General features: G+C 37.4%; 1 protein-coding gene across 1 annotated transcript; it reads right to left on the minus strand.

The window, feature by feature from the left end:
- Positions 1-24,739: 24,739 nt before the first annotated feature.
- PLPPR4 (phospholipid phosphatase related 4) lies at positions 24,740-66,757 on the minus strand. Its single transcript, XM_001489451.6, has 7 exons — positions 65,987-66,757; positions 42,805-42,990; positions 36,807-36,936; positions 34,158-34,353; positions 32,521-32,578; positions 31,607-31,780; positions 24,740-28,628 (listed from the first exon to the last, which is right to left on the minus strand). Exons 1-7 carry the CDS (start codon positions 66,206-66,208, stop codon positions 27,303-27,305), a joined length of 2,292 nt encoding a protein of 763 aa, XP_001489501.3. The 5' UTR covers positions 66,209-66,757; the 3' UTR covers positions 24,740-27,302.
- Between the last annotated feature and the right edge of the window lie 77,422 nt (positions 66,758-144,179).

Here is a 144,179-nt window from a genome sequence, read left to right on the forward strand (position 1 = left end):
ATGAATTTATTATATGTATGTGTACTTAAAGAATGTGTACATAAGGTGTAACTTATACTTGAGAAAATTTTATGAAACTTTATAGTTTATAAAATAAATGGTGCCATAATGTGAGTATCGGTCTACAACTTGCATTTCTATCTTATGGTACACCTTGGAGATCTTTCCATGGTGTGTAAATATTGATATATCTTATTATTTTCAAGAGCTAAATTTTATGACCTTATATAACTATCTTTTAGTGGAAGGGGATTTAAGTTGTTTTCAACTTTCAGTGTCACAGACAATGTCACAATGAAGGCCATGGTATATACATTTTTCCATACACATATAGGTATTTCTTTAGGGAAGATATTGAAGAGTACAATTCCTGGGTGATAAGGTAGACATAGTTTAACTTCTAATGATACTGACAAATTTCCCTCGAAGAGGTGTCCCAATTGCCCTCCTACCAGTATTGTATGACAACATCAAATATCCCCCAAACTTACCGACACATAATAGTGTTAAACTTTAAAGAGTTTTATAATATTCTATAATTTTTAAATCGATTTGTATGAGCTCCGTATCTATTTTGGGAAGTGTTTTCCCATTATAAAGATTAAAAATATATTCTCCTCCTCTATAACTATTCTGGATATTAATTCCTTCTCTGTTATATAGGTTGACAATACGTTTTCCCAGTCTGTAGCTTTATTTTCTAATTTTTAAAGTTTTAAATTTTGGTATAGCCAAAGTTATGAATGTTTTTCTTTATAGCTTCTATGTGTAATATACTGTTTTAAAAAACCTTTTCTATTCCAAAGTTATAAACATAGTTTCCTATTTTTCTTAGAGTGTATTTGAGGATTTGACTTTTTTTTGGCAGGGGAAGATTTGCCCTAAGCTAACATCTGTTGCCAGTCTTCTTCCTCCCACCCACCCAAAGCCCCAGTACATAGTTGTGTATAGTTGTAAGTTCTATGTGAGCTGCCACCACAAGGCTACTGACAGACGAGTGGTATGGTTCTGTGCCTAGGAAGCAAGCCCAGGCCGCCTAAGTGGAGTGTGCCAAAATTTAACCACTAGGCCATTAGGGCTGGCTGAAGGTTTGACTTTTACCTTTATATCTTTAATCCATGTGGAATTTATTTTTTGCAAGTGATGTAAAATAGAGATTTAACTTAATTTTTCTTTCAATTTATTGAAAAAAATTCAATACATTTTTATTCCCACCTCACTGTGTTGTTTTACTGCCATTATCAATTATTGCTTATTTATCCATATATTGGCCCACTTCTGTACTGTATTCTGTCAGAATAATCCATTTGTCTCTTCCTGCATCAATATTGTAATTTTTTTTAGAGGAAGATTGGCCCTGAGCTAAGCTAACATCTGTTGCCAATCTTCCTCTTTTTTTTTCCCCCTCAAAGCCCCAGTATATAGTTGTATATCCTAGTTGTAAGTCCTTCTAGTTCTTCTATGTGGGATGCCATGACAGCACAGTTTAATGAGTGACATGTAGGTCTGCGCCCAGGATCCGAAATAGAGAACCCTGGGCTGGCAAAGCGGAGCACACAAACTAGACCACTCAGTTACAGGGCCGGCCCCAATACTGTAATGTTTTAATTCCTACTTCCTTCTGACTTTACAGTGCCTGCCACCTGCATGTTAATATTAGCAAACTGAATATCATGTTTCCCAGAAAGGATGCTGGCATAGAGTAGGAGTTAAATTGACATTTATTGAATTTTTTCTTTAAACTCTGAGTTGCCTTTGGCAGACAAAAAAATGTAACGTGTTTGATAAAATAAATTTGCTTCTCTATTTTTTTTCTCTTTTCCAGCCTCCGATCTTAGAAATTCGGGGATCGAAGTAAACCCATTTTATTAATCCCCTCCTAGGGGAGAAGCATAGACCATCTGACTCCTCCGTTTATAAATAGCTGTGCACACAGGAAGACGTAGCGGGCTGGCACCTCCACTAGCCGTTGCGGTTAAGGGTTTAAAGAAACTGCTGTTCCTCCTTTTGATCATTGCCACCTATCTTTAAAGAAAATGACATTATTTTAACATGTTAACTAATTGAGAAAAATGTGTTCCCCAAGCATTGCTTACAAAATATTTTGATGATTTAAAAATGTAAGTAAATATCAACAAAGCAGCAGAATACACAGCATGAAATAATCAAAATTAAAATACATTAAAACTTCTGCTTTCTGCAACAAGGGCCAGTGATATTAATAACAATGTTGCGAAAAAAAAGTCTGGAATATGGTGGAAAAGAAAATAAACCTAAGGAGGGTAAGACTGAAATAAAATAACCCCAGAGACCATTACATGGTTAGGCAATTAAGTGATTTCTCATTGCTGGGAGATAAGTAATTTTATTTTAATTTTTTATTAACTGTAATCCATTTTCAAAGTGATTTGGATTTAGGTCAACATAAAATACAGTATACTTTTCAGTGTTTCTTAAATGCATGTTAGAATAACTTACTTCTTAAATAAACTAATTAATGCATAATAATATTTCCCCTCTTGCGTTCTTATGAACTTTTCCTCTTATTATTCATCATGGAACTGTTTTGCCTCTATGTCCCATACCCTTTCTGAATGTGCTAAAGGAGTACATTTAATATATTTGATATTGTTACTCTGAGAAATTAGAGTTAAAGTAAACACATCATTGGTCGTTGTAATTCATCGAATGTTACAGACAGCAGGAGTTAGAGTATGAGTAGTCGCCCAAGCGTGGTCTACTAAAGAGCTGAGGGAGCCAGGGCCCCTGTGGGCTGGAGTTTGGGGGAAAGGAAAATTGGATCTTGATCTTTCTGCTTCTAAAGTCTTTCGCCAAAGTCTTTCAGTTATTGATTCTTAGTCATGTGCCAGGCCTAACTAGAATGGAACACTTTGCAGCACTTTAAAATCTAAATGTGATTATATGTAAATTGATGAACCACATTTTCTTTGGTCCTGGTTGGCTTTTACTGTCATATTCTGTAAGATGTCACGTAGCTATTGTCGGATATTTAAAAAGTGGGAAGACTTCTCTTGAAATTCATTTCCTAGTAATAAAAATTACTTCTTGAAAATCAAATTGTTTCAAAATATGTTCACACCTTAAATTGATCCTATTTAATGTTTGGAGGTGAGGTGAAAATCTTATTTTTTATTTGCATATGTTGATGTATGCTACTGCCATTTAAATCATTTTAACCCCCTAGGGTTTAGTATTGCTATTAGATATTAGTGAAACATTTAAAATTCAGAATCAGATTTTATTTCAATTACTGATTAAAGGTAGACTATGAAAAGGATATACCTTCTTAGTCTGAGTTACAAATATTCTTTCTTATCTGAGTTTTTGTGTACATTTGGCAAAATTAATGACAGATCAAAGCCTTTCCAAGGAGTTAGAGCTTAATTACAAGAGGAAAAATATTCTTAGACTTGAAACATTAAGCTTATTAGAAAATCAAGCATATTATCCAATAATTGGACTTAAACAGAGTCCAGTACAGGAGGAAATAGTGGATAAATAATCTCTCTCATCCTCTAAATAATAATTGGTCTGAGAAAGCCCTTGATCTTCCTTATCTGGTACCTCAGATTCATATTAAAACTTCAGCTATCACCTAAGTAACTTCCAAACACGGCTGTAAAGAGAAATGTAAAAGATATGTATAAATATCTTAGATGTCTGTGCATTTATTATTGGAAATTCCTACCCCACTGACCAATGTATTAGAAATATTACCATCTTAGTACTTGATGCATTTAACCGCTTAATAATATAATCGATTAGGAGATAGCTCATATTTGTTGATTGTGCTTAATGTAACCACGTGAACTAATGATTACAAAATGTGGTCGTTTGTAAATTAGCTTAAGTATTTCTAGAAAAAATTTCAAAGTACGATGTAAAGACTTTCCTCCATGAACACATTCACTCAAATGTTTGAGTTCAAGTATTTTCGGTGTTCACATACCCGTTGAAGGAAGCCACATTTTCAAAGGGAAGAAATAGTTCTCTGTCAGCATTTCAGAGTAAGGGATAAAAAGGTTTCCCTTAGGTGACAAGCTTTGGCTGACTGACTATGAACTAACTGGATAACTGAATGACCAGCACTGGAGATGGATTCTTAAATATTGAAGACTGTTTGACTTTGAAAAATACCCCATAAATACCCAGCTCTAGAGTTGCCCTAAGCAGATTGCTTATTGCAATCTTGAGTTGATCTAGACTTATTCCTGGAATCCGTTCGTCAGAAAGAACACAAATCCCCGTGCACCCATAGTGGAAGTTTTCTCTTGTAAATTCTGGATTTATCATTGTAGTTTATCTCATTCACTTGTGAAAAAAATGCTTTGTTCAGTTCCTCTCATCCTGATCACCTTTAAATGAGCTGATTCAGTCAAGTTTCTGAACTTTCAAAGTGGTGGGCCCTTTCCTGGACTTCACTGCCCCTCGAAGAGGACTTCTGGAACAGCAAACCATCTGATTTCTCACGTTAGCTGAATGTGCCTTCTCTAAACTTGAAGTCAGATGCTGTTCATTTGCTGAATATCTTTTAGCAAACGCTGTTTGGATCACTGAAGATATATCAATGAACAAAATCAACAAAGTCTTTGCGTTCATGGAGCTTATGTTCTAGTGTGATAATATGACATAACAGCAGATCTAAAAGAGTCCTTGAAAATCTTTTAGTTCAATTCCTTCAGTTTTATAATCAGAAAATGAACACTTCCGGAAGTAAACTATCTTGTAGGTCAGACAGCGAGTTAATAATACAGCTGGGGCTTAAAGCTCAGGTTTTCTCACTAGCTGTCAAGAAAAGGAGGAAGGTGATGAAAAGAGCCAGATTGGTGTTTCCATTGACTGCTGAGTAGTTCTGGTCAAAAGGAATGAGAGTCACTTAGCTTAGTGAGGGTTTCCGAAAGAGAAGACAGACCAGGATGGAGATTATTTATATAGTTTCCTCATTACTCTATTTTGGAGCAAAAAATTGCTGAAACATCTAAAAGAAAAATCATAAGGCTATTTAAACCACACAGACAATATACAATCAAACAATGAAGAGAAACCAAAGTGAGAGAGAATAATTAGCAAATTAAGTGGACATTTCTAGTCAATTCTAAAGATATTGTTTAGCTTTGCTATTAGCATTTTGCTTAAATAACAAAACAACAATTTAGTCATGAGAAGAGTTCAAAATATAGACTCAACTAATTCCATCGTTGTGTCATCAAGGAAATTAACCTCACGAATATTGGATTTCAGAAACAGTCAATAAATCTTATGTTCCCAGGGCTATAAACCTGACGCATTATCTTCTGTGTTTGCTTACCAATCTTTGGCAAAGGAGCAAAAACCATGCCTTTCAAGTTCGGGGGCCTGGATTTGCCTACTTCTTCTACCTACTGCTCAATACCAGGGCCATTTTGGCCAAGACACCCAGCCTTTCAGAGCCTCTGCTTTCTCTTCCCCAAAAAGTGACAAATATTTCCTTGCTCATAGACCTGTTGTAAGGATCACACAGATCTGTGCATAAAAGCACACTGTTAACTAAGGAAGGGTATTTTAAACTAGTGAAGCAAATATTAGGCATCATTATGCCTAAGTGTCTATAAAGTCCATGCAGAAGTTTGCTTAGCTCCAAGCATCCTCTGATCAATACTAGCATTTTGGCTGTTTCTTCGTGTACTCCTACCAAAGGCCTCCCTGTAATTCCATGACAACTAGACAATCTGTTTTCAATTGTGAGGGCAGAGAAATTTGAATCCATTCTCCCTCAAACCATTTTCCCGTTCATTTTTCCTTTTCAGAGCCTATAAGATGGACATTAGAACATACGATTTCCTGTTTGAGATTCCTGTAAGGATGTCATGAGAAATGTGAAACTCTTTCTAAAAAGTGCTTCAGATATGGAAAGAGATATTATTATTCTTTATTTCAAATTCTCTCGTTTGGGCAGGAGAAAACCTCTTGCCCACCCTCAGTAAGTGCCACACAGTAACTTAAGACTGTCTCCCACCTCCTCCCTGATGAGGCTCGGAAACCGATTTGCCCTATTTTGTTTGGTTGTTTGTGAAACTGTTACCCAATAGACTTTCCATACTTTCTTGGATTGCAGTTTGTACTGTTTTTAGACTCCTGTGGCTTTTACACATTTTTATTATAACTGGAGCTTTTTGATACAGATTTCTGACTTTCCCTTAAATATAATTCATGTCAGTGCTCCCAGAGGCTTACACAATATACAGACTCAGATTAAACAGTAGCTCAAAATTAAGTAAGATACAATTTTAGATTATAAGTTATAGACTAAGTGCATTTAAGTTGTTTCTCTCAAGCAATCTAAAACTAGTCTACCCCAGATCTCTTCTAGGTACATGAATGGTTCACCAATCTCAAATTTCAGTCCTTGAGTACATGATAGTCATGCTTACAAGAAAAATTATTGGTTCACATCTCTCCATTCTCTTCTTTGTTATACTGATCTTCAAACACGCATAAATTGTACTTCAGAATGCTTTGAAGGAAGCACAAGTTTTGAAAAGTCATCTTCTTGGGCCAAGGACCATGTCTTCTTATTAAGCACATTCTGGGGACATAGTTGCTCAGTAAAATCTTGTTGATTTAAAGTGAATAGAAAGAAGGGGAAAATATTTTGGCAGTTGGGGGTGGGAGAGCATACCAGAAATAAAAGTAATGCACAGGTCTGAAAGTAAATCCTAAAAACAGAGATGTATGAACCATGTGAAGAGGTCCAAAATAGAACTTAGGATGAGTCAAAGTTCAGACTATTTCACCACTGCTGCATTCCATGGGGAAACTGAGATCTGAAAGAAGTGCTCAGCAAAGCTAGCTGCGTCCACCATGTTGGCAGAAGCAGAATCCAGGGTTCCCAACCACAGTCAGAAGACCTCTTTTTTAGGGAAGACTGAGAACATCTTAAGAGATGGGAGCAGTCAGAGGGCCCTAACCACAAAGACAGTGAGTGAGTGAGAAGACAGACTGAGTATTGTAATAGGAGTAAAGAATACAGAGCATGGGGAAACACGATGGCATATAGTCCATGTTAGAGTGAAGGGTGGAGACTGACCTTGTAGCCTCTCTTCTGTACTTTCTACTTGAACATCAGAAAAGTCAAAGGCATCTGCATGGTAGCATGGATTCTGATTGTCAAGACAGCGAAGCCGTCTTGTAAGGGAACATGCCTGAATTGGGTTGAGAGAATTGAGGCTAGGACTGGAATACGAATCTTGGAACAAAAGTTTGGCCTTAGGACAGACACAAATAGAATAAGGCATATTAAAGCTATTTAAGAAAGATTCTGTAAGCTTTCGAAGACTTCTAAGTCTTATCAAAGTAAAATACTCTAACATTAGATAAGACCTCACAGGAGAGATATTTTTAAAGAGGGTTCTCATGATAAACAATACACTTTTGTACCAGTGAGAATACTGTTCTTTTCATTGAGAATTTAATATTTCCGTATTCTAAAACCCTCAGAGAGATAAAGGATTGAATCATATACAAAGGAGAGGATTCCCGACTTTGAAAGTACAAGCAATTCACAAAGTTACAGAAAGGCTATTCTTATGGCATATGTGCAGGCCAGGAGCAGGGCACAGCCAATCAGAAGGGGAAATGGAGAGACGGCAAATGGGAGACCTTTGATCTACCTAAACTTGACAACACTGCAAATATGGCATCGGAGATAACATTTACGTAACTAGAACACTAGGAAGAGAATCTAGTTTGCAGTGGTGACATATCTTACGATTTCTAGTTTCTAGAACTAGCCATTTCCTCACAGATATTAAGATCTGTTTTTTAGTATCACATCTCATTCTTTGAAGCATTGTTTTCCTGATAATTTATTCAAATGAAATACCAGTGGCATAGATATAGGCGGAGTAAATTCTGCTCTAGAAGCATACCACTTGTCTGAACAGATCAAGAAATGGAAGGCATTGCTGATATTTGAATTTTGATACGTTTTCCTTCCCATGCTTATAATAATTAAATGTTTTAAAAGCATTGTTTGTTGTAGGTATACCAAATATGACTATTTGAAGAAATGACTGGCTTTCTTTAGTACCAGAAATACATATTTAATCATAAACTACTAAACATTAGAAATAATAGCTACATGATGTAATTGAATCTCATTTTTGTTATAATGGAAGATATTTTGATTAGTACAAGGTGGAATTACTTCACTTATTAGGCATCTGATAAGGTCAACTTATGCTTTTAAATACAAAGCAGCTTAAATGTCTAACAGACGTTAAATGTCTGACATACATTTCATTACACAGTCTCCCCTGAAATGAATGCAAAAATGCATCCATTAATGAAACATTGTACTGAATGCAATAGAATCAAATTACTTTCTTGCAACTTCTTTATGTTATAATAATCATTCTCTGAAGGAACCTCGAAAGGGGTGATTAATGTGAAGCTTAACTGTTAGGAGCCATTTCTGTTTGTCTATGCTAACAGATATTCTCTGTATTAAAAGGGCACAGGCAATACAATTTATTGATTTGTGTCATGAATCTACCCAGAAAGTATAATGCTAATGACAGTTACAATCAAATTCCAGAGGAAAAGGAAAACTTGACCAGTATTCAGATGATATTAATATTTTGTTTCAAATATTTTTTCTAGAAAAATAGACATTTTTGAGTATAGTCATTTTTGATCTTTCTGTTCCTTTATGTATAAGACACCTACAGGTAGGCCTCTGATTCTGATTAAAGTGAAAAAAATCCCTTCTTCAGTTGAATGCTCAGTCATCTGGTATGTAAAAAACGTTTAGGAATAAAACCAATGGGGTATAAAAATACAATTCTCTCAAAGCAGAGTAAAATTTCGTAGGCTTCAATCAAGCTGTGGATTTTCTTTGCTGACTAAATGTAATTAGCGTAGTAAGGATTGATTGACATCCACCAGCACTGGGTGGGCCTGGGGACCCAAAGAGGAATAGGTGGATCCATAGAATTTGAGGGCCTCACAATCCAGTGGTGATTACATTATGTGAAAATTTATAATACATCTTAAATCCAGGAGAAACTTGAAGTTAACAACTTTTATCAAAAGACTGATAATATGTTACTTATTACGTAGAATTACAGTCTGCAGTCTCTAGATATTCACATATTAATTGGGGCAGATACATACAAACTCATATACATTTATGTCTATGTACTCGTGTTTTTCCTTAAGATTTTGGTACTTTTGATTATTCTCAAAAGTATACAAAAAACTTGAGTACTATAAATAAAGGTTTATAAGACATAAGATATATGGGTAGCAAATGAAAGCATATCTTAATATGCTTTTAAAAAACTGAAAAGCCGTCAGAACTAACAAGAGCATAGAGGTGATGAAATGCAAGATAAACATGCTAGCATTAGTAGCATTAGTAGTAATAAGCAAATAAAAAAAGGACTGAAAAAGATATTCCTTGTATAATAGCACAAAAACTACAAAATTCTAGAATTTTTCTAAGCAGGAAATAAAATGCTACTTTATTGTTGAACATATAACTGAGCAGAGTAAATGTAGACACGTCGCACGTTTCTGAAAGGGAAGACTAAAGGTGATATAGATATAAATTGTTTCTGAATTAGATAATAGACAATGCAAAGAGTAGTGGGAATTTAATGGAACTTCAAGCTGATTCTGCAGTTCATATAAAAGTGCAAATAAACAGAATACTAACATGCATTTGAAATACACTACTATATATTAAAACATGCTGGTTAACAGATTATCAGTGTGGGGAAAGAAAAATAAACGAAAGGACCAAAAATAGATCCATGTATATTTGAAATTTAATGTATGATAAATAGGGCACTTAAAATTAGCAGGGAAAGGATAAGTGCTGAAAATCCAATTGACTTTCTATAAAAAATAGATTCTGACCTCACAACAAAGACAAAAATAAATTCCAGATAGATTGAAAACATAATATACTTTAAAGACTATTTAAGAATGAAAAAGAAGTATAGGGGAATGTTTTTATAATCTAGCAGAAGGAAAGGCTTTCCAAGAGAGACACAGACCCAGAAGCTGCAGAAGAAAACTGACATATTGGACTACGTAAATTAAGATACTGTATGGCAAATGAAGCCATAATACAAAGAAAGTTAACTAAATAGATTGGGCGATTATAATACATAACTAAAGGATACTATCCATACATAAGCGTTTCCACGAGATCATGTTGAAGACTCGTGTAAGACACCAATGGAGAGTCTGGAGAGTTTGTATGTGGTCGATAATGTTATTTAAAAAGATATCATGAATTTTTCAATGGGGGCTAAAATTAAAAGTGTATCCCAACTGTACATTTTTCTTTTTAAATACTAGAGAATTCTTTCCTTTACCGTGTACTTGCCAACAAGAATCTACATGAATTTTCAATTTTAGTCTTCTATTTTTACACCCTGACAGGTATAATATATCTATTTCCCTAAACATTGATTCATATGTTATTTTTCTAGCAATTCTTCATACTGCAGAAGGGTGTTCAAAAATTAAACTTTCATAAGCCTGCTATTATAAAATGTCTATTTATAGGTAGGCAACTGGCAGAGTTACCATAGAAACTAAAACAGCAATCAGTTCAGAAACCGTGAATGTGTAAGTAAAGATGTGAGCATTACGAATAGAAAGGAATAAAACACAAAATCTCTCATAATTATTAGAAAAAAATGCAAAATATAATTATTTAAAGGATGACAGAAAAAAAACAGTTGACAATTATGGCTTATCCATTAGTATAAATGTGTGCAACTGTAGTGAAGCTAGGCATGCTCTCATTTTAAGATGCTGTCAAGAAATCAGTTATTTTAAGAAAACTGGATAAATATAAAATTCTAGTGTACTTTGAGAGGTCTGTATCTTAAGGCAAACAACTGTTATTCCTCTCTCTAAATTTCCAGTATTGAACTTAACTTAAGTGTAACATGCAAATCATTTTGATTTGGCAGAGAGATATCTTGACGCAAACGCACACTTACAACTACCATTACACAACTTTGTGTTAAATCCACTGGGTGAAACTGAGGAAGAGGCCAGGAGTCATAATATAAGACCATCAAAGTGATAAAAATCCCTTCACAATTAATCACATAGTTATTTTCAGCTGGCACATTTCGTGCACTAATGCAATCATTCCTGAACTTGTGATTATGACTCACTTGATAAGATTGCAGTAAGAATTGCACAGCTAATTCTGGTGAGAATGGAATTTATTTTCCCTTGTAAAAAATATTCTTTAATTTATAAAAAGTAAAACAAAGGAAAACAAATATTCCATTGACAAATAGTTTAATGAATGGACTTTTCTCACCTGTAGGTATTCAGTGCTTTGAAATGAAGTTGTATGAAAGGAATGTCGGAGAGTCAAGATCTCTTATCTAGTAAATCAATATCGGTTACACTCTAAATTCCAAGGCAACTTGTAATTTAACTTCACATAAACCATTGTGAATAACTGGATTTTTTCCTAAACAACAAAGAAAGTTTACAATTTACTGGGGAGCACAAGATAATCCATATTTCTATGAATGTTCTCTTGTTTAATTAAAGGTTTCTGAAAAGTTGACTTGCAAAAACCATTGACAATATGATTGCTTTCCCATATGTCTACTAAAGGAAAGGAAAACAATTAGAGTGCAAGAAATAGATATTAAATTACACCAGATCTCTCCAGTGGTTGAGAATAGGGGGATTATGACTCAATATAGACTCATTCAGCTGCAGAAAGCAATGCATTCCATTCCCAAAGGGAGAGAGCTCAGGCAGCTACCACCACCCTCAGGGAGCTATAAACCGAACTACCCTGATTCAAAAAAGATTACACAGCAGGACAGGGGGATTATGTAGTCAACTATTAACCTCAAAAATAACTCTCTTAATGAAACATTAAACTTATTCTTTGATTCTGAAAATGTTAAGGTCTCCCATTCATTTGAACATCCAAATAGTACATAGTAAGTACAAGAACTAACAGAAAAGTACAAGCTATTTTAACTAAATGTAATAAGAAAAAGAACACTGGTTGGCAACTCTAGGCATAAGAAGTCCTGATAATGAAGATACTTTGGTAATGACGTTTATGAATCAAATTAAAAACAAAGGAAAATATTTCTTCTGTTTTTATTTGAAATTTTAATTGAAATATAACAGGCAATTTGTGTGAAAAAATTTCTACGTTTACACCCAAGGAATTTTCACCAAGTGAACCCTCAAATGTCAACAGCACATTATTCTGACTTCTACCTCCATGGAATAGCTTTGCCTATTTTTGAAATGTATATGAATAGAATTATTCTGTATATACTTTTTATTGGTGCTGCCTCTTTTCCTCAATATTACCTTCACATTATTTATCCAACTTTTGCATGTATTTGTAGTTTTGTCATATTTATTGTTGTATAGTATCTAATTGTGTGGCTACATCACAATTTTTTAATCTGTTTTACTATTGATGTTTAGGTAGTTTTTATTTTGGCTTTTACAAACAGTGCTGCTCTGAATATGATTGTACCTTGTTTTTGGTCAACATATGTAAGCATTTTTATAGGGTGTATACTAAAGAAATAAATTGCTGAGTCATGGGGTATGCACATATTCAACTTTAGCCATTACTGCAAAACAGTTCTCCAAAGTAGTTATACCAATTGAAATTCCCACCAACAGTATGTGAGAGTTCCAGTTGTCCCACATCTTTGTAACACTTGGCGTTTTCTGTCCTTTTCATTAAGCTGTTGTGGGGGATCAGAATTGGCCACTCCAAAATGTGTCTCTTTGGCTTGATTATTTTTAAGAACGAAAGACTCTGAAAGAATCTTTGACCTCCCCCTGAACTGCCTAAAAGAATTTAAAATAGAAAAGCCTGTTCCAGGAAGGGACTAATACCATAAGATAACTGTAATGTAATGTAAAATGTGTCTCTCAGGTCACATTGTCTATAGTTGGCCCATTTGCATTTCCATCTCCATAAATTGCCTTCCTCCTCCCCCCTTGAAATCCCAGACCACCATCCCCAACACCCTCCTTTGTCTTTAGCTAAAAATAGTATTTAAGGTGGTGACCTTAGCCGTTTTGGCAAGTTGCTCAGTTTTCCTGGGTTTCCCCCATGTATACATGTTATAAAGCTTTGTTTGATTTTCTCCTGTTATTCTATCTCATGTCGATTTAATTCCCAGAGCAGTCAGAAGGACCTGGAATGGGTAGGGGAATCGTTTTCCTCCCCTACACTATTCTGGTGGGTGTGTGGCGAATTCTCACTGTTTCTAATTAGCACTGTGCTAATATATAATGAAATTGAGGGCTTCTATGTTTGTTAGCCACATGGATCTCCTCATTGTGAAGGGCATACCATAACAGTGATTGCTTCATAAGGGAAAACTATAAGTTGGTCTATCTTTTAATGATTCTATATTTAATAAATACCCTTGGTGGTTATCATTTATGCTGATACATGGCAACCATTCCACCAGGCTATATTCATCAACAGGACAAGGACTATAGTTTAGTTACCATTGTATTTCTGGTTTCTAACACAACACTTTGTTTTAGATCACTGGCTTTGCATTTTTCTTCTTCTTTAAATATGAACATTTAAAACTATAAATTTCCTTCTGAGGACTGTATCATCACTGCTTTAGCTGCATCCTGCTAGTTTTGGTATGTTGTGCTTTTATTATCATTTTATAAGAAATATTTTCTAATTTCCCTTGTGATTTCTTCTTTGTTCTGTAAGTTATTTGGAAGTAAGTTGATTAATTTCCAAATATTTGGAGATTTTCTAGATATCTTTCTTTTAATTGGATGCAGCTGTGTTATGAAAACATATGCTTTAAATCCTTTTAAACTTAGTAAGACTTATTTTACGGCCAAGCGTATGATTTGTCCTAGTGAGTATTTCACGGTGCACTTAAAAAAATGCATATTCTGCAGTTGTGTGTAATGTATAAGTAGCAGTTAGGTGAAGATTTGGTAGTGCTTTCAAAACTTCACTGTTCTTACTAATAATTTTTTCTGCCTGCTCTATCAATTACAAAGAAAAAGGATGTTAAAAACATCACCTATGAATATAGATTTGTTAATTTCTCCCTTTAGTCCTGGTGATTTTTGCTTTATATATTTTGAAGTTCCCTTAGTAGTTGCATGCACATTTAGGACTATATATCTTCTTGAGTCATTGATCTCCAGCCTGGTTGATCTGACTGGGCTTATATCAGTACCGTTAGTTCTTTTTTCTTGTGCCAGTCAAATCCCATGAACTGAATTTTTCAGTCTTTGACTTGGAAATTATTCTTCATTCTGAGATCCTATTGAGGAAAGAAGTTGAGTTTTCAAAATTCATTATATGACTGATAAACTTATATTTAACTTTGTATTTTTACTGTGGATTTCTGCTCCCATCTCTGATGTGTGCTTCTAAGGAACAGACTTCTTACCCTCTAAAATAAGCCTATGTCTCACCATCTCAGGGACAAAACTTCAGCCTCCTGCAGAGTTGGGGGGAAGGGACAATGAGGAAGAATATCTGATACTCTTGCTGACTCTTAAACACTCTCTTGTTTTTAACCTCACTTTTACTTCCATTTTGAAGGTACCATGTGCCACAAATTTAGCACTGCGGGAGAGGTGGTGACGAACAAATCGGGTTGCTTCTACATTTCCAAAGTTTTGTTGGTTGTATGTGAAGGAGCTAGTTGCCAAAATTATGCAAATTAAGACCATTAGGGTCTACAGCAGTGTTACTGCTGAAATTCTAACATCATAGATTTATTCTTCCTATGAGTATTCATTTGTTTAGTTATTTGAATAAAAAATTGTTTCTTCCTTTTCCAAAGGATTTAAATCAGCAAATTATTATTTTTTGGATTATAAAACTCCCTTTTAAGCGCAGATCACCTGGGAAGTATAACACACTGACCTCCCCATCAGTCATTTATATTATATTGAGAAATAATTAATCAGACCCTTCTGGCAAACATATAAGAAACCTGCCCATTGAGACTGGGGGTGTGGGCAAGTAAATGCCAAAAGGAAGAGCGGTTCTGCTTTGGAGCTCTGGAAGCTTACAGAGCGGGGACCTAGGGCAAGGGTCGGGGGGAGGTTGGGGTGAGGTCATGGGTAAAGGACTAGAAGCGACAGAACAGAGTTTTATGATGAGTTGGAGATGGAAGGAGAGGAAAGAAGAATTTAAAGATAATTCTGAGGTTTCTAGAACTTATCCATTGTTACCATTTTAATACTTAATCTCCTTTTCAAAAGCTATCAGCAGAAGTTTTAGAGTTTACGTGAGAATTACAGATTTTTCTAAAATGGAATTTTTCCTCTGTACCCTTAAAATATAGTGCAGATTAATTTTCCTTCCTTATATTGATTATGAGAAGTGATTTGTCAGTTACCAATTTTTCTTCTAAATTGAATTATTTCATATCAATTCATGTTGTAGGTTTAGAAAAGTTTTGTAAGTTACTTATTATTTTTTATTATTATTTTTCATTCTTCAGGCTTTCTGTCAAGTAGCTAGTGTGTTTTGCAGTTAGATGTACTACAGAGTTATTATTTTAAAAAATAATTATTTTCTATTGCTGTAATTTTCTCCTAGAATATTTATGCTTTAGCTGGCTTTCACCCACCCTCCCTATATTTAAATAGCACCAATCCAAATAAAAAATATAATTTTATGATTTAAAATACTTTTATTTTCAGAGGCCAGAGAGCCCATGTTTATATATTTTAAAAAATTGTAAATACATATTACCTATGGAAGGTTTGTAGAGATGACTTTTGAAAATGCAATTAAATTAAGTAAATGTGTTGCTCGTGACACACTAGTGGTGTGAGTTCCGTTTACCTGGAGACAATGCTCCAGCTCTAACAGGTTTTTCTGTTGCTATATTTGTTCCTATGGAAACTGACCTCTCTTGCTCTCTTCTCTCTTTTATCACTTTAGAAACAGGTTACAGCAGCAACGGCCAGGAGGAAACATGAAATATTCATACAGCCACTTAGAAGCTGTGACTAACATACTTACAGGTGTATGTTTTCTCTTAGAGGCTATGTACACACATGTGCAAACCCATATGCCACTTATTTATATATGTCTAACAATTTAGGCCTCAAGAACTGAAAGAATTTCTGTGACCTGGTAATGAAGAAACTCAATGTGGAACTAGAGTGGCTCCCTTCCTCCCCTTCCTTCAAAATAATGGGGCTCAGGAATGCAGGGGCCTCAGCACAGCTCCTTTAGGAGGCACTGCAAGTGCCGTTGTTGCTGCTGTTGCTGTTACAAGCTGTGCTCAGTGCAGTGACAGGACAGAAGCTGGATATCAGGCATCCTTTGTGCCTGTTGAGAACTGCCATATCAACACAGAGGTGCCTGCCACCTGCAGTAGCAGCGTGCTTGAGTCCTCAGAATGACCTCCCGTAGTAGACGCTATCATTATCCCCACTCTACACATGAGCAAACTCGTGCACTAAGATTACAAACTTGCCCAACGTCATAAATCAGGACTCAAACCCGGGCTCTTTAGCTGCAGAGCCTGCCCCACATCTGACTGGCTGTACATAATGCATCCCTTAGTAGTTTGATTATTAATTGTTTATTATTAAATTTTAAAATGTACTCTTCCTAAAAATAATAAAACAGATAATGCTATAATGAAAAACTTCAACATCCAGTTCGATCCCTAAAATTAAACTGTACTCAGTTTATTCAAGACTCTGAAAATATTGTGACTTCAGAGTCATTAATAGGCCTTTAACCTTTGTTTCATAAATTTAAAAAAAAGCAATCTAGGGTGTATTCTAAACTAGGCTCTGCAGAAAATATAATAAATGAAATATGAATAAAAGTTGATCATTCCCCTCGAGGAATTTCATGTTTTTCCATCTCTCATGAAAGAATATTATTAAATGGCTTCTTTTGGCTATTTCTAAATCATTAATTTTATGTTTTTGATAAGAAGGAGATAGACTTTGACTTCCTGACTAGGTTTTCAATCTTTGCTTTTCCCTTGATCTTCCAAGAACCTTCCAAATCAAGGGACAAAAATATTGAGGAAAAAGAGTGTTCCCCGTCTCTCTAATGAGATGGCAAAGTGTGTCCTTCCAGCTCACTTTCCAATCCAAATGCAGTTCCTGTAGTAAAATATATTTTTAAAGGGTGCCGCATGTCCACACAAAAAATGGTTCCCCTATATTCATCCCAGTTTTATTAATAATAGCCAAAAACTGGAAACAATCTACATGTCCTTCAATGGGTGCACGGTTAAACAAACCATCATACAACCATACTATGGAATAGTACTTAGCAACAAAAAGAAATGAACTAGTGTACACACCACTTCAATGAGTCTCCAGGGAATTATGCTAATTGAAAAAGCCAGTACCAAAAGGTTGCACACTGTATGATTTCATCTCAAATAACAGTACAGATATGAGCAGGCCATAGTTGGAGAAGTGGCTTTACCATCTTTAACTCATGGCTTCCAAAGTTGATCTAGCTGTCATGATTTCCCAGCAAGAGGCAGGGTGGGAGGGAGAAAGTCAAGGATAAGTGGCTTTGTCTTTAAGAAGATGATATAGGGGCCAGCCCGGTGGCACAGTGGTTGGGTTCACGCATTCTGCTTCAGTGGCCCGTGGTTGGCCAGTTTGGATCCCAGGTACGGACCTATGCACTGCTTGTCAAGCCATGCTGTGGCAGGCGTCCCAAATATAAAGTAGAGGAAGATGGGCATGGCTGTTAGTTCAGGGCCAGTCTTCCTCAGCAAAAAGAGGATCTGCAGCAGATGTTAGCTCATGGCTAATCTTCCTAAAAAAAAAAAAAAAGAAGATGACATAGAAGTTGCATCTGTCATGTATAATCCACGCAGTTGGCACACACTGAAGTGGCAGCAGTGGCTTCAGGGTGCTGATAAAGCAGGTCCTCCCAGGTGCGGAATGGAGTCTGCACTGTGTTCTCCCCTAAGTGTTGATTTATATAGTGTGATTAAAATTAGTTTAAATAAAGCTACATTGTATATTTGTAGGTAGGATGTAAATTTTGACCTTGCTACATGTATGAGGGAGAGTTTGATATTACTGATACTATGACTTGGGCATATCTTGAGAGGTGTTCATTTAATTTTTAATTAAGTAGATGGCAGTTCATAGAATTGTGCTCTGGAATACCGTGGTTTTAAAACACAGACTGTCCTGTTTGTCCTCCAAGGGATCTTTGAAAACCTATTTCTCATTGCTATGATGAAGTATTGAAAGATTTAAACCTAGCAGAGTGTCTGAAACATACACATGCTGAATGTGAATAACAAGTATTTACCAATTGAAAAACTAAAAGAACTATTTCTAGGTATCAATAATACTGGAGATGACTTTCTTTGGATTAATTAAGGTCACTAGACATCCTTAGATCTCACAGGTAATATTACAGTAGAGGTAACAAGTAGAGTCTGTCCTCAGTAGGTCCTCTGCGCACATTGAGTTCAGTGTACATTCTCCATCTCACAGGTGACATCACTGAAGATTGGGCTTCCTTCATCAGAAAACTTCTATTTGCCAATGACAAATGCCCATGTCTGAAGTTTTCGTGCTTTTAGAACCTGAATTTCCATAAGCCATTTGGAGAATTCTAGGAGGAGATCTGATTTGACTTATGTCTTTAAGCAGCTTACTCTGGCTGCCATGTGAAGAATGTACTTAGGGGAGCAAAACAGAAGCCTCAAGCCTAAAGAGGAGTATCAAGAGATCATGGTGGTGTAGCTAAGGTTAAAGGGCAGTGAGGATGGGGAACAGGGTCATAGTTGCGATATATTTCGGAGGAAGACCTGATACGACTTGGTTTAGAAGTGAATGGTAAGGGAAAGAAATGGATGAAGTATATAGTTCAGATTTTCTGCTTTAGCAACTACGGGGGTGGGACGGGCAGTTTGCTATTACCAAGATGGAAGAATAAGTTTGGGAACATAAATCAGGAAATGTATTTTGAAAAATGTTAAACTTGAGATAATTATAGATATTTAAATAAAGGTATAAATCAAGTAGGCAGTTGTATAATTTGGTTCTAAAGTTCTAGGGAGAGATGAAAACTAAAGATAAAGAAGCCACATAACTGCCCAAAATAACAACTAATGCACACTGCCACACAGTATTTTAAATGCTTTGCCTATATTTATTCATTTAATCTTCATAACAACTTGAAATTATTATCCCTATTATTTGGATAAGAAAACTGAGGCACACAGTAGGTACAGCTGGAATTTGAATACTTGTCAGTCTGACCCCAAAGACACTTTCACTACTCCATAATTCTGAAAATAAGTAATTGTGATATCCTGGTGGCAGACTGGGTGGGAATAAGGAACAAGTGGATTTGCCAGATATAAAGAAATCACTATAGTTCCTGGACTCTAATATCTGATTTTGAGTTTGAAAAATAACCTTGAATGCTGACTACAAAGAGGGCTTTCTGTTTTGGTTTTTAATTATAGAATAAGTGGGTACTCTTTCTGGGTAAGGCCTTCACAGAGATTACTGTGGAAGTAGGAACATTTGAACAAACAACTGTTGTGTAATCATATCTATTGTGAGGAGACAGCTTGTTCCAAGAAATTTAGCTTAGACCATGTCAACATTTTTAAAAGATGCTTCACATAAGTCAAAGGAGAATAATATAAATAACACAAATTTGGCTTCAGAGTCTCCAAAGGGATTTCTGAGAACTGTGGAACTTTAGGGTACAATCAAATAGACAGCCAATTCTTTCTCTACTTTCCTCTATGTAAGAAATTCTGTTATTTATTTTAATAATTTTTTTCACTCATAATAGGTAGAACACACTCATTCAATTCTTCTATTTATTGAGCACCTATTGTACTAGGAGCACTTATAAAAGCTTACAATTTAGTGTGTAGTAAATATTCAATGCCTTGTTAATCAAGTTGATTAACAGTACAAATATGATTAAGTGAATACATTGATCAGGCAGAACAAAGATCTATAAATATTCCTAGAAGAAAGAGTTAGGTTAGCCTGTTTGAAAATGTACTGACTCGGATGTCAGAATATTTCTTTCTTCCATTCATTCATTCATTCATTTCAAATGTTTACTGAATGTCCGACCTATGTGATGGGCAATGTGCTAAACATTAGGGATTAAAAAATGAACAGAAGGTACTTGTTCCCCACCCTTAACGCCTCCTGATAGCCTCCAGTTGTGTGACTTTGAGAAATCACTTCTCGAGCATTCTATTTTTCTTGTTTGTGAAACATAGGTAATCATAGTATAGTAATTATATCTAAAAGGCTGAGTGACTTCTTATATCCCTTCCGGCTCTAAAATTGTATAAAGGAAGATTGAGACTTAGCCTTAAAAGACAAATGAGATTTAAAAAGGGAAGCAAAGACTTTCCAGAAAGAGAGTTAAAAATAAATAAATAAATAAGTAAGTAAATACCCACTGGCGTGCAACCAAGTCTGTTGCAGCAGTGTGTTTGTACAGAGAAGTAGTGGAATATAGGGTACTGTAGGTCGTATTGTGAAGCATCTTGAAGCTGTTATGACAAGGACTGATCATTAGCTTCCAGGAGACATTCTCAAAGTTTTCCATCTAGTTAGAGAAGGCACAAAATTTTAGCTGGGCTCAGGAGCTCTCAGCTAGACTACATCCTCCAGACTCTTTTCCATCAAGGTGATCTATTTTGTGCCAACTGAATGGATTATACATGACAGATGCAACTTCTATGTCATCTTCTTTTTTTTTTTTTTTTTAGGAAGATTAGCCATGAGCTAGCATCTGCCCCCAATCCTCCTCATTTTTTTGCTGAGGAAGATTGACCCTGAGCTAACAGCCATGCCCATCTTCCTCTACTTTATATTTGGGACGCCTGCCACAGCATGGCTTGACAAGCAGTGCATAGGTCCGTACCTGGGATCCAAACTGGCCAACCACGGGCCACTGAAGCAGAATGCGTGAACCCAACCACTGTGCCACCGGGCTGGCCCCTATATCATCTTCTTAAAGACAAAGCCGCTTATCCTTGACTTTCTCCCTCCCACCCTGCCTCTTGCTGGGAAATCATGACAGCTAGATCAACTTTGGAAGCCATGAGTTAAAGATGGTAAAGCCACTTCTCCAACTATGGCCTGCTCATATCTGTACTGTTATTTGAGATGAAATCATACAGTGTGCAACCTTTTGGTACTGGCTTTTTCAATTAGCATAATTCCCTGGAGACTCATTGAAGTGGTGTGTACACTAGTTCATTTCTTTTTGTTGCTAAGTACTATTCCATAGTATGGTTGTATGATGGTTTGTTTAACCGTGCACCCATTGAAGGACATGTAGATTGTTTCCAGTTTTTGGCTATTATTAATAAAACTGGGATGAATATAGGGGAACCATTTTTTGTGTGGACATGTTTTCAATTCTGTGGGATAAATGACCAAGAGTGGAATTACTGGTCATAATGACAGTGTACGTTTAGTTTAGTTTTTTTTTTTTTAAAGAAATTGCCAAACTGCTTTCCAGAGTGGTTATAGCAGTTTACATTCCTATCAACAATGTATAAGTGATCTAGTTTCTCCAAATTCTTGCTAGTATTTGGTATTACCATTATTTTTTATTTTAGTTATTCTTATAGGTATGTAGTAATAGCTCATTGTGGTTCTAATTGGTATTTCCCAAATGGCTAATGACATTGAACATCTATTCACATGTTGTTATGTTATAACATCTTTTGTAAAATATCTGTTCATATCTTTGTCCATTTTTTATTTTACTGTTTTAATCTTTAAGTCTTTACTGTTTTCTGTTTTTATTGTTTTTTACTGTTGATTTTTGAGAACTTTTCATATATTTCTAGATTTCATTTTAACAACGTGGTCCAAAAGGGGCCAAAAGGTAAATTAGATCTCATCAAAATTAAAAACATTTGTTCCTTAAAAGAACATGTTAAAAGGATGAAAGGATAAAGTACAGCCTGGGAAAAATCTTTGCAAAGCATATATCCAACCAAAGACTAGTAGACAGTCCTAGTCCTGGGTCCTAAAGATTTTCTTCTGTGTTTTTCTTACCAAAATTTTAACAATTTTACATTTAAGTCTTGAACACATTTTGAGTTAATTTTTGAAAATGCCTCTTCTTTATACCTTCCGAAATGTCTGTGGAGATGCCTGTCATTATTTAATTTCAATGCAATAAGGGAAAGATTGAACTGGGGGTGCAGTGAATTAGATTTTCCTAATACTCAAAGATTACATATCTTTTCTCAGAGGGAGGTCACAGGCGAGAGGGCATAAGTCACAACATAGTGTTGGGGGGAGAGTTCCTAGTATAGAGAATATCTAGGTTTCTTTCCATAAAGTAGCAGCCAAGTACAAAATGTCCTGAGGTGATTAAGAGAAAAAGGAGATTTTACATACCACTTCTTCTTTATCTATGCATCCATCAATTAATACTTACGTTGTTTCCATATATTGGCTATTGTAAATAACACTGCAATGAATATAAGGATGCATTTATCTTTTTGGATTAGTGTTTTTGTATTCTTCGAATAAATACCCAGAAGTGGAATAGCTATGGTATATATATATGCAATGGCATACTACTCTGCAGTCTTGCCATTTGTGACAATATGGATGGACTTTGAGGGTGTTATGCTAAGTGAAATAGGAGACGGAGAAAGACAAATACTGTATGATTTCACTCGTATGTGGAATCTAAAAAAAGCCAAAATAAAGAAACAAAAAACCAAAAATAGAAACAAACTCATAGATACTGAGAACAGATTGGTGGTTACCAAAGGGGAAGGAGGTTGAGGGTGAAGGGGGTCAGTTGCGTGGTGATGGATGGTAGCTGAACTTTCAGTGGTGATCATTTTGTAGTGTATACAGATGTTGAATTATAATGTACACCTGTTGTACACGTTAGAGTTTAGATAGATTTTTCTTGTAGGCAATGACTGAGACTCTTAAGCTGGGAGTGTAAAGGAGATGAAATGGGCACTCGGCAAGTTTGTTAAGTAGAATTGATGTCAGAACTATAATTTTGATCAGTTCTCCCCTCCTTCTCATTGACTATAGTGCACAAACACACATGATTTGGGACTTTCACTGACTAACTAACATTGTATTGTATGGACAGTGAAAGAAAAGTCATTTCTATATCAGAGGACTCATTTAGAGTCCTTGTAACTAGAAAACATGATCACTAAGAACTTCCTATAATTGGATCTCACCTCCGATACCATATACCATTACTGAAATCTATATTTTCTTCAAAGTGGAGCATTTGATCCTAGAAAATTTTAGAAGATTTCAGCAGAATAAAAACAGGAGACACATTTACTAAGTAGAGGAAATGAAATATGTAGTCACAAACAGATCATTATCCATTTTCCAGGCCATATTTTCCTCTTAGATTAAATCATTTCAATTCCTTTTGATTTCCTTCAATTATATTAATGAAATTACTCTCTGAATTATACATAATTTTTCATATTCCCTCTGAACTGTAGGATGAAGTGACCCATAGATAACTAGTAAAGAGTTGACCGGTAAAAGATAGAAATGATATGGCTCCTAATGATAGCTTCTTACGTATATAATCCAGAATCCATCCATCTGATACCTCATGAGAAAGGTACTAGGATCAGGGGTACTCGTATACAAATCACCTAATTTAATCTATTATGTAATAAAATGGTTGATATAGGCTCTTAGCAACCCCATTTGGCTTGCTTATATTAACCTTGTGGTCAAAGATGACAATACTCATTTGTTAGTCATTTTAGATTAGTGAGTTATTTCCTATTTTCTTATAAGTAGTTTTTGCTTTCTGGATAAAATACATGGTGCTAATCCATAGAAATTTAGAAAAGAGTTTAGAATATCTTTTAGAAAGGCTAATATATGAATTTCCCCATTTTAGAGATGAAAAAATGAAGACCCAGAGAGGCTTAATATTGTATTTCAACCATTATAAGATATACATTGTGTGTTCACATTAGCTTCTCTAAAACTACTATTTATCTACAATAAATAGCATCTTACAAGGGTGTTAGCCAGGTGGCAATCAGGATATCACTGCCTGGTATGCATGAACTTGGCCACTGTTGGACAATTGTATGAACTTGGTGGTATTACTGGACAACTACAACTTCATGTTTCAGTCAATGACCCACTTAAGGATCATTTCAGTAAAGTGGAAGTCCTGGGTGTGGTCTAAGAATTGTTTTAGTACCTTCTAGTGAGATGTATAAAGTATCAGCTGTACAACTTGTAGAGTAGGTGTTAATAGCTGTGAAAACAATCCTAGAGTTAATAGTAAAGCATGCTTTTTAAGATAAGTGGGCACAAAGGGCAATAATATTGGGGAAAATATCCACATCAACGACTCTTAGTCAAAAATTGATTCAGAACAATTGACCCTGACTCTTTCATATTTTCTTTTTCTATACTCTATAACATTGATATGTGAAAATCTATGTCTAAATAAATCCAAAAGAGCTCCTTTAATAAACATAAAATAAAAATTCGAAATTGTAAGGAAACATTATGTCACAGCTTGACAAACGTTTCTTAGTGCAACACTCTTTCTTCCAAACAACTATGAATATAATCAGTTTTGATTCATTCTTATATTCCAGCTGTTTTTGTATAAGCCAAGTTATTATCCATTCGTAATCTGAAGTAAAAAAACCAAATGTTCCAATTTTGGTGAAGAAATCTAATCTTTATTTCTATGATGTTAGCACAATATACTCACACAAGAGCTTTGATCTGTACTTAACAAAATACATTATAGCACTTTACAAACTTTATCAGTTTGGAAAACATTGCATAACATTTTATTAAACACAATACTTTATATATATATTATATATATTTTCATAATTTTATATACTTTAAAAAGATAATTAACTCTCTTTATTCAATACTTGGTTTTATCAGTAAAGCACAGCCTAACAAAGGAAGAAGTGCTCTCATTAGCAAATAAGACCAATAGAACACTAAGAAGAGATAACACCTGTTAGTTTCATTTATTTTAAATTAAGGTACCAGTGGAATGTAAACAAATATTTTTTTGTAATTTTTTTTTACAAAAGATGTATTATCAAATATACATGCAGAGGTCTGAGTTCTAGCGACTATCATATGTCCTTAACAATGTGGTACAATTCGTTAAGTCATTAAAAACTGTAGCCTTTGGCACTTTGAGTAGAAAAAGAATATATCAACATTTATGTAAAGAAAAAAAAAACTTCGATGATTAGAGAAGTACTTTAAAATCTTTTCTTAAGAAATAGGAAAGATTAGGAAATATCACACTGCACCTGAAATGCTGCAGCTTTTTTTTCTTCAGAAAACCAGTCCACCTTCCCCTCTATCAACTGGCAAAAGCCAGTAGGAGCGTCATGATGGTGATGGTGGTGGGGTGAGAAGTGGGGAAGGCAACATTTTACTCCCACTCCCCTCTCTGAGAAGGAAATTGCCAGAAGGGATATAGTTGAATCTGTATTTTATTGCCAGAGTTTTCAATTCTGCTGGTTTCAGCTAAATCCCTCAAGCTTTAGGAGGTTGGTGACTCTAGGAAGCTCTGCCCTTATCCCGTAGAAGCTGAGAATGACGTGGTACGATTTGTCTCTAAACAATCCCTCTGTTCTCACTGAAAACTAAACTGAAATCAGATCAACCAGCTTTGTTGTTCCCTTTTATCCCCTTGGCAATCATCCAGTGTATATTAGAATTCTTAAAGAATGGTGTAAAAAAGGTTTAATACTAAATTCCAAGAACCAAATATTTCTTCATACTTAAAAGAAATTTTTAAGTTGAAAAACACTTCAGAATGTTTTGTTTTTATCTTCTTATTGATAATATTGATTTCCTTTGATTTAGGCTGAAGGCTTCATTCGGGATAGGTAGCAAAAACTGTTGTTTGCAAGTTAAGCACTAAAACTGTGCCTATTTAGATATTTGAAGAAATACATTCTTAATTTATATTGTGAGATACTTTCACTTATCAATTTGCATTTTCTTCAGAGTCTTCCTGTTGGTGTCCAATTAACAAAAATATTCTAGGGAAGAAGGTAAAACCTAAGTACTGTGGTTCTAATTTACTGGTTATCAGGAAATTGAAAAAAATTATAATCTGGATCCAAATGGAATTTTTGGACTACTTGTTAAGATGGCAAACTAGGCCAGCTGGTTGGAGACATCTCAGAGTAGATCTGACTAACATTGCTGGCAACATAATCCACAATGTCAAGTTTTGGTTCAGATTTCTTGTTTATAAATTCACAGCAGTGTATTTTGCTCTAGGAATGTCACCCGTTAGTTTTGCTTTCAAAGTAGAAGAACATACGTATAACATCAAAAAATTTTTTAAATCAATAAATAAAGGAGAAGCCGTAAAATGCAAAATAGGATCACAACAATTTCAAAAAACTCTCTAAAACAATATATTTTTTAAATTATGCAAAGGTACTCACTAAAAACCATATTCTTCATTAGCAGGATCTATACTTTAATAAAAAGTAAGCAGCAAAAAAACTTCGGAAAAATACTAGTTGTTTTCTTGCACTGAAAATTCTCCTACACACTTTTTGTTCTTGAAGAAAGCATAATTTTTAAGAAATGCACAAAACCTTTTCATTTTTTGACTGTGACAGAGCCACTACAGAGGAGCTGCGGGATGTCCTACTCTAACACAAAGCAGCCAGCATCTTCTTAATACAGTAGCATTTCTTTGACAAGGAATTGCACACCACTATTTCACAGCTAAATAGAATTTGAGAGTTTACACGGTATATATACTATAATAATCAGCACCACCCGTATTGAGCTTTAGGTGCAGATTCTGCAAAATGAATATATAATACTGCATGGCCTCTGCTGTAGGGAAAACGTGTGTTCTGGATTCCCACAGCTATTATAAAGAAAAATCCCTAAAATTGGCACATTCAGGAAGTAAAATAGTATACATTGAAGGAAACCACTTTCTTTTGATACTGCCCTCTGCAAACCTTTTGAGTTTGAAGATAGGTCTTAAGAGTCTTCACATTATCACATGAGTTAGGTTCTTGCGTTGTGCTTTTCCCTCCCCTTGATGTGAAATCTACAAGCTTGAGTGTAGTAGTTCTCAAGAGTCATTGAGTTCCGGGCTGATGGTGGATAATTTAGTTTGATGAGAAGACTTCCCAATCTGCTGGAACGGAGCACAGGTAGAATCAGCATGTGGTCTTTGGGGGTCACCCAAATGATTGAACCGCCATCACTCAATCCTTGTAAGCCCGTGTCGGGGAGGTTCCTTTGTAGAAGATATTTCTAGTGTTTTCCGGGCTGTTGCTTCTTTCAGGGATTAAGATGATGTTGCCCTTTCTCCTTAGGGTGGAATCGCGAGAAGAAGAAACGGACAGCGTCTCTGAACCAATTTCACTGCCCTCTACTGGGGTGACGCGGATGGTGGTGATTCCGTGGTGGTGATGCTCATTGTTATCGATGTTGCTCCTCTTGCGATCTCCAGAACCAAAACTGTCTTTCAGGGACTCACAGCTTTCTGAGTCCCTGTTGAGATCATTGAGCTCGTAAGTTTGGCGAAGGCTGCCCTTTTCAGGGGCTTTCCATTTCCAGGAGCCACTCCCTTCGCCTTCGGTGGACGGGATCTGTATGATGGGTCTGTTGTTCTCCGGGTGAGCCTCAACCCTCACGATTCCACTGGGTTCGTGGTCTGTCAAGGTTTTGTAGCGGATGGAGCCAGTGCAGGAGACCGTGCTGCCTTCGGTGTTCTTGGGGCTGCTTTGGAGGACGCCCTGCTGCTTGGACATGGCTATTACTTGCATGATTCGGGGCTGGCTGTTGCTTCTATTACAGGCCACGGTCTTCTCCGCAGCTTTCAACCACTTGGCCCGAGCAGAACTGCTTTTGGGGGAGGTGCTCATGTTTTCTTGGGTCTCCTCAGGGATATGCACTAACTGTGAGGACCCAGGGCGGGACTGAATGGACACTCTTGGGCCCCCAGGCATGCTGTTATTACACCCGGGGACAGTGCCAGGCTGGATCTTGAGGTACTGATTGCCAGGACCATGGTGGTCTCCATTCACCCCAACCCTTGACGGCTCTGAGCTTGACCTCATTTCTATGGATCTGGGTGGTGACTGTCCAGGCTCAGTCTCTATAACTTGCAGGGACAACTTCCGACTTTCATTCTTATTCTTCCACTGAGTGAGGAGCTGCTTAGATCTAGCAGAATCCATAGAGGCATGAATGGTGGCGTTTCTTCTGACAGGGTCTTCTACAGAAGGGGTGTTGGCTCTAGGCAGGGTATTACTGAAGGTAACCATGTTCTCCTTCCCCATGGGGCTCCGTGGAGTGATGATTTCTACATCAGCATTTGCCCTTTTGAGGTTTGTCAGTGAGCTAGCATCTCTGTGGTTTCGGTTGAGGATGCCTTCTGTGTGAGCAATTCCATCACTGCTGCTACCATTTTTAGCAGATAAAACTCGGCTGGGGTCTTGATTGAGGTCTGTCAGAGACCTGAGGGCTTCTCTGTGCTGAAACATACTCTCATCACTAGGCAGAAAATTCCCCACAGCATACAACCCCTAGTGTTGAAGAGAAACAATAAATGCCATGCGTTAGAGGACCCACTGAAGCACATCAATAAGCTATTCGCTCTCTATACACCACTGACTAACATAAATAACAAAAACTAAAACGACAATTACTCAGAAAATAGGTTGTAAGTTATATCATAAATCACTAAACTAATTGTTCAGAAATATGGAACCCTTTGTTTTTTTATTAGTTGGATTTTCTCTCCTTTCTCCATCCCACTGGATGTTTTTGTGAATCTTATCCTCTGTGTGTTTTGAGATGAAAAGTCAGACAAGGAGAGAAATAAGGACCTTCTGCTTTTCAAAGCAATTCATTTTTCTGGATTTAGGAGCGTCTTGTTGAGTGACACCTCGAATGGCTTAACTGATTTATTTTACCTTCCATCTTTGATCACACCTCATGATGGAAAGCAGGAGGGGTATGCACACAACAAAGAGTCATTCGAAAAACATGACATCAGGTTTTGCCGTGAGGTCAGAGACCCCTATTGTTACAACTCACATCAAGTACAGCCTTGTGTGTTCAACACTGTACAGAGTGTTCTGTGAAGACAGAAGCTGTCACTAGATTAGGGCACCTACGTTCTTTCCTAATTTAAACTTGGTGTAAGTTAGGAAATAATATTTGATCAATTCAGTGCTAGTACACTAAATTTGAGCCAAATTTTATTTAATCTTGTCTTCATACTCAAGCTATAGATTTTTTGTTTTAGATTTTTGGGGATAAAAATTTGCGAAAGGCTAAAATTCAGATTCAAAATTTTTACCCTTTTTACACATAGAAAGTCTAATTTCTGCTGGATTTTCAGTTTTTGAGATGATTAGTTTAGAGATAAGAGCAAGCAGCAGATACCTATTTGTATGCTAATTTCAATAGCTGGTAGCCACTGTCTACTTTTTCAAATCAAACCAAAGGAATCCTATGGATTTAACATTTATAGAGTGCTTAACAATAAGCGACAGCATTGGCTTAGAAGTGATAAATTTCCAATTTCAGGGCATAGAGTGCAAACAGGAATGGAATAAAGTCAGACTGCTGCCTCTCCAAGTACTTTAATTCCTGGTTCAAATCTTCTTCTGAAAGATTTGCTCTCACTGCCAGAGTTCTCAGGTTGAGTAGTCCCTACCTAATGTTCTATTAATAATTATGTTTAAAGTTGTAAGTTTAGGAAAATCCTCCACTGTAAGTAACCTCTGCCAATACTGTTAACATTCAGTGCCCAGCACTGTGCTTGATAAATATAGTTGTTTAATCTTTGTTATGATAAAGTAGATAGTTATTATCCTTATTTTATAGGTGAAGAAACAGGCTTCTGAGAGGCTATATAACTTGGCCAAGCAGAGAGAGATTTAAAATTCAAGCCCCAATCCTTCAGACTGTGAAGCCCATGCCAATTCCAGGACACCATGAAATCACACACATGCAGAGGCAATGCGTGAACGAGACCACAACGGTTCCCAGTCTTCTTTATTCACCCTCTAGCATACATTGCCAAGCAACACTCCTGTGGGCAACCCAGGCTTATGCGCAATTCCTGGCACACTTACTTTAATTTGATTACTTTCTCTTGCACGGAAGAAAGCATGTGAGTAATAATGAGATTTGAAGTGACAATCCTGACTATTCTAGTTTATAAAAATGAAAAATGAATCTTTCTCACTTCAGTACTTTTGCTATTTTTTGTAATCATTGTCTTATAACACCTTTCACAAGTGCATCAAGATTACACGATTGAGAACTGCTGCTGAAGACCATTTTCACCTCTCTGTCAGCTCCTCTCAGTTTCCTTCTTCCTCTTGTTGCCTCTTCCTCTGTATGCTGCTTGTGTACTGGTGTTCCCTGGCTTCTTTATATTCTTATGATCTGGCAATTTTATATAACCCCATAACTATGTTGATACTTGCACCAGTAATGTCCACGATTTCCAAATGTATTTCTCCATCACTGATTGCTCCTCTGAGGTCCAGACCCAACTATTCAACTGCCTATTGATCCTTTAATTGAGTTCATCAATCCCCTTTCCCTCCATCAACCTGCTTCCTCTATCATTTACCTGGTCTGTAATGATGTCGCCATCTGCCCAATCTTCCAAGCCAGAAACCTGGCCATTATCTCGCATTCCTCCTGTTCCCGCACCCTCCACTTATACTTGCTCTTTCACATGTCCATCTTTTTTCATGTGCAGTTTCTTCTGCTTTAATGCCCTTTCTCCTTTCCTTACCCTAAGAAAGGCTCATTTTTCAAAACCACATCACTTCTATGAAGGCTTCTCTGACTTCCTTAGGCAGTGTGCATTTCGTTCACAGCCTATTGTTTCATTTAACATACTGTAACTGTTTATATTTTTATTTGTAAAATACTGTAACTCCTTGAGGATATATCTTATTTCTCACTTTTCTGATACTTAGTATAGTACCTGGCCAAAATTGGATATTGAATAGATGTAAAATGAATGAATGAATGAATGAAATGGACAATCCCAGTTTCCTTATGCTGAGGATATTTCCCTTGGAGGAAGGTCAGGCTTGAAAATAGAGTACTGCTGAAGAATTCAATATTAGTTGGATCATAGTTATCTCCAGGTGTCACATTTGTGTTATTGGGTAAGTTATATAATCTTCCACTAAATCTTTACTTTCACTAACATTATTTCACTAATACTATTCACTTTCCTTATCTGTAAAGTTATTCTGGTAATAATAGTCCCTGACTCTTTTTCTAGGTGGGTAGTGTAAGGATAAAAATGCAATAATCCTTCTAAAATCACAGTTTCTGGCCCATGATAAGAGTTTAATAAATTATTTTACTGAGAGTGGGATATGTGTTTTGGCTTAGCATGGAGATGCAGCCAGAGATTTTCTCATGAATATAAACTATATTGTTAATAAATTATTACAGTGCAAAATATTCTATGCATGTTTTCCATTTTAAGCTGTGGTTTATTAAATAATAATAAACTATTTACCAAGTACAAAGCAATTCCTCCTCCTATTAAAAAGCCACAATAGACATCAACTGGGTGGTTCTTATACTGAGTTATACGTGTTAGTCCACAGATGATTCCACAGATGATAAATGTGAAGACCAAGAGAGGTTTCAGAAGCTTAGAGGAATCCGTTAATGTGGAATTGAAGTACATCTTAAAAATGAAAGAAACAGGTTAACTATGTTAGAAAGGTCATTTTATCATTAAATCATAACCAAATAAAAAGTTAAACTCAAAAGCCTAACTGATACATTTGACATCAATTTTACTGTTCCATTCCCCCTGCAATGGCTATGTTCTATACCTGCAAAGAAAGGAAATACATGACAAAATTGATCAAATAAGTAACTGATCTCTCATGTAATTGCATGAAAGTTTGAAAAAATAGAAGCAGTAGAATTAGTCAGTTGTTTAGTGTCCATGTTACCTGTCACATAATTTCAGTCCATTTTCCTCACATAAGACCTCATTGGCTATCGTATTAATCAGATACAATGACCATTTGCTGTATAGCGTTTATCAAACTTATATTGACTTAGAACTCACTATTCTTACATAAACACTACAAATAAATTGTGTGTTTACTTAATGTAATTCTTTCAGTTTTATTCGTGTGGTTCACAATATCCTCCCATGGAGTATAATATTACATTAAAGGGATACCAGGCTAAATAAATATTCTTATATGTGTGTAGAAAAGTGATTTTACTATAATATTGTTTATAGTAGCATCAAATTTCTGCTTTGGATGCCACTGTATTCAAGGACTACTGTGCTAAAGTTTACTGTTCTGTGACTACACAACTATATAACGTAATTAGTCACTTGGGGATAACACTCATCTCCTTGATTTTCTGTAGGACACAACTTGATGAAAAGTACCAGTAACTTACCGAAACGTACACAGCTGCAAAGGCGGCGAGGGTCGCATGTTGAGAAGGGAATGACTTTCTGACAAAGGAAGACAGTCAAATTATGCCTTCTAGTTTAGATATACGGCTAACAATCCTCTCAAGAACACTAAGCGGGTAAAATGTTCAACTTAAAAGTCGCAGGGCAATGAGCAATAACTATAGTTTCTGTTTGGTTTTCTGGAGGAAAGTCTGATAAAATAAACGCTGCTGATCATTAGTATTAAAGGGTGGTAGTGATGCACTTTCCAAGATAAAGTGCTAATTTTGTGAGGGATCAGTTCATTACACCATTGGAATTATGGTAATTATGGTTGAAAGTAGAAACAGATTGGAAAGCATTATAGTTATTCTTTGGTATTAGAATTATGTCAGTTTAAAGTGGAAATTCATAAAATCTAAGATTTTAAAGCTTTTAAATTTTTCTATGCTCTAAATACATACGGTTTCATTTATATAAAAATTTAAAAGACAAAATTATTTTCTCACAGCAGTGGGTCTAAATGTGTTTTTCACCCTCTAGAAAGCATAAGAAACTCTGACTTTAACAAAACATTTCTCTGTATATTCCACTTTAAAATAATTATCTCGAGAATCACAGAGCATCTTATTTAATTAAACAATTTAAGGAGAAAAGTGGGAGAGGTGAGACACAAGATAGCAAGAGAGACACTGAAAAGGACAGACAAAAGAAGAATAGAAATTTCTTTTAATGGATAAAAATTTGGAAAAAATAAAATTCAGTTATATTAATGTCCTTCTAATTATTTGATACTCAGTAAAAAGGACTGCCATTCAACACAGGCAAGATAATGTAAAAGGACTGAGAAAGAATAGAGGATATAGATCTTAAATGTAGGTTCAAAATTATTGAATGGACCACGAGCACTTGAATGTGTGTAATTCCATAATATCAGGCTCTGATTCTTCAAGTGTCCCTATTAACTTATTTTTCACTCTTAAGTCAATCTTTGCGAACTTGTTGAATGACAAATACAATTCTTATAATAATTGTTTACTGCCCCTCATCCTTCTGTGACTTATTTCTTTTGAACTTACAAAATATTATCTCTTACCATACAAGCTTATTTTTTACATTATTGATTGAAAAAAAATTTAAAATGTTGATAGTTTCTTGGGTTTTTCTGTCCCTTATTTTCTAAAATCCCAGATGTTATCCTTTTTTAAAGTCTACGAAAAGGAAAATTCACTTGATTTGTTTGATAAAACATATAATAGAGATGTAAATATCTTCCACTTAAGTCAATGCAAGACACATATTGACTGTAAGCCATGACTGACCATAAATATCCTAAAATAAACCCACTGTGGTAACCTAAAACCATAGTGAGTTTAGGGTAGATCACAAAACTTGAATGGGTTTTGGTGATATGAAGACTGGTGACAAGAATGCGAAGGTGAAATTTGGAGATAGAAGGATTTAGAATGAGCCACCAATGGGTTTCTATGGTTTAATCACCAAAGAGATTACCGTATTGAGAAGAAAAAGAAAATGAAAATCATTGTGACTGAAAAATGTATGCCTAAGATGATACCTCAAGCCATTAATGAACAGTGAAAACACTGGCACGGAATGTGTTTAAATGTCAGTTTCTAACCTGCCACTGTTGATAACTGTAAGGTCAGATCCTGAGCAAATATCTTCTACAATGTAGGAATTTTCTTTGCAAGACACATTCAGAGAGGTGTAGTTTGGCTTGCAGACAGTCAGAAAGTATGGTGCCTGATATCCTGTGGACAGCTGTATGATATCTGTGATGAGAGCTGTAGAGCAGAGTCCAAACACATGAACACCTATAAGCAAAAGGAAAGAAACTGTTACCAAGTTAGTGCTTAAAGCTGATGTTGTGTCCTCATCAATCATGTTTATTTCACATTAACATGACAACCTTTAAATCTGCTGTGATCATTTTCTCTGAGTTTATTTTGAGGAGATAGTGTAGAAAATTCCTAAACTTCTAAACAGATTCTTAAGGCAAAAATAAGGTCAATTAGTATCTCCAAAGTAGTAATTTGAGGTATTTTTGTCAGTTTGGTTAAATAGGGCCAATACTTAATATTATTAACTATAGGTCACTTGTCAGATACCTGGAACATGTTAAGGTGACCGACTGTGTGATTTGAGAAGGATTAAATATGGGGAATGAAGCAAAATTCAGGATAATTATAAATTGCTTAGAATGTTTGAGCTGCCAGGGCTCTCTCTTCTTGATGGTCCCTAACTCCAGCCATAGTCGTCAAACCCTACAGAATCAGTTCAAACTCCCAAGAAGCTGTAGTCATATCAGGAATGCTAATGAAAACAGAGAAGAGGGCAAGTGGACCCTGTCATGAAAACAATAATTGTATCATGAGTACAGGGCTGTGGGAGCCTTCCTGCAAGTTTGGAATTCAGAGATGATGTTCTTATATCTCCTCGTCCAAAATCGATCTTTCTTTTGCCTACTGGGGCCAGTCTTAAATCATAAACTCACAAACCCTGATGCATGCTTGTGTACTCCAACTCCGTTCCTGCTTCAAGTCCCTTGCCTGGACCTATCTTTGGGAGTCTAGCTCTCTGCTCTCATACACATAATCTGGAACTCACCTACTCCCTCTATGTTGTTCTGACACCCTGGATTCACTCTGACTTCACAGCCTAAATTCTGATTCATGATTTGCTCATAGAAATCAGTGTGAGACACACTTGGATCATTTTTCAGTGGACTCCTCCAGACCAAGATCACTGGCCTGCATGTTACTGTGTTTTGTCTTTTCCTTCTCTCCTCCTCATTATCTAACCATCACTCTCCCAATTCCTTCTCCACCCACACCTGGGGTTCAAGACACGGGAGGTTTATTTCTACATTCTAATTCCCCAGCAGTACACAAGGTCTTAGAGAGGACTATGGATAAGTGGGGAAACCCACCCATTTATACCTTTGGAGAATGAGAATCTCCAGACGCATGGAGGATGGAGTTGCTGACTCTGGGACACTGTTCTCTAGAGTAGGATGGACTATCCTCACAGAATAAGGCATTTCAGAGAGGAGATCAGCTGCTTGTCCTGACCTTTTACTTCCTTGCCTAAGTTCATGACCCTGCTAAGAAGCTTATTCTTATCTTACCATCTCCATGTGCCTTGCCTGGTAAAGCAGAATCTAGGGCATGATTTAGACCAGATTTTTCCTCTAGTGGGAAGACAGTTGTATTTAATTATCTACTAGGTATTAAATGAAACTACTTATTCCTTTGAGCTGAGAAGTTACAAGGAAAAATAACTTTCTACTGACTTAAATGGAATTAATGTAAAACATCCACATTGGTGTGATGTACTGTGGCTTGACTTCTCAACTCAGTTGAATAAAAAAAAGGTCTGTGACTTGACTAACATTAAGATGGTCCCATGCTGAGCCAGCCCAGAGGCTCTAGTGATTAAAGTTCGGCACTCTCACTGTGTCAGCAGGTAGGTTCACTTCCTAGGTTCACGCTACCTGTCTTTCAGTTCCCATGCTGTGTTGGTGGCTCACATAGAAGACCTAGAAGGACTTACAACTAGGATATACAACCATGCATTGGGGCTTTGGGGAGAAAAGAAAAAAAAGAGAAAGATTGGCAATAGATGTTAGCTCAGGGCAAATCTTTCCCTGCAAAAAAAAAAAAAGGATGGTCTCATGCTAATCAGAGGGGATGAAGGTTTAGATACTGGTTTGATTCAGACGCTGGTTAGCCAGCCCCATGGATTTTCTATAGGTCTCATGAAAAATGGGAGGTAAAGTTGGAGGATATAACAAAGGAAAAATAGCCTTGATGCAGTACTCTATGGTGACATTTCCATGTGCAGTAACTTCTGGATGAAAACGCTCCAGGAGAACTGAAATGGAATCATTGATGTTGCTAAACTAATTTCTGAAGAGTTATCCATTCATACTGGCCTGCTGACATTTATTCTCCACTTTAAAAAATGAACACAGATCCAGAGAAACCATTTTAAAGTAAATTTATGCTTCAACCACAGCTAAGACAAAAATATACTGAAATGCATGGCATGTTAGCTCTGAAAACAAGGACTATAACTGTAAATAACACATTTCAGATACAAAGCCCAAATGTTAGTGTTTTAGCAGTTTTTTAGTATAATGTAAAACTCATCATGTACCTGAAATTATACAACTAAATTATAGCTTTAAAGACTTAATATCTGTAATTAAATATAGCATTCCTATTTGAAAAAAACATTTCCTTTCTTTGTGATTCCCCACACCCACCAACAAATCTGACGGCTCTTCTAAGGAAAGAATTGAAGTTGCAGCCTCCAGCATTAATGTTGGGCTCCAGTCCAACCCCATTTCTTCTTTTGGACAGACAACAGTAGAGAATTCCTTCCCCTACCATAATCTGCAAAGATAAGAGGGTTTTCAGAATGAACTCAATGGGTACAAATGAATTATGTTATCTCTTAATACATCATGAATTCAACAAGGTAAAGTTGTATTGTTCTCAAAAACTTAAAGTGAGCAATTTCTCTTGAGTATTTGAGGGAGCAGTGTAAAGTAAGCAATGAGGGCACTATAAGGAGCATGGTTTGGATCTTCCGTGCTCCTAAATACGGGTTAAGGGTGTGATAGCATCCCGGAGTTTTAATGTGGTTACGTTGGCCCTTTGTCCAACAACACCCAGTGATGTCTAATGATTAATCACATGGTGACTGATTCTGCTCTCACTCTGGGTAGTATTTCCTAGGTGTAGATATTTAGAAAATGTGTTTACACTGGACAGAGAAACTTACTGTAGTATCAGAAGGACTACCTTAAGACAAGGAACAGTGCACTTGCCATAGGATTCTAGGACATAGGACATCAGTGAAGGAACTCAATATATTTAGACATCATTTCCTTCAGGAAGTTTTCTTTGAAACTTGAATTAAGCCCCAGCTTGAATTAAGCCCCCTTTCATGTGGCTTCCTTAGACTTTGTCCTTCCCTCTAGCATAACTTGATTAAAGTGCACTTCAATTATTCATTTAATTCTCTCACTAGACTAGGTCCATCTGAGGAAGACCCGTTTCTTCTTTACCTTTTATCCTCACTGTCTAGCACAGAGCCTGGCACTGTGGAGTTTGCATTTGTTACCTTCGCTGTGGGATTCTCGTTGGCTAATTACCCTGGGCATTTGGGTTGTTAGTTATTCTGTACGAGAGAAGCAAGATTTGAAATTATGAGTTTTACTTATGCAAAAAATTTTAAATATTTTGGATTACTGTATCTAAGAGATTACTGTGAAATTAGAATTGATTTGTATAAACATGTGGAGCTGAGAAAAGTAGACATATGTCCTTTAGATATAAGTGGTCATGTTACTTTGAAGATTATAACCGTGATTAGAGGTTGAAACAGGTTTTCCAGGGGAAACTTCCCAGTTCTCAATACCAGCTTAATGTTTATTTTATGAAGTATTTAATATAGGTTTCTTTTAAACTGATGACAGTAAGCCTACGCTCTTCTGCTTCGAATGCTCAGTCTGCTACATTTAGTTCTGTAGGTAATGTGTGTGTCCAATTATAAAGAATCTTAATTTGCATATAATTTTCTTAGTGAAACTCTCCTAGTAACCATATGTGTGTGAAAATCGTGACATACATGATAAACTCTTTTAAGGTCAATTATATAGAAATAAAAGGAATTTTTTTCAAATCCTTGAACATTTAGTTAACTATTTATGCTTCTTGAAAAATATCCTACGTTATCACTTTAAGTTAGCCATGGAAACAATAGATTCTATATTTCACATAGACAGATATGACACGATACACCATGCACATAGAATAATATAATGGTTATCTCAAAATCATCATTGCAAGAAAATTAACCACTCATTTCTCAAATGCATTGTTGTATGGCTAAAAGACATTGATTTCATCTTCACTTCTTCAATAATAATTCTGTGAACAATTTTGTTTCTTTCTTTTCAATTGTATATGTGATGGTTTGTGTCTTGTCCGTGAATGCGAAATTATATATAAATTTATTTGTACAATGCCATTAGAGAAATGTGTCATCACACAACATAACAGTCATTATCTCAAATGACCTTGAGATTTCAGAGGTTTTATTTTAGTTCTTTAATATGCTCAAAACTCATATGTCAAGAGAGTGCTTTCACACTATTTGGCTTGATTATGTAATATGAATAGAGGTTTCTTGTCAGTATCTTGACATCACCCAATTGTCTCTCTCTTTAAGGAGGACACCAATTTTCTCCTCACACTTCTATTCATTTAACCTTGATCTATATGTCATCGCATGAATTTTCAAAATGATCCAATTTGGGTTAAAGATAGAATTCTCCTCAGGGGAAGGAGAGATGCTTCCTAATGCATTTCCAGATGCTCCTGCTTGTTTCCTTGTTCTCAATGGCATGCTGTTGTGCTGCAATATGGTTTCAGGGATTGGCCCTTGATGATAAAATTATTTGTTGCTGTTGTCATTTGTAAATAGAAAACAGTTTATGACAAGTATCTTTTCACAGTATTCTCTTTGTGATGTACACAGACCTGAAAAGAAGCCATACAATTTTTTGGCATCTCAAATATCATGGACAGGTTTTTGGAAGAGATTCCAAAATGACTGTTTCAGGGGAGTGTAGGGAGGAAATATATTGCTTATTATTGTATGGGCACTGCCCTCAGAACAGGCACCACAGGGAGAACTCACAATCTGAAAGGTCTTTCTTGTGAAAGCAATAAAACACAACAAAAAAATAGTGTAATATTCATCACACGATCTTCAATATTTAAATTTGCAATTTATGTCTTTTGAAACCCTAATACATTTGATATTCTACATTTTGATTGTACAGTAGTCCCTCCTTATCCATGGTTTCACTCTCTGTGGTTTCAGTTACCGAGTCAACCTCAGTTGGAAAATATTAAATGGAAAATTCCAGAAACAAACAATTTATAAGATTTAAATTGCATGCTCTTCTGAGTAGCGTCACGAAATCTCACGCCATCCGCTCTATCCTGCCAGAGATGTGAATCATCCCTTTGTCCAGGGTATCCATACTGAAAAGGCTACCCGCCCATCAGTCACGTCAGAGCTGACTCGTATCAGGTTCGGTGTAGGGTTCGTACTATCATGGTTTCAGGCATCCACCGGGGATCTTGGAAGCTATCCCCGCCACGGATAAGCAGGGACTACTGCATGTATAGTCTCTGAAAGCTAAGGTTACCTCCTAGGAATTCTAATCAAATTCTGATAGGATTCTCCTATAAAATTTGATATACTTATCCTTTAATAATGTGTAATAAAATTTTACTTCCAGAGAAGAGAAAGTGCATGTAGATTTCTTGAAGATTTATGATAAACCCAGGTGTTCTGTGCTGTTTTCCCTGAGAAATAATCTCCAAAGGACTAAACAAAGTGCTTGTTTCATTATCACTCTACAGGAAGTGAAAATTGAATATTAAAGGATGAAATTTTCCAATTTAAGGACAATTTCAGAGAAATGCAAACATGCATTCCACAGACATGAAAGGAATTTTGACAGTTTTTCATGAAATGTCACAAAATCAAGTTATTTTTAAAATATCTCTCAAAGCATAAAAAAAAATCTGAGAAGCAAACACTTGATGATTTTTGTTTAAATGCCTGTATAAAAAGATCAGTTGATCTTTCTTTTGCTCATATAAAGGTCCTTTTAAAGAATATTGCTGACAGGAGGTCTTTCGTTTTGCTCTGTCTTCTCTCCAGGTAAATGGGTGAAGACAGGAAGTGCCTCTCCTCACACAAGCGGGCTTTAAAAGCCATTTCCAAACGAAGGGTTCCCTCTGCCTCCCTCCCTTCCTCTACTACTCCATTTGAACGAGGCTTATGCCACCATAAAGATAAAAAGAAAAAGGCATCCTTGAAAGTCAGAGATTACGGTCTGTTTGTTATTTTCACTTTCAAGAAAGGCAGGTAAGGGGTTAAGTAATGACATACATAGTGAGATCAGAGACAGAATTATGGTTCTGGAACAAGATGGGACCAGACATTGGGACCAGTGTTGAGAAAATGCATGCTTTGGGACAAAGTCTTAAAAATAGAGGGAAAAACAAAATTAGAGAGAAATCTAGAAGAAGTATGATGTATATTTGGAGAAAAAACTGTGAAAAATAGTATTTGATGGCAGCAAAGTCAAGACTTGTTTTACCATTGAGTTGTTTACCTAAAGCCTATGAAACAAGTGTGGAAGAAGAGAATTACTGACATCCTGGAGCTTTAAGTGATATGGGGGAAATTAGGGACACCAGGGTGTAAATATTTCCCTAGTCTGCCTCTCGTTCCATTAGGAGGCATGCAGCCGCTATCGAGGCCCTGTGGAGACCCAGGAGTTCAGTGGGGCCTTTGCCAAAGGAATTGGCACTGGGCTCCCCAGGTCAATGTGGTAGAAGGGAGCCATGGCACATTTGTTCTTTCATTTCTCAGGGCTCGAGAAAGGAAGCTTCGACCCAGAATACCCCAGAAAACATCCTTAAATTGCATATTGAGAATTTATTACGGGAAATGAGGGAGTCAGAGAAGCAGGAACACAGTGATGAGGCCAAGGTCATTGTCCCCAGGACATGTAACAGTGTCAGCAAAGGGATCAATGTGAGATAAATGGTGCTGGCAGGGAGTGCCACAATTAGACTTGCTTTCCTAGCGACTTAATAAAATACCCTAAGGAAGAAAGACTTCTGCATATATAAAAAGCAAATTATTTAAATGAATAAATATCAACACAGTCTTTTCAGCAGAGTCATGAACATTTGTATAGTATTTTATTTATTTTATTTCAAATATATCAATTATAATAAATTGGTGCACTACAACCCCTGTTAAGAGAAACACTTTTTGGTGTAATAGATTTAAAAGCATATATTCTTTCCACTCTTCTCAAATGACTGGAAGACATGAAATTTTTTATGTCTTTAGAGAAATGATAGGAAAATGCTGTTATTCTGAGCAATATTGCACTGTAAATATGTTTTATTAGTCTGAGTGCCAGCTATTTCCAAGTACATTATTAATATTTCCAATCACCCTGGAGTTATTGGAGTTCAAATAACTCATTAATTTACAAAGTATTTTGAGACCTTTTAAGTATGATAAAGTTGTATGGAAAATTAAGTTCCAATTTTATTTTCTGAGAATATTTGACATTATTTATAGTATAAACAGCATGTTATGATTACTTAATATAGGAGAAATTTTTAAAAAGTAAATTCATAGCTATGTAAAAGTATAGAGTTTAGAAGATCTATACAAAGACTTGCCTAAAACTGCTGATGTACTGACCCAGAACAGGCCAGTTCATTAGGGAGTCTTGTAGAAACTCAATTCAAATACAGCTTTTAATTTCATAACCACTTCCTCTAACATTCATGAGCACGATAAAAGCAAAGTAAGAGTTCCTCCTGGTAGAAATAAATATTATTAACCTTGAAACATGTCTCTTGCCTCTAGGTAGGATTCTGGGGGCAGAAAGGATGATAGAAAGTCTTGGCCAGTCTTAATTATTAATGAATTTACCTAAAAGTATGTTATTCACAACGTGAAGGTTAGCAAACTAAAAACAACTATGTTTTTAATTCGATTCCAGTAGGTTAGGGCATTTCTTTGTGTTACATATTTTGAAATGCAAATGCCTCTTCTGAATCTAAAGTATTTTACTCGTGTGTGTGTGTGTGTGTGTGTGTGTGTGTGTGTGTGTGTGTTTGTGAGCTGAGCCAGGAATGTGAGCTGTGTCCTCTTTATAGTTGCTGATGCTCAGTGCTCATAATCAACAAAAAATGCTAACCTGGTATAAAATGACACTGTTTAAGTAATATCACCATGTACATTTGAGAAGATTCTGTCAGCTATATAATTATTTGTTTTTTCCCTCCAGTTTTCCAGACTTCAGATACCAAATAAGCACATGAAAAATACATTAATTAGGAAGTGTATCAGAAATGTCATTTTAGCTCAAGGAGAACTATGCAGTTACAAACCTTTTTTTCAGAATGATTTATAAAAGTAAACACTAGGGACCATCATTTTTGCAATCATATAATCTTAACTTTTAATGCCAGAAATTTTAAACTATTAAGTATTCCCGTATGATACTGTCAAAATATCTCAAAGACATGATATTTCTGGTCTAAGATTTAGAGTTCACTTTTTGTTTGCTTTTAACCTACTTATTACACAAATATGGTCATTCTTAGTTTTCTAGGACAAACACAATTTGGGGCAATTCTTACCGTAATTGCAGGTCCAGCAAAAGCCAAACTAAGCAACATGAGGAAAGGAATTGCCTCCTGGGTGGGTTCAATGTACGGCATGCTAAGACTCCGGTCATAGCAGCTAAATCCAGAGTGCACAGGTTTGAAGACATCTGTGAGTTCCAGGAAGTACAGGCTAACCACCGATGAGGCCAATATAGGCAACTGAGAATGAAGGACATAGAAGATCAATTTATTCTTATATGCAGGTCATACATAGAATAAGTACATCTCGAAGTAGGAAAGTGTATTTTTCCCCTTCTCTTGACACTCCTCTCTGATCTCAAGTTAAAATCATCCGTAAGTACCTTCACATTCAAAATACGTCTCCAATTCATCCACCTCTCACCAGCCTGCCATGAGCCCCTGTCGTTCCTCACCATTGCTCTTGAATTACCTCCTAGCAGGTGTTCCTCACTCTTACCCTTCCCACTCCACCTATCCATTTTCCGCACAGCATCCCAAGGGCTGTTTTGAAAATATTTTAGATCATATCACTCCCTATCTTAACCACTCCAGTGGTTCCCATCCTACTTGAATAAAATCCAAATGTCACACCATGGAATGCAAGTTTCTGCATGATCTGAATCTTGCTTGGTTCCTTACATCTTATATCACATTTATAGCACTCCCCAGCCCCCCGCTCACTACAATCCAATTGGTCTTCCCTGTTTTTTTTAAATTGAGATATAATTGACGTACAACATTATATTAGCTTCAGGTGTACAACACAACGATTCAATATTTACATATATTGCAAAATGATCATCACAATAACTTTAGTCAACATCCATCACTACACAGTTACAATTTTTTTCTTGCGATGAGAACTTTTAAGATTTACTCTCTTAGCAACTTTCAAATATACAATATGGTATTGTTAACTATAGTTTTCACACTGAACGTTACATCTCAGGAATTATTTATCTTATAACGAAACTTGTACCTTTTGACCACCTTTACCCATTTTTCCCACCTCCCACCCCTCACCTCTGGCAACCACCAAACCATTCTATTTATCTATGAGTTCTGTTTGTTGTTGTTGTTGTTTTAGACTCCACATATAAGCGAGATCATAAGGTGTTTGTCTTTCTCTGTCTGACTTATTTCACTTAGCATAATGCCCTCAGGTCCATCCATGTTGTCACAAATGGCAAGATTCCCTTCTTATTTATGGCTGAATAACATTCCATTGTATGTATTCACCACATATTCTTTATCCATTCATCCATCAACGGACACTTAGGTTGCTTCCATGTCTTGGCTATTATAAATAATGCTGCAGTGAATGCGGGGATGCATATATCTTTTCCAGTTGGTATTTTAGTTTGCTTTGGATAAATCCCCTAAAGTAGAATTGCTCAATCATTTGATAGTTCTGCTTTTAATTTTTTGAGGAACCTTCACACTGTTTTCCATAGTGGCTGCACCACTTTACATTCCCACCAACAGTGCACAATGGTTCCCTTTTTGCCACATCCTTGCCAAAACTTGTTATTTCTAGTCTTTTTGATAATACCTATTCTACATGTGTGAGGTGATATCTCATTGTGGTTTTGATTTGCATTTCCCTGATGATCAGTGATACTGAGCACTTTTCACATATTCGTTGGCCACCTGTATTTCCTTTTTGGAAAAATGTCTATTCAGATGCTCTGCTTTTTAAATCACATTGTTTTTTAGCTATTGAGTTTTATGAGTTCTTTCTATATTTTGGATATAACCCCTTATCAGATATATGATTTGCAAATATCTCTCCCATTTGGTAGGTTGCTTTTTCATTTTGTTGATGGTTTCCTTTGCTGTGCGGGAGGTTTTTCGCTTGAGGTAGTCCCATGTTCTTCACTCTTTTCCTGTAACAGGGAAATTTATTTCTACCTAGGGTTCTTTGCATTTGCTATTCCTCCTTCTTCCTTTTGTCCTCCTCCCCTGGCTCTTTGTATTGTGGTCTTCTCATCATTTCATGATGACTTCCCGTACTCTCTATCTAAGGTAGCCCTTGATCCATCCTCCCTCTCTACCCTTATCATCTTGCTTGATTTTCTTCATGGCATTTATCATTAACTGAAGTTAGCTTGCCAATTTAATACTTATTTATTTTTCATCTACCCCCATCTCCCACTGAAATGCATGCTCCGTGAAGTGAGAGTCTGCTAATGTTATGTATTGCTGAGTCCCCAGGGCATAGAATTGTTCCTGGCATGTGGTAGACATGCAGTACATCATTTAATAATTTAATGAAACAACAGATACTTGTTGGTAAATGACTAGTTGAATAAATACGTAAATATTAGTTTATTACAATAACTAGACTAGAGTTCCAGATTTAGCACATGAAAATACAAGTCACCCAGTGAAATTAGAATTTCAAGTAAGCAATGAATAATTTTTAGTGTAAGTATGTCCTGTGCAATATTTGGGAGCTACTGATACTAAAAATTATTTGTTGTTTATCTGAAATTCTAATTATACTGGATGTGCTCTAGTTTGCCTAATAAACCTAAACTACACATGATTTATGTTCTACGCTTTGTGTTATGGATTCAATTACTCATTCATTCAACCTACAGTATGCTAGGTACTATGTGGGTGCTAACTATAATATGGAGAACAGGATATGGGCTTGGCCATCAAGGATCATGAGCTTAGTGAGTGACCTGCTTTCAGCTAAAGAGAAAATACCATAAATATATTGTCTGATGCTAGGCCTTTCAGAATCTGAGAATGCAGACTTATATAACAGTGAAAAAATTGTTTAGTTTAAGGCTTTGTTACTTGTGGAGGATAATTATTTATTCAACCAAACAGAGCAGATTTTTGATAAAGATATTATTGACCATCCATGATTTCTGTTTGTCTGGTTTAAAAAATAAATAAATTATAAGACAGCATTATGCCTTCTGTTCCCAAGAGGTCTTTTTATAATGAAATGAGAATTAAGTTTATTGGAAAAATTAACAATGCATGAAGATTAATCTGGCATTGTCTTTCTGTTTTTCCGATGGATGCTTTTCAAGAGAGAGAGCAAAAAGTACATCAAAACACTTATATGTCTCTTATTAGACTTCGTGATCATTTGATCTCTGCAACATCTGGCCCTTTCGCCTCCCCACTGCCCTCTCCTGTAAGGCAGGAAGAGTCGCTTTCAGTCTTGACCAATAAATCAATACTTCATGATGCATGTGCATGATTGGGATTCTCCACTTGAATCTACTTAAACATATTTTAGTTTTAATTTAACAAATACTTCATATAGCACTTACCATGTGCCAGACAAGTTTCCGTTTTAGAAATTTTAATTAAGTTTATTAATTAATTTTAACTCATTTAACTTAAAACTTTCTCTTATGACATAAGTTAAGCGCTCTCATTATCTCATTTTGCAGGTTTATAAGGTCAGTCTCCTCTCGTAAGTGGCAGAGGTGGATTCTGAACCCAAGAATTGTAGCTCCAAAGTCTTATTTCTTAACCACTATTCTATGCTTCATTTCCAAAAATGGGAATAGAGTTTTAGGATAATGAAATACAATTAGCATCCATTAATGGGGGTACTATTTAGCTTAAAGTTCTGTTTAAGAGTTTGTAATTTGAAAATCTGTAGTTAAAAATATGTATCACTTAGCATAAATAGACATTATCTTAAAATATGGTTTCTGTAAATTCAGAAAATGTTTTCCTCCATTAATTTGAATGTTAAATATTTCACTTTTAAGCCAAATGTGATGATGCACCTTTTTTTTCTTTTTCCTTGATGCCTTTAGTTCATATTTTAGGTCTTCTACATATATTTTATAAATGGGAATCACATCTGAGGCCTTTGACATCCACCCAAATAAAATCCGATCTCACTTTTAAATGCCTATGCCCCAGTAAAGTGAGTTTGATGTATTCTACAGAAAGGTGAACAAAACTTTGTCAATATGACCAATCTGAAAATTAAGTAACCCTTCCCTAGTGGAGACATTATTCACCATGGAATTTTGTGGATGATTATTTCAGAATCTGCTCAACTGTGCCAATGAAGATAGAGCCATGGAATGAAAGTACTATTCCTACAGTGTGTATGTGTGTGTGTGTGTTTGTGTGTGTGTAAATGGGGAAGGACACTCAGAATTCTACATACTGGAGTAAAATCAATGGGGTCCTGTGGTTTTCAAGACACCCTATGAGGTCTAATATTAGCTCTTCCACTCACTACCACCAGGGTGACCTTGGAAATCTTTTTCTTAAATCTCAGTTTTCTCATCTATGAGATAGATACATTGATAGTACCTATCATCACAGGCACTTGAAAGGATTAAATGAAATATTGCAAGTAATATTCAACAATACCTGGAGTGAAGACTAGTAAATAAATGTTAGTATTATTGTTATTATACTGTTGTATATTACTAGTATACACTATATTGCTGTTGTTGTTATAACTATTAAGAATAATATAATCATCAAATGTCACCTTTTTCATAATGCCTTACTTGCTAATCCTTTTTGAGAGTAATTTTTCTCACTATTAATTCCCCAGCACTTCTTCTTAGGAAATTTTTATACACTGTTCTTTATTATAGTTATCTGCTGTAGATTATAGCCTTTGCTCTCCTTCCCAAATGAAAATATCCTTAAGGTAGGGGCTTAATCTGATACCACTAATAATATACATCATAGTGACTTCCAAATATATGTGCATATATATATATACATACATAATAAATTAATGTGAATCAAAATAATTTCCTTCACTAATATACAGATTTTAGTCCTTTCATTCATTAGCCTTCTTGAAACTGTCAATTTTTCCAGTTATACTATTTTTCTATCTATATATTAATACTTTTTTTAGTTCTATAGAAGCATGTTTCAAAACTGTCTTTCGTTTTCAAAATAAAATTCATATTTTTCTCTCTTTTTGATGTTTGCTTCTGTGACTTTTTTTTAAAGTATCCCTTATTCTTTGTCTTTTATATCAATTTTGTTTTTAAGAAAGAGTGATTTGAACAACATAAAATATTTGGGAAAAAAGTAATATTATACATTGTTTTCCTATACTATATTTTACTACTGGACAGTGTAATGAATTAAATTATGTTTACTTCTAACATATTTGTCTTCAAAAGTATCTTTCATCTTTTGAAATGCTCAACAAGAGAACTTTCTTTCGAACGTAAGAAATTTAAAAGACTACATATATGCTAATTTTGGTATAGATATTGAATTGATACATACATAATAAAATCACACAAACATCTTTTGATTGCAGTTAAAATGAGACTTTAGAAAAGATTTTAAAAGCTCTACATATTTGGCCATTAAGAATTTTATTCTCTAGTTTTGTTGTAGACAAGAAAAAAGTGTGAACCATGCTATTTTTATGCAGCAATACAGAGGAGGGAAATTACCTGAAGATTAGGAAAATAGTTTTCAAAAAGAAAAGAATGATTCTTATAATCACCATCTGCTCAAGAACTTGTGAGTAAAAATAACAGCAGTTTTTAAAGAGAAAATTAGAACAGTTTCAGAGGACCGGGCAAACAAAAGAAGTATGCTTCAAAAGACTACATTTGCCAGATAATATTGATTTTTCTGATGCCAATTCAAAAAGGACAAGTCTACAGTATGATATATTTTTTACAAATTGATATGATTTTAGTGAAATATTTGATGGAATCTATCATGACCTTTTATCTAGATCAGATAGCTTACTTGATTTTAGCATTTTGATAATGACAAACTTCTCATTTGGAAGAGTTCATTTTGCTCTTAGCCTAGAGTGAAGCAGGTTAATTCCATTCTTTTCCTTTTTCACAGCCATGGTGAATTCAGAGTCCTCTGAGATCCTCTTGAATTGATGGGATCATGTCACAAAGGGCAAATTAACATATATGATATTCATGACTGATTGATTTATTCTTTCAACAAATATCTATTGAGAGCCTACCAGTGCTAGGCATTATTCTATGTCTTGGGAATACAGTTGTGATAAAACAAAGTCTTTGTTCTCATGAAGATTTCATTCTTACTGAGGAAGGCAGATAAAAATTATATCAGAAAGAACATATACTATAAAGAAGATAAAATACAGGGTTGTGGTAATTGAGTGCCTGAGTTGCTATCTTAGATCAAGGAAGGCCTACCTAAGCAGGTGTCATTTAAACAGAGACTTAAGTGGGCAAGAATGAACTAACCATATAAAATCCAGATAAAAGGCATAGTCAAAAGGGAGAAGTGATGTAAGATGAAGTCGGTAGATTTGGGACTAGGCTTTGCAGGTCATGGCAGGAGTTAGTATTTTATTCAAAGTACATTTGGAAACACTTGGGAGCTGCTAGGCACTGCTCTAAGTGTGAGGAATATAACAGTAAACAAGATAAAGTCCCTGTACTCATGGAGCTTACACACTAGTGGATGCACGGCAATTGTAGTAATCCAGGCAAGAGATGATGGCAGCTCTTACTAGGGTGTAGTGCTGGAGATATAGAGAAGTTGGCAGATTCTGGGTGTAATTTTGGAGACAGAAACAACAGGACTTGTTGATGGTTGGTTATTGAAGAGAAAACAAAGGTTCTTTTCAAGGATTTGGGGCTTGAGCAGTTGGGCCAGTGGCGTCATTTACTGGGATGGGGGAGGTGGGGAGAAGCTTGAGTAGGAGGAATCTAAAGTTCTGTTTTGGAAATATTAAAACTGAGGTGCCTCTTAGTTATCAAAATGTAACTGTGAAGAAGAGAGTAAGATGCCAATCTGGAGCTAAAGAGAGTCCAAGACTGCAGGGAGACAGCTGCAAGTCATTGACACAGGACGCTGTAAACCCTCACTTTTCAAGAACAACTCGTGCACGAGAAATTTCGAAGCTAAATTACCCCGGTTTTCATATAAATAATGTCACAAGAAGTCAAAGAACATAATTGTGTATATTCATACCACTCATATGCAAGAAATAATCTAGAGAAAAAGAACCTTTTTTATATTAATAACAAATTTAAAATGGGAGTCTGGGAACCAATCCTGATAAGTATCCAAAAACCATCTAAAGTGTGAAATTTAAAACATTAATATAATCTATTGAAATGAAATTCAAATGGGAGGAAATATTAGCAGATCAAAGTAATTTTGTTAAAGCTTGTGGCCAGTAAGCGGGTTGTCATAGTTCAACACACAGCGATGATGGAATTTTCCATTTCCTACAGGACAAGCTTTAATGACATTCCTTAGTACTCTTTGTCTTGTAGCTAATGCAGATCAACATTCCCTTTAAATATTGACAATAATAGTAACTGATAATATGGTATAGGGCTTAATGTGTCTTCATCCTAATTGTAGCACATTTAGATTAACTACAATGAAACTCAGAAAAAAAAATTATAAAAAAACACACTAACACTTGTAGTGTCATTAAGAATAGGTCAGAATGAGTCTATAACATTGTTCAAAGCCTAGAAATCTAAGCTAGTTTTCACACATAAAATGGACGTGGCTTATATAACATGCAGAGATGTAAATTAAAATAGGGCAGTGTGATTGGGGGAAATCAATGCTGGCCTTGGAACCAGCAAAATCCAGTTTCTTCTCTCATTTATTCCACTAATTTCTGGGATTTGGGGCAAGTCACTTAACCTTCCTGGGCCTCATTTGTTATCAGTGAGATGAGGGGCTTCTCTCATTGCCATCTAGTTCTAAAATTCTCCATGTGCTGTCAAGATGTAAGAAACAGTCCTCCCACCTCTTGCACACCGTCCCTACCATATACAATGTATGAGGTTTTCTACCTCCATTCTCTCCACAGTTTGTTTCATTCTCTACAATGCTTCCAGGCTAACTTCCCTAGAATTCACATCTGATCATGCCTTTAATAGTGCTCTGCTAATTACAAAATAAAGTGCAGTTTTCTAGAATGACACTTACGACCTTTTATATCATAGCCTCAATCTGCTTCTCTTGTTTAATTTTGCCCTATACCTACTCTCCACTCTCCCAACTCACAAACAGCCTATGTTCCCATCACACTTATGTCCCAAAAAGATATATTCTAGTGTCTGCTTTACATTACATTTTCACAATTGTTTCCCATAAGAATTGTCCTCATAAAGGCTGAGAGCACAGAATTTTTTCTCCCTGAAACCTTCCCCATGTTCTCCATTCAGAAGTGAAGATCGTGCCTCATGTACTCCTTATAAATCTTTATTGTAGGACCTGGTGGTCTGCCTTGGATTGTAGTCATTTGTATATTACCAGCCCTCGTCTTAAGATCAGGTGCTTAAAGGTGAGATCTTTGTAAGCCACACAGTACTTTGAATGTTTTAGGTGTCCAGTAAATATTTGCTGAATTTAATTGAAAGAAATCAGGACATTGCATTAAAGAAACAGAAAACATGGGTAATCTCTTAACAACACATAGCAGGTGTTGAGGATTTAGGTATCACATACTGTGCTGAGTTCTATACTACATTGCTGCATTTAATCCACACCGTATAAAGTATCTATCGGTATCCCCAATTTACAGATGAGAAAACGGAGACAGAAATAGGTTACATAAATTGCCCAAGGGTCACAAAGCTGGTGAGTGGGGGCATCTAAATCCCTACCCAGATGCTTAAGTCCAGGAAACATGCCCTAAACTGCTATGCTCCTGGGTCTCAACCTGCTTTCCCCTCAAGATTGCTTCCATGGCTGCAACTCCCAAATGGGAAGAGGCCATTGCAGAGGACACATGCCGTTTGAAAAAAGACACCCAGTTGCTCCTAACTCTTAAGATGCTCTTAAACAGCTTCTCTATCAACTTCTTCCTTATCCCTCAAACATGAAACTGCTTCTTTTGCTCAAATCCAATATCTGTCCTTTCTAGAGCACACTTCACTTTCAGTTACTGACAGTAGAAGTTTGTGAGCACCTGCTCATCCCTAAAAAGAAAAGAACATTTATTGAGTTTTTATATAGATATTTCCCCATAAATCATCTAATTTAATACTCACAACTTCCTTGGGAATTTTAATTTTGAGGTAAAGACCCTGCCCTAGGTAAGTTCAGCAGCAAGCCTGGCTTCTAAGGACAGGCCAGCAATTGAAACCTGAGCTGTGACATTCCTGGAAGGCGAGCCCCACTACACCCTGCTGCCACTTTGACACATGTCGCCATCTGGCCCTAGTCTAGTGCTTTTCAGGAAAGAATAGCCCCAGGCTTCAGTGGCAATGCCAGCTTAAAGGACAGCAGTGAGAGATGGCCATGTGTGCAAGGGGTTTAAGCGGCACCAAGAGTGAAGGGATGGCAAGCACTTTCAAATCACACTCTTAATGATATGATATTCCAAGGTCTTAAATGTTCTTCTCTTTGCAGTTTCTCCAATGTAGTTTTAATTTATATTTTATTTTTTGGTAAAATCTTAAGAACCTTTAGTTATATCTTGGGTGTGCTCTGCTTTTATCTTCACTTCTGTCTTCCCTAGTGAGTGACTTCTTATACAAAATATCAGGAGCTGGGCACCTTTAAAGCTCCAGATGCTTTTCTGGCATTGGTGTTTCCTCTGGCTTGCTTTCTCTAACCGCACAGAGACGGCCCAGTGAATGCGTCGACCATGATCACACCAAATGTCATATGGGATGGTGGCTATTCCTTTACTTTCCTCTCTTATTCAATGACAAGATCCTTGAGAGCAGACAGATTGTCTCATTCATCTCTCTATCCTCAGGGCCTAGTATAGGGAAGCACCCAACATACTGATACTGTGTGTCCTCAATGTAGAATAAATTAATTACATGTGTGAATTATATTTGAACAGAGATGGTAAATGTAGTGTGGTTAATATGATAAAAGTAAAATCCCCAAGTTAAAAATCCTTGTTTACTTCTACCACAGAGAATGCTCCTACTGTGAATTTCTGGAATATTAATGATTTTTTTGAAACATTAAAGAACACGAAATCTCAAATTAAGTCCTCCAAATAGCAATGTTAATTAATAGGGAAGAGCAGCCAGACCTAATATATATATGTTAGGTTTAATGGGAAAAATCTGTTCTATGACTACATGCCCAAATATAAACTACATCTTTACAGCTTTAAAAAGACTAATTACAGTCACTCAATGATCTAACAGTAAAGTCTAAAATAATGATATGTGGCCATTTTATTACCTCAATATTGATTTAGCATTAGGCTTGGGGTAGTAAGCTTTGTAATCACCAGCTTTAACCTTAGGTCCTGAAGATTTGTTCCTTTTACATAATTAGACACTGAAGCCTGTGTGATGTCTTAGAAAGCATTTTGTTCTTTAAACCAAATTAAAGACTAAGACCTGAGGCTGGGGACCTGTATTACAATTGTTAAAAGTAATTGCTTTTAAATCTTTTCTTTTTCCTTAGAACATATACCTGACTTTTAAACATATGAGTACTAACAGCAATTTAATGCTACTAATATTTTCCAGGTATCATTTAAAGTATTTTATGTGTCTGAACAAATGCAATCTTTACAACACCCCTTTGATGAAGGTACCAGTGTTACCCCCTCTCACGGATGAGGGAACTGAGGCACAAAAAGATTATATGATTTGTGTAAGATTATACAATTTGTTAGCTAGATGATAAACTCAAGAAACCTGGCTCCCGAGTTCATGTTTATAGTTATTATACATACTATCTCTTGCTAAAAACTTCCACCACTGACCTTTGCTTTCCCAGAGACATTGAGAAAGGACAAAAATAAATTCATAAAGGGGCCAGCCCAGTGGCGCAGCTGTTAATTTCGCACATTCTGTTTCGGCTGCCTGGGGTTCGCCGGTTCGGATCCCAGGTGCAGACCTACACACTGCTTGTTAAGCCTTGCTGAGGCAGGCATCCCACATATCAAGTAGAGGAAGATGAGCACAGATGTTAGCTCAGGGCCGGTCTTCCTCAGCAAAAAGAGGAGGATTGGTGGCAGATGTTAGCTTAGGGCTAATCTTCCTCAAAAAAATAAACAAATAAATAAGAAGTACATTTTTCTTCATATATTATAAATGCCATTTCTGCTTCAATTTCTGCTGTGAATGGTACTGTGCTCATATTTTTTGATGTCTCCTAAAAGAAGGTAAAATCTTAATATACTAAAATTAAATTGCATTTTCACTATTGGTGGGATTATTTTATTCATATATAGAAAGCATATATATTTTCACCTGAATGGTTTTACAAAGGAAATACTTGGTACCTTTGGGGCCCAATACATATTTCTTAATATCAAACAAAATAGAATTTTAGGGAAAAAACTCACCTTGTCATTGCAATCATGTCAGGGAAATGAGATGTAACTAAAAATTCTGCATTTGCAATATGGAATAAAAAGAAGAAAATTTCTGATTTTGAGATTTAAAGTGACATATAATCTTATGTTATATACACAGAAATTATTGAAATAGAAACATCAGTATTTTGAAATTATTGTTTCAAGCTTTTCACTAAGTTCAAGTATCAGATTTATCATTAAACCATTTTACTTAAGCACTTATAAACGTTTATATTTTCTAGTATGTAATAATTAAGCCTTCTGTTTATATTTATTGAGAGTATATTATGTGCCTGATGTATTTTATTTGACTGATAAATTATCCAGAGAAGGGACTCCTAATTTAGTTTTGGAGATGAGAATTTAACAGTGTATCATGAGCCACTCTCTCTTTCCAAGCCTGTCTCCTACATACATAGATACAAACTATGAGCCCACCTTCAAGATTAAAGATTTTCCAAGACTGTCTAAGACCTTATTTTCTTTCTTTTTTTTTAAGTTTCTGAATTTTTTATTTTTGAGGAAGATTAGCTCTGAGCTAACATCTGCTGCCAATCCTCCTCCTTCTGCTGAGGAAGATCAGCTGTGAGCTAACATCTGTGCCCATTTTCCTCTACTTGATATGTGGGACGCCTGCCACAGCATGGCTTAACAAATGGTGGGTAAGTCAGCACCCGGGATCCGAACCGGGGAACCCCGGGTCGCCCAAGTGGTACATGCAAACTTTACCGCTGCACCGCTGGGCCGGCCCTTGCCTAAGACCTTATTTACTTGAACGTATCTTTGAAAGAGATTGATGCATACAAAAAAGATATCAAAGGTGGGCTGTTAATGTGGGACATTTAATAACTTTCATTTTCCAACATCCTAAGGCTGTTGTTAAATATTAATTAATTAATGTAATTAATGTAGTTAAATATGATTGTATTATGTGTTTCACTACAAGATGCATCAAAAAGTCAGATGAACAAACCAAATACAATGTAACATGGGATACAAGTACATCTGACAAAGAAGCACGTTTCATTACTAAAGTCTCAAATGAATAAATCTAACTACTGGTGGATTACTTGCCCAACACAAAAACCTGGAAAGGGAAGTGGGTTAACCAAGAGTAAAAGAGTAAATGAGATCCTTTAGGTGTGCGTAATATGTGCGTGTGTGTGTGTCTGTGCACACACACTCTTTGGTGTGTGGAGCTAAGCAGCCCCATCTTGCTTATGGAGAAGGGGAAGTCCGTGCTTCACTGCCCAAGCTCAGTCTGTGCTCCTCTGTTATGCTAAACAGCTTCTGCCTAGATTGGAAATTGCAGTCCTCACTGAATCTTCTAATATGGACTGGAAAATGAAGAAACAACACAGGAAAGAATGTGGGACTGGGGCACAGCTCACTAAGGTCTTCGTGCTTCGTGGGTCATCTCCTACTACCTCGCTCTCTTCTACTGTGCTGCATTGACCTCTGTCATCTCAAAATGAAAGGTAGAGGAAAAAAGAGAGCCTGCTGAGTCAGGTGGGCTGGGAGCTTTGGAATGAGTAGATCTTAAAGTCATTATGGCCCCATAAAGAGGGCATCTTCTAGGAGGTGCTGTGCTTGGCCCTTCTTAGACATGTTGGGACATACATCTGGAGCTGATGGCATAGCAATTTCTTCCCCTGTTTCTGAGTAGGTCTGAAAGGATCACTAGCCTTCAGAGTTAGCCAGAGAAGACAGAGGCTAAAGCCAAGACCGAAGCTGAGGTTCAGTACAGGCTCTATCTCCCAATCCCCATTAATTAAGTTGCTAGATTTCTTGACCAGAACAACAATAAATGCAAGACAAATTTATTGAGCACTTATTATCTGCTCCCCACCATTCCCATTTTTCTAGAAGCTGGAGTTTAAAAATCAATAATAAGAGGAACTCCTCCCTAATTATCTCCTGGTCTAACCATCTAAAAAGTCACTAGAACCAATAGTATCCATGAAATAACCATATATGTGTGAGACTTAAGTATTGAAGAATCTAGCATCATCAAATAATTTTTCTTCACACATCTAAAATTCAACTGAAAGCTAGAAACAAAATGAGAACTTAGGGTAGAAGAGATTCAAATGTTCATCTGTATAGCACACAGTTTATAACAGATTGCTGCCCATCTTTTTGTGAGGTTTTCCCATGAAGATGATTTATGATCTATACTAAAATCTTTACCAGTGGAAGTTCTCCATGTTTTAATCACTCAAATCTCAACTGTTACAACACAAGCACCTCCAGATCATCACCCAAGGGGCAACAACCTTGTTAATTCTTTAGGGTGTATCTAACTGTCGGAAAGAAATGACTTTATTGAATCTCACCCTAATGGCCTAAATGAGGTCACTTGTTTCCAAATATTGGACTATCCTTTGACTCATTCATCATTTTATGGAGAACATAATTTTCTTTATTATATAGGTGGCTATCATGAGACATGGGAGGATATGTGATTTGCACTGGACAGGCCCTGCTACTGACAAGTTCATATATGGTACCAAGAATTCTAAAAATATCAGAATGGCAGGGTCTCATAGAGGATGGACCTAGTAACATCCCTAGAGCAAGGGCTTGCAGTAGAGTGTTACACCAGTATCCAGAAGATGCTCAGTAATGTGAATTCTTTCCCACTGACAAGATCAAGTACGGGTACTTAAGGCAAGTGGTCTCCATTTTGTGAATGTGTGTATGTCTGTACTTTGATCAATAAAAAATGAGCATGCATTCTAATAAACATTTGTTTTTATATATTTATACATTATAATGAATTACTTTATCATTGTATGCACATTATAAAACATATCTAAACGCATAATACAAAAATAAAATCAGGAAAAAACATCTCTTTCTAGGGAATCTAGTAATATCTAAAGCCACATAGAAAGTTTGCTTTAGACAAAACGAGCTATGGGTGTTGGTAAATGGGAAAGAGAAAACTCATTTACTAGGCACTGAGTTCCCATTAGTAAGTGGTAGCCACATTATATAATTTTTATATAACTAAAGGGTCACAGCAACTAAAGGGCCCACAATATTTTCACCATTTTACAAAAGAGGAAACTGAGGCTTGGAGGAAGTGAGTTACTTGCCCAGGATTACAAAGCTTATAACTAGACAAATTAAAAGAACTGTATTACTTTATAAGAGCAAAAAATCAATATCTAATAGTTTGTTCTACCATAGTCACAAAAATTTGTCTTTGCTGGCATGCGTGCCTTATGTAACTAAAGTAGTTTTCCATGAGAATTAAAACTACAACTTCTTTGTTTCAATGATCCCTCTCTTTCAAGTCTCAAATCTCAAATAACCCACAGGTATGCCTTAGATCATAAAATGAGCATAAGTATAATTAAGAAATGAGGACTCATAGACCTTGGAGATTGATTTCATCTTCAACTGTTCAATAATCTATGAGGCAGAGCAATGTCTTTGATGGGACATTCATCATCACTTACTTTACAAATAAAAATGTCTCCACTGGCTGAAAAAAGAAAGCTAAGGAAAAATTTATGTTCATAATTATTAGTACTGTTTTAGTCCATCCAGTCAGTGAAAATTTATTGAAATTCTACTATGGACTAGGAAGTATGCCAGTAGTGGTTCCATATTATTTCCATTAATTTAACTAAGAGATACTTAATAAGCAATAAGTAAATATTTATTCAGCGAATAAACGAATTTTCATGAAAGTACAAGAAGATTATACCACGGTATTTCATTCTAGCCCCATTTTTTGGAGAGTACGTAATATAAGACTGGTCTCTTTTGGACTCTATCCATGAGGACTCAGTGTCTGAAGCATGATTAGAACTTTATTAAATGGCAGTTTTACCTCTAAGGCAATCCCACAGCACAGGCTTTTGGTGAGGACATTAAATTGTAGATAACATATCCACACATATTTCCATGGTTCCCACTCCCAAACAGTGTGTGAAACAGACTGATAACTTGTTTACCTTTTCCTTAAAATACATTGATTTTAATTACCTGTATTTCCGCTTTTCTTTAATTTATATCTAAATAGTCTAATGTCAGTTTTAGAAGAATGTACAGAAGCCATCTTGTTACAGAAATAAGAAAACAATTATCCTCCTTTATGTTGATTAACATAAATGTTTTGTGATTAAAAAACAATCAAAAGTAATGGACCTAAGGGGCAACTGATTCAGTGTCTAATTACTGACAGGAAAAACACCTCAACATTAATTCTGTCAAAATTAGCATTTCCGTCATTGGCTTCCACATTCCAAAATCCACTTGACCATGAGGAAATTACTCCATTCCATAGTTATCTGAAAGTACATTTCTTAGTTAATTAATTCTAGAATAAACCATGGAAAGCTGAGACATTCGTAATTAGACATTTCACAGTTTAAATACAAATTTGTTTTCTTGTGGCCAAAATGCAAGAATAGCGCTATTTGGGTTTTAGGCAAATTCTTGAACCTTGAGTCTCAGTTACTTAATTTGTAAAACAGAGTTATTAATATCTACTCCTCAGTTGGCATTTAAAGGATGAAATGAGATAATGTATGTAAAAAAATCACATTAAACTGTAGTAGAAAATTCAAAGTTATTTTGTTACCGATGACATAAATTACATTCTTAGTCCTTCCAATGTTTCCTCTTTCCTTTATTGTCTGTCAGAGACATCATGTCAAGGGAAGTAATTGTGGGTAATTATAAGTTAAAGTGTTTAAGTAAAAGTTATAGGTGGGCAATTAGGCAATGAGAAAGAAAAACATCACTTCCAGTCTTATGATCTTTTGTTGTGCCCATGCTTTTCGAAGAGCCTAACTATTTGGAAGAGAAGAAAATCCACTCATAATTGCCTTAACATGTTGTTTAATGCAATGTGGTCTCACGAAATGTGTGCCCTAGGTATTTAGATATAACTTTCAAACAGCTAGCACAATTTGCTCACACGTAGAATTAGAATGACCTGTATTTTAAGTGTTATAATCCAGGGGGAAACTTTCTAATATAAGGAATTCTAGAAATAGTAATAATTGGGAACGAGTGCTAGAACAGGAGTCAGGAGACTTACGTCCTACTCCTGATCTGGCCTTAACCATAGTGTGCCTTTAGGTAACTCAGTTAACCTTTTCAAGCCACAGTTTTCTCATTTGTGATGGAAGAATCAAACCAGATGTTCTTGGAGTACATGATTTTATTAGACTTAATTCTGTAATAAGACATTTCCTCACTTTTTTTTTTTTAAGAGAGCTTGTTTGAGAAATAGCCAATGCTGCACACATACGCTGGGAGAAAATCTGATGTGAGTTATATTTGTAATATATTCCCAACATAAACAGTAACAAATTGTGCCTTAAATGCTTTTTATTAACAAGTCAACTTAGACACCCCAAATGCCTAAAGGAGTCTCCATGGTTTGCTCACAGGTTGGACCCCCATTACTCTCACATGCCCTTCACTCCTCTCTTCTATTTTCCCATGCTTTTTGTCCTAATCCTCCTTGGCCTGGCCTCTGTTTCTGTTATCTCTTTGGGATTCTTTCCTCCATTTCTGTCATTCTCATAGACCTGTAGATTCGACTTATCTAAACCTTATTTCAATTCCGACTCTTCCCTCTCACTCTACTTGTATCTCCTCATCTAGTCTCCACAGGAAACTCATGGGTGCCATTTGTGCTTTCCCCAAAAAAGCATCTTTTTAAGTCCACGGTCATTATGCCATCTACACATCCAAGTCAGAATTAAATCAGTTACTCTAAGTAGGAGATAGCATTAACAAAGCCAAGTTCAGTAGCTGAATGAAGAGAAAAAGTCTATTCCACAACTTAGACAGAGCCCCAAGCAGACATCTTCCAAGTACACGTCTTCAGATACCACAAAGCTAGGCAAGTCATGGCAGAGGCAGGTCTCCTCATTGCACTTCATCGTTAAGTTTAGCATTATCATTAGAATCTTGTGTGAGGAGGAATGCTGTAATGGTAATGCAAGAGCAAGATGGACAAACACCCAAATTGTGGCTCCTTCACTTAATTGCTGTGTGTCCCCAGAAAGATATTTAGCTCTCTGAGCTATAATTTGCTGATATAAAAAATAAGGATAATAAGACCTTCTTGGTGCTACCTTAATACAATTAATGCTGCCTTCTAGGGTAGTTCTCAGGATAAAAGATAATGTACGCGCAGGGTCTGCCACATAAAGGAGGTCTGAAATAAACTATTCTTTTTTATAACTATTATTATTATTATTAATGTCCCTTTGAGGTTGGTAGAAGCCAACTGTTTCTTTTTTCCTGTTAGAGAAAAGTAGGACAAAGGACATTTTGAGTGACTTAGCCATAGAGACACAGTAGGATAGTGATGGTGCTTAGCCATAGTACAGAATTCCCTTTTAGTAGGTTCTATATTCAATGCTTGTTCTTGGCATTTGTGGAAATGTCCTCATACAGTCTCCCTAAAATTTAAGAATCTATTATCTTCTCTATTTCCTTTTCCATTTTCATCAGAGAACTCTGTGCATTGTGACTCTAAAAGAGGAGGAAAAATTAGTTAGCTCATCTCTGTTGGCAGGATTTGGAGTACTTCTTTAAGCAGACTCTCTCTCTATACCTTTTAGAAAAAGGAAAAATCTATAGCTACTATTTTGGTATGTGCAATGCAGAAATGTGATTTTGTACTTCCTACTCATGCTAAAGTTTATGGAAAAGAAAATAAGCTAGTATAGTTCCCAGCAAAGAGATCAAATGAGTTATATAATTTTTCACATAGAACATAAGCTAGAGCAGAAATCTTGTGAATTAATGATTGCTACAATTAAGAATCTGTGGACACTTTCTGGTGGAAAGAAAACAAAAATCGTATTAAGGTTTTGTTAAGACACCACGATGTCAAGGCATGATGTTGACTGAACTAACCAGGGGACATTTGCTGAAAGGCTTTTTGAACTTCTCCAGGGAGGATGGCAACATAGAAACAATGGCTTTTACTCCTGAACACATTGTCTACCTACTGACCCCATAGCGATTAACCTGCATTAACAAAATCCTAAAACATATCCATCGCTAAGTACAACATTCAAACTAGTGAAAACATCCTGTATAATTTCAGGTCTGTTGTGTTTAAAATATTCTGAATCTGTAATGCTTCAGATATTGTTATTTTACACTTATTGGAGAGGGCTGATATTCTCACTCCCTCTGTGCCTGCCTATGAGTGCACGCGCGTGTGTGTAGGTGTGTGTGTGTGTATGTAAGAAAAGCAAGACATTTCAAGCTCTCTGTATCCATAGCCCTGTAAAAAATCTCTTTGCATATAGGTCCTCTTTGCATATACCGCCTTAAAGTAAACATTAGATTAGTAATAAAAGTGTATGTCATAAAGCAGAGTGTTTAAATAAAAGGTTCTCTTATTTATTAAGAATTTATATCTTTTTGGTTTAAAAAGTAATCTATCATTTGTTTATATTACACACTGAATCGATGTGAACTCATATCTTTGAACAGGATGACTCATGAGAATAAAATTTGAGTCTGAGCACAGTCGGAACCATGATAATGCTTTGCATAAAGGAAATGCATTAGGTACACAGACAACCAGCCTTATCACATATAATATTGGGTTATTAAGCCTTAAAGACGTTTTACTAATTCTAGGTGTGCTCCCAGCTGCATTTGCCACTGTAGGTGACACAACATCACTTGGAGGGTGCTTTGGAACTTTAAAGGCAGGAGAAATCTTTTCTTCAGTGGAACATTCCTTTTTACCTGCTTTTCTGCTCAGTGTGATAAGGCCCAGGATATGCTTGTTTGAGAGTTCCTTTCACAACTTGACCTTTCTTTTCCCAAGTTGAACAATGCCAAACTGAACTACCAAACTTGTTTATGAAGTGAGTTACCATATTGGAAATCATCATGTGTTTTTCAAATCACCATGTGATAGGGATGTATTTAATTACTGTCAACCATAAACCCCTTTATCAGCAGACAATTGGCTGTAAAGATAATAGATGTAAACCAAAAGATGTAAGAAGAATTCACTCTATCCATCAAATTTAGGTTTGCTTAACATTGAGTTTGGTAGTGAACTGGGACAAGATTACTTGATTTTAGAGGCTGAACACCTCAGCCTCGTACCCATAGGGATATAGCTAGAGATATCCTGACACTCTGCAAAAGGGATGCCAGTGTCCCAATCCTGTCACTGCACCTTGTCATGGGGACTTCTTGAGGTGACACTAGCCACTAACTAGTGAGTCAGTGTGGGGAGTGTACACTGTCCACCAATTTTTGTGCTTAGAGGCGCCCTATGGAGGAAGAACTCAGCTGAGGAAGCTGGTCTGTTGCCAGGCAAAGCTGCCTTACCTTTGTAAATGTGCCCTTACCTTGGATTACATCTTCCTATTTTTACCAGTGAGAAACCATGGGAAGCACCTTTGCCTATGTGAATAATCTTTCAACACTCTGAGAGAGACAGGTATCGCAGTGGTTAAGAGCATGTGCTCTGAGTTAACGCCTGGCACTGCCTCTGACCTTGCTTTATAAACCTGGGCAAGTGGTTCTATGAAACTTCCATGAGTTTCAGTTTCTTCTTCTTTGAAACATGGATAATAACGGCCTCTTTCTTAATGAGAATCTTTGAAGACTGAATGAGCATGTAAACCATTTTAGCTTTATTTTTAGTACATATTCAGTGCTTCATAAATGATTGCCGTTATTCTTGTACAAACTGTAAAGAGCACTCCACTCTCCCCACCTCAGGTCCATGAATATAGGTCCATTTTGGGAAAGCTCTGGAACCCAAACCACTTCTAGAAATTGGGGAGGAGGTGGCTTCTTCTGAACAGTGGGAACTCCCAAGTTAGACCTTGTCAGGACTTGATCCCTCAAGATTAGCCTAGAAGTAAAATAATCCATTCAGGTCAAGGGCAGTTATGAGAAAGGAAAGGAACTAATACATCTTGAGGGACTACTCTATCTCAGACGTCTTGCTTGGTGTCTTACGTGCTTTAACCTTATAATAAATTCTAAGATATTGGTATTATAATTTATATTATATAAATATATTTATCCTTATAGCCTATCATTTCTATTATGTATGAAGAAACCAAGGATGAGAGAAGTACCTAGGCCAGGAGTATCCAAGTAGTACTTGGCACAGGTGATGTTTGAACCAGGTCAATCTGTCTATAAGGCCCAGGTTTTTCCCTGTTAAGCATGCTGCCATTTTTCCTGCCATAATTCAGCCTAACTTGATATCAGCGCCCTGTGGTCCAAATGAAAGTTGCTTTCCTCTCATTTTCCCAGCTAAAGTTTCTTCCCATCTCATACCTGTCATGAATAGCAATGGAAGACAGCTGAACTCCTTGAAGAAGAGAAAGTTTAAATTACCCATCATGTGACTGACTTGAGACCCAGAGATTTTGCTTTCTTCTCAAATATCTAGTCCTTTACGCCTCTTTTTGTTACTTAAATTATTGTGTGAAGTAACAGAGAAGGCTTGAAATATGTGCTTTGGGCTGATATGTGATGGAAGAGATTTACTCATGCTTCACTCTTCCATTTTAATTACTGAGGTCTTGGGAGACTATGTTGTACAGCAAAGTGTCATTACTCTAGAGCATTTTACTGAAATGTTAATTCATGCTATATTTATTCATCCTCCAAACGAGATACAAAGCTCATTCTCACCAGCTTCAAAATGAGTCATTCCAAAGGAGCTGGGTATTGCATCCTGACAGCCTCTTAAACAATTGGTATACTAATGCCTTCTTCCATTTTCTAGAGGCTCTTTAGTGGTTCCTCACGCATTTAAGTTCCAGGGAGATAATCTGCAATCCAATTTTGTGGCTCTCCCTTTGGAGTCTGTTGCCCTCCAAGACATAATGTCACAAATGCTCATTTAAACTCCATGAATCGTCTTCACTTAACTGTTCTATAGCTTGCCCTGCTAAAGAGTAAAGAGTATCTGAATGGGTCAAAGAGACTGTAATGCTTTGGGGCTACTTCCGCTCACAGAAAAGAAGTAACATTTGTGAGATGTTTGTTCCTAGAGATACATTTCAAATGCATCGTGAGGCATTTTTACTTCTAAAATTCTAGATTGAGGGACATGTACCCCTCTTAAGAGCACCTCAAAAGGGCACACAGGTTCTTTAACGGCATACCCTTAATTCTCTGATTTGCATCCTCTTTCATGAAAGAATTTTTCTTGAAGCCATACAGCTGCAATCTATACGTCGTCTACTTTTAACAGACCTCAGGTGTGCTTCGTCCTGGAGGTGGAACCCAGCAATTAACTGATTTATCCTAGTCCAATGTAATAGATCCAGACACGCTTCAGGACAAAACCACTGTGGATTAGCGATGCGACAAGTGGCCTGACAGGATTTAACTTGAAGGCAGGTATCCCATCTTTCTATTCCTTCACTGTTTTCATCATGGATTCTTCTGCTGAGCACATTTTTCTTGAGAAAACTCTTTATTATCTTTCAACAAAATTACCTAAACCATGGCCTCAAAACCCCATGTGTAAAGACGAAGGGCAAAAATAAATGCATCAATTAATTACTTTAAATAAACAGGACATTTATTTTCCTTCTTTTCTATGGGTCATGGATGAAGGAGTCATCCATCATTTCCCTGAGATTTATGCAAGTCATATACATGTTTCTTAAATCTGAAACCATTTTTAAAACTTATGACACATAAGAGAAACTTGCAAATATACTGTTATCTACAAGAATAATCTGACAATGTCCCTTCCCCCAAGTTTCAAGGCAGTGACTATCCCCGAACACGGTTAAGCCTCAAAATCATCAAATACAGAATCTACTGTCTATACTCGGAAGTGCTAAACCTCCATATTTGGCTGAAAAGATGGCCAAGAAAGGATAGTTACAATTCAGCAACAATCTTATAATTCTCTATGCAATACAGGCTCTAATTACACAGAACACAGTTGCATGCCTAAAACCATCTGATTTCACTACACCTGCCCAACGCATCTATTTTCTGCCTACGATTTAATAAACCTCTTGCTTAAAAATGTCTTCCTAATGCAATGGACCACAATGCATGGAATCACTGTACCTGTCAATCTTTATAACCCTCCCATAAATTGTCCCTCCCTTAAATACTGCATTTTGGTAAGTTGGAAGTTCATTATAAATACATCTGCATGTTAATTGTTTATCTGTAATACAGCTCGGCACAGAATAAATGCACATGTACAAATCATGTAAAATCAGATGATGTCACTTATTTTAAAAATATTATACACATACATCTATATACATATACACATATATATGTACACGTACATATTCATATGTATGTGTATATGTATAATTTTTGCTAACCATGAAAAAGGCCATTGATGCCTACAGATGCAGACCCGATTTTAGAAGCAGATGTGAGCAACATAGTAATTATAATAGGGGAAGGGATTTTTTGTTTTTGTTTTGTAATAAAGCAATCATAATCCTAATGCCATATAAACATCCCAGCCCTCATACACCCCGGGCATGGCTGTGTGCATTTATTTTCTTATCAAAAGCTCACGGAGTTCTAGACACGTACTTGCGGATTGAAGACACAAATCCCAAAATATCGGCATCATGGCCCCTCTGGGCCACGGACGCGGTGCACACAGGCGCGACAGGAGGGCCAGGGAACTAGCCCCACACTCACTCACACAGGTATCCCTTCCCTCCAGGGCACCCAGCAGGTACACCGCTAGTGGTGATCACCCAGGCGCGCGGGCACTCGCAGGCACACTCGGGGAGCTCCAGAGAACCCTGGGGGAGAGGGGAGGGTCGGGCATTTGGGGGCAGCGGCGCGCGCCCTGGCACTGTCTCCGCGCCTGTGACACCCTCCAAGACCGGAATTCGCCCCGGAGCTGCCCGGAGGAGCTGCATTATGCCAAGGCCAACTCACCTCGACGAAATAAAAGCAGGGCAGGAGGGTGACGCTGTCCTTGATCACTTTGCCCTTTGGCCTCTCCTTCGCCGACATCCCGGCCGCCTGCCCGGGTCTGCGTCCTCCCCCGGGCGAGGTGTGCACAGCGCAGCCGAGGCGAGCTGCCTCCTGCAGCCGCAAGCGCCCGGCGCCGCTGATGTCACATTCCCCGCGGGCGCCGCTGGAGCCAGCGCGCCGCATGCAGCGCCCCCGCCTCTCCCCGCCCCGCTTTGCAGCAACCCAGCGGCTCCCCGGACCCGCAGGTCCTCTTCCTCCCCGACTCTGGCTTCCACTCCCTGTTTTTCTCCGCTCTCCGCGAAGAGTCGTCCAGCGACCTCCTCCAAGCTGTTGCTGCAATGGCTTCCCCTCCCCGCCACCCTCCCTCTCCTCTCCACCGCCCTGGCGAGGCTTCGGGGCTGTGGGAGTTTGACGTCAAGAATCAGAAAAGGGGAACGCACCCCTGGATTCTGCAGCAGTGAGCCTGAGGAACTAAGGCACCCACGCCCCCCGGGAAGCCTCCTGGGTCATCCTAGGAACACTAACTGGAGGGTTGCTGGAGAGCAGAAGCCCAGCCTCTGCGCGCTGACCCTCGGCAGCGAGAACCGACCTCCCACTGTGCGAAATTAAAACTTGGATCTCATTCCGAAAAGCAGGCCGCTGTGGGAACTCATTGAGAGCTGGCTGCTCCCCAGGAATGACCTCCCCTTCTGAGGATTCTCTGCCAGGGGACTCCCTGGCTCCCCAAACACTGACGCACCTGCTGATAAACACTCAGCTGTCTGGGAATGGTGAGGGTTCCCCGCACCACGGGAGGCGGATGTGTGGGCGTCCTCATTTACCCCGGAGACCAGGTTCTAACCTCAACCTTCACACCCCCAGAACAACGCCAGTATTACAGTCATAACCATACAGGAAGCACTGCTTCACACATTAACCTAAATCAAGTCCTTCATCCTGTTGTTGGTGTGAATGGCTGGTCTCAACTTTGTGATTCGGTCCATAACATACTCCAAAAGACATCTGGCAGCCTGGGGAAAATCCCACCCGCCAAAGTCCACATTTCACTGTCCCTGCCCCCTCACGCCCTCGCTCTGCTCTCCCAGCCTTGAGTTCCAGAGTTCAGCGGTACAATCCCTCATTCGCCCCCCACCTCCTGCCCCTACTCCCCACACTCACCTGGCAAAATCTCAGCCCCAGTTAAACCCACTTCTTTGCCCTTACCAGAACAACTGAAAATGGTGTGAGAAGAACACACAACCATGTAGTTTTGTCTCACATTAGACCCGTAACCACAAACTTTAAGTAGGCCCCACTACCCCACGATGCTAGTGTTTTTCCATAGTCTGTTCACTTTCTGTCTCTCTGAGGCCCAACTCACACCTTGTCTCTCTTCAAATCTCGTCATTCTCAGCTAAGGACTTCAACTCTCAGTTTACTTAGAAAATGGAAATAATCAGAAGGGAGCTGTGTTATCTTCCAGAGCTGACTACTTGGCCCCATCCTCCACGCTCCACAGAGACCACCATCTCTTGCCTGGACTGACACAACAGCCTCCTAACTGTTCTGCTAGCTTCCACCCTTGCTACCCCTGTAGCATTCCCTATACAACAGCTGGAAAAAAGTATATCCAGCTGTGTCATTCCTCTGCCCAAACCCTCCAAGCGCTCACCATCACATTCAGGAGAAAACCCAGACTCCTCAGCTCTTCCTCAAAGCCCTACCCGAGGACCTTGCCTGATTCAGGGACCTCATTCATATTGCTCGGTGCCTTAATGGTCTGGCAATCCCAGTCTAGCTTTTTACTGCCTCAGGGACTTTGTGCTTACTGTTCCTTTGTCCAGGAATGCTGTTCTGCCAACATTGCATGGCTTAACTTCTCACGTAGTTCATACCTTTGCTCATATTTAAACTCCTCAGGGAAGGTGTCTTCGACCCCTCACTCTGCCTAAGCAGCATCAATCACCCCAGGCCTCCATTACTCTTTGTTCTTTCACATTATTTTGTTTTTCTGTATAGAATTGCTCACTATCTGATAGTTTATCAAGTATTTCTTGGTCAGTTTCTTCATTGCCTTTCTCTGCCACTGGAGTGTAAGCTCTACAAAGGCAAGCACTTTTTCATCATTATATCTCTAGTAATTAGAAGTGTGCCTGGCAAATAGTAGATGTTCAGTAAACCTTGTTGTTGAAGAAGTGAATGAATCAATTAAGTTAAATGATGCACATAAAATTGTGTAGCATAGTTTCTTCCGCACACTAAATGTTCAAGAACTGTTAGTTTGTTAATTATCATGTTATTAATCAGTAACTATACTTCTCGTTACCACCAGAGTTACCTTGTAAGAGTGTGTTTCCTTTTTTCAACTTTCTTAGTACTCAATAAAATTTATAATTCTTGGTAAAGGTAAAAAAACAAGTTAGAAAATGTCTGACTTTATCTTCCTGGAAACTCAGAGTTTCTGTATAAAAAGGAGATAAAACATAAGGCTAAAATGATAGCTCCCTAATTTTATTAGCCAAGAACTGAAAATATGTGATAAAATACCAGAGATGCATGCTGACTACACCTTGGTTATTCAAGACATTATTGAAACATCAGAAGGGTACTCTCTTTTCCTCTCTAGGTGATCTGACCAGCTAGAGTCAGGAAAAGCTTCCGAATTCAAAGTCAATTCCTAGTATAAATCTTTATCCCTCCCTTACTCAGATTCTCCTTCTTTCTGTCCTTTTTTCTTTTTTTATATTCTTTTTCCCATTTAAAGTCACTTCACAAAACAATCAAGCTACTTTATGCAATCCCCTAAATACTAAACACAATAACAATGGCTTACATTGGAGTAACAGTCTGATGTATTTTACCTACTTTAACTTTTTTTTTGTTTTGTGGAGGAAGATTTGCCCTGAGCTAACACCTGTGCCAATCTTCCTCTATTTTGTATGTGGGTCACCACCACAGCATGACAGCTGATAAGTAGTGTAGGTCTGCACTTAGTAACCAAACCTGGGCTGCCAAAGTGAAGCGTGCTAAACTTAACCATTAGGCCACCAGGTCAGCCCCTTACCTACTTTAAATTTTGGTGCTCAAAACAATGCAATGAGCAAGGCAAATTATTTCTCTTTTTATAAAAATGTCTTGTAGACAGGATTGTGAGATGGAAAAAAATAAATAAAAAAGTTGAACCAGAGGAGAATGAGATTTGGAGTCAGAAGACCTGAGTTCAAACCCAGGATTTGTTATGTTTGAACTGCTCTTGAGCAAGTCACTTCGTATCCCCAAGCTTCAGTTTCCTAATATGTAAAATGAGAAAAATATTGGCACTGTCTGCCAGCCATGCTCTGTAGCTCAAATGTGACGATATACGTGAAAGCACTTGGTGACTTATAAAACTAGTCTGTCCATTCATCTGTCCATCCATTCAACCTACAAATATTGAATGATCCCCCACTATGTAAGGGGCAATTTTCTCACTGGATACCCATTGGAGAAATGAATAAGTATGTTTCCTGCCCTAAGAGAACTCACGGCCTAATCCAGGTGGAGAGGAGAGAGACATAGACAATAAATTAGTCATTACAAGAGAAAACACTCACATGATGCTTACTACGGACAAGGCACTGTTAAAAATGCTTTGCACATGTTACCTCTTTTAATTCTCACAACATCCATAAGAACTGGGTACGACTGTTGTCACATTTTTCAGTTAAAGAAAACGAGACTCAAAGAGGTAAGGTATTGTGTGCAAAAGCAACAACTATAATAATTAGTGAAGCTGAGATTTTGAACCCAGTAGGTTGCTCCAAGCTCTGTGATATTAAGGGCCACACATGTTGTCTTTCTTAACAAACATATAATTACATCTTGTGATATACGCTACTAGAGAAACAATTAGGATGCAGTTGCAATTACTATGAGAAACTTCTTAAGTGTGGTGGCCAAGGAAGGTCTTGGGGGGAATTGACATTCAAGTCACTTACAGCGCTGAGGCTACTAGAGGACATTCCTGGACTAAAAAATTGTGCTCCATCCCCCTCTCACCAGGTAAATCCATGTTAGGCCAAGGGCAGAACCTGTATGTTGAATATTACTTCAAGTACGCTAGTTACAGGTCCTCGTAAAAATAGTGGCATTAAAATCAATTTAATGTGCCTCACAGAACTTGAATATTTTCCGTAGAAATCCTGTTCCAGTGCATTCAAATGAAAAAAGTGGCATCCGCTGAAAAGCAGGGCTCTGACATTTCACGAGACAGAGGACTTCACAGCACAAATAACCTGAAAAAAATATGCCTGAAAATGCACTTGACATCATCATTAAAACTGTCAGACTCTTGAGAAAAGAAAGAAGCAGTTTTCCCATGTTTCGGTTTAGGGCGCCCGCAGCCAAATACAAACTCTTTTTCACCTTCTTGGCAACTATTTATCTTCAGGTTATTTGTATGCCATTTATTTTTAAGGTCATAAAGAAGTATATTTAATTTAGTAATGTATTTCCCAGACATTAGCCCACTCCCCAGCATTTTGAGGAGATAATGTAAGATTTTATTGCATTTTCCTAAAAGAGGGAGCTCTGAAAGAACTGAATATGCAGATGTGTGAGACAGCGGAAGTACTGAAATGAGGGAAGTCCTGGAAGGTGGGAAAGCGGTGTTTTAGCTATGCCCTCGTCATGGACTAATTACATGGCCGTGGAGAAGAACATTTTACCTCCGGGACTTGGTTTCTTCACCTACAAATGGAGTTAGAATGATAAAGTGGACATGTCTTGTTTCTGTTTGTTCAAGATCCATTGTTCCTTCTTCCTGTGACAGTTTCTTGAGTTTTCATGATGAACTGTCCCACCCTCGCAGTCAAAGCTGGGCCTGCCGTGCAGGTGCTCGGCCCTTTCCAGGCCAAGTGAGGGGGTGGAGGGTGAGCCAAATGTAAACAACTGGACTCTATTCCTCAGGAATCTGAATTGCGAGGGGAGTGATAGTGAGCCAGAAAATTCTTAGTGTTGATTCATGGCAGAAGCAGAGAGGATAGCAATTAACACCAGCCCCTCAATTCTCAGAAGTGCCCCTCTGACTTCTCTCCTTTCTTTTGTTTCTTGGCACATCCTCATACCCTTTCAAATAGATTCTTCTCTCTGTCTCTTCTGGCTCTGTCCCTGTCTATCCCCCTCCCTCTCTCTCCCTCTCTCATTAATTTTGCCAGAATCCACTTCTGTACCTACAACCAAAAACCCCTAACTAATACAAAGAGATTACAAGACAATTCTTTGTTAAAATATTAACTTAAGACCTTTTTTTTTAAAAAAAAGGCAAAATCTAACACCCAGCAGTGTTCTGGCAGGAGATACTTTTTAATCCAATTTTACATTTTCCTACTATCAATGACTTTTGCCCACCACAGTCCCCTGTGATTCTATATCAGGCCACGGTAGAAGATGATTTACACAATTCTAGTGAGCCCCATTCCACAGGAACATGTCTTTGCTCTGGGAATAGTGGCTATCCCAAGAAATCCCATAGCAGTGACACAGGAATAAAACAAAAAGTTACATTGCAGAGCTTTGCCGTGGGTGTGCATTGGCACATTAGTGTGTTGGGAATGGATTACAACTGTTCTACAGAAAATTGATCTCTTCAGGAGCATGGCAGAGTCTGTGCAAGAACTTCAGTGCAGGTTGCTTCAGGTTGCAAGCATCCTGGTTGGGGTGGAGCATCATCTGACAGCAGGCCCGGAGGGCTGCAAGCCAGAGGAACAGAAGAGTAGCATCAGAACTTGCTGCTTCACCCCAGTGCACTGAACATAGCCAAGAAGAAGTTCCACCACCTGAGAACCCACTGGGCATACCATCTGGACAGTCATCTGCAGAGGATGTTACTGCCCAAGGGGCACTGGGCACAGCCCCAGGTGTGGCCTGTTGGGGGGAGTGAGGATGGGGAGATACCTAGCAGTTTCTTTAAGGGTACAGCTAAAGACAGTGGCTAATGCTTCTGTTCTATATTTGCTGTCTGTCCATGGGTGACCAATGGGTCCTTTATGGGTACCCAGCTAGCTGCATAGCAACTGCACTAAAAATGCGTGCACATTCTTCAGATAAGAGCATAATTTTTGTTTGGAAACGTTTGATATAAAAATATTTAGTTGTATTTAAAAACAACTGAGTTATGTTAAGAAATTTAAACATTACCTTTGTCAATGAAAGCAGCTCTGTTGGATTCTTTCAATATAATTTTAAAGGTTGTTATATTTTCAAGGATTGTAAAGCAATGATTTTAGAATTTTATCACTTACTTGTGCAAAGTTTCTCTTCCATGGGGTCTGTCAAGAATTTAAGAGATTGAAATTAAAATTTTGATCTGAAAATGTACATAGCCATTCCCTGGTCAAAATATATTCATGGAAGTAAACTCAAATTTTTCATTAAAAAATTGAATATATTTTATTTGGAAGTTTTATATTTAATTTATTTCCCTAAAACTTGATTTGTCTTCATGCTTGCATACTATAAAAATATAATTAATTTTTCCCAAGTTTTATATAGCTGCCGTCAATTTCCTTTTAGTTTACTTTAGTGTGCTCCATTACTCCACAATTTTTTGTGTGAAAAGGTTGAGAAATACATGAATATAAATCGGCTATTTCTTTTCCTTCATTATCATATTGTGTTAATGGTTCTTCACTATCTTACTGGTAAGTGACAAGAGACAACTAATTAAAGTGTACGATTGTCCCAACCACTCAGTCCAAAACTCCTGTCATCATCTTGGATTTATTCATGCCTTTCATCCCCTACATTTGGTCTCCAAATCCTTTGGAATTTCTAACAACTTTGTGTTTTGTCATATTTGTCTCTTCCTCATTTCCATTGGAGTCAATTAGTGCCTGGTTTCCGGCAAACGTCTACTGTGGTCTCCAAGCTCTTCTGCAGTGCAACACCATGCTGGATAAGCGCCCCACTAGACACTCCTTGTCTCAGCGGGACTGCCTTGTTCCCCCATCCGCAGACTGCGTCCTCCTCTCTGATGAGCTTATTTGAGCCATACTTGCACCGTGTTCATTCTGCCTCTATGCCTTCTCTCACATGCTGTTCCCCTCTCCTGGAATGCATTCACATCTCACTTTTCTGAATTTTATCTGTGCTACTCCAGCTCTCAGTGTCCTCTTTCTGAACACCAGAAGTCCTTATTTTGCACTGCACAATCTAGCATTTGACTATGAACTGGTTTGTTTTGTTTGATATGTTCTAATCTCACACTTCCAACTGTAGGAGTGAATTTGAGCAATGACACACGTCATTTCTCTTCTATCCATCCCTTCCTTTCCATCTTTGCTCTCATCATTTTGTTCCATTCTTCATGGTCTCTGTGACATTATAATAGCCTCCTGGCTAATTTCCCTGGCTTCAAATCTTTCTTTTCTGATCAAGTCTTTAATTTTGCACCAGGATAATTCTTCCTGCAGCACAATTTTGATCATGCCACTCCTTTGCTCAAAAATGCCCCACAGTTCTCCAATGCCTAAAAATAGTATTCCAGTCTCCAGCCTGGCATTTAAGGGCTTCCACCAATCTTTCCATCTCACCTCTCCTTCTCCCTGTAGGTCCTATGCAGACCCTCCATTCCAGATACCACAGCCTACATGGTATTGCATAAATCATATTCTCCTGAATTGAAGCCTTTTATGTGCACTTGCTTTTCCCATTCTGTAAGTTTCAAACAAAAAAGCAACTTCCTGATGAAGCTTCCCTCAGCTTTCCCATTTTGGTGAGCCTTCAGGACTTTCTTTAGACATCTTTTGTAGATCATATTACATTTTGCCTTGATTGTCTTATTTTTTCCCAAAGATATTTTGCTTCTTGGAAGTATGTGGCATATCAAATTCATCTTCCTTTTTTTTCCTTTTAAACCCATAGCATAGTATTTTGTACATATCAAGAGTCCAGTGAATATTTATTAAATAAAGAAATTTTATAATTTCTACTCTTCCCTCCAGTGGTTAGTATAACTCTGGAATAACAGAGATTCTGAGTAAATACTTATTGGTTAATTTGGGGGTTTATTATTTATGATTCTGCTGGGAAAAGCATTCTCTCTCTGTCATTTTCTCTCCTAACACTTTGAGAACACTGTGAAATGTGAAAGATGTCTGACACACACAAATGAGAACCTATTTTAATGAGCCCAGAGTGACTCCTGTTCTCTCAATCCTTCCGTAATCATCTATTGATTGCATACAGTTTGTATAATAATTAGTCCAATATGAGAATTCTGAGCATCTCTCTGTAGCTGCTGAGAAATGTGCTCCAATAAGCAGATCTTCATTCTCCTCTCTTCTCTTCCCAGTGTCTAGCCTTTCTTAGATATTGCATCTCAAATTCTCCTAAATTCTACTAAATACTCACTTCCCTTACGAAGTTTCACAGCCTTGTCTCAAGGCTCTAACATCTCCAAATGTATGCATAATCCGTATGGTAGTTGTCCTCTTTTTCCTCTGAGCACCTGTGCACTTCTGTGGCCCTTGCATACATCTTCTCACCTATCTTCATTTCCTTAGCTGTTGAACCCCTCCGTGGGCTGGGACTTCCATATTATTTGTCATACTAAACTGCAATTTCTTTTTGTGCTCCCTTAATTTGACTGTCATAATAATAACTATTATTTTTTTATTGAGGTATAATTGACATATAACATTTTATTAGTTTCAGGTGTACAACATAATGATTCTATATTTTTATATATTGTGAAATGATCACCACAGTGTCTAGTTAACATTCATCCATATATTTAGTTACAAATTTTTTTCCTTGTGATGAGGACTTTTAAGATCTACTCTCTTAGCAATTTTTAAATATACAATATTTCAAATATATAATACAGTATTATTAACTATAGTCACTATGCTTATGTTTTATAACCAATTATAAGAAAAATTAGGGCAGGACTCCAAATTATTTTAGAAGGAATTATTAAAAGGAAACATCCTCCTAGACATGGAAAGTAACGTAAGATGATGGAAAGCAGTGGTTGTTAACCTTTGCTGCCACTCACACCACTTTTGTTCTTGCAGTATGTTCTGGAAGCACTTATGAAAAGAGCTAAAGCAAGATAGTGCTTAGAATTGAGATATCTCATAACTTTAGAACAAAACAGATAGAATTACAGTTTATTTTAATTTCACAGTAACATATAATCTATATGAACATTATATACTTAAAACAGTTTTACCCCTTTGAAAAAGATTGGTTCGTTGATGTCTGAAAAATAGCCATATTCATGCTAGACTTTATTTTAATGTACAAAATTAATACAAATTTGATTTCACACAGGTGTGGAGTCACAAATGGTCGAGGATCTCCAAGTTCTGTCTTTGGAAATGTGGAGATGGTGCTCATTTAAACTCTAGAATTCTCAGAATCATTGACTCACCTGTTATATGCAATTATACATCATCAATTTAATTTAGTCATCGATAGTAATTTAGTCAAATATTATTTCATCCAATTTTTATCTTTTATAAATTCCAGGCTTAGGGAACATCTGTTGCTTTGGTTTGCATCCATCCATTCTTCTGAGATAGGACCTCTTCTCCGAGTACAAGCCAATATGTGGTTGCGAGGCATGGGGACATTTATCATCACAGAATTCACCACATTGGTCATGGAGTGAGCACACAACTCAAGGGAGGCCTATCGTATATGATACCCTATCCTCTGGTCATGGAAATTTGTCCAGAGATGGTAAAAAACCAACAGGAACCTAATAGAGTACCCTCCAGGGAGTTTTCTAACTAGGGTCAGGAGGGAAGCGTGTCCTTCTCTTTTGGGTGGCAAGGCTGTACAAATGTTAAGTCCCAAGCTGCCTATGGTCATGTTTCCTCTGCCCAATGAAGAAAGTCTTACAGTAGTAGAAGAGAATAAAGCTGATGCTAAGAGATAAGAATATCTAAAAGATATAGAGAGATTTCTGAGAGTTTTGAGTTCTTGAATTCAGTTACCCATGACACCACTACAGCATAACCTTCTCTGAGATTCAGTTACATAAGTCAGTATTCACCTCCATCTCCAACCATTTTTGCCTAAGTTACTTTTCTTTGAGTTCTTGCCACTTAGAACCAAAAATCTCTGTGTAATACACACTCTATAAGGGTGATACTAAGGATGTTGTAAGAGTTTTTCTCTGGGAATAAAGAATGAGGTCATTAGGGTCAGTATCCAACTGATTTCAAGCTACAATCCTACCATGCCATCATCCTGAAATGTATTACAACAGACTACAAAGTAAGCCTCCGTGCAAGTTATTCACCACTGCATAATTTGCTGCCACAACTTGCAGAAAGGGGTGATGACAAGGGTGTCCATGAAGCTCCCTTATGGAGTGATTCTGGAGCTTTGCTACTTGCAGGTCAAGCTAACTTCTCTATGCACACAACTCCCTGGGGTTAACTAAGGCTGGCAAATTTTGATTGGTGAATTGCGCAAGTTGCGTGATGAGCCAGCACTTGTGAGGTGATGCCAAAATAAAGATAAGTGTAGTCCTGGCAATTTAAACAATCAAGATATGCAGTGTTACTTTAATTTGCATTTCAGATAATTTAGCTTCTATTCAATTTAGAAAGTCTAGCCCTTCCAAAAAGAGCTTCTTGCATCCCAAGAAAATGACCTCACAACTGAATAAGAGCTTGTTTCAAACAGGGCTGAATTTTCTTTTTATGAAGACAAACTGCAAGTTCATTCCACAAACAAAGAGAGAAGTCACCTTGGAGCAGATCTTTGCTTTGAAAAGAGTTGACATAGGCAAATGTAAATTGAATAGGACGCATGGTCCTTAGGGAAAGATGTCACACCACTTCTGTGCCCAGAGAAGCTACTTTTTTGTTTTTCATGTTTTTCTTTTTGTATGTTGAGAGATGAGTCAGTTTTATAAAAAGCTCCAGTCTTTCTGGAAGAAAGAGACCCACACTCTGACTCCTATTTTACAGGATAAAAGTTAAGAGAGATTCTCAAGGCGATCTAGGGTGGCCCTAAACAGATTTCCTGCAGGAGGAGACAAAAAGACTCACAAGAGGAATTGCCAAAAGGAAAAGTTTGCTAGTTTGGTGATCTCCATCCAAAATAATAGAACCCGAGTTGTCAAGGAAAGGCCAGTTCTGGAGGAGCATGCAACTAAGGTGGGGAGACCCTCTGGTCTTGATCCTGGCTTGGTGTTATGCTTTGAGGAACAGTGGATGAGCATGAGATTGTGAAATAAGACAGCTCTAACCTGGTCATCCCAAAGTGGGCACTACTGCAGCCTGGGTGGGGTTCCAGTCACTGAGACTCTGCAGCCTTGGGCTGGCTTGCATTGGCCTGTGGAGAACCAGGGTGTGGCGGCAGGAGCCAAAATGCCACTGGAAAAGTAAGACTTGTGATTCCCTCTCTTCTGATATTGGAAGTGGACTGAACCTTTTGTGCATCCAGTTAGCCACTGGAGTCCTTGGCCTCTCCAGAGCAGGGGTTGGTGAATGACCAGCTTACAGGCCGAATCCAGCCTGTCTTTATAAATGGTGTTCTTGGAACACAACCACGCCCACTCCGTTCTGTATTGTCTATGGCTGCTTTGACACGACAGTGGCAAAGTCAAATAACTGTGACAAAGTAATCTTGCAAATACTAAAAGATTTACTCTCAAGCTTTTTACAGAAAACTTCGCTGAACCCTGATATTCAACAGCTTTCACAATTTCTACCTTCACTCCATCTATACTAATTCTCACAAATTCCCAATTTTAGTTGCTGAGTTTCCTCTGAACCCGTGTGGTTGATTTTACTGTCTCCAGAATGGACCATGCCTTTTTCTTCATACACCATTTCTCACACTCTCTTTCATGGCTGGGTTCTTAAACGACGTTCTGACTGACTACAATATCTAGTGCTTGGCTCTTTACTGTCACATTCTAGAGACATGCATTCACTGATTACAGTGAATTTCTGACATGACTTCAGACACACAGGAATAATGTGAACACAAAATAGAATCTAAAGTTTATTTTTGCAAAAGCTTTCACAGAAATTTAAAATATTCCCTAATATGCCATAAAATAGAGTAATATTTTTAATATTATATTTAAATTTCAGACATCCATTTGCCTTTGCAAATATTATTCAGGGAAAATTTTAAACCTTAAAATGTCAGAAAATGGCAAAAGCTACATTATACAAATATCTTTAATTTGTTCAATCTGTGCTGAGCTCTTTCAAAGTTATTTAAAAGGTCACACAAATTAGAGTAAATTAACCAATAGCTCAGGAAAATCAGACGGAACTTTGGTCTTAATAGCATTTGAACACTGAAACCAACTGCTATATTGATTAGAAAAGAATATGACTAGATTTAATGGAAATAATATTGTATTCCATTGCTGACCCACCCCTGTTATGGGCAAACAACTCAGAGGGCTGAATTTTCTGGAAGCAGGATTCAGAATTGATCCTGTGGATCACAAAGCAGCTAAACCTGGATCCTGTACTACAGGTGTCCATGGGTAACCAGAAGCAGGAAACAAAGAACAAAGTCCTTTCTGAAGAAGCCAATAGCACATTACATGACAAACCTTATCTAAAGATATTTTTTCAAATAAAATTGACCAGTAAATAATTTAAGACTACAAGGCACATGACAAGATGTTTACGTGAGCCAGAATCAGCAGAAGCAATAGACAAGAAACAGACCCCAAAGAGCTCCAGATACTGGATTTATCAGACACATACTGGGATAAAACAAACACTTGTTCTGTTCATCAAGATAAAAGTCAAATATTTTCAAGGGATTTAGATTTGCAGATTTCAACAGGAATTATCTAAGAATTATATAATTGAAAAATTATATAGATAGCTTTAACAGCAGATTAGACCTTTACAAAAGTATAAGTATGGAAAAAGAAATATGACAAAAATAGCATGTAAGTCAAGAAAGGGTCAAGTACATCTTCAGTCTTTTAAGGTCCTTGTATTGTGTTGAAGGAGGAAAAAAGAAGAAAGAAAGGTATATTAGGTGAAGAAAAATGTGTCAGATGGATCAAATAAAAAACACAGGAAAATAGAAAGTATAAGTGTACAATATATAGTATATATTATATATACTACATCATTATATATAATTGCATCACTTCAAATTGACCAAGTTATTTGGTTAAAATATGAGGACTAGCACATTAGATTTGAATATAAATTGTATCCTATTTACAAGACATTTTGAAAATTTGAAAGTATAAAGAAGAGAAATAGTACAGTATACAAAACTTAGCCAAAAGAAACTGATATAGCTGTATTAATTTATAATGGAATAAAAAGTTACCAAATTCCTATAGGAATTAATCTCAAGTTTTGCAAGAGCTCTGTAGTAAAACTTAAGACATTTTAATGAGAAAAATTAAAGGCCCAAATAAATGGAGAGTTGTACCATGATTGTGAATTGGGACACTCAATAGTAACAAATTGTCAATTCAACCTGAAGTCACCTATACATTCAAGGCAGTTCCAACGAAAATTCAAAAATATTTCTCAGAGGAACTTGACAATCTGATTCTAAAATTTATGTGGAAAGCATTTTGCTTGTCTTGAGAAATGATTTGTTAGTTTGATATTATAGTCATTTCTTTTCTCAATTTCTTGCAAGTATATCAAAATATACTACCAAGATAAACCAAATCACTCCAAACTATACCTTATTCATTCACTTAGAAGCACTTTATCAAGTGAAATTTATACAATATGGGACTAAAATGAATTCTATACAATTAGAAATTACTTCTTTTTGGAGTTTTCCCATTAACTTCAAGTAAAAACTTAGATCTTTGTGCCAAATCTATTTCAAATGCCACTCAAAGTGCCTTGAAATATGAAACAAATGAACAGGGAAATGGACACAAGAATTATTACACATAAATTGATTAATAATTTTGGACAGTTGAAAGTTATTATATTTACAATGATGAATTTGACAAGCATATATACACCTCCGAAGGATAAACCAATCCAGATTAATTTAAGCCACTTGTTTAAATTCAACATATTAAATTCTAGATTGCATTTTGGGATCTGATAAATCACCTGGGTCAAGGGGAGTAAAAATTCTATCTGCCTTTTGTAAAGTCGAAAGCGTGGCACACTTCTCATTCTCCTGGGACCGTGTTGAGCAGCCATGTAGGTGAGGCTGGGTTAGCCTGTTGGGTAGTGAGAATCACATGGCCCTGTTATGCTAGCCAATCACCAGAAGCACAGCCCCTAGTTCAGTGGCAGCTGATCACAGACCCCACGAGGGAGCCCAGTTCAAATTGTCAAACCACAAACTTATAAGCTAAACAAACGGTTACCACTACATTTTGGAATGATTCAGTACGCAGCAAAAACTATTTCAGTCGAAATGATTTTGCCTGAGATTTTAGCAGCACAATCTTTCTTTCTTTCTTCTTTCCCAGGCCTTGTTTTCAGGTTATCTGCTGATGCTATGGGATTCTCAAGTAACCTTGTTAAAAAGCTCCTTTTCTACTTAAATAAGCTAGAGCTGGTTTCTGTTGCGTGAGACTAAGAATGCTGACTGATACACTCAGAATGGGACAGGATTTTGATATTCTAACGCATTTTTTAATTTCCAGTAATTTATATTACCCCATGATGCTTTCTTCTATTTAAAATAGCTGATACATAAGTTCCTAACTTATTTGTAGAACAGATGAAATACATTGCAGTGAACCAAAAGGCAATTCTTGGTATAAAAAAGAAATTTAGAATGAGTAAGAAAAAGTTTTCTTTTTTATCATTTTCCCTGTCTTCTCTACTACTCTTGGCGCCCCTACCAAGCCCAGAAGAAGATTCTATGAACTTGGAAGAAGAGACAAAATTAGAAGGGAAGCAAAGTGAGCTTCTTTACTGATGCATCTCAATGAAGAGGCTGAGCTCTAATCCCTCCCACCTCGACTGACACTCAGAGGTTGCAGGTTAGTGAAAATTCACATGGTTTAGCAATCTGGGAGCAGAATGTACCTGTAAAGCTCAGAGAGGTATCAGAATTTCAGCATTTCAATTGTCAACCAGGAGCAGAAGAAATTTTCACGAGATATATCTAAAGAAAGGGACTTCAGACAGCCTCATATGGTCATCCAGCAACCACCCATCCCTCATGTTACTGAAGCAGGAGGGTAAACTTGTGCACCAGGGAGGGTCTAACACTAGATTCTCAGAGTCCGTGGAGTTGCAGGGGAATTTAATGATTTTTCAATTGTCCAGGACAGCATAGATGTGGCAGAAGGGCAAACAGGTCTCAAGAGGCTCCATATTCTTAAGCAAGGGACAGCCCAGCCATAATCAGTATGGGCTTATGACCAAAGGGCAAATGGGAGGAGGGCATCTGATGCTAATATGATGAGGATACAACTTCAACTAGATTACTTAGTCCCACCTTAACTTTTCGGTAGAAGTTAGAGGCAACCCTGAGAAAAGCTAATGGCGGGAAAGAATATTCTTTAGTTTCTGAAACCAGGCGTAATGGGAGATATAATAGAAATTGAGTTTCATTCTACAAGAATAAGGACATGTAGTAAAACACCTGACAGTAGGGGGCAAAAATTTGTGCCTGATAATATTAAATGTGAACAGCCTAAAGGTGAATAGATAGATTAAATCTACTGGCAATAACGATTGGTTAGATGTAGGAGGTAAGGAAAAGGGCAGGGCTTAAGATGATTTCCTACTTCAGTACCACGAATGTTTGGTGTTAAAGTCAACAAAATAGCAAACACACTTAACTGCACTGATTCCACTGTGATTCCAGTACTTCCGAATCTTGGAGAGGTTAAGTTCTCTGAGCTTGAGTCTTCTTATCTGTAAAATTATGTATCTAGTACTTGCTCTAAAAGTAAAGTGATTATATCATTTGTCATCTAAATGTGGATACTCCTGGGAAGGAGAAGGGATGTGTTTGTCATTGTGGTTAGACCACAAGCATAAACAAGGTTGTCAGGGGCAATTTGGCATGTATGGTCACAGGTGAGTTAAAAAAAGTTATATGGATATAGATATAAACATAGATATAGATATAGAAGGCATACACAAAAGTGGCTTAAGCAAATCAGAAATTTATTATTTTTCACAAGCTGTTGCCAGAAGTTGGTACTCCGGGGTTGGCACAGAAATTCCATGAATCCATCAGGGACCTAAGTTTCCTTTACTGTTTTGCTCATGCATTCTTACTTTGTGCTGATTTAGTCATAAATTGGCTTCTGCAAAAGGCCCAACTGTGTGGGACCTGGGGAATGTGATTTTCAAGGTGGGCACTTTAAGCTGTTGCCTTCCCCAACAGAATCACAATTCTCTTATTTGGATAAGCAATTAGCAATTTCTGTCTAGTGTTTGTGCAGATAACTTGTGAACTCTAAAGCAAGAAATAAATGTAAGGTAGTGCTTTTATATTTGTAAAACATACTTTCTTTGAATAAATTTCAGACATTTACACTCAATAGGATATGAAAGTTGGAAGAAATTTTAAATTTCACCTAATTCAATCTAGAAATTAGATGTAGGAGTTTTTTCCCCTTAATATAGTTAACAGGTGTTTACTAGCCTCTACTAGATAATTTATGACTTCAGTGTTAAAAAATCATCTGGTTAATGGATTATAACACAGCTCAGCATATTATCACATATCTGTGCAAAAAGAAAAATAAGTGATGAACAATGAAAATATACAACATTGAAAATTTTAGCAATCTCTTGTTAGGGGCCTGGCCCAGTGGTATAGTGGTTAAGTTTGCCTGCTGTGCTTTGGCAGCCCAGGGTTCACAGTTTTGGATCCCAGGCGTGGACGTGGCACCACTCATCAAACCACACTGTGGCCGTGTCCCACATTAAATGGAGGAAGATTGACACAGATGTTAGCTCATTGATGGTCTTCCTCACACACATACACAAAAGTGCCAAATCTTTTGTTAGAACCAGGGTGGAATTTTCATTCATTGAGAACAACAATCAATACTTTACTCATGCTTTGTCTCAGGAAATCAAGTAATTCTTCCTACTCAAAAAAAGATAGAAAGAAACTAAATTCCTCTTCAACTGAATGACTCCTGGTGCAAGCACTAGTTTTTTTCAAACCAGAAAACTGAGGGACTATTCTTCTTTGCAATTGCTGCTTTTTGTATGACCATCCCAATATTCCTATATTCATTCAGAGACTACAACTCCCAAAAAGCAACAGGGAGAGACTTGCAATGGTGCACTGCATCATGGGAAATTAATTTCCCAAAGTAAAATAGTATGAGCAGAAGAAAGAAAGTGTAAGAAGTCTAGATATGAGTGCATGCTGAGAACTGCAGTCTTTTCTGGATTCCATTACTTTATTACAAGAGAGAATCAGATAGCAGGAGTTGGAAAGGTCCCACTTCAGCACAGCAGAACCGCACAAAATGCATGCCTCGTACACAATGAAAAAGGTACGGTAGCCAGGCACTGATACTAGTCTTTCATTCATTCCTTCATTCAGCAAATATTTACTGAACATCTACTATGTGCAAGAATAGTCTAGGCATGGGAGTGGTAAACAAAAAATGCTTTGTGCCTGCCTTTCACGGAGCTTTGTTCTAATGAAGGGAAACAGATGAATACAAAAATAAATAAATGTCAGGTAGTGAAGGTGATGGAGTGAAAATAAAGAAAGGCAAGGGAGACAGGCGAGGCTGGGGGAGGAGTGGTCACTATTTTACATACAGGGGTCAGGCTATTTGGTAAAGTTCATCTGAGAGATGGCTTACAGGAAGAAATCCAGCTGCGCATGTCCGTTTGCATGCTGAGAGCAACCTGAGTACTTTGTACCTGCCAATTCTCTCTGCCTGGAATGCTCTTCCCTAAGTTACCTGCGTGGATTCTCCCTCACCTTCAGCTTTCAGGAAGAAGAAGCAGCTCATCCATACACACAAAAAAAGAATCAGGGGCTGGCCCCGTGGCCTAGTGGTTAAGTTTGGTACACTCTGCTTCAACAGCTCTGGTTCAGTTCCAGCCATGCTGTGGTGGCAACCCAGATATAAAATAATGGAAGATTGGCACGGAATCTTAGCCCAGGGCAAATCTTTCTCAGGCAAAAAGAGGAAGATTGGCAACAGACGTTAGCTCAGGGTAAGTCTTCCTCAGCAAAAAAAAAAAAAAAAAAAAAAAAAGAATCAGAGCTCTGATGATAGATTCTCAAGAAGAAATAGAGAATCTCTACCTTCAGTTTTGTTTTGTAATTTGAGATAATGTCTTTATTTCGTGAGTCATAAACTTAATCTTTTGCAACCAAAAGCATTACTAACTGCCACCATTTGGAGATCTTTGTCAGCTTCTGAAGGCTGTGATATTTTCCTTCTCTAGGGCTGCCATGTTGCATAACCGCAGGGGATGCTATTCACAGCGTATTTGATATTCTGATCAGAATCATGCAGCAAGGCTGCTCCCTGCTACTGCATTATTATTTAATGACTCAAATCAAGAAAGAAAAAGCCATAGGCAATTTTTCCTACATTTACAGTTGTCACTCTCTCATTTCTCCCCCCATGGTACTTTGTGTCTGTTTTCATACTCTCTTCTAGCACCTATTTCATTGCTGTACAATTGTTTGTATGCATATTGGTACTCCACATTAGACGGTGGATTACTTGGAGACATGGACAGAATATTAGTTATCTTTGTTTCCTCAGTCTTAAATAAATAATTCTTAGATAGGTGATTCAATAAACTTTGAAAATTAGGAATTTTGTTAAGCTTCCATTCCCTTTTTTGTCTGTGTATTCCTTTTTTCACTTATTTCTGAGTCTAAAACATATAACTGAATATAATTTAACATCAATTGCCAAAACAGCTTCAAAACAGTGTGTCCACTTATTTAGGGGCATGTTTCTGAATGGCCTTTCATCTGGATTAAGTAGCCATTCTTTTAAGAGAAGATGACATTGAAATCGTAACCATACATCTGGCCAGACACAGACAGTCCATTGTTTTTCAAAAGCCAAGTAAAGAGCTTTTCAAGCTGTTTGTCAGAACCACTGGAGGCAGAGTGTTTGAACTCACTTTTGGCAACAGGAGACTTGTGATGAAGAAAATGCACCAAAAATGTTAATGATTCTTTTTATAGACATCATAGATTCTTATTCAAACAACACGTTAAATTAACAGGCACTCAATACATAAAATTTGGCAAATCCAGGAAAACACACAAAAAATTCAATATACTGTGATAATTATTGACATATTGGTGTATATACACTCTTTTATATGTTGTTGGACATTTGAGTTATCAGTATTTTCTCATTAAAAAATCTGTGTTTATTATATTATATATTTATTTATTATATTATAGATTTATAATATATTATAGATGTACTATATTATATTTATTTGTTATATTATAGATTATTTCTTTAGAATTAACTCCTAGGAATAAAGAACTGTTTGGTTATTTAATACATTGAAAACCCAACACATCGTTCTTGGAAAGTTTGACGTGGCCACAAGATTTGGTGAACAAATACCACATGAAGATATCCAGCCTCCTGAAGCCACTGTAGTGACCAGGTTGGTGAGCCAATGGCTATCTTTAACAAGCCAAATTCCTGTGGATCTTATAAGTACAGCCCATTTATGTTGCTGCAACAAAAATGACCCAATGGGCACAGCAGGCTACAACTCCTACGGCAAGTCCAACTGAGATAGGGGTTAGAATATCAGGAAATGAATCATATTGTTGTGCAGGATTTTTTTGTTTATCTTTTTGGCACTGGTGGATGGAATCAGTTTTGCTCTCTTTATTCTGATTCGCATCAACAACTTCACCAAAACTTTATACTGTAAAGGCAGAGAAGTTTCACATAGTCCTTACAGCTCCAGTGCATGAGATTCTAATTTAAATGTGGAAGGCCAGGTATAGGTAGTTGTGGCTTGGGTTGCAAGTCCAAATTCTGTCCTATTTTATCGTGTTTTGAACTTTATCCAGGGTCAAGAAGAGATTGTACAAGGGCTAACTTCTTAAGGTCTTGCTCTGAGGTTCTTAAATTCATTACTAGGGGGCTCGCACTGACTTTGGGTTTTTAATTTCATGTGCTCTATTTATGTTTTGTATATCAGGGACCCAGAGTTTAGCGTTTTAATCAGCTGGGGCAACTATAACAAAATACCACAGACAGGCTGACTCCAACAGCAGAAATTTATTGTTCTCACAGTTGTAGAGGTTAGAAGTCCAAGATCGAGGTCCAGTAGATTTGATTCTGGTGAGAGCCCTCTTCCTGGTTTGCAGACAGGCCTCCTTCTTTCTGTGTCCTCATATAGCATAGAGGAGAAAGAACTTTCTAGTGTCTCTTCTTATAAGGAGACTAATCCTATAGGATCAGGGCCCCACCTTCGTGATCTCATTTAACCTTAATTACTTCCTTACTCCAAATACAGTCACACTGAGGGTTAGGGCTTCAACATATAAATTTTGGGGAGACACACAGTCTGTAGTACCTGGGTTCCACCACAAAGGGCTTTACCAACGTCATAAAAAGGGGACTAGAGTTACTATCTGAAATATATAAAGAACTTATACAATTTAATATCAGAAAAACAAACAACCCAATTAAAAAGTGGACGGAGGAACTGAATAGACGTTTTTCCAAAGAAAACATACAGATGGCCAACAGGCACATGGAAAGATGCTCAATATCACTAAACATCAGGGATATGCAAATCAAAACCACAGTGAAATATCTGACCCCACACCTGTCAGAATGGCTATCATTAAAAAAACAACAAAAAACCCAGTGTTGGTGAGAACGTGGAAAAATGGGAACCCTCATGCCCTGTTGGTGGAATATAAACTGGTGCAGCCACTGTGGAAAACAGTATGAAGTTTCCTCAAAAAGTTAAAAATAAAACTACCATACGATCCAGCAATTTCACTTCTGGATATTTCTCTGAAGAAGACAAAAGCACTAAATCGAAGAGATATACTCACCTTTATGTTTATTGTAGCATTATTTACAATAGCTAAGCTATGGAAAAAAACTAAGTCTCCACTCATGGATTTTTGGATAAAGAAGATGTCATATATATATATATATACACACACTCACACACATACAATGGAATATTACTCAGCCATAAAAAATAAATTCTTGCCATTTGCAACAACATGGATGGACCTAGAGGCTATTATGCTAAGTGATATAAATCAGACACAGAAAGACAAATATCATGTGAATTCACTTACATGTGGAATCTAAAAAACAAAACAGAAACAAGCTCACAGACACAGGAAACAAACTGGTGGTTACCAGTGGAGGGAGGGGTGGGGAATGAGCAAAATACGTGACTGGGATTAAAAGGTACAAACTTCCAGGTATAAAATAAGCAAGTCATGGGTATATAATGTACAGCATAGGGGATATAGTCAATAATATCATAATAACTTTGTATGGTGACAGTGACTAGACTTATCATGGTGACCATTTTGTAATGTTTATAAATATCAATTCACTATGATATACACTTGAAACTAATAGTATATAACTTGTCAGTTATACTCCGATTTAGAAAATGAAAAAGGCGACTAGAGAGACATCATCTTTTGGACTCAGGAACAGAATTAAGTCAATGCAAATATCATAATCACTGATAGCCTGAGAAGGAATGTAAGCTGTAGTTTGGACAGTGTCTCTAGGAATCAAGTTTGCTTAGATTTTCCAGGGGAAACTTTATTGCTTTGGAGAAGAAACTAAGCAAATTTTGAAATTAGAGCAAGAACAGAAGAGAGAGAATGAAAGAAAAATAATGCTACTTTCCTTCCTAAAAGTTAAGATTTCAGTGACCAGGTTAGGAGTTTGGGAGTGACCAGGTTACACAGTAACGAAAGAGAAAGGACGCCGGACTCAAATCAAATACTTCTCATAGGTGAGACTTCCAAAACGGGCAGATTGTCGTCATTAATAAATCAGGAAGGATGGCTAGATCCAAGTATGGCCTAACCTAAGAGAAAAGACACAACATCTCAGAGAGCGAATGACTTTCAGAAGGAGCCGGATACAGGCAATTATGGGGAGGCTTCACCTTAAAGCTACAGATATGGAATCAATGATAAGGATGATTGAGAAATCGCCTCTCTCTGTTGGAAAACATGGCGAAGGAAAATTTTATGTGGGAAATAAAGCAGTGAGTGAATTTTCAGTATAATTGTAGCATGACTTTGAAGCTAATTTTATTAGTTTTTGCCTCATTAGTATTTTCTGAGATACATTCAGTTTTCTCGAGACACAGAATTTTTTCATTTAGGGCATGGGCTTATGCAGGTGGAAATCAATCTTCCCCAATAAATTCCTCTTTCCTCAGAAGGCTACAGACACTCCTTTTGTCAAGAGGGTTGGGAATTAAGCCCAAAAAATAAGAAGAAAAAAGTAAGACTAGATGGATAAATAAGACAGATGGATAGATATAGACTAGATAGGTAGATAGATAGATAGATAGATGATAGATATAGATAACTAGAGCACATTCATTTTATTTCGGTAGATGCAAAGCTACTTTACCAAGAAATAGTTCCAGTTCTGATACATTTCTCCAGTCCCTACTCCTCTGAGTGAGAAAAATACTGACATCTCTGATGAAATGAGGAGAAAAACACTAACTATGCATTTATTCTCTCTCTTTCTCTCTGTCCTTTTCAGATCTTCTGGTAAACTTAACAGGGATAACAGTATCCCTGAAGTTACCCAGATTCTCTGTCTGTGACTGACTGTGTGGGAGGGAAGATAGGGAAGAATGGAGAAGTTGGAAGCCTAATACGGCCTCACATCTATGTTCTCTGATTCCAATTTCATCAACAATGAAGATAATATTTTGACCTTAAGTTATTTCTCAGTTGATTCAAAACTGAGTGGGGAATAGGATATAACTAATTAACACCCTCAAAGACAAAAAGCTCAAAAGCATTTAGAATGAAAAGCAGCAACTCTCCATCCCATGCCAAGTTCAACTACTTAGAGTCAGCTGTGTTAAGCGTTCTTGTTTTAATCCTTCTGGGGACCACTGACATAACCTACACATCTGTTTCTCAATTCATCAGCTTTCTATAATATTACTGACTCTTGTTCTATTCTCATTTTATTAGTTGTACATACATTTCCAGTCCACCTAGTGGTTACATTTATAAGATAAATGATACGCTTAAACCTCTATTTCTTGAACTATCAACTTTGGACAGTATAAAATTTCCATGTAATTCTGATTTCATTCTCTACTTTCTGTAACTCTCTTCTTTTTCCAAGTTCTGTCAGTTCTATTATTATTGCTTTTGTATTGTCAATGTTTATAATATTTACATTTTATTTTGTCTTTACAACCTGAAACCTCAGTGCTTTGTCTATAAGTTGATCCAAAAAATTGAAAAGCAAAAAACATACAGTTTTATATTATAAAATTATAATATAATTTTTTATAATAATATAAAAAATTATTTATAATAATTAATTATAAATAATTAATAGATAATTATTCATTGAAGAACCAACGAGATTGTGTTCATAAAGAAGAAATTTTATCTTATACCATTTTACCTTTGCTAATCAAAGGAAAATGTTCCAAATACCAATCTCAAATGGATTATTTTTTCTATTCCCTATTACTTATTTAAAATTTTGTTCAAAAACTTCATTTTTTTTCAACAATGGTTACTTAAACAGCTGTTATTTTCCTCTGTATTTCTTATTTCATATTTTACTACTTGACAGGATTTATTTAATACATGCAACAAAAAATATGTGTCTTATCCTTAAGAAATTTCAGATTCTTAATTGAACCTACAATTTACGTATTTGATTCTACTTTCTTTGTTAAGTCATTCTTCTGAGGACTTTCTGACTTTTGGTTATAATTTAAACTGATTTCTAGGCTAGCTTTAGAGCTGTTTCCAGTGTTTCTTTTCCTCATATTCCTAGGCTATTTATACTGTTTCTTGTATTACACATCCTGCTTTTTCTTAAATATAGTCCTAATTTTGCTGGAGTACATCTTTAGTCATTTTTTCCCCCAAGAAGAGTGCTTAAGAGATAAACTTTCTGGCTAGAGTCTTTAAAAGGCCTTTTGTTTTTTCACATTTGATTTATAGTTGGATTAAATTTTAAATTCTAATTTTAAAATAATTTTCCTTCAGAAATGCTGCTTTCTTTGGATCTTTGGAAACACTACTCTGTGCAGTGTTGCTGATGACCAACGGCAATTCTGCTTCCTTTGTAGGTGTTATGGACTGAACTCTGTCCCCCCCCCCCCCCCAAAATTCATATGTTGAAGCTCTAACCTCCAATGTGACTATATTAAGAGATAGAGCCTTCAGGGCAATAACTAAGGACAAATTAGGTCATAAGGGTGGGGCCCGAATCCCGTAGGACTGATTTTGCTTATAAAAAGAGAGACAGACACCAAGATCTTTCCTCTGCATGCACACAGAGGAAAGGCCATTTAAGGACAAAGAAAAAGGTCTGTCTATAAGCCAGAAAGAGAGACTTCACCACAAAACAATCCTGATGGCAACTTAATCTTGGATTTAGAGCCTCCAGAACCATGAGGATTTAACTGTCTGCTGTCTAAGCCAGTCTGTCTGTGGCACTTTGTTATGGCCGTCTGAACTGACTAAGACAGTAGATAATGTTTTGCTTGCGGTTTTCAATTTTACGTTCAGGTATGAATCTTTTTTTTCATTTACCCAGCTCTTTCCATCTGAAAAGACAAATTTTCAAATCTGGGTAGTTTTTCTTCCACAATTTTCTTGTTTATGTCCTGCCTTCTCTTGTCTCTGTTTTCTTTATATGGTTCCTATTCATTAGAAGGTGATCTGAATCTTTTTATCCCCCACGTGTTTCCTATTTTAGTGTTGGCTCAATATTCACTGAGATTTCCTTAACTGTCTTGTTCAAAGTTCTAATTTAGTTATTGGTCACGTCCTTTTTATAATTTAGCACTTCTCGTGCTAAATTATAAATTTTAAATTTCAGCAATAAGATTTTTAATTTCTAAGTCTTTTTTTCCCTCAAGTTGCTCATTTCCTATCAGCGCGTCTTTTAATTTGTGAATGCAATATCCTCTCATGTTTCTCTGAAGATGCTAATATATATTATGTATTATTCTGGTTCTTACATAGTGTTACCTCCAAGGTCAATTTTCTGCTTGTTAATCTCTATCGTTTCCAGATTTTTTTCAAATGCTTCTCCCTTGGTGATAAGGGACTCTGTTGTTTGGGTCTATGTATACAAATGGCATTTTTCTTAAAAGAGAGGGCTTACTCAGAGTTCTGGTAAGTGAGAAGATCTTGTAGGCAGTAAGGACTATAGGTTGTTGGGGCTGGAAACAGGTAAGGAGGCAAGGCTTTTCAACAAAAGCCAAGGTAAAGAGGACTTAGAGTAGTTCAGTATATTCAGGTACCTCCCCTTTATTTCATTTTTAAATCTTTGTTCTTTCTCTCCACTTCTTATCTAAAGGGTCATCTCAGTTCTTGGGACTCTACTTGGGGGCAAATGTATAACCCTCTGCTCTTTATCTACAGGAGAGAGGCTGGTTTAACTGCAACTGCTCTAGCCAATTTATGGCAAGTCTTCATGACTACTTTGATGGAAGAGCTACCTACTCTAGCCCATTCTTTCTTTCTGTGCCAGCGCCCCTTGATCTGTGGGATTCTGGTAGGAATAATGACTCTTACCTGTGCTTCAGCTCTCTCCTGGACATGGCTGCCATTGCAGTTTTCTCCATTCTATTTTATCTCTCAATGCAATCATATTTGCTTTAAGATTTCCTAACATTAGAAAAATTATTAGTGATTCTTAGCACCCTTTCTTTTCAGCACTGATATGGATTTATTTTTTATTTTTTTGGACTTTGCAGAATCTCAGTGGAATCCGGTCAACAAAAGGAATCACATGCCTGTTCTTGGCCCACCATCTTGTCTGTGCAACACAGAGACGGGAGAGGGGATGAGATACCGTAGCCCTGGACCGGGAGCTGGAGACAGAGAAAGCTCTTTGTCCTTGGCTTTGCCCACCTGGAGTGGAGTGTCCATCAAGCTGAGCTTGGAAGCTGAAAGGAGACTGTTATGGTTCAAATGCTACAGATTTCATGCTGTTCCTACAGAGATTTAGTAGATTTTCTTAAATGAATGTTTTTCCATTTGCTGTATGCCTTATGGATAATTTCCAGAGATTTTAAATGATTTTTAAAATATAATTTTTCCAAGTTATGGTTTTTTCACTGGGAGGGGGTCAGTAGACCCTCTCTCCCACCGCTGCTATTCTGGAATCAATTGTGGTTTTTTTCAGTCTCTATGTTTTAGAGTGTTTGTTATGCAGCTAAAGGTATCAGAGACAACTCGTTATTATTGTTATTATCATAATTTTTATTATCACTGTTACCGTTTACTTTACTAACTATATCTGTTATGCTCATGAGTACCCAGCACAAAGCTTATATAGTAAAAGCAGAAGGCACTGCACGTATACTCACATATTTAACAATTCATTTGGTGATTCAAAAGATGTTTGTGAAATATTGGATCAAGAGAGATGAAGGAAAGAAGGGAGAGTTAACTAATATTTATTAAGCATATCTCATGGGCCAAGAATTTAGTATACACTATCTTTGTATTTTCTCAAAAGCAATAAGGTAAGGATAATGTTCCCTTTTTACACATAAAGAAAGGGAAACTCAGAGAAGTTGAACTTTGACCATGACTGGCTCCATAGCAAGTTAAAGTTAGAGTTCTAATTCTAACCAAGATCTGACTGATCTCAAAGTCTATGCTTTTCTTATGGCATAGTGGAGATCAATTAACAAACAGAAGATTACAAGTAAGTGTATGATGGATTAGTCTAAAATATAAATGTAAATTTTACAAGGATGTATATAAAGTCCATTTGGAGTTACAGCCTTATGAAGACTTAAGAAGGCAATAGGAATTGAGTTGGGCTCAATAGTACTCAGAAGAGAATAGGTTGGTGGAGAGGTTTATTTTGGAAAGGCAATAGACAAGAAGGAAAGGAATAGGGGCAGGAACATGCATTCATGTGTGGGTACTGGTAGTGCATATTGGCCAGAATACAATTTACCCATGATTGGTATTTGGTAAATATTTTGGAGCTCATGAAATAGTAGATAGGGAGAAGGGGAAATAGACTCAAAGGCTGCATCAACACAAGGCTTCTTGTTTATCTGAAGAATGTGACCTTCATCTAAAAATGATCAGGAGGTCAGGACAAGAGATACTTGTGCTGGAATGGCAAGAAAAATGTGCTGTTTTAGGTAGATTTCTGTGGAAGCCCTGTGACCATCGTGATGGAAAAGAGAAAGCCTGAAAGCCAGATATCCAGGTACAACGCCCAGAAATGAGAGAAGGTGATCAGGAGGAGAACTAAAATGTGAACTAAAGTAAGTAATCAGCAGAATTTGTGACTGGGTGTAAAGCAGAGAGGGAATTAAAGACAGGAAAACTTGCAAACTTGGAAGGATGCGTGGCAGTGTTTAGGCTTTCCTTATCTCAGCCTTTAGGCCTAAAATGAGGACATTGGGAAGAGCACCTATTTAGAGAAAAATGGATTGTGTTTGACTTGAAGATGTGGGAGAACATCCCAAAAGATATAATGCCCTGCGTTTTGATCTTTACATTTGTTCAAATTATCTTTACTTGCTCTCATATCGTTAAGTTAACTCTACAGGCCTGTGAGGTAGTCAGATATTATTACATCTATTACACATTTGAAGAAAGACTCCAGAGAGTCTAGTTGACTAGGGCAAGGTCAGCTAATAGACACCCCAGGTAGAACAAAACCAGCTTTAGGATTTAGGTGAATTCCAAATCCCACAGATTGGAGGGCATGGTGTTCTGAAAGATCTACTGCCAGATATGCTTAGAATTGAATCAGAAACTAAGAAGGCACCAAGCTCAGTGCCTTCTGCTGTGTGATCCTTGGGGCTTAGAGACTAAACCTTCCATTTGGTCAGTAATTGAAAGAAGTGATTGCATATGTGTTTCCTGGTAATAACAATGGACAATAGATGTTAGGAAACAATCAGTTGTGGCTGCTCACTTGTATTGTCTGACTGAAACATGGTCTCGTTGATTCACAGGGTAAATTCGTGGGATTTGAGTAGACCATTTACTCCTCTGAAGGAGATAGCGTAGTCAGGTTGTCCAATGGCAACTCAAACTATTTGCCAGAGCAGAAGCAGAGATGAGAACATGACCTTTAAATAATAAAGGTCATTTCAATATGACATGAGTCATTTGGTTCACTTTCTACTTCAGTTCTGTTTGGATAAATAGCTTTTTGCTGTCCTCTTCATTTAACTTGCCACCAGAAAGATTTATCCATCTGTGACTCCTGTGAGTAGACAATTGTTTGACCCTCAAATCCTAGGTTCAGTGTCAACTCCAGGAATTGCCAGGGGCCCTGGACAATAAGTTCATGGGAGCCTAGTCTGCTTCTGGGAATCTGGTGGAGTGGGCAGGGGAGTAAGTACCCAAGCAAACTACTTGCTTTTTACCTACAGGCAAGAGATTTGCTGAAATTAAATACATATCCCGAGTTGAGGCCAGGGTGAGCTGGGGAACCAAGAACATAAATCAGAGAAGGTAAGTCTCAACTTCATCAAAAGCTGTCAGAAACAGGAAATTAGAAGACCAGAAGCTGTGAATAAATGAGAAACTTGGAGTTTTGTCCTTGGTAATTACAAGAGTCAAAGCAGTTGTGGCGAGGCTGGCTTTCAAGTATTTGCCATAAAGTAACGTGTGGGAGGACAAGGCATGTAAAAGCTGGCAGCAAGACGGAAAACCTCAATAGTGTAAAACAAGCAACGTTTTCTGGTCAGAAAATAGTTTTTTATATGGCTACATAAAATTAAAGTCCATAAGAGAGGAATACTTCTAGTAATAAGAAATATATTACTTTATGAAGAAATTTCATCCATTGTTGGACATGTCTAATTTTTAAAAATATCCCTCTTGTATCGAACAGGACTTCTCCGCATCATTAAGTGGACCAGCCATCTGAATGTCCTTCCAAATTGATAGACCTTTGATATTTGATGGCAGCTAGAGTAGTTCAATTTAAAATTTTCCCTTCTAAGTGCTCAATTTCTTTGTCCCGTCAAGTGTTCTCGGATGATGTAACCCTTTCTCTGCACTCATTCGGTGTGTCAGTATTTCTTCCAATGGGCACCTTCCACTACAACATGCAATAAGCATTTCTCACCTGGGTCTGAATATCATATCACACATTAAAGTAAGTACAGTACATGGTCTGAATATCATATCACACATTAAAGTAAGTACAGTACATGGTTAAATCAGTGGGTGTTAGATTCAGAATTTGGAAGACAGCTCAGCCACGTATTAGCTATGTATTCTTAAAAAACAAATTATCCTTTCTAAGCCACTCTTTCCTATGTACAGACTGTCAATATCTCCGTGAAGTCATAAGAATTGAATGACCTAATATACATATCTCAATAGGTGCTGTCAGAATAAATAACAATACAGCACAGTTTTAGCAGTTTAGCTCTATTAGCTTCTATTGGCTTGATGTCTATCTAAACCCTCCAATTTTTTATATGAATTGCTCTCAAGCTAGATTACTCAAACCCTACACTTTTGCAATTGATTTTTTAATTTATAAAAACAGGAATTTACAAGTTTCCTGATTCTATTTTGGTTTTGGCAGTTAATCCCACATTTACAATGTATTTAAAAGTTTATGGATATTGATCTATCATCTTCTAAATTGGCTGTACCTGAAGCCATTATGAAATCTGCAGATTTCTTCCTTTCAGTGCCTTCCTTCCTTCTTCCATATTTATGGAGCACTGTCTATGTATCAAGTCCTAAAATAGGCATGAAAGACTCAAAGTTAAAACAAATAAAATTTGATAAATGTTATAAATGAGTTGATTTCAATAAATATTCATTGAACTCTATACCCTGTACCTATTAAAAACATTATCTCATTTAATCTTCATCTCATCCTCTGAGGTAGCTACTGTTATTATCCCTTTTTTTATAGATGAAGAAACTAAACCTATCTACCTGACTCTAAAATTCTCTCTCTTAATCCTGAGATCCTAAGAGAGCAAGTGGAATTTCCACTGCTCTGTGGAAGATGACTGGCACTTATGGCTTGTGTTTGGAGTACTAACCCATTCTTGGCTTAAATTTTCTCACTTTGTGTCAATTCTCTTTACTTGTTCTAATTAACGTTTTCATATTTTTGTATAAATATCATTATAAGCTATGTCAAATTTCCTTTTGAAACAAGAGTGAAAAAAATAATCAGTGTCTGATAAAAATCATCCTTATATTTTCAAGCCAAGGTCAAGAAGAGAGCCTTTCTGGATGTGACTTTCTTATGGATATAAATCCATTTCCTTGGGTATCATTATTTAATCAACTATGTATCTATGTAACTCTACTATTCCACTGTTTTTATTCTTCTCCTTCATAATATCACAAAAGATCATCCAAAACTTTGCTGAAATCTAGAAACATTTTAATTTCTGCGGTAGGCTCCTCGTTAACAACTTTAGATACCCTCTTAGAGAAGAAAAGAAAGGATAGGAGTGTTGGATTGCTTTTTAATAATTCCACAAAGAAAACAAGCTATCACTCTTTGTGTTTCCAAAATACACAAACCATCTGTTTGTGTTTTAGGATTTCTTTCAAAAGCATTCGTTTATAGAATGATATTCCCATTTTCAAAATATATGGTCTTTTGTGCTACTTTGAACACAATGAACTAGATGATCCTTGCTGGTAACCTTCCCTTGAGGACCAAAAGGGGCATTTGGGAAGCTCCACTGACTCTCAAGACCTATTAGGACATCACTCCTGAAGCTGTTTCTCAGATGCTAAGGAATAAAGAGCCTTAATGACTGAAAGTAACAGTCGACGAAATGGTACTTCGGTGATCTAGGAGTGTTTAACTTACAGGCAGGGCAGAACTTACCTACTAGCTCCCTGTCTGGGAGTCAAGCTTCATGATTTCTAGACCAGACTTTGCCATTAACTGGTTGTGTGCTGTAGCAAATCATTAACCTTTCTAGTTCTTACTTTCTGCATCGGAAAATAAGAGAGTTTAATTGCATTTTCTCCAGGAGTCCCTTCCTACTGTGAAAAGTCACAACTCACAGAGAGACTCAACCTTAATATACAGCAAAATCAAAGGGTTACATGGCAATGCTGTGAGCATGTGTGTGTGTGTATGTATGTATACATGAAGTAGAGAACAGATCCATAGAGAGTTATTGTGCAAAATGAGCATCTTTCAAAGGGTGTGACTCAAATAATAACCCACAAATAAGATCGTTTGTTATACTATACAATATACCTATAACATAATATACATATGAGTGTAACACATACATAAAACATATTTATATAGCCTATATATAACACAATATATTACACTGTACGTATAATGATATATATATATATAACTTATATATAAAACACAATAAATTGTTCAACACAATATATGTATAACACAGTAAATTAGGTGCCACAAATTGTGGATTATTTAAGACAGACCCTCTGAAGAAAGCTCCCTTTTAACAGTATTCCTCTGTAGATCTATTCTCTAATTCTTGCTTATTTAGAGATCTTTTCATTAAAATTTTTCCTTTTGGCCAAAGTGGTAAAACAACTACCCCCTAAAAGCACTTGTGTAGTATCTTTAAAACAAGAAAGCATCCTTCTTTCATCATAGATTGGTTTATTCTATTAGTTATCATTGATCAAAGACTTGAGAATTGCCAGGTCAGAACAGTTTGAAGACCCATAGGATGGGTATAATATATGCATAAAAGTATAACACAGTCAATAAATAATGGTCAAATCTTAATCTAGGGAGTAACTTGATCTTCCTAAGTTTTGAGTACCTCAGGCTGAAGTTCTGAAAAGATTATCCATGCTAAACTTCACTGACATCACAGTTTTTCTTGAGACTCCCATCTCAGAAGTGGCTTGTGATACAGCTTAAGTCATTCTGTTATCTACACTCAGGGGACTCCATCATTGGCCTTTTATGCCAATGCATGCCCTGCATTGGTTTGCACAGCTGCTGTAACACAGTTGTCCTTCCCTGGATGGCTGCCCAACAATACCAGCTCTGCCTGCAAACATTCTGGAAGCACTAATGGTGCTGCTCTGTGTTCTGCAGGTAGCCAGAAATATTTTGCAGAAAAGTTAGATTGGATACTTTTTTTCTATTATTTCTATCACTGGGCTAGGGCTTCTGAGAATGCCAGCCAGAGGCTGCTACAAAACTCCTCTTCCCCAAGGGAATACCCACGGGATGAGTCAGTAAGGGCTTTTCAGAGATTGGCTTGTGGGGAAGCTGTTCTCCGGATATGTCACAGATCAACTCACACTGCATATAAAGGCCCCATGGATTACAAATTGTGTGAAAACATAGAGACGATAATTCCAGGTATGCAAAAATGTTTACAATATGCTTCATAAAAAGCATCAGCATTCACTTAGGCAGTGTCGACAGTAGAAACATAATAATGGCTCCACTCTTTAAATTATTACCTGCATTTGTTGCTGTTGTTTTTAATATCGAAGGGAAAGATGCTTAAAGTATTTTGCGTGAACCATAGCCGAGAATTAACACTGAGGTTAAAATTATACACTTCCCCCGGAAAAGATGATATACACTAGATTCCTTTCAAACCTAGTTTCAGAGAACAATGCATCCTTGCAAATGAATGAAATAAAAAGTAATTTCTTACTCTTTCATTTATAATTTTACATTAAAAATATAAGAGAAGGTATCATACAAGCAGAGTATAATTTTAGCAACAGGTAAGAGAGTTGCAGAAAAATGCAACTTCAGATAAAATCTATGGTGCAGTGTGAGCATTTATACCGATAGCATACACTAACAATATTCAACAAGTGTGTGTGCAGCAAGAATTCCATTAGCCTCTCCCTATTTTCATGTCAAAATAAAGTTTTGCAAAATGATGACAATTTATTTCATTGAGTTCTCAATAGCAGAAGATATAGGAAGGGTCCAAACTGACCCAAATTAGCATTCTTAGAATCCTGATTCAGCTTAGTTTCCATTGTAATAAAAGTTACCAACCATTATATTTTCTGGCAATGGGTTAATTCCATAATGGCATTGGCTATGAGGCAGTTTAAGGGAAATTATGGAGTAGAATCTGTCGGAACAAATCTTGAGTAGGAGGAGTAAATGTTTCATAGCACACTGTGTGCTTCTATGTCCATCTGGTGTTCTGAAATAAGAAAAGCCAGAGAGGTCTACAAAATGTGTTTGATGGCACATTTGAGAAAGAGAAAACCAGAAGATAATGCATATTCATATTTTTTGTTTTATTACGATACCTATTAGCAAAGGACACCAGACTGAACGGGCTATTCCTTTATCTTGCCTAAAACAGATTTTAGAGATACTTTCCTTCTCATTTGAGGAAGGCAAACATGTTTCCAGATACATTTTATTTTTTAATAATAAAAGTATTCCAATTCCAAATGAAATTATGACTCTAAAGGTGTCAGGTGACCACTCTTCTGTAACCATTTCCAAAATGCAGATATAAGCTTCTCCTGTGCATGATTCTAATCTTGAATTGTTTAATTCTATCGTATTATAACATTTTGATATAAAATCCTCAATGCAACAACAAAAAAGTACTTGAAAACACAGAAAATCACAAAGGAAAAATACCTTTTACTCTTATTACCAAAAGATTATCACTTTAAAAATTTTGATGAGTCCTTTCAGTATCATATATGTTTAATATATTTACACATTCAAATTATATGTACAATTTCCCCCAAAATATTGTTTACATATTACTTTGTAGGCTGTTCTATTTATTTAGTAATACAGCATGGACATTTCCTGATGACCGTAAATATTTAACCATAGCTTTCATATCAAATGCATTTAGAAATTAGCTTTATAACCAGATATTATAAACTTGGTGTTCATCCATTTGTTTCTAAAATATCATTTGCTTCTTTGCTGGAGGCAACCCTATTATTCCATCATTGGGATTGGAATAAAGAGACACAACTTCACAAGCTCCCCTTCAGGGACCTTTGACTTATCATGAGCACCCAGAGGGCCTTCTTCCCCATTGTGTGCACCCACTGGCTAACTGATGGGCAGTATATGGGCAAAGCCCTCCTCAAGTGCTATTTCCTGGGACAGGCTCTTGGCTGGTTGGAATGCACCCAGAATCAGAGGACATTTCAGGTTTCAACTGAACCAGTGGTTTGAGGCTCTGTTCATGTCAGAGCTATTAAGGATCACGCAACAGCAACTAGGAGTGGAGAGTAAAAGACCAGCCATTTGATAAAGCAGGACTTTGCTTGGAAAAATCTGATAAGTTTTAAGTTCCTGAACACTTCACTATCAGAAATGGCTATTGCTCAAAAAAGACTGTTGCTGAAGAAGTTAGCAGCACCCACACTTTCTGCTTCAGAGCTTTTGCCCCAATTTTGGTGTCTATTCCCTCCCACCTCCGGGCCCAAATTCCAAATGTGGTCTAGCTGCTCCAGAATCTCCAGCCACTAGCCACAGGCCATGTGATAATTTCACTCCTGCAAAAGCAATGTAGAAATATATATGTTGTCTTTCCCAAGAACTTTTCAAGACTCAACTTAATCACCACCTCTATCAAATCTTTCCAATTCTCCACTTCACTCCTCAGTCCCCTGAGATTTTTTATTCCTAATGTCAACTACAATGCCTGGCTCTCAAGAGCGTACCAATGAATGCTTGTGGAACTAATGGTGAAATGAGTGAAAGAGTAACTTTAAAAGAAAGCATATGAATTTCTAGTGCTGCCACAGCAGGCTTTTTGGTTCAAGCTTCTTTCTGAAATCTCTCATATCCAACATGAAATTTCGTGCCTTTTCCTAAGGTCACACCTGAGTGGGCAGCAAGTTTTACAACTCAGGTTTTGCAATGTCACAAAGTTGGCAAAAGACCTCAAATCTAGTAGGTGGAGGTACTTTACTGCTGCCGAAGGCTTAAGAAAATCATTTTCCTTCTAACATTTCTTTAAATGTAGCCATTAAATAAACTCTAAGATCATTTTACTGTTGCTGTCTGTCCCATTTCATCTAGACAGGATGACATCTGAAGCTCCTGCTTGTCTACCAGACAGGCTTTCTCAAGGCTTAAGAACATAGAAACATTCCTAGATTTTCAATTCACACAAAGCAGTGCAAGGTAATGCTAGAGACAACAGTAATACCCACTGCCTTCTCCGGTTAACCTTTTCTCCAGATTCTGGTTCCAATGACTTTAGAATTGTACATTCTCTTTGATGGGTATGGAGGTACCCAAAGCAGTCCACACTCTCTTTCATTTACCATCCACTGACTATCTTATGCCTGGTATCTTCCTTAATATTTGAACAGTGTCTAAACCTTTCTACTAATACCAACCAACTAAATGGCCAGGACTACATCCTATTCAGTATTATTTCACCTGCTCCTAGAAAAGTGCTAAGTATGTAAGAGGAGATGAATAATTTTTTTCCATAAATGCTTTGCAGCCTAGCCTATCTATTGCCTCCAACAAAGAAGATATCAACCCTGGGCACTTCTATTGAAAACAAAATTGCTTTTCCTTTTGTTAGATTATTTCTCATTAGAAAAAAGAAGTTATTCCTGATGTTACAATATTGTTTTCCTTTTTAAATATTTATTATTCTAAGAAAATACAAACATCATGGCAGGCTTTAATAACAATAACCAATCTATAGTCTTTAGAAAATGACATCACTGTGATTATAGACGAACCCAATCTCCTTACCGAGAATATTTAGTCACCCTTTATCTCTCTCTTTCTTCCAAACTCATCACTCCACCCTAGAAAATTTTTACAGATTGTAACTTGCAATTTCTAGATTTTTAAAGCATGAATTAGTAATTATGGATATAAATCAGACTTCAAGATACAACACGGCCAGAGCTCTAGAGAGGACCTTGAAGACCCTAGCCCAATGTGTAATCCTAGCAAGGTCTCCCTTGAAAACAAGAAAAGCCAGAGAGGGTGAGTGGCTGGGCAAGGCCAGAGGGTAAGCAGATAATGGCTACAAAGCTAAGGGAGCAGAAAGAATTTTGTAAAATTTGGAAAAAGCATCATAGATAGAAAATTGAAATAGATAAAGACAAAGAGGTCTCTTCTTCAGTATAACTCAACTCCACTCTCAGAGAAAAGAATGTATGGGAAAAAGAAAAAGTTCCCAGTAGATCCATGTTGATATGGATTAATCTAGTTCCCATATTAACCATCTATTTCATAAATAAGACTTCCAATTTGAGTATCAGAAATATGAATGTAGAAAGAGGCAAATAGACTGAATCCTGGGGTGGGGTTTTACTTACTCAGATCCTGTTACTGAAAATGGTAGCTTCCAGTCATATAGATATTCTTTAACCTGAAAAATTTCAGCTACTAACACGGACAAGATCTTAGGCACTGTCTCAAAAATTATCACAGCATATGAACAACTCTTTATCTGATGACAATGCTCATTTACCATTAGCATTCATGTAAGTTAATTATATCTCTTGAAGCAAGAAAATCTCATTGCTTTTTATTTTGTTTTGGTGAAAAAAATGTTTTTTCCCCTCCTTGATTTCAAATATGTCCTCCTAACATTGGAAAGAAAGAATTTTTTTTGAATTTCTCAATATGCTGCTATTTTTCATGAAGAAATATAAAATTAAGAGCTAATGAGGAAAAATGTTGGAGTGTAAAAGACCACAGGAGATATTTTCTCATTCAATTAGCATCAAGATGATACAATCGCATGGAGCTTTCTGTGTAATTTTCACGTTGAAGAGTCTTTTCAAGCTGATTAGAGAGGATTTTATATAAAATTTGGAGGGTTTTCATAACAAAGCATTTATTTTGAATAACATAATTTGGGGAACATTGTTTTTTACACTGGCAGTACTAGTCTCTCAAATATTTCTTTAGCTCAAAGATTTCTGACAAATAGATAGGAAAACTAAACTTTGTTTTTTAACCCCACAAGGGGACAATAGTCTCCTAAATGCAGCCATTTTCTTCAAAATTATTTTAATTTACTGTCTTGTATGTGAGGAGGTTTCCTCCACAGTAATAATACATGCTTATGACTTCCCTTTTGCTGCCTAGGGAATATATTAAAAAGGAATTTTTTTTCCATAAAGATATATTTGCCCCAAGGAAATATGAACAAATAGGGCATTTAAAAATTATTTGGAAATTCAGGAACATGTGGCTAGGAACAAGTCAATAATACATAAAACCTTCTTTTTAATAGATTTCAGATGCTGGCAATACATAAATACATATCAAGCCAAAACCATTATAATCTTGGACCCCAGATGGAAGTTGTTTATGAACAACTAGAGAACATCCAGTTTATTTATAGTACAGAAATCACTAACACTTGAAAAACAAAAAAGCAATTACTGTATCTCCAACCGTGTAATGACCATGTTAGACAGAAGAATCACAAATTTAGCTTCCTCATTCCTAAATCAAAAGCTGGATTGTAGAAATTATGGCTGCATTTGGAACATTAGAGGAAAATAACACTTTCAGAATTATAACACAAAAAGATAATTAAGCCGCTACCATTATTCTCCAGAACAATAAAGCTCCATTTTGGAGAAGACATAAAAGTCATCATAGAAATATTAAAATAAAATTAACTAAATGATAAAGCATTCTTCCCTGTTTTTTCTCTATCTCTTCCTTCTGTGGTGGATATCTTCATATATCCTTCTTTTATTTCCAATTTTCCGTTTTCTTCAGTCACAATTTCCATGCACTCATTTTTTTCTTTATGCATTCTTTTTGTGATCATGTGATGCTCCACTACACTTTCCCTCCCACCTTCTCTCCCTTCCTTCCCATTTGTTTCTTTTCTATTATTTATTTTTGTGTCTGCAGCAACAAGACCATTGGAAGGAAGCTTTAAAGAAAGAGTTTTCTGTTCAAAAGAAGGAAGAACTTTCTAAATCTGAGCCTTATCTAAAATGGATACGAACAACTTTTCTGATAGTGACCCTTTTACTTTAAGAGATATATACGAAGAGAATGGAGAGTTACTTATCCGAAAAGTTGTAGAGAAATCTTACACTAAATAGGAGATTGAGTAAAATGACTTCTAAATTCCTTTTCAATGCTAAAATAATGTTTCTAAAATTCTATTCCCTGAACAAAGCAAGTCAGGGAACCTCCTGTGATGCGGTATCACTCAGCGGTGTTCACTGAGAAAATGACCATTCATATCTGCTTTTTGCCCCTCTTTAGGAGAGTGAGAAAATCTTCCAAGACTACTGAACAAGTACTTGATTATGCTCAGGTTAGTTCAATTTTCTTTCTATTCTGCTTTTCCTTTTCATCATCAACTCTCTTCTCTCTTTTTTGCCAAATGCTCTTCTCCTCTGCTTCCCTCTCTTCACTTTATTCTCTTTTTCAACTTTTTTCCTTTATTTCTCGCCCTATTTTTTTCCTCTTTACTTTTACACTCCAATTCTTGCTCAGAGAACCTGAAGAAGTATGGACTCAAACCGAAAATATCATCAAGGAAGAATGTGAAAAGACAATGCCTGAAGCAAAAAGGAAAGAAAAATCACGATAGATGAAGAAGAAACACTAAAAATTGTTAAGGACAAGGAAGAAGCGAAAGTAAAAGGTGACACAAGTGGGGTTAGAATCCTTACTTCAGTTTTTTGGTGACTGTCACATGCAGATAAAGGGAACTACTATAATGGCCAATGCAAAGAAGAGAACCACAAAAGAGAAGAGCAAGAGGTCTCTTCTAGAAGAGTCAAGAGGTCAAAGGAAATTTAAACCTAGATTAGGAATGCTGAATGACCAACAGGGAAGCACACTATGTGATCCGGAGAAAATAAAGGGAAGGTGGAAACAGTATACTGAAGATCCAGACAGAAGAGAAAAATGGATGACATTTCTTTGAAGACGATTCCTGTGAGAAAGGACTCATAATTTTACAAAGTGAAGTGAAAGCTGCCCCGAATGTACTGGGAAGAAATAAGTCACCAGGGGTGGATTGGATATGAATAGAGTTTTGGGGGGTTTCTTTTCAACTATTTTATTAGGTCATAATGGTTTACAACATTGTATAATTTCAAGTGTACAGTATAGATTGCATCATGCTCACCACCAATGGTCTAATTTTTGTCTGTCACAATACATACGTGCCCCTTTGCCTCTTTTTCCCACCCCCCCCAAGCCCCTTCCCCTCTAGTAACCAATAATCTATTCTCTTTATCCATGTGTTTGTTTATCTTCCACATATGAGTGAAATCATGCAGTATTTGTCCTTCTCTTTCTGGATTATTTCACTTAACATGATAATCTCAAGTTCCGTCCATATTGTCGCAAATGGGATGATTTTGTCTTTTTTATGGCTGAGTAGTATTTCATCATATATATATGCTACATCTTCTTTATCCATTCATGAGTTGATGGGACAAGGGGTTAATTTCCAAAATATGTAAAGAACTCATACAATTCAACAACAACAGAAAAACAACCCAATCAAAACATTGGCAGAGTGTATAAACAGACATTTTTCCAAAGAAAATGTAAAAATGGCCAACTGGCACATGAAAAGATGTTCAACATCACTAATTATTGGGGAAATGCAGATCAAAATTACAATGAGATATCACCTTACACCTGTCAGAATGGCTATAATTAACAAGACAAAAAATAACAAATGTTGGCCAGGATGTGGAGAAAAGAGCACCCTCATACACTGCTGGTGGGTATGCAACTGGTGCAACCACTATGGAAAACAGTATGGAGATTTCTCAAAAAATTAAAAATAGAAATACCGTATGAACCAGCCTATCCCACTACTGGGTATTTATCCAAAGAACTTGAAATCAACAACCCAAAGAGATTTATGCACCCCTATATTCATTGCAGCATTATTCACAGCAACCAAGAAGTGGAGGCAACCCAAGGGCCCATCAACTAGATAGTTATTTGAAGTCACAGAGACTGAATCTGTCAAAAATCCTAACAAGAGTATGTTAACAAATATGAAAAACAAGACAATGGTCTACAGACTGTAAACACTCAATATACATCCCAGTTCCCAAGAAAGGTGGTGCCAAGGAGTGCAGTAACTATAGGACCATTGCTTTAATTTTCTGTGCAAGTAAAGTGATGCTCAAGGTGCTGAAACAAAGGCTTTTATCTTATATGGAGCAAGAAACGCCTGTTGTCCAAGCTGTATTTCGAAAAGGGAGGGGCACACGAGATCAAATTGTGATTATTCATTGGCTACTGGAGTGTTCCAAAGAATTTCAGAAGTTTAGTCTATGTCTCATAGACTACAGTAAAGCCTTTGACTATGTGAACCGTGAAAAGCTCTGGGCTACTCTGAAAGCAATGAGTGTGCCTCAGCACTTGATTGTCCTGATGTGTAACCTGCATTGTGGACAAGATGCCACTGTGGGGAAAAAATATGTAGAGACAGAATGGTTTCCTACAGGCAAAGGTGTCAGATAACGGTGCATTTTATCTCCCTATCTGTTTAGCTTGTTCGTGGAACATATATGGAAAACTAGATGGAGGAGTGAAAACTGATGAAAGAAATATCAACAGTCTAAGATATGCAGATGGCACCATCCTACGGGCAGAAAACAGCAATGACTTGAAAGGACTTCTGAGGAAAGTGAAAGAAGAAATTTCCAAAGCAGGACTGTATTCGAACATCAAGAAGACAAAAATCATGACTACAGAAGAACTACATAACTTTAATGGAGACATTGAAATTGTTAAAGATTTTGTTTACCTTGGTTCAGTCATCAATTTAAATGGAGACTGCAGCCAAGAAATCAAGAGAAGATTGAGACTCGGAAGGGCAGCAATGAAAGAATTAGGAAAGATCATCAAGTGCAAGGAAGTGTCATTAGAGACCAAGGCCAAGATTGTCCACACCCTCGTATTCCCAGTTACTATGTATGCACGCAGAAGCAGGATAGTGAAGAAGGCCGCCAGGAAAAAAAATGGATTCATTTGAAATACGGTGTTGGAGGAAGCTCTGTGGATACCCTGGACTGCCAGAAAGATGAACAAGTGGGTCCTAGAGCAAATTAAGCCTGAACTACTGCTCAGGGCTAAAATGATAAAACTGAGGCTCTCCTACTTTGGGCACATCATGAAAAGGCAGGATTCTTTGGAAAAGACAATAATGCTGGGAAAAGTATAAGGCAGCAGGAAAAAAGGAAGACCAAATATGGGATGGATTGACTCCATAAAGGAAGCCATAGGCATGAGTCTAAGGAACTGAGTAGGGCTGTTGAGGACAGAACGTTGTGGCCATCACTCATTCATAGGGTTGCCAGGAGTTACAGCCAAAGTGATGGTATGTAACACACATTCTGGCCCAGAGAAGGCTTTCTTTAGGTCTTAGTGTTCAGTCCCAAGGCTCAGAAGCAATTGGTCATTAGAGAAGGAAAGGAGATACTCTCTGGTCTCTTTCGGAAAGAAGATGACTTCTGAAGCCTCCCTCCCTCCCTCCTTCCCCTCCCCTTTCCCCTTTAAATATTGATGGTATCACACTAGCAGCCTACTAATGTAACTTTGGCTGGCACTCTGCAGAGGCAAGGGGAGCTGCAGGTTCAGTCGCAGGTAAGTGACTTGAGACATCTTTTCCTTCTATCTGTTACTTGCTCTTCTATAGTCCCCACACTTCAAACTTGCCAAGGACAGAAAAACCCATGTGTGTGTCAATGGATGTGCTGCCCAGGGAGAAGCTCCACTTCCCACATCAGCTGTAAATTTTTCTGCCGCTTATCAGCAGGTGCATTGGCTACTATGGCAGCAGGAGGAAAGGTCCGGCCTGTTCATCAGGAGGGGCAACTGCGCAGCCAAGATTCTTCTAGGTATTGATGGCTTGATGCTTCTTAGTTGGAGGAAAAAGAAAATGCATCTGGTTGTGGGGCCCCTTCCTTCCAAACGTTGCTTACTCACACTACATCTTGATGAACTAAATCTGTGGATGCCTCGCTCACTGGTTTGACGGTGCCCAGAAGAAGGGCAGTGTATTTTCTGGGTTTCAGTGAGGCATCATCAGGTCCTGGAGAATTATGAAACAGCTGAGTGCTTAAATGTGTACCACTTAATTATGTGCCACATGTAATTTCAGAGTAGTTCTATTTATAGGGGAACTTTATTTTTAAAAAGCTTATATTTCAGAGTGGGAGGCGATGCAAATCATTTTAGGCCCTGTAATGAGGCTTAAAATGTGACTCAAACGAGCTGTAAAATTGGCCAGCACTTCAAATGGGTCACATTCAGATCAAGATGGCAAAGAGGACATTAAGGGCATAGAAACAAGCTCAGGACTAGAAAATTTGAGACTTCTCTTCATCTGTATATGTGTGTGTGTCTGCGTGTGTGTTGTGGTGTGTGTGTATTTTGTGGAGACGTGGTTATTTATTAGTAATGAAGATAGAGAAGAAGCAAAGGAAATTCAGGACTTCTAACAGAAACTCAGAATTTATGCAAATATCAAACAAGGTCAGATTGAGTCAAATGCATATTCAGGATGCAGTTCCAAATGGAAAGACAGAAATGAGATGTATGAAAGTAGGGCAGGAGGATCAAGCTCCGAGGGCTGTAGTGCAGGAGGGGGCTTGTCTGGGTTGTCAATCATGAAGCAGCCGTCAGGGGAGAGGGGAGATCCAGAGGCTTCTCCTCCACTAAGGCCAAATTGTGTCTGTGGGATGCAGGGAGGGGAGGGGTGACAAATGGGTTATTAGAAGGCCCTCAGTATCCTGCAGGCTGAATGACTTAGCTTTCCTACTTGGGTATGGTGTGGAGTATGACATAAAAATGATCCCCTTTTTTACTTCACTAAGTGAAGACAAGGATGACTGAAGCTTGTAAATAATTTTCTGACACCTAGAAGTGTATGAAAAGTACATTGGCCTAGTTTCAAAGTGACTGTAGCCCTCCATCACCTAATGAGGTATGGCTGTTCCTCTTTCCCCTTCCTCTGTCCCCACATGACCTGCATCCTGCCCATAGAGACTGATCTCAAGCCCTTAGACAATGCAGCTGGAAATGTAGAGATTGTGCATAGCTGTAGAGTTGGCCCAATACCCACATAACTGGTTGACTCAATGACAAGTCTGTGGGGAAGAGGCAATCAAGGGTCATCAGTACAGTCTCAACAGCAGTATCGTCAGTTGATTGAATGTTTCTATTATTTCTGAGCCTGATTGTTGCATGCAGGAGACAAAGCTGCGATATTTCTCACATTTTCTTAGCTGTTCTCTCTTATACTTATTTCCCACTCCTTATGAATCTACATTCAGCCTCCATCCTGACACCTACTTTCAGGCACAAGCACTTTTCCTAACCCAGGTTGAACTATAACTCCAACATCCAACCCACCTTCCCATGAATTTTGCCATTATTCTTCACTTAGTGTCCTCCCACTCTTGTTTGCCAAAGCAAATACGTCTTAAAAGCAGGGGAGGGGCCGGCCCCGGGGCCGAGTAGTTAAATTCAGCTGGGGTTTTGCCAGTTCAGATCCCGGGTGCAGATGTGGCACCACTCATCAGGCCATGCTGAGGTGGTGTCCCACATAGCACAACCAGAGGCACTCACAACTAGAATACACAGCTATGTACTGGGGGCCTTTGGGGAGAAGAAGAAGGAAAAAAAAAAGATTGGCAACAGATGTTAGCTCAGGTGCCAATCTTTAAAAAACAAAAAAAAGGAGGGAAAAAAATCTTTTGCAGCCAAATAATAGTCAGGAGATTAAATAAATGCATTTTCAAGATCTAGCACAATATACAATGAAAATATTTCCTTTTGAATTAAAAAAGTAAAAGCCAATACTTTTTGATACGGTTTCAAGGCCTAGGGTAGTACTTTGAAAAGACTGAATTAAATCTTGTGAATTGCTGTTAATTAATTAGTTCCTTACTATTTGGTGTTTGTAAATACTGAGTATTAATCTGAATATTAGTTCATAAATTGTAATAAGTATCACTAATAGCAATAAAGGATAATATGGTAGTAACAAGAATTATTAGTGATAATAGTGATAGCATTTTAGTTGTTCATGGATTATAAATTCTGTGAGTGCAGGGACATTGTTTAAGAGGTGCTTGATAAATATTTATAGAATGCTAAATATTTTTCGTACATATGCTCTCTTGGTTCTCTTAACAATTCAAGGATCCTGTCTCATTTATGTTTAAATCTTTCTCATGCTTGGTACTGCACCTGGTACATGGTAGAAATTAAGCAAATATTTGTTGGCCGAGGGATTAGAAGGGCAGGATGTGAATTCAGAACATACGTCTACAGCCTGAGTGTCAACTGATTTACCACAACCTTCTACAGGGAGCAGACATTATCTACTCTTAGAGTGAACACATATTAGATCAGATCGTTTACAGTAAATATATGTAAACTATGATCTCAGGCCAACCTTGGACTTTGCTGTTGATAAGCCTCCATCTGGAGGTTGCTGGAAAGGTAGAGTTTTCTTGTGCTACTCATGTATTTGTGGAGCTTTGGGATTGGTGGAACAATTGTTGGCTATCAAGAGAAATTCTGCGTAAGGGTTGATATCTAACAACATCAGCTTTCCCACTTGCGATGGTTCATCAGTCTTGCCATGGATTACTGGGACACTGCTTCAGTTTCTGACGATGTTTGCTTAACTGAAGACTTCCAAATAGATTTGAATTTATTTAAACCATTGTTGCTAAACATTTCTGTCATCCTTCAAAGAATTCCCAGAAGAGATGATGGTACAGCTGTAGGGGTGACGAGGATAAACACCTAGGGATGTGCTGTGTGAGCAACCTTTTTGAGCCCTAATGTCTTCACCAGCAAACCTGGGAAAATAAGAAAGTGGTACTTACCTCAAGTGTGATTGTGAAGGAGACAGTGAAAACGCTTCATAAATTAGAAAGCACTACATAGATATAAGTTGCTATTATCTGTAAAAGAGAGGTCTCAGTTGTTCATCTATCTTAAAAACTTCATTTGAGAATCAAATAAAATAGTGTAGGAAAGTATTTTGAGGAGGGCAAGATGCTTTTCAACTGCATAATGAAACTATTATTAAAATGTCCTCTTCAAAGACTTCAATATCGTTTTCTCATGACTTAAAATGAGGGTACTTCTTTGTACAGAGATCCATGGCACTGGCACAAATAGAATAATTATCACCATCACATGCGTATTGATTGAGTGCTACCAGCTGCTTCTTCAATATCAATTCTCTGTGAGGCAATGGACATGAGATAAAAAATGCCGTCACAGTTATAAAAACCATATGCCAAATAAGTTACCTGTTTTCTCAGCATCACTTATGCTTTTGAAAGAGTTGCTAACTGCAAAAGTTGTCTCCTTAGAACATAAATCATTGTAATTGGAACTTTGCAAATAGTAAGGTAGCCAGAATGATGAATAAAGCACAGTTGGAGAGTTTCAAGTATGGCAGTTTGTGTTTTCTCTAAGGCCTTTCTTTTGAGAAATTGGGAAGTCAGACAGTATCTAAACAAATATATGTCATAAGAAATCCAATTGCATATCAGCTTTTTAGCAGCTAGAAATTCCTTTCATAGATTTCAATTTGCCACAAACATAAACAACAAACGTTGGATTGATTATATAATATTTATCTTCAAAGCTTCCTAAGTCAGACCAACCCTCCAATTTTGAGAAGCAAATATGTCACACCATTTTTGTTACTAATGCCTCCATTATCTTCACTGACTCTGAGTATGCTGGAAAGAGCAATTAAAGAGTCAGAACCCGTTTTGCTTGCCTATTAAGGGGTTCTGCAAGGGGTGGGAGAAGGAGAGGCAGCATTCCTGACTGCAGCTGTGGCTCCTCTATGTTTCGTTTTCTCTCACAGTGTCCTTTCCTTATCAGACTTGGCAGTAGGAGAGGTTGACTTTCACACTGTCTCCCCAACACACTCAGTTCTATGGTTAAGAATAAAACCCCTGTTTAAGGCAATGGAAACTATGGACACAAATATGCCGTAATAGATAATGAGACCAAGTCTCTGAAAACACTTTAACAGAGAGCATCCACCTCTGCTGCTGATCGCTCCTAAAAGCATCATTCAAAGGATGAGGTCACTTAGCTTTGCAGATTGGGGGTAATCAAGACAGAAGGTACCAGCATCCACCCTTCATGAGGGAGAACATTTCTTTCCATTGATTTGTGTTATCTTTAATTTCTTTCAGCAACATTTTGTAGTTTTCATTGTACAAGTCTCTCTCCCCCTTGATTAAGTTTATTCCTATGTATTTTATTCTTTTTGATGCTATTGTAAATAGATTTTATTAATTTTCTTTTAAGATAGTTTGTTGTTAGTGTATATAAATGCAGCTGATTTTTGCATGTCAATTTTGTATCCTGCAAAAATCAGCTCAAAATGGATTAAATACTTAAGGGTAAGACCTGAAACTATAAAACTCCTTAGAAGAAAACATAGGGGAAAAGCTTGATAACATTGGTCTTGGCAGTGACTTCTTGGCTATGACACCAAAAGAACAAGAAACAAAAGCAAAAGTAGACAAGTGGGACTACATTAAACTAAAAACTCCTGTACAGCAGAGGAAGCATTCAACAGAGTGAAAAGGCAACCTATGGAATGGGAGAAAATATTTACAAATTAATAAGGTGTTAATATCCAAAATATATAAGGAACACTTAAACTCAATAGCAAAAAGACAAATAGCTTGATTAAAAAATGGGCAAAAGCCTTGAACAAACATTTCTCAAAGAAGACATACATATGGCCATCAAGTATATGAAAAGGTGTTCAACATCACCAATCATCAGAGAATGCATATTAAAACCGCAGTGAGATATTACTTCACACTTGCTAAGATGGCCATTATCAAAATCACAGAAAATAACAAGTGTTGGAAAGGATGTGGAGAAATTGAGTTGGTAGGAATGTAAAATGGTATAGCCACTATGGAAAACAATACAGAGCTTCCTCAAAAAATTAAAAATAGAACTACAATATGATCCAGCAGTCCCACTTCTGAGTATATATCCAAAAAAGTTAAAAACAAGATCTCAAAGATGTTTTTGTTCTTCCATGTTCATTGCAAGAAGTAGAAAAATCAAGAAATGGAAAAAACCTAAATGTTGATTGATGGATGAATGGATAAAGAAAATGTGGTATATACTTACAATGAAATATTATTCAGCCTTAAAATTGAAGAAAACTCTGTCAACATGCTATGACATGGATGAACTTTGCTAAGTGAAATAAGCCAGTCACAGAAAGACAAATACTGCATAATTCCACTTATATGAGGAATCTGAACTAGTCATACTCATAGGAGCAGAGAGTAGAATGGCAGTATCCAGGGGCTGGGGGAGGGAGAAATGGGGAATTGTTGTTCAATGGGTATAGAGCTTCAGTCACGTAGGATGAAAAAATTGTAGAGATATTCTGTACAACAATGTGTCTATGATTAACAATACTGCACTATACACTTAAAAATTTGTTGGGAGTAAATTTGATATTATGTGATTTTTAAATCAGAATTCAAAAAAAAGAAGGGAAAACATTTGTCTCCACATTTGATTGGAGAAATAAACCTGAAACTGTTTGGGGGTGGTGCTTGTTGTTGCTTTAATTGTTGTTTTGTTTAAAGATATTGGGTGTTATGATTTAACAAGAGATAAAAATTCTATTTTCAAAATTTTGTTTTAACATAAGCAAAATTTTACTCTAAATTTTTTCTTGCTCATAAATGACTCTGAAAAGGCTAACATGGCTGTTGTCTAAAGGCAACATGAAGATCACTGAATATTTGTGCATCTTTAGGATGAAAGTAGCTGCTCAAAATCTCCCCCACACTGAGGCAAGGGCAGAATGGGGTGGGTTCAGAACAAACAAATAAATAAACATCTTAGCTCTGTCAACAGGGCTGACGGCTCCCTGCTGAAACTCAGGCTCCCTAGGTGGTCGATTGGGCTCTACTTGTGTGAGGAAAGTATAATCAAAAACAAAATCTTCTCCCAATCCAGAAATCCTCTCCACAAAGGTATTAGAGAAAGAAAACACTTATTGAACAAGCATTAAAGCAGAATGTGATATGCATCACAATGTACTAAGAGATGTAGAGACAGAAAGAAGTCTTCCTGTCTTATATAGACAAGTAGGTACAACCTATTACATATTTTTCAAGATAAACAACAACTAGTTCTCAAGTAAGAGGACTTGACAGCACCATTTGGCACATATAGGTCATCCCAAATTCTCCTAGTAATTGGGGTGACCATCTGTGTTAGCTAATTGGTTTTATCCAGAGGAAAAACAAACTTCTCATGTTTTTGTGACTATAGATAGTTAGCAAGGCACTTTCTGAAATTAGGCCCCTCCCCTTGCACAGAAACTGGAAGACAGGGGTACTATCTCCCTTGATGTTACTATCGCAAAGAGATGGCTCCCATGTCCTTGGGAAAGATGATCCCTATCTATTCTTCAAAAGGATTTCTGTACATTTCAAAGAGATAAAAATGTACTTACAATGATAAGTTTTCTAAGGTAAATGCTCTAAGAAAAATAAGGGGATGGAAATCCCTTCCACATTTTCAACAGGGAGAATTAAGCCTCTTATTTTTAATTTGTATCTGTTCTTACAGTGGAGCTGACAGTTTAGTACTCTTGGGCAACCTGAGTGTGTGTGGTGGGGGGTCTTGGTGGGCATATGTTGAGCCTCAGGCTTCAGGGGGTCCCACATTCCTGTCTAGGGTGAGGGGCTAGGCAGCACCATATTCCCATTTTGGCCATGGGAAGAGCCAAGCTGGGTTCTGAGGTCAGGCATAGGAGGAAGGTTCTCGCCCTCAGGAGCCCACACCTCCCGAAGAGGGCATTTTGGAAGCCTAAGAAGTGTCAGGTGCTGAAGACTGGCTGTACTTAAAGACATTTTTAGTTAAATAATAATAGTTAATGGTGTTTGTGTGTGGGGGTGTGTGTGTGTGTGTGTGTGTGTGTGCATGTGATTTTTATGTCTTTGAGAAGGGTCCTTTCTATCAACTTTAACTTTCAATGGATGCTCCTTATGAATTAATGTGACTTTTGTTTCAAAAGGACTGGATTTGAATCCTATCTGAAGCTGTCCTTGTAAAATGTTTGCTTTTTTTCAAAGATCGATATTTCTTCTGTTCTTTTTTTTTTTTTTAACTCAATTTAATCAAACAGCTGAGTTCTAGACTGTAGGTTTTAAAATCACCATTTATTAGGCCAGATTCTATTATTTTTTGTCAGTCCGCTTGTGAGAAGAAACCTTGCTGTCATTTGAAATGAGGGCATATAGCAGCCTTGCCTCAGTCCTAGAGTTCTCTGTTACACACCACACCACCGGATTGGTGGCTCAGTTAAAAGCATTTAACCCGGACCAAGTGATAATGGCAGGTGCGTGTATCACGAGACAAGATCAAGTTACATCACCCCCATCTCAAACTCTGCTTGGCTTTGTTTGGCTATCGTCACTATTGGTTCTTGATTTTCCACAGATCAAATGAAGGTGAATGACAGCTGTGTTGGAATTTCAATGTCAATTGCACTGTGCAAAGCCCAGCTGATCAGAAAGACTGCTGCCCAGAGGACAGCCATTATGAACGTCTAGACTCCGAACTGGTTTGAGTTTCCTAGTATGAAACGAATATATGTTAGTGTAAAAATGGTTAGGGCCGTAACTACTTTGTGCTATCATGTATCAAGTTCATTTAGCGAAAGCTTCTACCAGTAAGCAGGTATTTGGTTACCAATAGTCTTAAAAGACAATATTACGTTTCCAAATTGTTTTAAGTTGGGCATCAGAAAATGTGATTATATTCTTTACATTATTTCCTGACTGTGAATCACTTTCATTCTTACTCATTTGCAAAGTCCATCAAACATTTATTTGCATTTGCTCCCTTTTCAGAGATTAATTCTCTCTCCTCCATACCAGCTGTGCCTTTTAATCAAGGTACCCTTGACTTCTGAGGTCATTGAAGAGAACTTTTAGCAATTCATAGTCTTCATACACATCCCTACTCTTCTTGTGCATTTGATTGCCCTATTTAATAAAGAATAATAATTAATTGTCAAGCAATGAAGCAATAACTGGTAAGTCTCAGACTAGAAATAAAATATGAAACATGCCTGAAATTATAGGTCCTTCTCTATAATTTGTATTCCCAGATAGATTTTAAGTTTCCTAAGAAAGCATCCATGTATTCCACATCTCTCTACCACCCACAGTGAGTAGTAAAGTGCCTGAAACACTGCTTTGTACAGGTAGATGCTCAATAAATGTCAGATTCACTGGAAGAAGAAATTTGCCAGAAACATATCCCCAGCCTAACCCTTCATTATAAAGAGACATGGCTCTGAATATAAAGAAAGTTGGGACAGGAATTTTCAAGATAACTAATTCATTAAAATGAATTAAATAAGCTTATTAGAGCACTTGGCAATGTATTCTATTACAAACATAATACATTTAGTAAACACATCATCTGGCTTTCTGGGAAGGACAGAGAAAGAAAGAGAACAGCCTCAATTACTTCAGGCTTATTTGAATTTTACTCAGCTGACTATTTGTTTTTGACCCTGTGTTAACAGTACTAAATAGTTGACTAAAATATTCTCATGTGTCTTTTGAGGATAGAAAGCATTCAGTTTTGAGAAGAGAATTTGTTTTTGTTTTTGTTTTAGATTGAGGGAAGAATTGAATGATCAACATGGGACTTTTAAAAACTGATATCTTTACTGCATCAGTAGCACAATAGATCAGACAGTTTCTTCTTCCACTTCCCTGCACTAAAGGAAACATCCTCACTATTTATATGTGACATTTTTCTTAATCAGAGCGTGGAAATGAATCTGCAAGCCCTTTTGGCTTTTGTGAACTTAAGGAAATTGATTTAACTGGTTTTTAAGAGAGATTAAATGAAAAATGTTTTTTCTAATGCCCCTTTAAAATCAATCATATCAAACCATAATTTGGTTTCCAACATTGTTACCCTATTACTCTAATCACTTAAAAAAATTGATCAATATTTCCAATTCTTCATGATCTATTATATGACCTTAGTGCAGAGTTCATCACCATCAGTGAAATGGTTACTCAAACACTGTATGCATTCGTGAGTTATATTTTCCCTCTTCTCAGTATAGAAGAATCAGTGGCCAGTGAGCTGGGTGAACAGCTAGGCAGTAGGGAAAAGAAGGAAGATGAAGGGCACTCATATTTATTAGGCATCTCTTGTGTGCTCAACATGATCCCTCATTTAATCCTTTTCCTTTAAAGTACGTTTTATTGATTCTATTTTACAAAGAGGAAACTGGGCCTCTGAAATTGTGTCCAAGGCTTTCCAGCTAGAAAAAAGTGGGGGACCCAGGATTAGAATCTAGATTTCTCTGGCTCTCAGATATTCCCACTAAACTCTGATGGCATAAACATGATTCAACTATGGAAAAGACATAAGATAGGACTGAAATAGTTTAGCCTGCAAAGGTGAATACAGTGAGGGAAATTCACGCTTCAACCTTACAAAGAATAGTAGCACAGAAGATGACAAGGAGATGATCTCCAAGGGTGGGTCGGAGAACATTAAAATGGGAGGTGAAGAATTTTAATTAGATTCATGGAAGAAAGTCTTGCCTGTGAGAACTGTAAACACTATAGCAGATTACCCAGAGGAGAGGCTGTGTTTTTGGAAGCTCTTAGAACAGAAGTAATTCTCACCGATTAGATTAAGCTAATGAATGTCTAGGTGTGTACACTGTCCTGAATCCCAGTGTGTGGCATTTGATCCTCATTCCTGCAACTGTCTCAGTTGAACTGTTAGCTGGGATAAAGGAAAAGGACTTGAGGGCCAGCCTGGTGGCATAGTGGTTAAAGTTCATGTGCTCTGCTTCAATGGCCTGGGGTTTGAGAGTTTGCTTCCTGGGCAGAGAACTACACACCTCCCATCAAGCCATGCTGTAGCAGTATCCCACATACAAAATAGAGGAAGACTGGCACAGATGTTAGCTCAGGGCCAGTCTTCCTCACCAAAAAAACAAACAAAAACAATGAAAAGGGGGCTGGCCCCATGGCCAAATGGTTAAGTTCACACACTCTGCTTTGGCAGCCCAGGGTTTTACCAGTTCGGATCCTGGGTGCAGACCTAGCAACACTCATCATTGTCACGTTGAGGTGGCATCCCACATGGCAGAACTGGAAGGACCTACATCTAGAATATGCAACTATACAATGCGGCGCTTTGGGGAGAAGAAGAAAAAAAAAGGAAAAGGTCTTGAAATCTGGGGCAAAGGTAGAGTCTATCATCGGTGAAAGGCCACAGATTAGCTCAAATACACGTGTGAATATAGATTTGGGATGATCAAGACATCCTTAACCTTTCCACACCTTGACTAAACTTTAGACAGGCTCCTTCCTGACTTGAGGCCCCCACCTCTCTTTTCTTAGAGCTTAACCAAGTTACTTTAGAAAATTTGTAAATTCTTTCTCTGCCCCTTTGAGATGCAAATTTTTAAAAAGGCTTTTGTGAGTTTTACTTCCGGAGACTGTCTTTCTCAAGGACCTGAGAGTCATCCCTTTGAAAGGTAATTATCAAGGGAGATAGCAGCGCAATCTCCCAGTTGCCGTGGGAAGGTAGGAGATTAACTTCAGTGCGAATTTGCTCCAAGTTGTAAAACTACTTTCTGAAGGTCAGAGAAAGTTTGCTTTTCCTTTAGGTAAGGCTCATTAGCAGACACACGTGGCCTACAGTTACTCCTCCCAGCTCTTCAAGACTCTCCAGCCCTTGTTTGAGTGGAGTTAAGCTCAGACTGAGTGCTGGCCTCCCACCTCTTTTACAATAGCCTTGAATAAAGTCTTTTTTGCCTGTTTGTTTTTGTCCAGGGCAATTTTGGCTTTGACAGATATTATAAATATATTCTCATGTGAAGAGTTTCTGAAAAGCTGAAAACACCAGCATTTTAAGACAGAAAGCATAGTAGTTCCCAGTTGATGCAGAAAATGTAACTAAAAATGCTTACGTGAGTTCTTGGGTAGTCTTCAAGGAGAAATTGGATACTTTACTTGCATTTTATTTTTCATTTAGATTTTAATCAATTAAGCTGATAGGTATCTTACAACCGTAGCAAGTCATTTTATACTGGCTTTGTGCTAAAAGATGAACAATCCTATTATGCTTAACATAAGTGGCTTTTTTGAGAGATGATCATTTGTTTGCTTTCATACTTTCAAGTTTCTTATATAGTAAGCTGCCTATTTTAAGGAAGACAAATCATCCTGGCAGTTAAGCTCACTTATAATGTTAAACTGTTAATTCATTATTAATCTTTCATATGATTTACCAATATAGACATGATATTAGTTTTAAACTCAGTCAGAGTCTCATTGTGATTTATACTGTTCAACATGGGTTTTATTATCTATCAGTTTTTCTATCTTTAAGCAAGGAATCACGAGGTACTGGAGAATTTCTTTATGTGATATTATTTAGCTAAATGTTTTGAGTTAAATGACATTCAGATTATTGTTTGGTTACCTTGGGTTCTTTTCCCTAGAGTTTCTAGGAATTCATGCATATTGGTGTCACTGTAACATTTTGGAACATTCCCGATTCCCCAGGCAGATGTTTAAGCAGAGTTTCATTACAGTAGATCTAGAAGTGAGATGATCTTGCGGTAATTCTTCGAGGCAAAACTTAGTCTCTCTTGAATCTTTGGGACTAAGGATAAGCTTTAGCTAGCCCACATTCCCTAGTACCATGTATCTATTTCACCAGTTATGACAGCAAACAAAACTCAGTTCTATAAGACAGAACTTTATTTTAGAACTGGGTTTGATTTCAGACTCTAAGCCCCTAGACTGGTAAATAACTCTACTCAGATGATTCCATTATTGGTCAAATTTGGGATGATTAACTCAGTCTCAAAGCATTCAGATCTCCATCTCTGAACCTGCGCTTCTTTCGTCTGGGGATACTCTAAAGCTGTGAAGGTTTCCACAATAATAGCCAGATATCTCACGGTTGGGGTGGTATCCAGTTTCAGCCATGTCATGTGACCACACCAGCAGTCCTAGAAAGAGGTCCTCATGGGAGGAACTGAGGCCTCCTGCCACAGGTAGTGAGTAAGCCATCTGGGAAGTGGATCCCCCAGTCCCAGTCAAGAATTCCCGTAACTGCAGTCAGAGTCAACATCATGACCGCAACCTTTTCCGAGACCACTGAACCAGAACCACTCAGCTAAGCTGCTTCTGAATTCCTGAGTCACAGAAACCGTGAGATAGTAATATTTATTTTCATTTTAAGATGCTAAATTTAGGGATAATCATTTTGCAGCAATAAATAACTAATATAGAGCCCAAGTTCATGTGTGTGTGTTTGTTTTCTCTTCCCTGCAGTGGGCTGTCTTCACTACTCTTGGAGTGTTTTCTAGTTAACTGAAGATTGGAAGTGGACACCGAGTTCGGCAGGAGGGGATGGGAGTAGGGATAGCCCAAGGGTGTAGATTGAAGCACGTTTTATTATCATATTGTCACAGAAAATGGTACCTCCGAAGAGGTGAAAAGTAGTGGTCTACCATTTAATAGTCATGACATACTCGAATTCTTTTCCCATATGGCAGTAGAAAGCTCTTTCTAAACGGTAAATCCAACCATATAATTCCACAGCTTAAAACTCTTAAAAGGTCATTCAGCACTCTGTAAATAGTTGGCAAGACCTTTCTTAATCTGGGCTTCTCTGATCTTTCCAGCCACTCCAGCCCATCCTCCACCAATAAGTCTCACCTCTAGTCTTCCTGGAGGACATTCTCTACATGACCATGGCTGCTTTCACTTGCCAGCCTTTCTTAGGCTTTCCCCTCTGCCTAGAATTTCACACTCTTACTCTGTCATTTTTTTGACATAGCCCACAACTCACATCTAACCCTTCAATATTTGGTTTGATTTCCACAGCATTTTTGAATGAACATCTTAAAAATATGGATTTCCTTTGGAACAATCTAAAGATGGGGCAAAATGGAGTTGTCCCCCTGTCATGGAGACACGCCAGGATTGGTCAGGAGACAGAGGAAACAGAGAAAAATGACGGCAAAAGACTACTGTGATTTCTGCCAAAAGGAATAGGAAGAGACAGACTATACAGGTTTAGTATTGGCTAGTTTGAAAGATCTCAGCGGGCTCTGGGCATGGAGGCTCTCCCAGTTGTTTGGTACCTGGCCTTGGGGTGATCAGGGCAAGTGGATTGTGGCCTGGAAGGTAAGAGCCCAGTAAAGAGGTGGTTGCCTGTGTGGGCTCTGGATTGATTGGTCTGCATTTGAAAGGCATGCTCAGGGGCAAGTTGTTTATTATCTCTAGGAATTAGCTAAACCTGGGAGGGGCATTCCCTTCAGAGTCAGCAAGGTCCCAGAAGTCAAAACATCAGAATACAGAAAATAACAAAGACGTGGTTAATATAGAAGGGAGCCTGCAGAGGCTAGGAAGCAACAGACTGCAGTGGGAGTCTGAGCCTGAGAGAAGAGAGGAAAAGGTTGAGTGGAAGCATCCTAGAGTGCCAAGCAGTCTGAGGAAGGCTGGGCAAGGCAATTGGGGAATAGCCAAGCCAAAATTTGCCAGCAGAGTCCCATCTCTTCCAGGAACAGGACCTAGTACCCAATCACACTCGGTCATTTGATGGGAGCACCCCAGGGGAGGGATGGCTTCAGGGCAAATACAGCCATGGGTGTCAAAGTAGTGTAGCAGCAGGGGCCTTCAGTCTGGTGTGCTTCCTGTGGTAGGGGGTCTCAGAGGCACATTTTCATGGCCACCATAGAGTGTCATCCTTATTTCACAGGTCAGGAAGCTGCATTTTGGAAAGTTTAGGAAAGATTCCTAGAGTTACAATGCTAACAAATGGAAGACCTAGAATTCAGCATTAAAATCCTTTGCATGTACCCACATGAAACATGTCACCCTATTAACAGATCAGTTACCTGTTCATCAGGTAGAGTTTTTAAAAAGTTCGCTGGAAACACAGCTGTCTGAGATAGCTTCAGCCAATTCTTGTTTATCAGTGTGAGTAATCCTTGTGCTGTTAGTTGGAAACTAGTGGATTTATCATGAAATTGATGAATAATACAACTTTGAACGATGATTTTTATTTATCAGACATTTAAAATTTAGTTGCTCGACAGAGTCAAGATAACTTTAATATAATAGGCTTAGGAATTATTTTCCTGGAGACAATATAATTATAAACCATGATCTTTATCTTTGTCACATTTTTTATTCCTTAATATTCGTGGGCACTGACTTGGAGGCCATTCAATCATGATGTGCTCAGGCATTGTTAGCATTAGGATCAAGCACTCAATTGATTAGGACTAATGAGACCAAGATCATTGGCTTAATCACCTTGAGGTCAGGTTAGATTTACTTAGTCCTAAGGATACAGACTTGACTTTTCAGCTAGGTCAGCTCTACTGCAAAGGTATGTACAAGAACATCAACACTTCTTTGCATCGTATTAAGATGGATTCATTATTACTTTACTGCTCACTCTTAGGCACAGGATGTATGCATTTGCCAGGTTTACAGGCATCAGTCTATTCCATTGGATAAATTTCACACTGCTTGTTTTATCTACTGATAAAATGTCATCAGACTTTGGTATGGTAAGCTTTTTCTACAACTCTTTGAAAAATATAAATTACTACAAAAGTATAAGTTATTAATGTTGTTGCATGACTATAATAATGATGATAATATTTGTCTTATGACCTAGTGAGCTTTAGTTTGCGTGGTAGGCAGCCTTTAAAAGGACCCCAGATAGTCTCTGCCTCCTGGTGCTCAGACCCTTATATAATTGTGTCCCCTTGAGTGTGGGCCAGACCTAGTGATTCAATCTAAATGAACAAGAATAGTGCAAGAAGTGATGCAAAGTCACTCCTGACTTAAGATTAAAATAGACTGTAATTTCCATTTTGCTCGTCACCCCTCACTCTCTCTCCTTGGAGACCTTGCTCTGGGAGAGGCAAGCTGTCCTGTTGTGGAGAAGACCATGTGGGAAGGAAATGATGTCTCCATCCAACAACTGGGGAAGAAATGGCCTACCAATAGCCACATGATTGAGCTTGGAAGTGGATCATCTGAGGCCTGCCAACTGCCCTGCAATTGAGCTTGGAAGCATTTCTATCCCTGGTCAAGTGTCGAAATGACTGTGGCCCAGGATGACACCTAGATTGTCAGGTTGTGAGCGACCTTGAGCCAGAGAACCCAGTCAGCCGTGCCCAGATTCCTGACCCATAGAAACTATGGGATAACAAATGTTGTTTTAAGACACAGGGTTTTGGAGGTTGTTTGCTAGATTGTAATGGATAACAAAAGCACCTGGGAAGGCTCATAAAACATTTCAGTTGTGAAGATTTGCTGCAGGTTCATAAAGAACGCAATTGAATTTTCATTGATGCTTCCCTCTCATCACCTCCAAAGGATTTGCACAGCCAAGAGGTGGGAGCAGGCGTTGTCCTTCGTTATAACTTTAAAGGCTCGTTAAGGATTCTCTGAACATTTCATATTAAATTACTCTCATTATGAGGTAATCATCTACTGCTGATGTCAGAATAAACTGGAAAGGGCTGGAAAAGGAAAGTATATTTATGCTTTTATGCAAATCAATGAAAAGTATAAACCTCTATTTTAGAATTACCAGTGAAAGTGTAAGAATAGTTTGGCATTTCAAATGCCTCTGGAGGGTTCAATAAATATTTTTCATGGGAACACATTTGTTCTAACTCAAAGCATGGCAAGGCATAATGCTACGCAAATACCAAATATAGCACCTTGTAAAAAGCTATTAGTGAAATAGTCACTCATAATTCATTGATTTTAACATAAATCAATTTGCACATTTAATAACTTGTTCCACATCTTCTAGGCTCAGCAAAAATAGCTTCCACACTGCCATGAAAGGCTAGGGAAATTGTAAACCCTTTTCCTTCAGTGAATAGCCAATGTGATGCAATAAAAGGACCATGGAGTCAGACAGACATGAGTTTGAATCCTGGCTCTTCCATATGATAAGCTGTGTGACACCAGACAAGTCACTTCCCCTGTCTGAGCCTTAGTTTTTGTGTCTGTAAAGCAAGGGTAATAATTCTGACCTCATGAGGCTGTCAAGAAAATTGAATGTAATATTCTTTGTGAGGCACTGGACCAGGTGGTGCGGGGACGGCGACCCAAAGAGTCGAAAGAAAGATTTCTTGGACTCTCAAGGTCTGGCAGTCGTGCTCTTTTATTTAGAGAATAGTACGGAATAGCATGGGGACAGGACCCATGGGCAGTAAAGAGCTGCTGCATGGGGACAGGACCTGTGGGCAGTGAAGAGCTGTAGGCATGGGGACAGGACACATGGGCAGTGAAGAGCTGTAGGCATGGGGACAGGACCCATGGGCAGTGAAGAGCTGCTGCCCTGAGTTGAGGGTTAGGGCTAAATTTATAAGGCACGGGTACGTGACTTGTTTTACTGGACAAAGAAAAGATGATGTAAAAAGTCATTAAGTGATTTCAGTGCAGATGGGGTCAGGTTATTGTGCAGTCGTATAACTTCAGATACGAATCTGGTCATACAGATCGGCATGTAGGTGAGGATGCCCTGGGCTTCTCTCCCTGGGGCAGCCCTAATTCATACCATAAAAATCCACTGGGTCACATAGATTGGCATGTAAGCCAGGTCACCTTGGGCTTCTCTACCTGGGGCAGCCTTAATCCACATCACAGGTACGTTGCAAGTATACAAGGAATGGAAGCTATTATTAATATTATTATTGTTCAAAAACTCTCTTATGATGAAAACTCTTCTAAAAATTTTTCAAAAGCAGTCAGTCACAGCAGCTCAGTCACCCCCAGATTTACACTGATCTCTCATTCTAGCTCTTTATCTATCATTTTTTGTCCATCTCAGCCCCTCCTACGTGTGCTATTACTTGTCAAACACAAAGCGAAGGGAATGTAATCATCTGCCCGTGCTTGAAGTCCCCATATTGGCCCAGCCTTTCCTGGGGAAAGCTTATCCCTCTACCAGAAGACAGAAGACAGAAGAAAGGTATTTAACAGGACAATCCCTATACACAGATTTAGGGTAAGATTTATATACCATTTATATACCATTTTAATGTACATATAAGTGTGCTCGTTTGCATTTCTCCTCATATCACTAATTAACTCCAGTGATGTGTTATTTGTTCACATTCATTCTATTAATGAGAAAGAGGTAGAAATTTAAAATGGCTAAATCATATTTGATGTGATTATGACATACATAAGATTTTAAGATAATTTTGAGAGTAAAGCACACCATTGAAGTGTGTCACTCGAGACATGATTTTAAAAGCCTTAACAAGGTAATAATGTTAACATGAGTTAACCAGAGTTTTTTTTAGAAATCTCCTTATTGCAAAGATGAGTTAGACAAAACTGTGAGTCTCCTATGACCACCTCCTGAAATCAAAACTGGTCCTTACTGCAATTCTTTGCAATTGTATTCTATTTATTTCACAGCGAATGGTAGAGCTCATAGTTTTGTGTTTACTAGTGGATTTATATTTTTAACGCTGGTCTCTTCCACCAAGCTCTAAGCTCTAGGAGGATAGGGGTTGGGATAATTTGTTCATGATACTATACTCAGTCCTTTACTCAGTACATATGCAACAAATAATTGTTGAATGTTGAATTAAAGAGTCAATGTATGTGTTCGTGGGCTAGTTTTTGCCCATTTACTTTTACATAATGTTTGACATACTGATGGTGAAGATTTTAAAACATTTCCTCACTTTAGGTTCTGATAACTATGCATAACTATATGTACACAACTACATATTTATATATGATATGTGCAACTATAACCCTTCTTATATACTCCAGTTTATTGGGGGGAATTATAGCTTGATCCAAAGTTTGAAAAGTTTCCATATTAAGATTGCACACTTTCAAAAGGAAATCATTAAGAATGCCAGACTCAACCTTGAAGACTGATGGCAATTGGTGGAGGTCTTCTTAAAGTCTTGGCACCAATAAAAAGGATGATTTGAGACTGCTCATTCCACCATAGAGTCAGTCCCTGGATCCCACACAAGGTGATTCTGATTGATATACCCACATGGAGACTTTGTCTTGTTTGCTTTTGAATCCCTAGAATAAACAACAATGCTCTCAGTATACAGGAGACGCTCATTAAACAACTGTGGAATACCCTGCCCCGTCAGTGTAGATCATTGGCTAAACTAAAACTAATTAATAGGCTCTTCTTGTGTTGTCTTAATGTAACAGGTATTTTTGATGATGGCTTTTTGACAGCATGAAGGTGACCTCTGGATTCAAAAATGATATTCCCAATAAAAAAAGCTAGAGAAGATGTATTAAGTCTAGAAAATTCATTATTAGTTTTCCAAAAGTTTAATGAAAAGTTCAACAAAAGCTGTATGCACCAATAGCTTCTGGTTACTCAGTTTGTAAACAAAACAGTGACATTTCTTCATTATAGTGAATATTAGCGGCCAATAGGAAAAAAGATAGTTAAAGAGAGTGTACATTGTACATAGAGGAAAATTCACAGGATGACATTAGTTTTAGAAATACAACTAGTTTTAGATGATGTGTTTTCTTTAGAAAGAGAGAAAGGTCAGTCACATGCTATAATTTCCCTTGGAGGTACACAGATAATTTTGAAAGGCCATTTTGAATTATGCAGGTCAAAGTGGTCCTACTAAAATGTAAGAATTTTATTACCAAATAATATTTAAAACAGACATCTCAGACTCCTGCTCCTTTCATACTTTGCCCCATCCCATCTCCCTCGCCTAGGGTATGGCGGACTTTCACTTTTCCCCTTACGTGTGTTCATCTTGTTGGAACTTTTACAGGTGTGTGACTTTGTCAATCAGATATTTTCTATGTAAACCTATTTTTAAAGTCTTTAAGAACTAACATTTCTTAGAGTGTGTCATCTGTTCCCCATGACTGTAAATTAATTTAATGACATTAAAGATAACGTTTATATTATTGATAACTGAGAGTATTGCTACACTTTTAAGAATTATTATTATTATTTTTTAAGATTTTATTTTTTTCCTTTTTCTCCCCAAAGCCCCCCAAACATAGTTATATATTCTTCGTTGTGGGTCCTTCTAGTTGTGGCATGTGGGACACTGCCTCAGCGTGGTTTGATGAGCAGTGCCAAGTCCTTGCCCAGGATTCGAACCAATGAAACACTGGGCAGCCTGCAGCGGAGCGTGCGAACTTAACCACTCAGCCACGGGGCCAGACCCCAAGAATTATTTTTAATTACATAAATGAGACCTAAATATATTCTTATTTTAGAAAAAACTGCTATGGCTAAAACTCACGTTTCATTCATCACCACCTCCCATTCCAGTCTCTTTCCCAGAGGTATCAAAGGTCATCAGTGTGGTGGGTACCCTTCTGTTTCTTAGGTTCTTTGAGATATATATTTAAAAGACATATAGTATCATATATATATCATTTTGTATATTATATTACAATATATATATACAATTTCAATTTTAAAATTTCAGTACCCTTCCCAATTTTTCCATATTAGTACTTATGGATGCAATACTAGAAATTTAATTGAAGATTTCCTCTATAATTTGCACTGAGAGGCATCTATTTTTGTCCAAACAGTCCTCCTTACCCCCATCAATTTCTAAGATACAACTAACCGGATAAGATTAGTATTATCAGGAAGCACACAAAGAGGTCCTTAGGGTAGTTTTGCTGCATAAATATTAAGTATGTCAAGCCAGAATCCATCGCTGCAATGCTTTTGGCTATCTGGCATTACACCCTGGAAAGCCACCTTCTTTTCTACCTTAATTCCACAGCATATTTAGAAAAATTTATAGAAGATTGATGTCTCCAAAACACACACACAGGAAAAACCTTGCAGCTTAACTTACAACTTTAGAATTTTTTTCTTTTTTATTCATTCATTTATTCCTTCATTGACAATTAATCAAGCTAATGGTATGTACAAGGCACTCTGCCATGAGCTAAGAATGAGAGTATAAATACCTAATCTCTAATCCAAAGGAGGTCATAGTTTACTACAGGAAAACATCTAAGTAACAAATAAACTCAGTACAGTGTTATAAATGCTGCAACAGAAGGATGAACAATGCTATAGCTGCACTGAGGATGGGGAGATGTTTTAGACAATCCATTAACCAAGGTTTATTGACCACTATATGTGCTAAGCACCATGCTTGGTGCTGGCGTGACACAGATCTTTTTCCTTTTGTACCAATGAAGTATTTACCTAAATATCTTTTAATCATAAAGCTTTTCTTGGTATGTTGAAGAAATATAGTTCAGCGGTTAAGAGCAGAGCTTCTGGTGCCTAACTGTCTAGGTTCAAATCCTTGCTCTCCTCTTTCCTGACTGAGTGATCTTGAACTTAACCTCTGTTTCATCATCTACAAAATGTGGATATTAATAATATCTGACCCATAAGATTGTGATGAGAATTAACGCACATGAAGCACTTAAGACAGTGTCTGACATGGAGTCACTACTCTATATGTATTAATTGCTATTATGTCATCTTTAGTGGCTTCAATTTAAAAGATCTCATCAGGCATTTTCTCTTTGTCTTCAGCTCCAGACATCCAACCTTTTTTCTCAGGGTGGACTTTGATGAAGTCTGTCAACTGTGCTTACTCATTCGTGACCTAGAGACAGATTTCATTTAGATATCTCCAGGATGGGGAGAAACAGCCATAATCTGAAAGTAGCTTCATTCTAGTCACACCTTAACAAGCATCGGATTTACTTCTGGGATATAGCGTCAAACACAATTTCTTTTGTAGAAAAACAATGAATAAAATCAAGAAGGCTTCAGAATAAAACACAGGCAAACTTCTGATTCAAATCTTGCTTGAATAGTGCTTCAAGAAACTTCACTGTACAGACATTATAAATGCAACATTTTTTTTTTAAGTCCAGCACTTTAATCTCTCCCAGGGGTAATGATGCTGTGTAATTCTACTCCTTGGCAAAATTGACTGTACACCGTCTCTGTCAGGGGAGGAGTGATAGGGTTGCCAGATTTAGCAAATAAAACTACAGAACATCTAGTTAAACATGAATTTCAAATAAAAAATGAGTACTTTTAAGTATAAGTATATCCCATTGATATTTGGGACATATTTATATGAAAAATGTACACATTGTTTATCTGAAATTCCAATTTGCCTGGGCATCAGGTGTTTATTTGATAACCGTGGTGGGAAACACATCAAATAAGGCCCTAGGAAGGCTTTCCTTTCTTGTTACATTCCTTCGTCCTTACTTCCCTCTCACCTTTCCCACTCCAATGCTTTAGAAATAGCCCTATAAAAAGCATTCAGATATAATCGTTGTTTTGAACATCTAGATTTACTGAAGCAAATGGCTCAGGCACACCCATTATCCAATACTATTGGACTTAACCTTTTCCTCTGGCACTTAACTCGATTTCCTCTCCAACCCAACCCACTTCTTTCTGCCCTTTTGGAAGCCTTCTTTTAACGATTGCTTTTTTTCTGTGGACAACATGGCTTCTCATTTATTGAGATTAGATGCTGGAGTACAGGAATAGGAAACAAATGAGAAAAAAAGCATCTATTGAGCCTGGAAATAACATTATTTCAATCATTCTCCTGTTATTGTTCTCACTTTCATTAGTTTGTCCTGCCTTTGTCCCTGACAGATCAAACGTGAACACAGGATCAACCCAAATGTCCTTTTTTTTTTTTTCTGGAGTCTGAGCATTAGAGCAGGGACCTTTAGAATGCGCAGATTGGTGCCACTACAAATTGATAGTTTCTAACCAAAAATGCATATTCAGGGCTGTGAAGAAATATTCTATTGTTTTTTTCCAACTAGTTTTCTCTCCCATTGTCCAGATAGGCTATTGCAAAAAACTTATTCATTTCAAAACTTTCTAACTCCAGGCTTCAATGTTCACTCTTAGTAAATAACTTCAACTTTGCAGAGAATATAGAAAATGGAAATCATCACGCAAGATTTTCCTCAGCTTCCTTAAATCCCATATACAATTTGCTTGAACTCGTTCTTCCCTGATGCTTGTGTTTACGATGGAAGAGGTACAATTTCTCTTCCTTAAAGTTTGGACGCTAAACCTGCCATTTCCTCAAGGATAGTGTTTTACAAGTTTCTCACTTTTATTTATATTACTCCCTTTTTTTTTCCTCTTTGCCATTTCAGTGGTTGAAGAAGATTTAAATACATAGACTTTTCTATCTTAAACAAGGAAGCAAACATATTAATCCTACATACCTCTTTAACTACAGACTTACCTCCTTCCTTCTCTTCAAATTCAAGCATTTCGTAAAAAGAGAGAGGCCTAGAATTGCTATTTTTAAGTCTTCATTTAACCATTAACCATCCTGCACATGAAAATCTGCGTTTCGTCTTTAAAATGAAACTGTCTTCACAATGATTTCCATTGCTATCTTTGTTGCTAAATCTAATGAAAATCTTTTAGTCTTTGTCTTATTTGATCTTCCTTTGGCATTTGACAGTATAGCCTCTTGAAATACTTTTTTCTCTTGAATTTCTCTGATACCACATCCTCCATCTCATTCTCCTTCCTCCTTCCATTACGCCTGTAACTCCCAAATCGATAGCTTCAAACCGCCTGTGTTAGTTTCCTACGGCCACTGTAGCAAATTACCACAAACTGGGTGACTTAAAACAAGAGAAATTTATTCTCTCATCGTTCTGGAGGCTACAAGTCTGAAATTCAGGTGTTAGCAAAGCTGCTTTGTTTTCTCCAGAGACCCTTCGGGAGAAACCCTTCCTTGGCTTTTCCAGCTTTTGGTGGCTGTTGGCATTTCTTGGAATGATGGTTAGTTTTTTTGTGTCAAGTTGGCCAAACTATGGTAACCAGTGATTTAATCAAACACTAATCTAGGTGTTGCTGTGAAGGTATTTTGTGGCTGTGGTTACCAGCCACAATCAGCGACCATAAGCAGAGGGGATTATTATGCTAGGATAATATTGTTTGCAATTAGGAAAACACATTGTTAACGTAAATGGAGCTTGAGAAGGATGCGGAACTCCAGGGTGACACTAGTTTTCCTGGAGTTCCTCAATATCTCACTGGCCTCTGGTCTCTCTGCTCTCGGGCTCTTCTCTAGCCTAGCTCATTAGTGTGCTCTCCATCTGCAGAGGGTCAGTGCAAGCACGATCCGCACACTGAAAATCACAAAATACTGCTCAGGGGAATTATAGAAGGGCCAAATAAACGGAGAGATGTAACATGTTCATAAATGATATACATGCTAATACAATCTCAATAAAAACTCTAGTAGGTTTTTTGCGTACATTGACAAACTGATTTTGAAATATACAAAAAACAGCAATGGATATAAAAGAAGCAATACAATCTTGAAGGACTAAATTAAAATTGGAGGATTACCAGGAATTAAAGATGCAGCTTTATACAATATAATAATATAATATAATAAGACAGTATACCATAGATGCAAGGCTGGACAAAGAGCTCAATGGAACAGGATAGAGGATCCAGTTGCACACTCATATACATCTGGTCATGTGATTTAAAACAAAAGAACTCAATGGAGAAAACGGTAGTCTTCTTACAAGTAGCACTGGACCAATTAAATATTTATATGAATGCAAAATGAACTTTAATCTTTACTTCATATACAACACTTAAAAATTAAATTGAGATGGATTATGTACCTAATGTGAAGATAAAACTTCTGTTCATCAAAAACTGCCATTAAAGGGAAGTATTATGCCACAGGATGGAAGAAGGTAGGTATTTGCAACATACATATTTGACAAATATCCAGAATATATAAAGTGCACTCTCAGATCAATAAGCAAAAGACAAGCAATTCAAATTTAAAATTACAAATGACTTAAAAAGGAATTTGGCAAGACAGGATCTCCAAATAATCAGTAAGTGTATGAAAAAGTTTCCATTATTCACTATGGAAATGTAAATTAAAATAACAATGTAATACTTTCCCCCCTACCAAATAGCTGAAATTAAAAAGACTGACCATACCAACTGTTGGTGAGGAAAACAAGCAACAGGAATTCTCATATTTTGCTGGTGGGATAATAAACTGATATAACCCCTTTGAAATATTAGCTGTTTTTGCTAAATCTAAACATAAACTTCTCCTATGACTCAGCAATTCAGCTCCTGGGTAGGTACTTAAGAGAAATGAGCCCATACATTTACACACACACAAAATAAAGACAAGAATGTTTCAAGAAACTTTATTCATAATAGCTAAAAACTGGGAACTATCCAAATGCCCATCAATAAAAGAATAGATAAATAGTGATATGTTCCTACAATAGAATTCTACGTTAGCAATAAGAAAGAATGAACTATTGGTACGTGAAACAATATGGATGAATCTAACAGACATTATGTTGAATGAAAAAGGTCAGTTATAAAAGACTATATGTTGTATAATTTTATTTATATGAACTTTAAGAAGAAGCAAAACACATTGATGATGATAGCAGCCAGAATGTCAGAATATTATTTATTTATGGACACCAGAGATAAACTAGGCAAAGGCAAAATAAAACCTTGATTTGTATCTTGATCTAAGTATTGTTTGCACGGGAAGTTCTATATATATACGTATATGCAAAAATTTATCCAGCTTTTTATTTAAGAATATACACTTTTTATCTTTGTTATCATGTTCTGACTTGATTAAAAATGTAAATATGAGTATAAAATAATACTTAAACTAATCTTAAGTGAAATCAAATTTAAGATCCAAAACTGTATCATAGACTGATTCCTGGTATGTAGGGAAAAGAGCTAGAAGATTAAAATAAATGTCATCATCTCTTGATCAAAAAAAAGTCTCCTTAGTCTGAGGTGTATATCTTTGAGAGTGGCCTTTGTGAAATAATACATTTATTTTGATTGGCTATTAAGAAAGCATTATTTGCCAGTGGGAATTCAGGTAAGATGCTTTTTTGTCTTTGTGTCATTTTGGAAGTTGGTGGAAGAGTGATCTGTGTCCTAATTAATGGGCATTCTAAGCGGTCACCTATTCTGATGAGGCTTCAATGTAGCCATGAGGAAGCACACACATTTGGATGCATTATGTACTCTTCTCAGCAAAAGGCGAGTACGTATAACTGCTTGAACAGGGGACCAATTAAGATTCATATGTTTTTTGGCAAAAAGAACGAGTAAGTAGGTACAAAAGTAGACAGTTTTTAGACTTGGATTTGGAATCAGAAGACCTGGTTTTGGCCCCAGATCTAACTCATAGTAGGCCTGTGATTTTCATGAAGGCACTTACTAATTTTCTCATACATTTAAAATCTTGTAAAAATGAAAATGAGACAAAGTAAGATAAAGATGTTTTTGAACCACAAAGCACTGTAGATACTAAATTATTATAACAATGGCATTTTTTATGGTATTGTAGAGACTTCTGCTCAGAATACATCAGCTGTTTAATATGCTCACTTCCGCACACACTGTTTCCCCAGGTCCCTCCCCAGGGACAAGCTTTCTTTTCCCCATCTTCTTTGTGAAGTGCTCTCCTTCCTCCACCAATGTGATTTCAGAGAAAGCTGGCGTGTTCTTACCTTCCCTTGCCCAGTAACAACAGGTGATTGGTCCAGTCCTTGGAAGCTGACCCAATCTGGACAACCGGAATCTTCCCTAAGAATTTACAGACTGGATTGAGAAAAAGACTTAGTCCTTCTTTGATGGTAGAAATGTACAAATGTAAAATATAACAGCCACATCTCCCATCTAGTAGAAGTAGCCAGTTGGCAGTAATAGAATAAATCTAGCTGACAAAGAGAAACAGAGACCATAGATGGAGCGAGTGACAGAAGGAAAGAGAGACCAAGAGAGTAGGAGAGCATGAGACAGCAATCTGGTGGCCTTCATGCTGTAATTCCAGTTGTTTCTGATCTGTCCTGCATCTCTGCTCTTCCCGCTGTTTGTAATTCAACTTGAGATAACCCAGTATCTTTATGATGAATTTCCTCCTTTCCTTAAGCTGGTTTGGTTTTGACCATGTGCAACCTGAAGAGTTGACAGAGGTTGAGTTCCTTGGGAAGTGTACTCTGAGATGGGGATTGACATACAGGACCTTTGCTGAGTCGTGGTTGCTCTTGGGATTGACCCCTGCGGAAGGGAGAGGAAGGAAGCAGAACTGGATAGAGGGAGAAGCTGGCCTGTAGTGCAGTCTCAATCAAGATCTCACCTAACCCTAAAGAGAGCTGCGGCTGGGATGACCGTGCAGAGCTGTCCTAAGGCGAGCAGGTTTTATTCCCTCTACATTCATAAGTCATTAGATTCAAGCTGGAAAAAAGGTGTGTGACCCAAGGTGAGGCAGTCTTCTGGCAATCACTGAATCAGCTGGGGGAGCAAATCCTTCCTTCCTGAAGTGAGGATGTGGGTGGCCCATTTCAGCATCCCAATAATCCAATGTATAACACTTCCATCTGCTGGGACTTCTGGCCTGCTGAAAAAACACAGTTCTATCTGCAGGAACTGAGCTGGTGGATTTATCTGTAAAGCTAACTTACACTAATCCAAAAGTGCTTACTAGAACAGCATGCTTCTTGCATTCTATGCTATCCCATCACCCCATAAGCTGTTTAATCTTCTGTGTTGAATTTCAGAGCAGAGATTTTCAAGTCTTGTCCTGGACCAGAATACTCTGTGGGCCTTGTTAAAAACACAGGCATGTGGGCAACCTTCAGAGGGATGAAGCAGAAGTTCTTGAGTAGGGTCTGGGAAATGGCATTTTTTAAAAGCATATAAATGGTACAGTCCTTTTGAGACACAGGGTCAACTCCTAGATATTTGTTGCAAACTCCAGCATCCATCGGCTTGTTACTATTCCTTAAACTACTTAAAAGGAAACAAGATACTCAAATACACAGCTTGATAAAATGCAGTTAGTGACTAGAATAGGCACCAAATGCAATGTCACCAGAAACCCATGCTTCACTGGCTCTTGCGCCAACCTGCCTTTCATGATCACTCAAACTCTCAGAAAAATTCTAGCAACAATTCTAGCTTTTGGTCATGTTTTTCCCCTTCTTGCCTTCTGGGTTTTGGCCTTTCCACTGGGTGGTTGCTTTTGTTGGACCTGTCACAGTGTCAGGTGTTGCTTCCATTTACCAAGTGTCGCCATTCCAAGTAGACACCAGCACCGTTTCCACTTTCACACCGCCTTCTCCAATCTCTGCCACTTCAACGAGGCACCACTCCTGCTGGTTTCCCTGGGAACCCCTGAGTCCCCCTGCATTGCCATCTTAGTGGAGCAGTCTCCCCAGTTCCACAGGGTGCTGCTGGGGATGCACTGGGCAAATGCAGGGCGCAAACACATTCTGGGATTTTACAATAAATTGGAGGAGCATTTAAATTTCTCTCTTTAAATTTGAGAACAAATCTTTCAGGTTTATTAGAGTGAAATATCTCTTTTACTTTTAACTTTCTGCCTTCTCCTAGAATTCAAACAGAAAGTTAGAGACAATTTAGAGCAACACTGTTGTACTAAGAAACACTCTCTCACTCAAATTTAAAATTCAGTTATCAGGAGCGCATGCCTGGCTTTCTTGTCTTTTAGCCTGAGTTTCTTTGGAAAGTTTCTTATTCCTTTGACAGTTAACTCTCCAAAGATCTATTTGGAAAATTGACCAAATATACTTTTTTTATATTTGAATCCAGCAGTGGATGTAGGTAATTCTCAAGCTAGGACTTTCCATCAACTTCTAGAGAATATATGCTTCCTGGATGAGAGTGGTAATGCTTCTCAAAGTTAACTTTGTTTTAAAACCACCTAAGGAGCTTAAAAGAGAACAAAAGAAAAAAGTTTTGTGACCTGGGTCTAGGCAAAAAGTTTTTAGACATGACTCCAAAAGCATAATCCATAAAGGAAAAAAATGATAAGTGAAACTTCCTCAAAATGAAAAACTTTTGCTCTGTGAAATAGACACTTAATAGCTCTCAATACTCAATAGTAAGAAAACAAAGAAACTAATTTTTAAAACAAGCAAAATCTTGGACACTCACCAAAGAGGTTATAAAGATGGAAAATCAGCATATTTAAAAAATTTTCAGCATCATCAGCCATAAGTGAAATGCAAATTTAAACTATAATGAGATACCACTACACTCTTATTAAAATGGCTAAAAGAAAAATACTGATAATACCAAGTGCTGATGAGGATACAGAGCAACTGGAATTCTCATACATTGCTAGTGGTAATGCAAATGTGTAGAACACTTTGGTTGTTTCCAATAAAGTTAAACATATACTCACCACACAACTCAGTAACTCCCACTCCTTAGAGAAATGAAAGCTATGTTCACAGGAAAACTTGTACACAAATGTTTATATAGTAGCTCTCTTCAGAAAGTCTTTCCAAAACTGGAAAGAGCCGAAAGTCCTTCAATGAGTGAATGGATAAACTATGAAACATCTGTACAATGGAATACTGCTCAGCAATAAAAAGGAACAAGCTGTTGATTCATGCCACAATTCAGATGAATCTCAAATATGTTATCCTGAGGGAAAGAAGCCAGTCTCAAAGTTCTGTACCATATGATTCCACTTATAGAACATTCTCAAAAAGATAAGTTTATAGACATGCAAAACAGATCAATGGTTAGCAAAGCTGAGGAGTATAGGAAGGTGTGGTGATAAAGGGATGTCTTGAGGGAGTTGTCTGAGGCAACAGAAGGAACTCTTTCCATATTCTAAATGATGGTGGTAGTTACCGAATCTATACAAGTGCTGAAACTCATGGAACTGTACACAAAACTGTATATTCCACTGTATGATAATTTAAAAAGTAAAATGAATAATTAAAAAAACTCCTCATTGTTACAAGTTACAAGGATCCAGGTGAGTTTGTCAGGATCTAGTTATAAGGGCTCATTAGACACTATCATTAGACATATTTTCTTTTTCTCTTCGCCTCACAGCTAAAATCTAACTAGGTGTCTATGTCTGTATATGTTAAATCCATATGTTAAAATATTTTTTTGTGTATAAAAGGGTATATTTTCTTTGCTGTAATTTTGTTAGCTTCATTCTCAGACAAGCTCTCCTTCTAAGATGGAAAAAACGACCACCAATAATTCCAGGCTTACATTTGCCCCACAAACAAAAAGATATGGTTTCTTTTCCAATAGCTTCAAGGTTCCCTGGGAGGAGACAATTTCCATTGGCAAAGTTCATGCCCTGCGTCCATTCCTGAATGTATGATTTTGGCCGGGAGACGGAACTTTCTCTTTGTCCAGGCCTCCCTTCCACGTCCGCTGTGGGGCCAAAGATAGGGGCAGCTGCATTCACTTCCAGACACGAATGAAGTAAGTGTACTTAACCAAAGACATTCTGGACAGACAGAAATAAGTCATCTACAGTGGATTTAGTGCTGGGAAAGACATTTAACTACCCTTTGTCTCAATTTTCCCATGCAACAAGGGGATAACCACAGTGCCTTCTTCAAGCAATGACAGCCTCTATCCACAAGTGCACTGGATTCCAGACTGGCTACCCATTTCTCCCAGCCATTTTTATAGAATGTTAATGATGGTCAAAATGAGTACAGCAATAGTGTCATAGTGCCTGCATTTCATACCTGTAAAAATATAGGAGGCTGGAACTGAAAGGGTCCATAAAGAGCCATCTGTCACACCCTTCTGACTTCAGAAAGGGTCATACTTGTACATTTCTAAAGGGAAGAAAAAATATATATGTTTATGATTTTCATGGAATAATACTCCATTATAACCATTGGTAATATAGTACCAACTGGGTTCCATCCTCAGACATCTCAGAAATGTCTCAAATTTAACTATATGTTTCATATTACTGGTTTGAAGAAATAACATGAAAGCTCAGCTCCCATTACTATCTTTATTCTTTCTTTATTAATATTTTTTTTAAAGGAGCAAAGGTGCTGGTCTTTATTCTCTATGTTAAATGCTTTCGTACAGTCTTGAAAAGTTAGCAAGTCATAAAATCCTTCATCACCCATTTGCTCTTCGTACACCACACTCTTGTTCCACTAAACTTTCTTTATGTTTCATTTTTTAACTTTAAATAGTTTCTTTGAACCCTTCAGAAAGTCTGAACAATCCACTTCAGGGCAGAGGGAAGCTGAGCCCTACAGATTTTCTCACTTACAACTAAAAATCCAGAAATGCTTTCAGAAGAGGAAAAAGCGCACAGGGCCTGGAGATGAGGTTATTCCAGGACTCTGAGGGAGTCCCAACACTTTCCAGACCATCTGGTAGAAAACTAATTGCTAATGTAATGGACAGATTTTTTTCATCCACAAAGACAGCCTAAAGGGGAATGAAGCCAGGATTTTTGAGGATGCCTGGCACAAAAGAGCTGTTGTCAAAGAAAGCTAAAGAGGATAGCGATAACGTCAGTACATCAAACAGCACAAAATACGTAGTTTTGTTTCCTAATGGAGGAGAGAGAGAGGGTTGCTTCTGTGAACCATTTTCAAATTTATTCCCTCACCCCGATAATTCAGCCTCACTAATTAGAATCAATTTAATTTCTCTAACCCTTTCTAAAATGTGAATACAAGCCAGCACTCCAACTTTTTTTCTTCCTGACAAAATGATACTGTAGCTTTAATTGTTCATGGAACTGCAAAGGTTGTCATGGAGATGGCAATCTGTGATGGAGCTGCTCCACTTCTCTGGCCTTGTTCTAAGTCTGAAGTGGAGGGTTCTATTGTTAAAAGAGCAGAATTTTAGTTTCTGCCAATAAAACCTGTGTTTACATTTTTTGAATACAATTTTGTTCCTGCTGCTATCTTTTATTTCATCAAAACAGTGACGGTGCTCAAAATGACAATAATGAGAATCTTTTAGCATATTCTGTTTATGATTGCTGGAGAGCCCAAAAAACGGTGTCCAGCAGCCTCTGATCATCAGCACACGCTCCTGGCATAGTTTGGAAACGTTTGCCACCTAGTGGCGGCGGTTGAGAAATGCTGAATGATTTGATAAACATTTCCTTTTCAATATTAGGAAGCGGAAAGAAAAGAGAATAACTAAGTCCATAAATAGATTCTTCAAAGGAATTGTTATTTAATAGACTTACAGTCACTGTTACATCTCGTGCCTCTCTCCAAGCTGTTGCCTGGAATAGGTTTAAGGCTCAGCTCAAATGTCAATTACTCCATGCAATCTTCGCCGATTCCTTCCTTCCTGTTCCTCCTCAATCAGAATTAATTACTCCTATTGCGCTCCCACAGCATTTTGTTCCGACCGCTGTTACGATACTGATTGTATTATATTATATTATATCTACAAATGTGTGTGTGTCCATCTTCTGCCAGACTAAATGATTCCTTGAGAGAAAAATTCTTTACCACTTCGTGATTTCTCCGTACGTTGGGCTTTAGCAGGTTCCCAGTAAATGTTTACTAAATTAATGAATTGTCTGCCTTCTACCTTTCAGCCTCTTCCTGAACCATGCTCCTCCTTACTCTCTGCTCCATCTTTTTGCTCCTCATCCACGACAGTATCCCTGCTACAGGAATTTGGACATGCGGTTTCCTCTGCCTGGAATAACGTTCTTCCCCACTCTTTTCACCTGGTTGACACCCACTCATCATGTGACCCTCAGTTCAGAATCTCCCCTGGAAGGAAGCTTTCCCTGAGTCTCTGACCAGGTGACTCTCTCTGTGATACACTTTCATTGTGTAATCGTCTTATTCTTAGTGCTTTCACAGTTGTGATTTTTCTATTATCTGGGCAACTGTTGAATTCATGTCTGCCTCCCCCAAAAGCATGGAAGGTCTTCGAAGGCTGTAACCACACCTGCTTTGGGTCACCGTGGTGTCTCTAGAACTGAAAAAACATCTGACTTAATTATTAACTATAATTAAATATCTGCCCATAGTTGCATTTTTATATTTATTCCTATTGAGATATAATTGACGTATAGCATGTATTAGTTTAAGGTGAATGCATTGATTCGATACATTTCTATGTTGCAATTTGATTACCAGTGTAGTGTTGACTAGTACTTCTATCACATCACATGATTATGATTTCTTTTTTTGTAGTGGGAACAATTAAGATCTAGTCTCTTAGCAACTTTGAAGTTTATAATGCACTAGTGTTGTCTATAATCATTATGCTGTGCATTCGATCTCCAGAAATTATCTCCCAGTTGTAAATTTGTACCCTTAAAAACCATCTCCCCAACCCATCCACCCCTCAGTCCCTGGTAGCGACAATTTACTTTCTGTTTTTACAGATTTGGCTTTTTCAGATTCCACATACAAGTGAGATCATACAGTATTTGTCTTCCTCTGTCTGACTTATCTCATTTAGCATAATGCCCTCAAGGTCTATCCCATGATTACATTTTTTTAAATATTCTGCAAAAACAATTCTAAAAGAGGAGTTATAAAGTCAATTTGAGAATTTTTAACCTTGTTGAAAAAAGTGCACAATTTGACCATAATTATTTGAGGGGAACAATCCTCATCTGAATACTTAAGTTGTGGTAGGATGAAAAGAATAAATAAACCATCTATTTATCTATCAATCATCTATCCATCCACATCTATCATGTATCAATCATCTATCCATCTGTATCGATCATGTATCTATCAATCATCTATGCGTCATCTTCAAAGCGCTCAGGTATATTTCTCGATGGGATTTTCACATGCTTCCTTCAGTCAGTAAATGCACAATCATGAGCGTGTTTGGGCAGGTACTATAGCCAAAAGAACACAGGCCTTGGAGTCAGGTCTAATTTCAAATAGCTTGGCTATTTTCAAGCTATGAGATCTTGATGATGTAGCCTTTTAGAATTTCAGTTTACTCATCTGTAAAATGGGATAAACAGAACCTATTTTACAGGACAGTTGCAGAGATTAGCATGTCCTTATTTTCAAATCATCCTTGTACCAAAGTAAGTACCTACTATGTGCTAGGGAAGCAAAAGTAAAGAAGACATTGTCCTGGAACTCAAGTAGCCTTATGGCAGAGTTCAATACATCAGTCAGTGAATATGAGGAGGGGTAACAGTGCTATAAATCAGTAATTACAGCCGCGGCGTGGGTAACTAAGAGGCACAGGAACATTCAGGAGTGTAGACTGTGCTGGCAATGTGAGCAAATGTGGAGTCAGTTCCCTGGCACTGGCAGTGGGAGCCAGTATGGGGGTGGAGTGGCTAGTTGGCTCTTATACTAGAGCACATTGGTGAGAACACACTCTAGCACACTGATTGAGCTGTGTGCTTTTGGGCACATCATTTAATCTGTCTGTGCCTCACTTTTGTCCTCTGTCATGGTACTAGTAGTGAGAACTTACAAAGCACTTTCTATGCGCCGGGCATTCTTCTAAATTCTTTAGGTGTCTCAAGTCCCTTGGTACTTCCAGCAACCTCATTTTACAGAAGAGGAACCGAAGACAGATAAAGTCAAGTGACGAACATCTCACCCAAGGTCACAGAAATAAGAAAAATGGCAGAGCAGAGATCCAAATCCAGGCCACCTGGCTCCAGAGTCCCATGCTTACCATAACTGACTGGGTAAAGTGCAATTAATAATAACAGCTACACATACAGCACTTTACACATTATCGGACACACAGGAAGCGTTTGATAAACTTTAGCTTTTATTGCTATTAGCTAACTCTAGTTAGTGGAAATGCTAATTTAATTCAAAGTAATTTTTAAAAATTTTGTTAATTCTCAGGGAAATATTTAAAAATCTTGTTTCTCTAGTTTTTACCAATAGATGTAGGCAGATCACTAGTCACAGGCTGTATTTTCACCTTTCAAGAGCCCCCTTGTGGAAAAGTAGTATAATTCAGGGTAGTATTTTTATTTATCTAAGGATTGTCATATATGTGGGAGAAAAATACTAAACGTAAAGAAAATACACTAATACGTTTTAATTTGGCATCACATTTCATTTCACTGAACGTGGCAAATATATTTCATTATTAATGACTCACATTGTGAAATTAAGTAGGTAAAACATTGCAGTGTTGTAAAAAATGAAAAGCAACTCCATAGAAAAATTGAAATCTATTTATTTAATAAGTCAAGGAGAGCAAACTTTCTATGACTTCACAAGTAGTTTCTATTAATCTTTTAAAGTGTCAGAAAAAGTCTAAGGAAAAACATTGCAGGTAAAAATCTACTTATGTAAGGAAAAGAATTGTGACATTTAGCATTTAGTGTGAAGTGATAATGTGCTTTCCTTTTGTGTCATTTACTCATTTTGAAACTAGTTTGACTAAGGAATTAACTTGGAACGACGAATAACCCTGAGTATGTTTAAATGTGCTACAGTGTTTAAAAGGTTCTTAGAGCAATTAAAGGTGTGAACTGATTCGATATTAGTGTCTGGATGAATCACTTATTAGATGACTCTATTGTGAGAATTAATGCCTGTCTTTACTGGAGGAGAATATTCCCCTGGCAACAAGTGTTTATTTGTCTCTAATGTTCTCTGGTTTATTATTGCAGAAATGTGTATCACAGTGACTTCATCTCCACTCTCATTTACAAAAATGATGCCGTTACCTGCTCTCAAAGCAGGGAGACAGCTGCCCTTTCTAACTCATGTTTCTGAATCATAATGAGTGGCCCAAGCCCTGTGTATTTTTCTTTTGGTTTTTTACTATCTCCACTCTGAAAACAGAGATGATAAGAAGAGCTTACCCTCCTTTCCAAATGAAAGTACACATGGTTAATGGATCCTTTAAATATGAGCTTACTAGCTAAGTAATCTCCAAACATCATCAATTTAACTTAGTAGGGAGAGCTCAATGTTCCCTTCTAATTGAATTTTCTTCCAACAGAGATGTTTATTGAGCATCTACACTATCACTCAGGTAATGTGCTAATGTTTTATGGGCATTAACCATCACAATAAAGAAACATCATCAATCAGAGTAATTAAGTTGCTCAAAGTCCTAGAGTAAGAAGACACAGAGCTAAGACTGGAATCCAAATCTGTCTAATTTAATTGATGGTTTCCCAGCTCCTTTGGGTTCTGCACCCAATTCCAAATGGGGATGTGGTTCCCCCTACACCAAGCAATTCTCTGACACCAGCTGGGTGTCCTACAATTTAACTCAGTTCTAACACTAACTTTCTGGAGGTAGCATCAGATTCCACAAGTAAAGGATTCAGTCCCACAAGATCGCCCTTCACTTCAGACACCAATTGCAAGCCCAGGTTGTTACCTGTGCTTTTGACTAATTGGTTACAAACTGGAGGTTCCAATAACCCCCTTCATGGACTATACTAATTTGCTAGAGAAGCTCACAGAACTCAGGAAATCCCTTTTACTGACTAGATTACAGGTTTTTTACAAAGGATATTAAAAAATACAAATCACCACCCAGATGAAGAGATACATAGGGCAAGCTCTTGAGCAAGGAGCTTCTGTTCTAATGGAGTTTGGGTTCTAGCATGGTGGCGCGAGCAAGCATTCTGGTTCCCTAACCTGGAAGCTCTCTGAACCCCCTGTTTTTCGTTTTTTTATGGAGGTTTCATTACATAAGTATGATTGATTAACTCATTGGCCATTGGTGATTCAACCTCTATCCCCTGCCCCTCCCCTAAAATCAGAGGGTGGGACTGAAAGTTTCACCCTTCTATTCATGGTTGGTTCTTCTGACAAGCAGCCCCCATCCTTCCAAAAGTCACTGTATTTACATAGACTCAGTTATGGTGGCAAGGGGCTTATTATGAATAATAAGACATCCAGTGCACTTTTATGGCTCTGAAGCTTTTTCAGGAACTGAGGACAGAGACCAAATATTATAACAAAAGAAGTTCCCATTTCCTTTATAGCTTAGGAAATTCCAAGGGTTTGGGGAGCTATTAGTCAGGAACTGTGGAGGAAGATCAAATATATATGAATATGGTCATCTGAATGACCAAATATATATTTCTTATAAACCACAATATTGCACCAGCTATTTCCCAGTGGCTTTCTTGGTGCCATAGTATAACTAGGAGGTGCCTCAGGTACT

The sequence above is a fragment of the Equus caballus genome, chromosome 5 (genome assembly GCF_041296265.1).
Source record: "Equus caballus isolate H_3958 breed thoroughbred chromosome 5, TB-T2T, whole genome shotgun sequence".
NCBI lineage: Eukaryota > Metazoa > Chordata > Mammalia > Perissodactyla > Equidae > Equus > Equus caballus.

What these genes read in the sequence shown, in the direction of transcription:
- PLPPR4 (XM_001489451.6), bottom strand. Translation starts at nt 66,208, where the DNA reads ATGCGGCGCGCTGGCTCCAGCGGCGCCCGCGGGGAATGTGACATCAGC. An exon ending in CCTGCTTTTATTTCGTCGAG is followed by an intron (nt 42,991 to 65,986) that starts GTGAGTTGGCCT and finishes CTTCATTCTCAG; the next exon opens with TTGCCTATATTGGCCTCATC. An exon ending in TTGCAGCTGTGTACGTTTCG is followed by an intron (nt 31,781 to 32,520) that starts GTAAGTTACTGG and finishes TTCATTTTTAAG; the next exon opens with ATGTACTTCAATTCCACATT.